Source organism: Polypterus senegalus, chromosome 7, assembly GCF_016835505.1.
Source record: "Polypterus senegalus isolate Bchr_013 chromosome 7, ASM1683550v1, whole genome shotgun sequence".
In the NCBI taxonomy this organism is placed as follows: Eukaryota; Metazoa; Chordata; class Cladistia; order Polypteriformes; family Polypteridae; genus Polypterus; species Polypterus senegalus.
This window is the reverse complement of record NC_053160.1, coordinates 155,035,661-155,179,839: the sequence shown is the minus strand read 5'-3', so window position 1 is coordinate 155,179,839 and position 144,179 is coordinate 155,035,661. Positions and strand designations below refer to the sequence as shown.

The following is a 144,179-nucleotide window of genomic DNA, read 5'->3' as shown; positions in this document are numbered from 1 at the left end:
ATCCATTGAAAGCACAATAGTAAACAATGTAATACATAAAATACATTTTAAATAATAAATATTTAGTAATAAATAGAATGGGAAATTAGTTTTTGTGATATTTAGAGTCGATTACCACTAAATTTACGCCAATAATTATAAAGTAAACAATTTATTTCTGCACCAGACGTCTTGTTGTTCTTTGTCACTTTTTTGCAATTCGCCTAAAGAAAAAAAATCAGAGAAATATGATCAATTGTATTTTTTTCAAACGTATTCACTGTAAGCAATCATAAGTTACAAAGTGGTTCACTCTCAAAAATAAACGTGCCAAAGTGGTTCTTCAGGACAATGTTATGGCGAAACCATGTTTGGTTCCCAAAAGAAACTTCCACATGAAGGTTTCACAAAGAAACATTTATTTTGATCTGTAACTGTAAGAGCCATTTTCCTAGTTCTATAAAATGTATGAATATTTACTAGATGATAATGCATAAAATATGGGAGGTTCCTAAAACCCCCGTGAATAGAATTGAGTTGGTATTTTCCTGTCATTTCTTAACGGTTTTTGAGTAAACAATGTTCTTTAGTAAGTGTTTAGCCTTGCCTTGTGTAAGGTACAGAGGCATACTGTTTTTTAACCGTGTCCTTGAAAGAATTCTTTTTTGTGCTCGCGTTAGCGCTTATGCACGTCACTGAGCCTGGCGCATATCTAAGTGCCAACGGCCGAAGGGTCTTTTGAGTGTGAAGTAACTCGTAAATTAAAAGATCTAAGTTTTCAACCGTATGTTTAAAGCATACAGAAGAAGAAATAAATAACCTTTAAGTACAGAAGTAACCAAAGCTTCATAAGAAAAACTAAGTTTATAGAAGATACATTTTTCCCTTTTTTTGCCTTTATTCTTTGTGTGTAACTATTTTTCTTTTTATTCTTGTATGGATTATTTGCCTTTAACTTTCACTGAATATTTTTAAAACGAACTTTTGGACTGAGAGATTTCTTTGATACGCGTCTAACCCGTGCCTGACTTCACCTTACGCAAAAGGCGGCTACACTAAAATTAAAAAACCGTATGCCTCTGTACCTTACACAAGGCAAGGCTAAACACTAACTGAAGAACATTGTTTACTCAAAACTGTTAAGAAATGACAGGAAAATACCAACTCAATTCTATTCACGGGGGTTTTAGGAACCTCCCATGTTTTATGCATTATCATCTAGTAAATATTAGGAAAATGGCTCTTACACATCCGGCCCCTAATTGTTTATGCTAGGGCAGAAATCAATTACTTAACTTTACTTAATAAGAGCCTTCATTACTTTACCAAACGTAAAACAAACCTTAAGAAGCTTAACTTAGTTTCTACTATAAAAACACGAATACTAAACTTAAGAAACTTTATAGCTTAAACTCTAATGTATAAACACAAGCACTAAATTTAAAAGGCTTTAAAATTAGGCATGTAAAAAGAAAATGAGTCATTTTAATCATTGTTGCTTCCTGGAGCAGGTACAGTTTGTTCACAAGTCTGTCCAGCGTGCTGGTCTGGATCTGCACACAAACTCTTCTGACTGCTCCTTTTGCAATTGGCATTATCCTTACCCAGGAGTTTCAGGCTGTAGCATCTTGTAATTACACCCACAATGTCCAATTTCTTTATGAACTTGTTGCATGAGAGTGGCAATATGTGAATTCTACTGAATGGTTGCAGGGTGGTTTGCCTCTTCTGGCATTGCTGATGTGCTGAGCCTCAATACACTTTTGATTTCCGGATCGTCGCTAGTAGACAAGTCCACCTCATCTGGTCTCTTAGGCCATTCTCTGAATGTTTTCACAGCATAAAGTCTTTCATCTTCATTATGTGTGATTTGCCATGGTTTCATGACTTTGCAGGCATTTGTACTTAACAACATCAATATTAATAACAGGATCGTAATTCCTATATTATTGCTTTGGTCAGCATTTATCTGGGGTTGATACACGTCTTTTTGATTAGACAATTTCTTGACATCTTTTTCTTTAGGGATGTCCTCCCTTTTCACTGGTACAGAGTTCAGTGTGTACACTTCTGGTGTATCAAAAAATGTATTTTCTTCTATCCCACAGACTTGTAACTCCGTTAAGACTGTACACTTTACTAATTTCGGACTATTTACTGAGTCTCTTTCTACAGCGCTGATGTAGATGTTAGACTTTCCTCCAGAAAGATTTAACTGCTTTTGCAGACTTTCAGTGCAAAATGTAGCTGAACTGTCAGAGTCTTTTAGAGCAGATGTTTCTACACATTTTTCACTCGTTTCGGACTTAACTTGAACTGGAGTCACAGCTAAGACACCCTCTTTACCGGCCCCGGTATCAGAACAAGTCTCTATTGGTTCAACAGAAATATGGGCAAAAGAAATGTTTTTCTCTTCCGACATAACGTTTCTTTTGCCCATATTTTTATAGTAGAAACTATAGAAACTTTTTATTTTCCAAAAATAAAAATGAATAATTAATAGCTACTTACTGAAAACGAATTTGCGGTCAGAACACAGATACGTTTTTCGTTTTTGTCACAGATACGTTTTTCTTTTTTGTCGATACATGTTTCGTTTTTGTCATGAACACTATACGGTGTCAATTTCCAAATTTCTTCGAGACATTTACTTCCATCACACTATAAAACAGAATGGGTGATAGGTAAATTTATCACTCTTGAGACAAAAGATAAATTCTGGAATAATGGGCTTTAAAGACGATTATATTTACATTTAAAATACTGCTGTTGTCTGCGCATCTTGTAAAATTTAGTCTTTCCTAAAAAAAAAAAAAAAAGTGTTATTATAAAGGAATGCTTCCGCTAACGTCGCGATTAGAAGAGATTTGCTTTGACATCTTGGATTTAAATACTAAGCGGACAGCAAGACCGTGTAAAAGCGGATACTTACAAAGTAAGGCTTGATCGTGTTCAGGTAATTCATCTGGATAACTTTCAGGTTGCAGCTGTTAGCGCCGCGTAAAAGTAAAGACACGGCGACTGCGAAGCCGACAGCAAGAGCAGTGCCGTTGTTAACTGTGAAGACAAAATAAAATAAAGAAAGAAAATCAAGTTTCTTCAAATGATACAACGAACAACTTACTTATTTAATGTAATGTTACAGTCGTCTTACCCATCTTTCCAGCGACTTCTGTTTCAGCTAACTTGTCATCCTAATATATATCAAAACTGCCGCCCACCTAAACCCAAAGCACAGGCCAGTGTTTTTATTCATCAGAAAATTACAATATTTTAGCTCTCACCTAAGGGCACTTTTATTACAAGTGTCATACAATTTCACAAATGAAATATTATGAGAGAATACAATTCTTGACATTTTTATGTCATTTAAAACAGCAAAACGTTATAATTACTTATGTATATGTGCGTGTGTGCATATAACGAGTACTGTTATGTTATTGTAATGCTATTCTGATATTTTACTTTGAAACCTTAGGTACAGAGTACTACTCCCAGATTCTTGACCTGGATAAGAAAGACACTGTGGTCACATTAACCCTTGTTTTGATCATATCAGATATCCAACATAGTTGGCTTTATACCTCATATTGAAGTGTCTTCAAAATGACATAAAAAGCTGTTTTATTCAGAATATTTGACTAAATAGACCTGCCACACAGAAATCTTTGGATGCCAGTGTTCTGGGGTTAAATTCCATTATGCACCACTTAGGAAATGTTCATTCAGCTTTATGGCTCTCACTCTCCGCTCCCTTCTTATGTCCTATTTGTGAAAACTCAACTGGTTTCACATTTAGACTGAAAAAACTCACCTCTTCTTTCTGTTGTTTTTTTTTTTTTTTTGTTAATTAATTTTATCTTCATTTACTAATATCTTAAAACACCAAACATTTGTTACCAATTCTTCACTCTATGCTATACTAACTTGGTCTGTTAGTTTTGACAGCCCAACCTGGGAATTACCAGGTAGTCCTGCGCTGTTTCTTTGTTAGCCACTTTTGTAATGAACCATTGTTTGTTGTTTTTTTCATTGTACTGAGTACTTTTGTATATTTAGTGGTGTATTGCAAATTCGTCCTATTTTGTTTAGGTGTGTTTTTTTGCTGCATACTATTAAAGATGCTATATAAAATACTAATTGACTGACTTTGCTCTATCACTCAACGTATCACTTTAGTTGAAAAGCATTTTCCTTTATTACACTTGGAATTTTAATTTGATGCTCCTTTAGGATTTGCAGCACAACATTTGCTCTTAATAAGTGGCTAGAAAGCACTGGCGCTCTTCACTCATCTGAAAACTTCCATATGTCCTGTCAATGAAAGATTAACAAATGACCAAGCACCTTTCATTGGCCATTTGTGACTTAGCTGACATTAAGATACATTTATTCCAGTGGACAATGTCACAGAAAAAAAAATAATTAGTTTATATTTATGTGCTCCACTGTCTTCCAGCTCTGCTGTGATACTCTGTTTAGCGTGGAGGCTTTGCTTAGAGATATGGGAAAAAATCGGGACACTCAGTAAATAAATAAAGGTGCCAAAGTGTTTATTATTGTGATGCCATAGGAGAACCATTTTTTGTACATAAAAGAGCCATCTAAATTATAGTCCAGGAAGAACCTTTAGATCCATAAATAACCATGAATAGAGGAGATTGTGCCAATGACTTCAGGATTTGTAAAGGATTTGCATACAACAACAGGTTTTCTTGATTTGTCAGTGTCCTGTAGCCTATACTGTACACTAAAGATTTCTGTTGTGCCTGTTTATTAGCAGCCTTTTCAAAGTCAAAAGAACCAATTTCATACACAACGAACTCTTCCAGAATCATATAGTTCTTTGAGAAGCAATGTTTCTGTGAGGAACCACACAATCCAACGAAGAACACATTTGGAATCACTGTTTTTAAGAGTGTTATCTCTCACTGAGATTAGTCCTTGCTAGTTGTTAAGCTGCATCTTTTCTGTTTAAATGTCTGATTCTTATATACTTATAAACAAATCCATCCATTTTCTAATCTGCTTTTCCAGATTAGGGATGCAATAAGCCAGTGTCTTTCTGTATTAAACAGGGGGCTGGAAAAGGGAGCAGTTTATCACAGGGCATTCTCGTACTGGGCCAATGTAGAATGAATGAATCTTTGGAACGCAGGAGGAAGACCTGAGAAAAATTAATGCTTACATGGGAATAATGTGCCAACTCCACATAGACTTGAGCTCAGGGGTCTGGAGGTGTGAGGCAGAAACACTTACCATGAAGCACACCATTAAACAAATCCTTCAGGAAAGTCCCATTCAGTGCTTGAAGTACCTTCTGCCTCCAAGTAATCCATACCTTTAATTAATCAGTGTGATTCTTTCCATGACAACCTGTGACTCTTTTTAAAAGAGTCAGACAATGGTGCCATGGGCTCTTTTCAGTTGTGGGAAGATTATCCTGATTGATTAAAATCAGTCTGCAAAACTCAGAGTCTAAGATTAGTTAGAGTAAAATCATGTTATTTCATGTGAATAGCCTTGCAAACCAGTTTAAATTTGATCAGTCGATGTGCTGTACTTGGAAATCATAATTAAAGAACAATTCCAAAATCTAAATTTCATTTTAGTGACCTGAAGGAAAAATGTTAAACAAGACCCCTCCAATTAAGATTGCTTAACCGAATATACAGTAAATTCAAAACGTTTATCTTTTTCAGAGAAACATATATATATATATATATATATATATATATATATATATATATATATATATATATATATATATATATATATATATATAAACAAATAAGCGTCCGAGTGTCTGTGTTTCCATTCAATTGCTATGTCTCTGTTATTCCAAAAGATGGCACATCACAAACACTAGCATATAAAGAAGTCCTTGTTTGGAAGTTTGACACAGTTATAACTTTTTAAATTCAGAACACAAAGAGACCATGGCTAACAACTTAGACCTTCAGCAATCTGAAGCACAGTGAGCCTAACTTCTAACTCTGCTGTTGGGTTTTGAATTTCCATAAAACCATGGAAGGTATCAGAGATTGATTAAAGCAGTGGTTCTGAACCTGTGGGGGCGTGAAGTAACAAAAAGAGGGGCGCAAAGATATGAAAAAAAGAAAACAAGAATCGAAAATATGAAAAATACATCTGTTGAAACCAAAACAAATTAACTTAAACTACATCCTGATACTAGAAAAATAAATACAGAGTTAGATAAATGTCGATAAAAGTTAAGTAGACATAATAAAATATGCATCTATGATATATCATTAATTAAAAAAGAACAAATTGGTATTAGTGGGCTCCTTTCAAAAAAGCCTTAGGGGGGGTGCGATTAAAACTGTTATGAAAACTCGGGTCGCAAATACTTAAATACTTACTGGATTAAACCTTACCAAGAGTGAGAGGCCATCCTGCACAAAGTCTCCCTGGTCTGCTCGGCTCTGTGTGCCCATCACCACTAAAGACAGTCGGCTACGCACAGATCTGCTGGTTTGACACTTCACTCATTCACACACTCACAACTGACATTACTATATTTAGTAATAAAAAAGATTTTATTTATAAATAAATTTCATTTTAAAAATAAAAATGATTATATAGTGCCTTTCACATCTATCCACCAAATATATTTGTAAATAAATGTCATTTAGAAATGAAATAATATTATGTAGTACCTTTAATATCTGTGTTAATTGTAAATAATAGTCTTTATAAAAATAAAATATATTTTGCCTTCTGTCTAGCTATTTATATATCTAATATAGTTTTAAATAAATTTCAATTTTAAAATGAAAAGGAAATTGTATAATAAATTTCACATCTATGTTTAAGTAAATAAAAGTCTTTTTAACTATAAAATATTATTATATTGTGCATTTCACATCTGTCTATCTATCTATTGACTGACCAATCAATGTAATATAATTAACATTCTTTGATAAAATCAGACAGCTGTCATATTCCTTACATTTTGTTGTCTTATGACATTTAAAAAAAATTACGTTTTTTTGAGTTAATTTAGAAATATAAGAAATAATTTGGTCTTAAAGTAGATTTTTTATTTTTTCATTTCTTGATATACTACTGTACATTCTCATGCCTTCTTAATTCAGTACAGAAGCCTGGGGGTCCCAGAGCCTAACTCTTCAACATCAGATGTCACCCCTGGCCAGGCTGCCAGGGCATCACTGTGCCCACTGGTAACTTACACTACTAGTACATTACATAATATTATCTTGTTCAACTGAAAAAGTTCTAACCCACCTTCCAAAACATAATGAGAAATGGCTGTTGTATTTGATTTAAAGCAAAAAAAAAAAAAAAAAGAAAGAAATGTACACGATGAGGAACCATTCAAAACTTAGATAAGTATCTCACATTGAATCTTCAGATTTCCTACTCTCTAGATGGGTAGGGGACTGGTTGTCACAGCTAATTTTTAGAAGGTGTAGCATTATATGATTACTTTGTTGTAATCCTTTCACTGTAGAGCAATTTATAAAATCAATAAAAAATGATTTATAAAATAAATGGTCTCCACCAATGTATTTTAAGAGAAAGTGAGCCATCTATTTAGATGTATCATCTCAACTCTAGTACTCAAATGTTAACCGAACATTTTTGAAGGGCCCTGTGTGGGTGTGTATGTGACTGGACCCTGTGATAGACGGGTCTCCTGTGCTGGGGTGGTCCTTGCCTTGCACTCAGTGCTGCCATTATAGGTTCCTGCCCCTAATGGGATCCTGAATTGATTAGTCGACTCTGAGAATAAATAGTTTTTTATCTTTAAAGGCTTGTAAATCTTTGTTTCTTATCATACTACATTTATTTCATTTTATTCTAGAAAAAAAAAATTCAAAGCTGAATATTTGATTAAACCTAATGCCAGTTTCAAAGGACATGTTGGTATGTTGCATAGGATTTTTAATATTTCTCATGGAAAAACAGGTGAGTGTGGAAACAATGATACTGTTTGTAGGTGAGTAACTTTTGTTGAGGACTTTCCAGACTACTGTGAAGAACATTATGTTCAAATTCCAATCAGAGAACGGCTCTGCTCTTGTCTGGCCCATGTCTGTCCATTAATCTATTTTCTAAACTGCTAGTCCAGTATAGGGTACTGGGGAGACTATTCTAGCAGCAATGCATGCAAAGGGTAAAGCAAACCTGAATAGGGAGATAGGAGCCACCAACTTCTGATGAATGATTTGTTTGCTGAATGTCCTTTCGGTGTTGGTTTGTCACAGAGAAGATGTGTAGCATTGTTCATAATGGCACTCGGTTTTGATTGAATTCGCTCCTTTGGCTATAACCTCGAGAGTGCATCCTATAAGTGACTCTGTTCTTTTAATTTGCCTTTTGATATGTTGGGCCACTCTTATGGTGTTACCAGCCCAGAACACCACAGTATAGGAAATCACACCAGCCATCACAGAGTTATAGAAGATGTGACAGATGTCACTACCCACATTAAAGGAACACAGTCTCCTAAGGAAAAAGAGCCTACTTTGTCCTTTCTAAAACAGTTCTTCTGTGTACCAAGACCAGTCCAAACTGTCATTAATGTGACAGTGGACCACCTGTACTTCCACTCCTTCAACAGTGACTTGACTTATGTGGTGAAAGTCAATAACCATGCAGTTCCTTGGTTTTGCAGATTTTAAGATGCAGACAATTCTCTTTGCACCAAGAAACAAACTTTTCCACCGACTCCTATACTCTGTCTTATCCTCTTTATCAGTACACCCCTTAAGTCTTGCGGTACATAATAACTCAGGCTAAGTTTAGGTTTTCTTGACCTCTCAGTATCAAGCTCGGTAGCATACTATACATTAAACGGTTCTATTTTGTCCACATATCTGGAATATTTTCAAAGCCCAAAGAGCCAATTTCATATCCAAAGAACCCTTCTCAGAATGAAATGGTTGTTTGTCCTGCCTTGTTGCCCACTGTTTGCAAAGAAAGACTCCCAGAAAGCATTGGTTCTACACCAAACCATAACCCAACAAAGTACCATAACAAAACTATTTTTTTTAAGAGTGTGTGTAAGGGCTGGTTCCTGCTACTATAGGCTTCACCTTGCCAGACTCCTGTGTTAGCAGTAGCCATCTGACTTCAGTATCACCCTGAACAACCATTCTTTTTTTAATTTTACTCTGTTTTATTATTTTACTTTTTTGCTTTATTTCAAAAGTGGAGATGCTAAGGGATGGAGTTGAGTTAATTGGTAAAATTGCAATCTTTCACAGTATATTGCTAAAATTCATTTACTTTACTTTACTATGTTGTCTGGTCCAATTCCAATTTATGTGGCAAAATCTGACAAACCTGAATGGAAACTGATACTCTCATCAGCTGTTACCTGAATGGAAACTGATACTCTCATCGGCTCTTCAATTAGAAACTTGTATGTTGATTTCATTTAAGATATTAAGCTGTACGATGTGATTTTGATAATGCGATCTCTGTGATCTGATCAGATCGGATTTTGCATGTCGAAAATCCTTTTAAATGCACACAAGTTTGGTTCACGAAGTGCTTTTAATTATGTTGAGATGGAAGGGAATGGTAATATGTGAGGTCAAGATACAGTCGGCCGGATCTTCTTTACAACTACAACTTTAGTGGGGACTCTTAGTGAAGACAAATAGGTGTTACAAACGGCAGATAAATGTGTAGGCGTGGTCGATAGGGGCTATACGCGATGACTTATCCATCCATTTATTATATCCTAATTACAGGGTCATGGGGGTCTGCTGGAGCCAATCCCAGCCAACACAGAGCGCAAGGCAGGAAACAAACCCTGGACGCGCCCAAACACACACACACACAAACCAAGTACACACACTAGGGACAATTTAGAATTGCCAATGCACCTAACCTGTATGTCTTTGGACTGTGGGAGGAAACCCACGCAGACACGGGGAGAACATGCAAACTCCACGCAGGGAGGACCCAGGAGGGGAACCCGTGTCTCCTAACTGCGAGGCAGCAGCGCTATCCAATGCGCCACCGTGCCGCCCGCGATGACTTATGCGACGTTTAAACGAGAAAAATATTAAAAAGGCAAATAAATAAGTGAGTGGGCAGAAACAATCTTACAACTTGGTTTTATGTTATCATCTGTGTTTACACAGATGGTTGACTTTCACATTTAGAGTAAATGTCAGTAGTCTCGACTTGCTCGTTTGTCACTTTTCAGCGCTGCGTGCTAACATGCAGGACTCAGATGTAGACCAATATGCATAAACAGCAGGCAAAATATTGCATCCAAAAACTGTGTGCTTTATTTTTGCTTTTAAGGTTCATTTTAGCGCTTTAGCGGGTAGTTCATTTCACAGGCTAACGTCTTCACGTTTCATATCACGAAGATAACTATGCTGTCAAGAGCGGGGGCCGAAGAGTTTGAAGAAGGCAGACAACTTTTGGCTTTCGCAAAAGTGCTTGTTCTGAGAGTTTCTTCGATTAACAGTCTGCGGTAAAGCTAATGATCGATCCTAGGCGGTTTACATCTGCTACTGTTCATTTTAACTGAATAGTTATGGAAAAATAATGAGGCAATTCCCAGTGTTAAGTAGAAGCTGCAGCCGCCAGGGATTCAGGTTTTTAAAGCACCTTATTGCTATTTTCTTGTACTGTAGATGCTAAATATTTCTGAATCCTTTGAAAAGCGGTTGGTTGAAGAAGGTTTTAAAAGTAAATCGGTTCATTAAATAAATAAAGAATGCATTAAGAGAAAAGAAATATATGTTACAAACGACACAGAAATGCGTTGGCATGGTATAGGGACTATACGCGATGACTTAAGCGATGTTTAATCGAGCAAAGATATTAATCTTACTACTTGCTTTTATGTTATCACCTGTGTTTTAAACAGATCATTTGGCTATCCTTTGAAAAGCGGTTGGTTAAAGAAGGTTTTATAAGTAAACCGGACCATTAAATAAATAAAGCATGAATCATTTGGTTACTAGTAGGCTAGTAACATTTAAGAAGGCAACAGAAGTGAGCGCTGTGTGCATATTTAAAAATTACTAACCGCATGCAGATGATGTTATTACTCGATGAGTTTTCGTTTTCAAAGCATTACGTTTAATATTTCGTAGAGTACACAATGATGATACAACAGTTTATAAATAGGGCATCTTAGTTATTATGTAATCTTTAAAATGACTTCGCTAAAGGAGATTACTCAAGATTTCACTTTGCCTCCTACAAATTCGCTGAAGAGCACATGAATCAGACAACAGTCCCCTCCAGCTATCCATTTTACACTCCTCACATCTTTTATGCAATTTAAACGACAGGCTCGTTTGCATAAAGCCGAAATATAATCAGAGAAGCAGTCAGTAACTGTATTAATGACTTGTCAGGGCTCGCACAATGTCGCCAGACAAGACTGTCACCAAGACAATTATTGTAAATAACCTTTGCACTATTTTCGAACTAAAATGACTTTAGAGTGGTCGAGAATGAGAAACAGCATGCTTATCTATGTTTTTTACAGGTGCACCACTCCAGAAAAAATGTAGAGGTTAGTTTGTGGAAGCAAATCCAGTTGGAGAAGAGACAATAGGAAAACTGCAGAGTTGGCAGCCAGATATCAGACTCGGGTGCTAAAGCTGTACACATTACCCTTAATTATTTAGTAGATCAAACTCCACAGTGAATGTAATGTGTGACTCTGACTGAGCCACGTAACCTCTCCAGTCTTTCAGTTAAAAGCATACTGAGGCAGCCTGCATTCTTCAAAATAATGGTTCTTTAATGGCACTTTACTGGGTTGTGTGGTTCTTCATAACACAGTTACCACAAAGAACACTTTAATTCTAGGAAGGATTCTTTGCATATGGAAATGGCTCTTTGGGATTTTGTAAAGTTTCCAAATAAGTGGACAAAACAAAAATCACTAATGTCTAGTAGGCTACCAGGCAGGATACTAACAGATCAAGAAAAACTGAACTCAGCCATGTGTTATTGTACTGTATGTAGCAAGTGTCCTTTTAAAGTCAGGAACACATTGGAATAGCACAAATCTGTTATCGACTGTTAATGGGTATTCATGGAACATGGTTCTTGCTGGAAGTTGTATGTGGATGGTCCTTTTGTGAACCAAAAATGACTTCCCTGTGGCATCCATGTATTCCTAGATCTCATGGTTTTGGCCTTAGCTGATTTCTGGTTTTTGATTTCCTCTCCTGATCCTTTTATTATGACTGTTTTTAGTCAGGCATAAAATGTGTAAGTAATTCTTCCATTAATTGTCAGAACAGCTACTGTAGGAGCAGTATAAGGCAAATGACTGTGAACTTGACAGCCAGTGTTGGCGCACTTCATCAGTCGATAGTACCCTGCAGTAAGAGCCTAAAGAATGTGTTTAATTTGCCATCTAGGTGCTCATACCTGTAGAAGCATGGAGGTGTTTAGGAGAGCTGGCAGTGGAGTTTTTAACCAGATTGTTTAATGTAATCTTGGAAAGTGAGAGGATGCCTGAGGAGTGGAGAAGAAGTGTACTGGTGCCAATATTTAAGAATAAGAGGGATGTGCAGGACTGCAGTAACTACAGGGGAATAAAATTGATGAGCCACAGCATGAAGTTATAGGAAAGAGTAGTGGAAGCTAGGTTAAGAAGTGAGGTGATGATTAGTGAGCAGCAGTATGGTTTCATGCCAAGAAAGAGCACCATAAATGTGATGTTTGTTCTGAGGATGTTGATAGAGAAGTACAGAGAAGGCCAGAAGGAGTTGCATTGTGTCTTTGTGGACCTGGAGAAAGCATATGACAGGGTGCCTCGAGAGGAGATGTGGCATTGTATGAGGAAGTCAGGAGTGGCAGAGAAGTATGTAAGAGTTGTACAGGATATGTACGAGGGAAGTGTGACCGTGGTGAGGTCTGCGGTAGGAGTGATGGATGGATTCAAAGTGGAGGTGGGATTACATCAGGGGTCGACTCTGAGCCCTTTCTTATTTGCAATGGTGATGGACAGGTTGACAGACGCTTTAGACAGGAGTCCCCATGGACTATGATGTTTGCTGATGATATTGTGATCTGTAGCGATAGTAGGGAGTAGGTTGAGGAGACTCTGGAGAGGTGGAGATATGCTCTAGAGAGGAGATGAATGAAGGTCAGTAGGAACAAGACAGAATTCATGTGTGAATACGAAGGAGGTCAGAGGAATGGTGAGACTGCAGGGAGTAGAGTTGGCGAAGGTGGAAGAGTTTAAATGTTTGGGATCAACAGTACAGGGTAATGGGGATTGTGGAAGAGAGGAGAAAAATAGAGTGCAGGCAAGGTAGAATGGGTGGAGAAGAGTCTCAGGAGTGATTTGTGACAGACGGGTCTCAGCAAGAGTCAAAGGGAAGGTCTACAGGACGGTAGTGAGACCAGCTATCTTATATGGGTTGGAGATGGTGGCACTGACCAGAAACCAGGAGACAGAGCTGGAGGTGGCAGAGTTAAAGATGCTAAGATTTGCATTGGGTGTGACAAGGATGGTTAGGATTAGAAATGAGGACATCTGAGGGTCAGCTCAAGTTGGATGGTTGGGAGACAAAGTCAGAGAGGCGAGATTGCGTTGGTTTGGACATGTGCAGAGGAGAAATGGTGGGTGTATTTGGAGAAGGATGCTAAGGATAGAGCTGTCAGGGAAGAGGAAAAGAGGAAGGCCTAAGAGAAGGTTTATGGATGTGGTGAGAGAGGACATGCAGGTGATGGGTGTGACAGAACAAGATGGAGATGACAGGAAGATATGGAAGAAGATGATCCGCTGTTTTAACCCCTAATGGGAGCAGCTGAAAGAAGAAGAACAAGAAGGTTCTCAAAGCAGGCACCACTAAATTTAAGGTACATATGTTTGGGATGTTGAGGGCAACTGAAGAATCTAAAGAAAAGGCCACATGGACCTAAAGAGAATATCCAGACTCCACACAGAAAGTAATGAGGCTGTACCATATACACAGTATGCTGCATCAGCAGAACAACAGTGCTAACTAATCTTAGATAGGTGGAACTTTATTAGTCTCCAGAGGGAATTTTATCTTTTTATAGAAGCTCTTTAAATAAGTAAATACATAAATAATTAACTAAATATATACACATACTATGCTCTGAACACACACACACTAGATTGGCTAAAAGGGAAGAAAATAAAAAAAGCAAAAACTTCCACCTTGAGTAGACACAGTCAAAGTGAGCTAATATTACTGTTGGTGTAAAGGAGCCCCAGTAGTGTTTCTTGGCACACTGAGTGATTCATTGGCTGAAAGTTCTCAGTGTTGGTGTGTCACTGAGACGATGTGCAGCATTGTTTATAATGGCACTCAGTTTTGCTCTAATTGTAGCCTTTGTTGCAACCTCCAGGGGGTCCAGAGTACATCCCAAAACTAAGCCTGTCCTTTTAATTAGTTTGTTAACTTGGTGAGCATCTTTTGTAATTATGTCACCGGCCCATTACACCACAGTGTAGAAAATTGCACTGGTCATCACAGAGTTGTAGATGTGAAGGATGTTACTTCCCACATTACAACTCGATATTCCATTGAATAAATGTAACTGCATTACACGGAGGCCCAAATCTATTTGATTTAATTTAAATTTATTGTGGTTATTCAAATTTCATTTTATGCATTATGAAAATTAACATATGTTAACAGTACTGTATTTTGTTAACGTTATGGATTTCTAGCAGAATCTCAATTAACATTTTAATCCATAAATAGCTGTGTTTTGTGAAATTATTTGAAAATATTGTTATGAGATAAAAATACATGTATACGCATATGTATACAACATAAACATGCAGCCAGTCACTTTCTCAGCGTGACTCAAACAATATGGTAAGTGTTAGGAATAGACATGAACACTAAACTAAGATTACAATTACACAGAAGTGTAAGAGGAGTTCTCATAAACTTCATCCACACATTTGAATAAGTGTAGTCACCTGGCTTAATGAACCAAACCCCGGACAAGTATAGGAATCATTACAGTGCTGAAAGTAATGAACCTTAAAACAAAAAGCTGTTTACATCCTGTCGATAATATAAATGTACTCTAGTTCCAATAAAGCAAAAGGACACTAGTATAAATTAGTAGGGGAAAAATGTCAAAATGACAAAATCTGACATTCTAAAAATAATCAGAAGAACTGATGACCTTAACGTGGAAAAAAAATGATGAAAAGCACAAACCTGTCATGATACACTCAACTGTGTCTGTGACCTGACAATGTGTTTTATTGTTCCCTACTGGACTTATTGGTTAGTAAAGCAGGTGCGCTGTTACCTCAGGAGGCTGCCAGCTCGGCATCACTGGGCTTGAAAATTTGTGAGCAGCTCTACTCATCTGTTCAGCTTTATAAGGTTTGTAAATGTGATCCTTTAGCTGATAGTTATGAATTTATTTTGTAGGGTTTAAAAGAGAAGTGCACATACTAAGTAATTATGTGAAGTTATATAATCAATATGCTGTATATTACTTACATTGGTCACATTCAAGTCCCATTTCCTCTTTAAATCAAAGAAAGGTAAGGAAAGGGAAATCAGATAGTAGCAGGTGTTATTTCACAGCCCTGAAGAATTTATTTCAAGTCTGTGGCCTCTCTGTGTTTCAAATGAACACATGTACAGAATGTGCAGTTTTTTAAAAAAGCATTAATTTGTTTGACTGCTTGAAAAATGATGTAGTAATTTTTGAAGGCTGACATTTTTAGCAATATTAATTTCCCCGGGCAAATAAAATTGAAAACATGACCACTTTATAGCATCTCGTCAGTCAGTCAGTCGGTGTCCAATCCCAGACAGCACAGGACACAAGGCAAGGTACATGGCAGAGTGTCAGCCCACTGCAGGGCACACACACGGGACAATTTAGGATCGCCAATGCAACTAACCTGCATGTCTTTGGCCTGTGGGAGGAAACCCACGCATACATGGGGAGAACATGCAAACTCCACGCAGGGTGCGAACTCGGGTCTCCTAAATGCGAGGCAGCAGTGCCACCGTGCCGCCCTGTTATTATCTATTATAAAAAAAATCTTGGAAGGCTTGGAAGGAGATGATACATGATTTTCTCTGAGACATTTAAACGACCTGAAAGAGACAATTTAGCGTCCTGCATGACAAGGCAGTGAGGCAAAAGGACAGCTGCTGTAATATTTTTTAATGATTGACGCTCAGCACAACTAGCTGAACATGCAGCTCGGCAGCTCCATCAGCAAGCCAGCAGCTGATCCGACTGCATCTCCTTAGTGTGTGTTCATCCGATTTTTTTTTCTCATTACTTTTTGCTTTGGAGTCACTGTAATTATTGTATAACAAATTATCGGGTGCAATATAGCGCCTTTCTTACAAAATAAATATATATATATATATATATCTCAGTAACGTGCAGTGAATACACTTGACTTGAACATTTATAGTCTTCATACTCTTTCCCTGTACGTTTATCATTCATTTGTTCAGAGGTTGATGCGCTTGCTGCTTCCTGAGCAGCTCTTCTTTTCTCCACCCTAGCGGCCCGCTTCTTCTCTTCTTTCGTCGTCATCTTTTCGCATTAAAACTGATTAAGTTAGTTTTTGTGTTGCAATTACTTAGTACGTTTTCTTTAATTTTTCACTTATGCTGGCACATAAGTCTTCAATCTGCCTCAAGAATGATTAAAGATATGATGAGATAGGGGAAGTGATTTCGAAGGTGGTAGGGAATGAGAACGGCGCCCGTATGCATGCGCCGCATGTCTGCCCTGCTGTGCACTGCTGGAAGTTAATTCTACAATAAAATAAAATAAAAATAAAAAGACTAATAAAAATCATCACCCCAAAAGCGGATAGTAAACGTCACACAGTATATGTGTACCAAATTTCAAGTCAATAGGTGAAACGGTTTGCAAGCTACAGGTGAATTAAAATCCTGGACAGACAAACGAACAGCCACGGTAGTGTATTATATAAGAAGATAGCAGCTGCACTTATTTTTCTTGTTTTTGTTAAAGTTCTTGCATTGAACTGTGTATATATTTGCAAGATATTACTTTAAATAATTATTGGCACTTTCCTCTGAAATAAACCAGAATTCTGTTTTAATGAACAGTCATCATTGTGTGTCTCAGTTCTCCCATCCCCTAGTCATTTGTTTATGGCTCCAGGTGCCCAGTGTCTAAAAATGTGCAATGGTGCCATTACACTGGGCACCACAATGAGTTTCCTTGTAAATAGCTTCTTTCTTCTTTTTTGATTTACATGGCTTTTATACAAACAGTTATTTCCAATCAGCCAGCTTATGAGGACAATATCCAGTCGGGGCCTTCTTTTAGCTTGTACTCTCTTAGAAAAAATCTACATCAAAGTGGCAAACCTGGAGGTGATTTATTTTCTTTAGATAAAATAAAGTGTAATTGCACAAGTGCATTTAAAATCATTTCAGTGATTCTCCTCTACTTGGGAATTCAATCAGTCTACTATCAAAGGAGAATTCCCATAGGAAAAAAATAAGTTGTCATATCAAAGCAGTGTGCATGTCAATACCTGCCTGAGGAATATCCCCACAGCTCCAACACTGTAGTGAACTTGGCCAGGTGCAAAAAAAAAGTTACTATGCAAGAGTGTTTCATGTCAGCCTCCGCAATTCCAGAAGCAGCCGACAGAATGACAAATTTTTACCTCCCTCACGAAAGCAAACAATAGAGATTTCCCTAGACTTCTAAAATGAAATTTTCCAGATACTGTATGTAACGTCATCATTGCACAATCAGATATTTGAAATTCCAGTTCAGAGTTAAAGCAAAACTATGAAATTTTTAGGCATGCCTTTTTGGCCCAGGGTGATTGAAAGGTAACTAACTAAAACCAGATTGTAAGAATGGCAAAAAGAGAAAGCAAATATACTGAAAATGAAAGGCAACATGACAAGGAAACCATTAGAAATACAAGCTTTGCTGTGGAGGCTCTCTACAACTGAAATGTAACTTTACCATTCTTTTATTTTTTTTTTTACCTTAGAATTATTTTTCTCCATCTACCTTTCCCAACTCCCTGTATTAGAAACAGGATTATGGAATAAAAAAGTACAGTATATCAAAAATAACTTAAAGAAAATAATGCTTTTCTTTCTTTCAAGAATATGATTTTAGGGAAAAAATGACACAGCCTTGTCAGCACCCGTGTGGAATTTGCACATGCTCCCTGTGTCTGTGTGGAAGTTTCACCAACATTCCAAAGAGTTGGAGGTTAGACTTTGAAAGACTGGCTCATGTTGAGTGATTATTGATATGCTCTACCCATCCAGGATTGGGTATTGTCTTGTACCCTGTGCTGTGCCAGGACGGACTCTGACTCCCTCCAACTTTTAAACAGACAAAGCACTTTCATTGAGTGAATAGACGGGTAGAGAATTCGCTTTAAGATGAGTTAATGTAGCAACTGATCATCAGAAAACTGACATTTTGAAGATCTTTGGACAAAAATAAATCTGTCACCATCAAAACTAATATGCAGTGGATTCTGAAAGTATTCAAGCCCCTTTGTTATTTGCACATTTTTTTGCATTGTAGATTTAAATATTTTAAATAGTTATATTAGCCATTTTTGCCCATCAATTTACACTCAATAACTCATAGCCCAAAGTGAAATTTATTTTCAGTAAATGTAATAATATCATACTGCGCCCCCGATTTTTTGCTGGTACTGCAACTCACGCATGTGTAATGTGTAATTTCTGAGGACCTGCTCAGAGGACGTGTCAAGTGAATGCTGGGAACATGTGGCAGCCATGCTACATGTGTGTACGTGTTCTGAGTGTGAAGTATAAATGAGCCCTAAGGTGCACACTTCTAGACTACTGAAAAGCTTCTACTCCAGTGCTATTACAGAACTACATTTTTTTTAAAAATAATTGCTTACAGCAGCTAAGTGCTCTTAATCTGTCTTTCACTGTCATCCTTGGCAACAATGGGACAAAAGTGCAATATTCCTGAGACTCATTGCAATCACTATAAAGTGGAACTACAATATTTACTCTTTATATGTTTCCACCATTAATGTTTTGTTGGTTTTATTGTGTTATATTAATGTATGTGTGTAGATTAAAATGCAGAGCATAGGTTAAATCTGTTAAAGATTTTGTTTTTATTATATTGTATGAAGTATTCATGGGACACACCAGAATTTCATTGTACATCTGTGAAACGACAATAAAAGGCATTCTGTTTTACTACAAGCTTTGCACAGCTGGGTTTGGGCAGTTTGTCCCATTCTTCCTGGCAGATCTTCTCAATCTCTGTTAGAGTGCATGGGAAGTGTCGGGAAACTGTCATCTTGAGGTCTCTTCACAGATGTTCTATGATGTTTAAGTCTGGGCTTTGGCTGGTCCACTCAAAGGCAGTCTGAGGTCATGTGCATTCTGGAAAGGTTTTGTTTTCCAAGTCCCTCTCTGTATTTGACTACAATTATCCTTCCCTCAAATAAAATCCTATCAGTTTCCGTGTCCCTACTGTTTAGGAGGACCCCCATAGCATGATGCTGCTACCACCTTGCTTCATGGTAGGGATAGTATTAGGCAGGTGGTGAGCAGTACCCGGTCTTTTCCAGACATAGCCAGACATAGCCTTTGAAGATCTGACCAAACAGTTCAGTTTCTGTCTCATCAGACCACAGAATCTTTTTCCTGATGCTGTCAGATTCCTTTAAATCTGGGTGCCTTTTACTCAATAGTGGCATCTGTCTCAGCCACTCTACTGTAAATTCCTGACCTGAAGGAGTGCCACTGGAATAGCCATTCTTCTGACAGTTTCTCCCATGTCAGCAGTGGACCTCTGAAGCTCTGTTAGAATGGACATTGGGTTCTTGGTCACCTCCCTCGCCAAGGCCCTTCTTGCCTAGATACTCAGTCTGGTATGATGGCCAAGTCTAGGAAGGTCCTGGTGGTTCCAAACGTCTTTCATTTTACAATTATTATTGCTTCTGGGAACATTAGAAGGTTTTATACCCTTAACCGGATCTGTGCTTCACTGCAATTTTGTCTTGGAAGCATACAGAGAGTTCCTAGGACTTCATGGCTTGGTTTCTGTCCTGACATGAAGCTTTTATACAGGTGAGACCTTATATACACAGGTGTGTGCCTTTCTAAAAAATTCCTAAATAAGTCAGTTAAATTAAAGTAAATGGGACACATTTGATCACAATTTGGAATGCCACAGTAAAGGGTCTGAATACTTACATAAATGAAAGATTTCAGTTCATTTTTACTAAATGTGCCAACTGTTCTGAAAATATGTGTTCACTTTGTTATTTTAGTTTTATAGGTCATTACACATGGACTTGGCCCTGTTTAAAGTATCTGCCACCTGTGGCCATCAGAACATATTAGAGGAATATGCATTATCATTCACTGGCTACATTAACAAGTGCATTGTTGATGTGACTGTTTTGAAGACCATCAAAGCATGTACAAATCAGAAAACATGGGTGGCATTGGAGCTACGTACACTGTTAATACTGCCTTTAGATCAGGCGAAAAGGTAGCCCACAGGACAGTGTGAGAAGAGAAGAGACGTGAGAAGAGTTTTGTTGAATGCACACTAAATCAACAGAAAGCTGCTGGACCAGACCACATACCTGGCAGAGTGATGCGAAGTGCCCAAAGAATGCGCAAAAAAGTCGATGGATATCTTCACAGACATGTTCTTAATTTCCCACATGCAGAAAGTCTTTCCCAAATGTTTCAAAACTGCCACCATCATTCTCATGCTGAAGAAGTCCTCTGTCTCCTGCCTAAATGACTATTGCACTATAACACTCACACCTATCATCATGAAGGGCTTTGAGAGACTAATCTTGGGCAACTTGAAAACCGGACCTTCTTATAAAGCTTTAAGTAATCTTGTTCCATCCTATATTTTGGAATGAATGTCCCACTACACTCCAAGTCATAACCCTAGATCTTCTAATGGTGGTTTGCTTATAATTCAAACTGCAAAGTTTAAAAGATGTAGTAATGCGGTCTTTTGCTGTTACACGCCTAAAATCTGAAATTCCTTACCTATAGTAATTTGGCTATTACTGTGGAACTCCTTACTTTAATTTGGCTTTATCGTAGCTAATTTTTGGTTGCATTCTTAACAGACTATATTGGTATATAATTATCATATTCTTATGGGATCTGCTATTTGTACTAATGTCTACTGTTCTCTGCTGTTTCTTTCTGGTTCATCTGTGGTGGTGATCTGCACCACCTCCACCTGATCAAGGCACCATTCAGCCTCCTGAGATGCTGGAATGAAGGCAAGTGTTTCAGCTGTCCGCAAGACCAAGTTTATCAAATCCTGTCATGTGAAGCATGAAAACTAAGTCGTTTGATTTACGAACATTTTATGTTAGGCAGAATGCCTAGATAGGCTGGACAGACATTTTGGCCTTGGAACCCCTGCAGATTTTTTTTTTTTTTTTCTACAGCGTAACTGGATTTTTTTTTGTGTACTCCCAGCCATCTAACCTTACCTTGTCTTGTTTTTATTTATTCTACAATTTACATTACCTAATCTTAATTTTTTTCTCTTCTTGTAACTTTCTTTTCTCATCTTGTATGGCAGTTTGGCTACATTGTTGTATGAAGCTGTGCTACAGAAATAAATGTTGTTATTGTATTAATATCTATTCACTTATTTATTATTTATTTAGAGTACAGTAATCCCTCCTCGATCGCGGGGGTTGCGTTCCAGAATGTGATAGGTGAAAATCCGCGAAGTAGAAACCATATGTTTGTATGGTTATTTTTATATATTTTAAGCCCTTATAAGCTCTCCAACCCTGTTAACATTATTAGAGCCCTCTAGACATGAAATAACACCCTTTAGTCAAACGTTTAAACTGTGCTCCATGACAAGACAGAGATGGCAGTTCTTTCTCACAATTAAAAGAATGCAAACATATCTTATCTTCAAAGGAGCGCCGTCAGGTGCAGAGAATGTCAGAGAGAGCGCTCGCTAAGAAAAGCAAACAATCAAAAAATCAATACGTGCTTTTAAGTATACAGAAGCACCGCGATAAAGCGGCACTTTGTAGAGGAGCGTCCGTGTCCTCTGTGCAAACAGCCCCTCTGCTCACACCCCCTCCGTCAATCAGAGAGAGTGAGAAAGATAGAGAGAAGCAAACAAGCACCATGCGGGAAGCATATCTCATATCATTGAGGAGTTTCAGTTAATATGTAATACAAGCTCTGATTGAGTAGCTTCTAAGCCATCCGCCAATAGCGTCCCTTGTATGAAATCAACTGGGCAATCAAACTGAGGAAGCAAGTAACCTAAATTAAAAGACCCATTGTCCGCATAAAGTGGCGAACCAGCGAAAAATCCGGGATATATATTTAGATGTGCTTACATTTAAAATCCGCGATAGAGTGAAGCCGTGAAAGTCGAAGCGCGATATAGCGATGGATTACTGTATAGTATAATTCTTTTTCTGTCTTGCGGTTGTCCTGTGTCTATGTAAATCTTACACCACAGTCCTATGAAACATTATTTCATGCCACTGTATGCTGCAATACTGTGCATGTATGGTATGACAATAAGACCACTTGACTTATTGAGTGTTGACTAATGGGTAAAATTAGCAAATGTATCTAAATTTATGGACCAATTTATAATCACCAGTTAATCCAATACATGTCTTTGAGTTGGGGGAGATCAATCCTGAATGCCCAGAGGAAAACCCAGGTAGAAATAAGCAGAATGTGCAGTTTTGCACAGAAAGCAATCAGGGATTGAGTTTGAACTCAGGATGCTAGATTTTAGAGACAGCTGTGCTAACCGTACTAACAGTAATGTGTCATCCCAGTTCAACTCTGCTTAATCGGTATCACTTTAGATTAGGTGCCCCTAATTATACTGTACTTACCATGTAATTACCTACACAATTACAGAGTAACTACTGTATATACTCACGTATAAGTCGGGTTTTGAAACCTGAAAAATATACGCCCGTTCAAAAATACAACACTTAATTTTTTTTTTTTACATCTTCTTGCTTCTTCCAATCTCATACCAGTTTCTCAGACACATCGAATTTTGTTGCAGCAGCACAGTTACCAATTTCTTTCACCACGTCAACGACTTTTCATTTAAAACCAGCTTCATATTTTCTTCTGATCGAACAATGCACCTTAGATACGGGATGCTATTACGATAAAAGTGTATGAGGGTGTGAGATACAAAAAACACAAATCAGTGCAAATGTCGCTTTGGAATAGTTCGTGTATTACTGTGTGGTCACGTAGGCACAATACATAGAAAAAGAAAGGCAGTGTGCTTCATAGTTACTTTCTCAAGTGGGCGTTAGCATATTGTAATCTCTTGGAGCAATAGTGTGAGTTTTCCGCATTTGACTTATATGGTTATAAAATACAGGAAATTATATGGTAAAATCAAGCCCCAACTTTTCCATGAGAGAACTTAAACGATAGTATATACTGTAAGTGTTATTACTGTGTACTTACTATGTAATACAGTGTAATGTTATAAATAAGTACTCAATTGTAATTGTCCTTCCCCAATTTTTTTTAAGTACATATGTGTATAAATTGTGGAATAATTTCATTTGAGTGCTTAACCACTGCATTACATTGTATAACACAATAAATACAAGGTAATAACACCTAGTTACTCTGCAATTATACATGTAACTGCATTTACCCCCCTCTAGACGTTTTTACATTTGATTTTTATATTAAATTGCATCACAGTGGATTTCATATATTTTTTTTTAAACACGAATCAGTAGAAAAGGCTCTTGAATGTCAAAGTGAAAACAGGTCTCTACAAAATTGTCTAAATTAATTACAAATATAAAACACAAAATAACTGACTGCATAAGTATTTACCTCCATCAAGTTACTATTTAGTAGATACATCTAAATCACCACTGGTACTACCAATTGGTTTTGAAAGTCACACAGTTAGTTCAGTGCAGATGAGCTATCTGTAGTTAAGGGGTTTCCATTGACTTTAGTATAACTGCGTCTATCCTGGAAATTTCAGCTTGTGGAGTGTTGGTATGTTGGTCTAACCTACAAAATGAATACAAAAGAAAACTCAAGGCAACACAATGTAAAGTAGATTGCAAAGCACAAGTCAGGAGATGGACATGCTAATATATCAATGTCACTGAACAGTAGATTAGATTAGATTACATAAAATAAACTTTATTAATCCCAAGAGGAAATTTAGATACGCACAGTAGCAGAAACATAAAAACAAAGATACAGACTCACAGGACAAATAATACAATCAATCAATAAACAATAAGTGTATATTGTTCTAAAATATCAAAATGAAGTTAGAGCATCAGCATTCGATTTGGGAAGTTGGGTAGAATTTCCTGATAGCAGCAGAGAGAAAAGACCACCAGGGCACTTCTTAGTGCATCATGGTTGAATGAGCCTTTGACTAAAAGTGCTCCAACAGAGGAGATGGGAGGGATATTTCATTATGGCATCCTCTTTCCACAACAGCTTCTAGCATGTCCAGGATTAGCCCTGTGATGGTGCAGGCTTTCCTGATAAGTCTTTTCAGGTATTGTACATCTTTTGAGCTCAAGTTGCTTCTCCACGAGACTGCAGAACAATTCAGTGGTTGCTGTGGACTGGTAGAACATTTCCAACAGCTTGCTGCACACATCAGCAGACCTGAGTCTCCTAAGCAGGTGCAGTCTGCTCTCACCCTTCTTGTACAAAATTGTGTTGTCAGATCAGTCCATTGTGCTGTTTATGTGAACCCCCAGGTATTTGGGAATATACACAAATTCTCTATCTTCCTCCTGAAACAATTGGGAGACTTAAAAATGAACAATTACCATTGCAACACCACACTGTCATTTTATTGTAAATTTCCCCTTGGAATTAATAAAGTATCTATCTATCTATCTATCTATCTATCTATCTATCTATCTATCTATCTATCTATCTATCTATCTATCTATCTATCATATAGTGCCTATCTATCTATCTATCTATCTATCTATCTATCTATCTATCTATCTATCTATCTATCTATCTATCTATCTATCTATCTATCTATCTATCTATTACAGTTATACATTTCATACAGTTGTGGACTTCAGTGTGTGCTCTGTGATGTCTTGGTATGTTTAAAATGGGAGAGTAGCCATTTGGTCTCAGTCAAGCGATTCTCTTTTTTCCAAGAATGCTGTTTACTGGAGTTTGTACTTCTGAATTCCTCTCCTACCTTGTCAACTGGCTGTATCTGTCTTTAGACAAGATTTCAATTGGTTTAAATATAAGTAAAGTCATGCTAATACAGTATAACTGTTTATTTACTTTGGTATATAAGATTACTTTTGAAGACATTGTATGGTTATGAACCTTGTTGTTACAGTGTAATATATTCATAGTCTTTGTAAGTTTTTATGAAGTGATCAACTCTCTATAACAGTAACTCTATAACAGTATATACAGTAGAACTGAATTGAAGATAATCCTGTAAACTACCTGCTTTTTCATGCACAGCATTGTGGGGAGCTGTGTCTATGCTAGTAACATTGGGTGCCAGATGGGAGCCTATATTGGATGAAATAACAGTCCTTTGAAGTGTTCTTTAAGAGGGCCCTGATGCTAAATCTATAGGGAAGCAGGGTATTCCATTCAATAATCAAGATCTTTCTCAAAGGAACCCCCAGTTGACCATAGGAGTTAGCTGAAGGCATCTCTTGATGTTCTCAACATAGGCAGCTGTCCCTGGTAGTAGCTGGGGTTCTCACCTTGAACAGGTGATGATAAGTCTTAATAACTCCAATGGATAACAATGAATGTCATTCACCCCAGTTTCCAGCAATGTTGTCCCAACAGTCCTGTTCTTGTGCTTATCAAAGGCCAATGGGAATCTTTGTATAATTTCATGACCCTGAAACAGAAAACAATGATTTTGTTTTCTGTTTAGGTTTAGGTTTGCACAACTGAGTCTTTGATAATGAGGATGTAACCACAATTTACTGGCAAGCTGGGTGAGTGGAAAAGGTCAAAGCACTTAGTGGTAGGGAGTTTCGCCCAGCAACTTCATTGGATGCCCACATTGATGGGTTAACATCCTAATATTATTGCATGCCCTTCTCAGGACCACAAAGCACCATAAAGAATGTTGAATTTATCTGAGAATGTTACTGGCACAGAATGCATTGTACTCTGGTCAGGTATAACACATGACTCATTAAAAGGAAAATATTGTTAGTAAAAACCTCAGTCATCCTGCGCAGTTGCTTTTCTTCCTAGAAATTGTTTTCATTCTAGAAATTGTTTATGACCATCATCCTTTGTGCGATGGAATTTAAGGAGTATTTTTTCCACTTCATGCCTAAGGATGGTCATTAAGATGTGCTCAGGAAACTTGAACTGCCTGCTTCCCTTGGTCAGGTGTTAATTTCCAGCGGTCCTTTGCTTTCCCAGGAGGCCAGCTAGAGCTTTCTCAAATATGATTGACAAATGCCTCTGATTTTAGGTGCCCAGCCTCTCTCTGGCAATTCTGCAATGTGCTGTGGTGTAGACTGTTGTCAATGACTATAATATAGTTATATGAAAGTCTAACTTTTTTCCTTTAATGGATGGGACATTCTGTAGTTAGGAGATATAATTTGTTCTACATAACAGTGATGCCAACTGTTACCCCCAAACACCAAGTGGTGAACAGGAATGATGAAGACATAGTAACAATCAATTCCAATCATTGTTACAGTTATTAAAAACAGCATCAGCATCTACATGCCATGTTAAAATATTGAGTCTTGAGCCATTACTTAAAAAAGGGTACCAAAGGGGCTTCTTTAGGTAGCACCTTAGCGGTGGTGAAGTCTGCCCAGCAAAGTCTATGGGTGCAGAGTGGAGCTCACGTGCAGTATATTTCAAATATTGTGTGCTTCATATTGATCTAATACTCTCATTTTCTTCATGTGATTACATTTCACACTTCAGTAAATAGGTATGAGTAAAACTGTGTATAAGGGAGCTAAGACATTTACAATAATTTTAAAACCAAGTCTTAGTTTAACTGAAGTGTAGTGATTTTAGAACTGGCATTGTGTCTTTGGACTTCTTCCTAGTTCTAGTTTTAATTCTTGCTGCGGTATTTTGAATCACAATAACTATCTGTTTTGGCCACTAGGCAGCGTTGCATCACCCCAAACCCAATACACAACTGCACAGATACAAGTCCTGGATGCAAACACACTACAAAATACCTTACAAAAAGGCTTTAACATTGGCACAGCACAATTCCTTCTCTCTCCCTCTTTCTTCTCCTCAACACCTCCCAGGAGGGCTTTGTTCATCCTTCACATTCAACTCCATCTTAGTTGGATGAGGTTGAGAGGCTTCTTTTATCTTGAGTACTTCAGTTGCTAGCATCAAACGGATGCCCCACAGAGTAGGGAGCAGGCAAGGGTGGCAGGCAGGGGTGGCCTTAGGCATGTGCAAACTGTGCACCTGCACAGGGCCGCCAAATCCCAGGGGCTGCCACGCCAATATATATTGAATATAAAACAGAAAGAGAAAATAACGATACAGCTGACAGCTGAAGCAAAGCTAATGCAAGTGGACGAGTCGTCTTACTAGTTAATGTTTCACCTAGTTTTAATAAAGTATTAGTGCTAGCACAATAGTCATAGTGAATTTAGGGGACACAAGACATTCCCATACCCATTCTAAGCAAAATGAAGAGATTTCGAGTACACGAATCTGGTTATTCGAAACGAAAGACAAAAGAGGCTCAGGAGGCTTTCATTGCGTCACAGGATGGAGCAATTCTGAACTTTATCATAAGTTAAACGCTTGTGTCATGAGCACGAGGCGGCTATGCAGTGTCCGCAACGGACGTGGCAATCCGCCGTACATAAGATACCATATAGACATTGGCAGGCGAAGCGGCCACCGATTCTTCCTCTGCCCAGGGCCGCCACGAGCCTAGAGCTGCCCCTTGATCAGGGATACTTTCAGCACTTCCTGGTGGCCCCCACAGAACCTGACAAGACTGCCTCATGGGACTACAGTTCCCAGCATGCCTTGTGGGTATCCATACAGTCTGTGTTGCCCAGGGATTCTGCCACTCAGCAAATTGAGGGAGCATGTAATCCTAATAGGTTGTGTCCCGCTGTTCTTGCATCATAATGGCCTCCAGGTCAGGTATTGCCCCTTTCCCTATCCTGGCTGGGACACCCGTCCATCACAATAGCCTGAAACGAAGCATCACAATAGTCAATGCGGCTTAGATGAAGGACCCTTTCAAGGTTTTAAAAATGAAGAATACATGTTAACTTTGCAATACTTCTAAGCTTTAGGAGGCAAGTCATAGACATTGTGAAAATGTAACAACTCAAAACTGGCCTGGTGTGTGTCTTTACTCTCACTTTAGTGTTCTTTATAAAAGCAGCACTGAGTATTGAGAGGCAGCTGGTACTTGAGGCCATGTTAAAGATAACACATACATGTATATTGGTAGTTATAGGGGAGGCCATCTTGCCAGATGTATTTGGAGCTGACATTGGAGCTGCTTTGCTGTGTTCTTTTTGAGAAGTACTGTATAAGGGAACATTGGAGCAGAGCAGAGTGGATAGTTGTTAGCTGCTGTTTCAAAGGGGTTTTTATATTATTGCAAAATTTAGAAATGAAGCTGATATCTTTCTGCAGGTCAGTTTGGAGCCAGCATCAGGGGTTTTATTGAATTTTGAATCCCTTTTTAATTGTTGTGAATGGGATTATTGGCCTGGGTTGGCTTGCAAGGGGATGTAATGTACAGTAGAAACTTGGATTTTATTAGTCACAGTATGGAAACAAGTTAGAAAATGTGTGCAGAGCCTAATATTTAGTTATGTTCATAGATTTAAAAAAAAAATTGGAGTAGTTTTCATTTTTGTTTATTTATATTCTAATAGGTAGAGATGTAGTTTTTGTTTATTAAATATTTTCTTTATATTAAAAACAACTAATAATAAAATGTAATTACATGTATGAGTAGAGTGTGTAAAATACACATTTTTAATAGAATTTTACAATATAATGTAGACTCCAATATGCTTACAGTACGTGAATCAGCTTTTATAGACAGTAGATTCAAACTGAGGTGATGCAAAAATTGTATCGATTGCTAGCTGGTTGGTTCTGGAGTGTACTGTAAATGGCTACTTGTAGTTCATATTTCTTGAATTTTCAAAAGAAGTGCCTGACTATGAGTTAAAATATATGGTGATAGACCTTGACCACACGTGCAACTCTTCTTCCACTTCAGTAACTGTTTTTTAGGATTTGTTTTGCTGTCAGGAGTTGCTATCCAATGTGTAAAAAATGAGAAATAACCTCTTTTATGTAAAGAAGAACTTTGCTGTTTAACTTTATCATTTACAAAGGGCAAAATCAAACACCAAACAGCTGTGTCTGACATACTCCGAGATGGGTTTAAAGTGAAGAAGGAGAAACGAATCGTAATTGCCTTTACCTCACTACTAGCATGCAGACTTATCTTGATCAACTGGAAGAATCCCACCCCACCACTTTTAAGTCATTGGGTAACTGATGCGCTATACTATCTGAAATTGAAAAAAATCTAATCTGTTAAAAACTTTTTTTAAATATGGCAGGATCTAATTAGTAATATTTTAGAATAAGCTCACGCTTATGGGAAAAGGATACTCTACCTTCCTTGCTGCTTTTAAAGATTTGCTTTGCTGGTTGGCTCTCCTCTCTTTCTTTTGTGTGGGGATTGAATTTTTGGTTTTGTTGAGTTTGATTTGATTGTATGGATTGTTATTTGCTTCTAATTAAAATTAAAAAAAGAAAAAAATCAAACACTCGCTTCACTCAGTAAACAGCCTGAGTCCATGTTCTGCCTCAACTCCCACATTGCACTTCAGCTTTTCCTTTTTGACAATGAATCCAATCATTGTATGAGCAAAATTATAGCATTTACTCCTTTCACGAACAGCCAGGCTGTTCATCTACAGTACACCAATGTTGTTGTTGGCATCATTAGCCGCTTCATTGGCACTGCTAAACATGACTGCGACCTGCTAATCTACACACTATCAATATGTGTTTCAGTGTGTATTGATGTTGAGGTTGTGTTGTTATTCTCTTGATGTCCATTTTCAGCCAGGCTAAAATTATTAAAGACATAAAAAGTTTATAACATCAAGCTGTCTTGCCACCAACAGAAATATCAGGACAGGAGGGTGGAGGTGAAAACGAACATGAGAAACACTAGCTGACTTACAGTATATCTATACTAATAAAAGGCAAAGCCCTCACTCACTCACTCACTCACTCACTCATCACTAATTCTCCAACTTCCGTGTAGGTAGAAGGCTGAAATTTGGCAGGCTCATTCCTTACAGCTTACTTACAAAAGTTGGGCAGGTTTCATTTCGAAATTCTACGCCTAATGGTCATAACTGGAAGGTATTTTTCTCCATTAACTGTAATGGAGTTGAGCTGGAATGACGTGGGGGGGCGGAGTTTCGTGTGACATCATCACGCCTCTCACGTAATCACGTGAACTGACTGTCAACGCAGTGCGTAGAAAACCAGGAAGACCTCCAAAAAGCGCTTAAGAAAACATGCATTATATAATTGAGAAGGCAGCGAAACAATAAGAAGCGAGCGAGTGACATATACTACCATATTCATGAGTGCTGCTACCTCGGAAAGAAAGCAAGGTGTAAACCTAAACTTTAAATTAAGTTCATAGACAGGCTACGCTGGCGTTTCACATGCCCACAGGTAATGCGGGATACAAGTTTAATGAGAGGGCGCAGGATATAAGCGAGTTTTGATCACTTTATAACTAAGTTAAAATTGTAGGTGAAGGGGTGTGCTTATGCAAATTCCGAGAGACTGTGTTTGTGGGGGATTGACAGTTAAGGCGGGTGGGAGAGTCACGTCATCATCTCCCCTCCCATTCATCTAATTTGGCTCTGAGCTGAGCTCTGCAGCTAACGCCGTCTTCCGAAGCAACTTCGTCAGACTGCCACCAAATACTCACAGAAAAATCCACAAGTTAATACACACGCTGTCTCTATAGAGTTTCTCCACACTGAATCCTCCAGGCACTACTTACAAAAGGTTACATTGACAATCGTGTTACGTTATTTTTAAAATCTTTCCTTTTCTTAGCACAAGCACAGCTGAGAAGCTTGATGCATGTGCTCCATAGCGCGTAAAAATAATGCATTTAATCACACTTTGCATTACAAGCAAAGGGAGCTTTTATCAATGCATGATTTCCTGGTACACGATTACTTTGATCAGCGCATCCCGATTCATTTTACCCTCGCACCACCTTAGTTTGAGAAGAAGTATGAAAAATATGAGGTTAACACAGAAAAACAGATCACCAATTCAAGCTTTATGAATAATCGATTAAGCCATCAATAATTGTTTTGGTAAAGCCATCCTCCTTCCATTTTATAATTTTTCCGCCACTAGCCGTGATTAAATGAGCGGTAAATAAAGTAAGAGCAAAGCGAGGGTGACTTATTTAGGCAGGCATATATATGACAGCAACACTCATGACAATGTCAATCATGTTACGTTATTATTAAAATGTTTCCTTTTCTTTTCATTACTTCTTTAACACACTACTTCTCCGCTGCGGGCGGGTATTTTGATATATATATAATATATGAATGACCTCCAAAGGCGGAGACTTTTGATATCATGAACATGTCTGCAAAACTGTGGTCTCCTGCCCTGCAAAAGTCGAGCAGCCAGCGCGTGCATAGCTGTGCCGGCCTTTGAGGCGCTGACTGCGCTTCTGCCTTAAGTCAAAGTGAGCACTTTTAATTTTTTCATCCTCCCCTGCGCTATAGCCCAGACAAGTGCAAACACGGGACCCCTTTTCTACACCACGGCAAAATAATATTAAGGCGATTCACACTTTCTTTTGCACGTATCGATTATGAGGTTCTCACCCGGATTATGAAGACACGCACGAGTAGAGGACTGACAGTGCCATCACAGCCGATTAATGGCGAGGGCGTCTCACCAGTCTACACAAGACCCACGCGACTGTCCCCAAAAGGCGATCATAATGTCAGCGAACACATCTCTCTATACTATATAAAAGAAAAAGGCAACTTTCCTTTCTTTACACCTTTTTTCCTTTTATCCCAAACCAAAGCCTTTCTCTCTTAACACTGCAGAGGACACAAAACTAATTTTCTTTAAATGCGGTAAGGCACATTACCAGAGGCACAAATTTGAGCGTTCACATAGAAAATGTAATTTCTATACCACAGCCGTCGTGTAGCGCCTTTCAAAAGGGATCTACTACCGAGAGATGATCCATATACATTTTAGCTGCTGTTAGTTACTTACCTGTTGTGTTACACAGTCTTTAAAATGTAGTTTACCATAACCACTCCAGTAGTGCTCAATGTACCTGTACTTCTTAAAGCGTTAATGTTTTACTGTTTAATAACTTATAGACTATATTTTATTATTTCTCCCTTGCACTCAGTGACCAAAGCTATACACACACATATATAAAAGCTATACACACAAGTATATGTATGTGTATATATATGTATGTATGTGTATATATATATATATATATATATATATATATATATATATATATATATATACACACACACACACACATACATACATACATACGTGCGTGCGTACATACATACATATATATATACACATACATATCTTCATATCTACATATCTATATACATATCTACATATACACATATATATATATATATACATACCTATCTACATCATATATACACACACATACATACATACACACACACAAATTATATATATGTGTGTATGTATGTATGTATATATGTATGTATGTGTGTGTGTGTGTGTGTATATATATGTATATATATATATATATATATATAGATAGGGATAGTGTGTGTGTGTGTATATATATATATATATATATATATATATATATATATATATATATATATATACACATACATACATATATATATGTATATATGTACTGTATGTATGTATGTATGTATGTGTGTGTGTGTGTGTGTGTGTGTGTGTGTGTGTGTGTATATATGACAGCAGCAATCCAAGCTGTGAGAAAACAGTAAAAAGGAGGCGTGTCAGACGTTGTGGTACATTTTCTGATGCAGCTAGACGAAAACAACTTTGTGACGCTGCCGTCAAATACACAAAACAATTACTTTGACAATCATGTTATATTATTTTTAAAATGTTTCCTTTTCTTTTTCGTACCTTCTTTAACACACTACTTCTCCGCTGCGAAGTGCGGGTATTCTGCTAGTATACAATAACTTAGTGCTCCCTGATAATAAAGTTTATCAAGGAGTACTATAAGGCGCACTTCAACCCTTCTATTTTGCCTGTCTTGTTGAGCTCCAGTGTGATAGTACCAGGTGGAGATGAGAAGTGCAAAAGTCACAGTGCTCAGAAGAGAAAAACACAGAAATGCCAGTGCCGCACCATACCAGCTCACTGCAAGGACTGGGGATCATTTGCTTTTATTAATTAATGTATCTGATAAGAATCACCACAAAAATAAAAACTGTTATATTTCCAAGCAAACTTTCCCAAAGACAAAATTGAAAGAAAGAAAGAAAGAAAGAAAGAAAGAAAGAAAGAAAGAAAGAAATGGGGCCCAGTGCCAAACCCTGCTCAGGGTGACACTTTATCTAACTCATACAGGAAAGTGTATTACCGCTTTCAAACCTCTGTATATTTTGAAAATTATTTGATAAGTATGAAATAAACCAATTATGAAATGTGCAGCAGAATGTACTGTACTCAAAAGAATGAAAAGCTGCAGTTAAATCTAAAAGTATCAGAGAATGTTGAACAGTTGCAACCCAAGATAAGGCAGTTTAGGTGTTGTGACTAAGATGAAAGCCAGATGGACATTAGATGACAATCAGACGGTTGCCGGTTTGAACCCCATAAACACCAGAAGTGATTCCTGTCTGTTGGGCCCTTGAGCAAGGCCCTTAAAGTGCAATTGATCCATCCTGGGTATGACATTAACCTGCATCCAGTCCTGCAAACAGGAAAACTTGGGAGTTGGTGGCAGGATTGGTACTTCAGCTACTGTAAAAAAACCTCACACACTGCTCTGTTCCATTTGAACTAGTGTGGTGCACTCGGGTCCTAAGTTGGGATCCTGTGGTGGTTTGTCGTGTGGTGGGTGTGGCAATGTGCTGTATCAGTGCCTGCTCCCAACTTTTGCATGACATTCTCAAACATCCATCCATCCATTATCCAACCCGCTATATACTAATTACAGGGTCACGGGAGTCTGCTGGAGCCAATCCCAGCCAACACAGGGCGCAAGGCAGGAAACAAACCCCAGGCAGGGCACCAGCCCACCGCAGCATTCTCAAACACGCTTATGCAATTTAGGGTCATAGATGGGCCAAAACGTATTCTGGCAGAACTGGCTATGAAGCAGGAACCAGCCCTAAATGGGGGTCAGTCCATCTCTCATGTACATAGAACCAATTTGCAACTGCAACCTAACCTAACCAGCATGTTTTTAGGGATGTAACAGTAAAAGTATAGCAGGTGAAAGAAAATCCATACAAGCCAAAGGAGAACATGTAAACTCCACATGGATAATAACCTGGTTCAAGATTTTGAACTCTGGAAGTTGGATCTGTGAAGCAACAGCAGGATTACAGTTTTATGTAAAATTTTGGCAAAAGAAATTAAATTTGAAATCAACCTGCAGTTGTTATGATTATGTTTATACAAACAGAGCACAATCTCTGCTTGGTGGTTTTGTGTCATGTTGTTTTTCAGTACACAGACTTTAAAACTGGTACACGGGTACTTTTCACTATACAGTGAGTCAAGTTTTTGACATACAACTTTTGTACTCACCCCTCTGGGGGAAGCTTATTGAACAAAATGACTACAGTGTGAGCTATCAACAGATAAACAGCAACACACTGCAAAAAGGATAGCTAAAATATAAGACATAAACACTGAATCTGAGGAGAAAAATGACTTAATACTGGTGAAATTATCTGTCCATGCAGAAAGAAACGTTTACTTGACAAGAAATATTCAAATCAGCTGGTTCAGTCTAGAAATAAGAAAGCTCCAATACACTGAAAGTTGTGTTTGCTAAGATTTAAAATTCGAGATTTTGAAATATAAGATAATTATCTTGTTTTAAAAGTTCTTTACTGGTTTCTGTTTTTGAATTCATAGTATGTTCTTAAAATGATCAAAATTACCGTATATACTCGCGTTTAAGTTCTCCCGCGGATAAGTCGGGGCTTGAGTTTACCGTATAATTTCTGGCATTTAATAATGTCGGTCGTATAAGTCAAATGCGGAAAACTCACACTATTGCTCCAAGAGATTATGATATGCTAATGCCCACCTGACAGAGTAACCACGGAGCATACGGCCTTTCTTTTCTATGCATTGTATCTACGTGACCACACAGTAATACCCAAATGAGGCGACGTTTGCGTTGTTTTGTATTTTTGTATCTCACACCCACATACACCTTTGTCGTAAGAGAATCCCTTATCTATGATGGAGCGTTCGATTAGAAGAAAATATGAAGCTAGTTTTAAATTAAAAGCCTTTGAAGTGGCAAAAGAAATTGGTAACTGCGCTGCTGCAACAAAATTCAATGTGTCTGAGAAACTGGTGCGAGATTGGAGGAGTCAAGAAGATGTAAAAAAAAAATTAAGTGTCGTATTTTTGAACGGGCGTATAAGTCGAGGTCTGATTTTTTGATCGATTTTTCATGTTTCAAGACCCGACTTATATGGATGTATACAGCATATCTTATTTTAAATGTTATTTAATAGTTTCTAGCTTTGAATTGTGTTCTTAATTTGATCATGAGTATATGCTGAATCCGAATACAGGGTCACGGGGGTCTGCTGGAGCCAATCCCAGCCAACACAGGGCAGGAACCAATCCTGGGCAGGGTGCCAACCCACCGCAGGACACACACAAACACACCAGGGCCAATTTAGAATCACCAATCCACCTAACCTGCAGGTCTTTGGAAGGAAACCCACGCAGACACGGGGAGAACATGCAAGCTCCACGCAGGGAGGACCCGGGAAGCGAACCCGGGTCTCCTAACTGCGAGGCAGCAGCGCTACCACTGCACCACCGTGCCACCCCAGTTTGATAATATATAATTTGTAAATTTCACCTTTCCACTTTTTCACCAAGGGAGCACAAGTTAACTCTGATTGTCTACAGTAAATGTAACCTTTCTCTGCTAATATTTACCAATGCCACTTTGATAAAGATGTGTTCAACATAAATAGGATTCCCATGAGGTTAACAAATAACCTGAAATTTGGTCTGTGGTGCTTTCAAATGATGTGGTGTTAGAGATCAAATGTAAAATTCCATTTTTTGTTGATATATTCAATTCACTAAAGCGGCGTTGCTGACTGGTCAATTTAGAGTTTTATATTATCCTGTTAAGTTTCTTTCATAAATTCACTGTAACTCACATTAAGTGGCACTGAGACACTTTTCACTTCGTATTTACCAAAGTGGGTGTAATTTTACATCAGATCTAAGAGATAGAGTATGTAGGATGCCTTAATTATTGGCAGTACTGTATTCCCTGAGGGTTCACTTTAATGTATTAGCTAACATTTTCAGTCTAACATGATAAAAGTTTTGAAAAGTCTAAATGCTGGTTTTGTAGGAGTTATTCATTTCTAGACGGTGCTTAACTTCACTAACTTAGGCTGCTATTGAAGATAAGCAAAGTTAAGTAATTATCAAGCAAATGTAATTCCCTGCTTCGGGCTGTGTGAGGTTATTAGTGTGCACCTCTCACATTTTATGAAAGGTCAAACAAGCTCAAACTCACCTTGCTATGATATCAGAGATAATTATTCACAAGTCGGTGCACTTAAGGTTCAGAATTTGTAAAGTATTAATTGTGTGCTCAGTTTGCCAAAAATATTCTGTTCAACTGATCCATTATCCACACGGTGTCTAGTTTTCGTTTAGCAGTTAAGACACTGGAGAAGAAAAGTTTGCTGCATGTGCTGCAGTCATTAAAACATACTGTAAATGTATACGGTATATCTATGTACAGCTCACAGGTGATACTTCAAGTTTTACAACTTTGAATGTGGTGCAAATACTCCTAAATAGGGTATCGCATAAAGCAAAGCGTGAATACAGTGAATATGCAGGGAGTAATAAACACACATCAGAAAGTCCCGTTTGGACAGATTTTAACGCTGGTGCAGATGTGTGTGTTTATAACCGGACTACTGCGTACAATTTTGTATTACATTTCAGCATGCAGGCATGTGTGCCATTTCCTCCATCTCCATCAGCTGAAAAAATTATCATTATTTACCCAGTTTTTACATTTTGCTAAGCGTATATTTCTTGGTCTAGAGCAGTGTTTCTCAAATAGTGGGGAGCGCCCCCCTGTGGCTCCGTCAAGGGGGGCGCGTTTGACCTCGGGGAACATGCTTTTTTATTTTTCTTTTAAATTTTTTTTGAATTTAGAATGCACTTTAAATCTTTTCTGTTACATTTAATAAAGCTATTCTTTGTTGTAAATTGGTCCATATTTCTTTCTTTTTTTATTCTCTTATACGTTAATAAGGATACAGTGTTATGCAGAGGTGTACTTATAACAATTTTATAGACCAATGATACTATTTATAGTCGCGCGGGGGGCGCGAGATGTTTTCTTCTTCCTAGGGGGGGGCATGACAGAAAATAATTGAGAAGCACTGGTCTAGAGCAACCTCAAGATCAAAAGTTAAAGTTCTTGATGTCAGAAAGGCAAGGAAAACTAATTCCAGTGAAGACAGAAATAATTGTGTATAAGGAAGTATTTTCTGTTAAAATGTTATGGAATTCAATAAGGAGTGATGTAACAGTTAAACATACAAGTTACATGTGCTATGATTTGACTTTTTGTTGTTTATACATTTTCCTTAACCTCAAAAAATTGGCCTTTTTTTCTGGATAATTTGGAGGTCGAGGATTCCTGCGGTCATATTCGTTTCTCGCTTTGTTGTATGTTTAATATCGTTATATTTAAATGACTTTTTTTAGAAATACCATTTTGAAACCAGTTGTCGCGACGGTTGCTTGCCATTGTTAGCCAGGGTGGCCAAAAGTGTGTGATGCAAGCCGATATAAAAGTTCAGCGTTGTGCACATTTATTCAGATTCAGCTTAAAAAGATACGTGTATTGTTTTTCATGCATCATTTTGATTCCTTATCTTTTAAATCTTTTCACCTCATTTTTCATCTTATGTTTTGGCTGAGTTTACTTGCATATCCCGTTTTTCAACTTTCTTGTTACAACTTACTTGTTCCTTGACTGCAATTTTGGTTTTGTGTACTGAGCGTTTTTAATCTAAATTCTCCATCTCCTGGCTAGTTGATACTTTTCGTTTTTTAGTGATTTTTTCCACAGCTGCTTTCTATGTATGTGTACAGAGAAGTATGTAAGCTTACAAGCTTCTTTTTCTTCTTCTTCTTCCTCTTCATCTGTTCCCATGTCTGTGTAAGGTCGATATGCTTGATTCGTTTTTTCCATACAGCTCAGTCCTGCACCTCCTCGCCAGTCAGGCCCCTTTTCTTCAGATATTCTTTTATTTTATCCATCCACCTCCACTTTGGCCTCCCTCACTTTCTCTTCCCCTGTACTTCCAATCCCATCACTCCTCTTTTTGTCCCTGTATTCATTGACTCTCCTTATCACATGTCCATATCACCTCAAACTAAGTGTACAGACCACGTATCGATATTCTCAACCTTCTTTTGCCCTTACAGCTGTAAGCTCTGTGCAGCCATCCAATTTTACTGCCATCTTTTCACAGATGTTCTGTTTTATACACATATAAAAATATATCAAGGGTGGCCAACTCTGACCCTGGAGAGTCACAGTGGCTGCAGGTTTTTGTTCCAACCGAGTTGTTTAATTAGAAGCAAATCCTCACCAATAACAGATCTTATTTAATTTCATGGCTTGTTAGTGTTTTAACTCAACAATGTCAGTTCCTTCTTAAATAATTGTTTTTCCTTTCTAATGATACATGTACCATCCAAGTGATTTGAATCCTAAAACAATTTTCAGTTCTTCACTTTCTCTTCAGTTTCCTTTTGAGTACTTATGGAAATCAAATAGTGAATGATTAATAAATACGGATGGAAATGAGACAGGCTAGATGTGGAACTGCTGATTCCTTTATTATTTGCAAGATAAGAAATAGTCATGTGAAGTAAAGGACCAATATATGAAATATATTATGAGATGCCTTTTACATTTTGGGGTAATAAGTTGCTCAGTGGGCAGCACGGTGGCGCAGTGGGTAGCGCTGCTGCCTTGCAGTAAGGAGAGCCGGGTTCACTTCCCAGGTCTTCCCTGTGTGGAGTTTGCATGTTCTTCCCGTGTCTGCGTGGGTTTCCTCCGGGTGCTCCGGTTTCTTCCCACAGTCCAAAGACAACCAGGTTTGGTGGATTGGCAATTTTAAATTGTCCCTAGTGTGTGCTTGGTTTGTGTGCACCCTGCGGTGGGCTGGCACCCTGCCCGGGGTTTGTTTCCTCCCTTGTGCCCTGTGTTGGCCGGGGTTGGCTCCAGCAGACCCCCATGACCCTGTAGTTAGGATATAGCGGGTTAGACAATGGATGGATGGAAGTTGCTCAGTGTGAAAATATTAATAATAACTAATAAATCTGAATAGTACATCTAGTTTGAATTAATTTCTTTTATACCTTTTGGGGTCAATTTGGCAATTAAGGAATGAAGGAAAAATAGGTGGGAATATGGCTGGTAGGTGGAGGTGTTTCGGGCTGCCTTGTGGAAGCCTCTAATTTGAATAAAAGCTTGATTATTTATGCTTGGCTGTTCAACTGCACCTTTTGTCTTGGCAGGTGAAAGCTGCCTACGTTGCATCATTCACTTTTCAAAAAGGGAACTCCAATGGTGAATCAGCCAAAACTTTCAGTTCAGCCCACACAAGTGTGAAACTCTACGCCAGTGGAGTAGTTTTAAGGCAGGTCTGGAAAATTCCATGCATACATTCAGTTTCCTAATCTTGATTGACGCTTACGACACAAGGAGTTTGAATATTGTAACTGCAGAGTTATGGTGAGGATTATCTCAGAACATGGCAGGGCATGTTGTTTCTTATCTGACATGCTGTCATCTTAGAAAAAGGAAGCACTTTCTAAGGTCTCTTTCACGCTTGTGTCAGTCAGCTCTGACAGTTTATCTAAAGCTACTATTAACCGCAAACATAACCATATCTTACACTAAGCTGTTTTCCTGACATAACCTCCAGCTTGTCTTTATTACTATAATATACCTGAGACTGTGTACATGAAAACGATTACTGTTGTAGGTAATTACAGCTTATGTTTGGATACTGTTTCTTTTCTTCAACCACCACCAAAAATAACCTACTGGGCAACTTCACTAGCTGTTCCCTGCACTCTCCTAACTTGTCTTCTTTCCTCTGAGGGTCTGTTGTACTCCTTTCAAACCTCATTTATTCACTCAGTGATTCCCACTGGGCAGCATGGTGTGTTCTAGTGCAGCCTTCCTGGCTGAAAACTCCACTTTATGTAAGTATATTGTATACAGTATATATACACTCACCGGCCACTTTATTAGGTATACCTGTTTGACTTTTTGTTAACACAAGTATCTAGTCAGTCAATCACATGGCAGCAACTCAATCCATTTTGGCATGGAGACATTGTCATGATGACCTGCTGAAGGTCAAACCAAGCACCAGAATAGGGAAGAAAGATGATTGAAGTGACTTTGAACGTGGAATGGTTGTTAATGCCTGAGGTCAGAGGAGAATGGCAAGCTGATAGAGAGGCAACAGAAACTCAAATAGCCACCCGTTACAACTGAGGTATGCAAAAGAGCATCTTGGAACTCACAACACGTCGAACCTTAAAGCAGATGGGTGACACCGCAGCAGCAGAAGACACCGGCTGCCACTCCTGTCAGCTAAAAACACATAACTGAAGCTACAGTTCGCATGGGCTCACCAAAATTGCACAATAGAACATTGGAAAAATATTGTCTGCTCTGGTGAGTCTTGATTTCTGCTGAGACATTCGGATGGTAGGGTCAGAATTTGCTGTCATCTTCATGAAAGCTTGGAACTATCCTGCTTTGTACTAATGGCTCAGGCTGGTGCTACTGGTGTAATGGTGTGGGGAATATTTTCTTGGCACACTTTGGGCCCTTTAGCATCAACTGAGCATCGTTTAAATGCCACAGCCTACCTGAGTATTGTTGCTGACCATGTCCATCCCATTATGACCAGAGAGTCTTCTGATAGCTACTTTCATCAGGATAATGCACCATTTCACAAATCATCTCAAACCGATTTCTTGAACATGACAATGAGTTCACTGTGCTCAAATGGCATCCTCAGTCACCAGATCTCAATCCAACAGAGCACCTTTGGGAGGTGGTGGAACGGGAAATTTGCATCTTGGATGTGCAGCCGACAAATCTGTAGTAACTGCGTTATGCTATTATATCAATAAGGATCAAAATCCCTGAGGTTGTTTTCAGCACATTGTTGAATCTATGCTATGAAGAATTAAAACAGTTTTGAAGACACCAGGTGGTCCGACCTGGTACTAGCAGGGTGTACCTAATAATGTGGTTGGTGTGTGTATGTGTATATATATATATATATATCTTCTTATATAATACGCTACCGTGGCTGTTTGTTTGTCTGTCTAGGATTTTAAATCACCTGGAGCTCACAAACCGTTTGACCGATTTACCTGTAATTTGGTACATATATACTACGTGACATCTACTATCTGCTTTTGGGGTGATGATTGACCTCTAAGGTTATTCCTCTTTTTATTTTTATTTTATTTTATTGTAGAATTAACCCCCGGCAGCGATCAGCAGGGCGGCCTTGCGGCGCATGCGTCCAGGCCCTGTTCTCATTCCCTCCCACCTTTGCCGTCACTTTCCCTAACTCTTCCTATTTTATATCATTCTTGAGACAGATTGAACACTTAAGTGCCAGCTTAAGTGAAAACTTAAGGAAATTGTACTAAATTATTCCAACATAAACACTGACTTAATCAGTTTTAATGCGAAAAGAACAGAAGAAGCGGGGCCGTTAGGGTAGAAAAAAGAAGAGTTTTTCAGGTAGCAGCAAGCACATCAACCTCTGAGCAAATGAATGCTAAACATACGGAGGAAGAGGATGAAAACTAGAAATGCTCAAGTCATGTGTATTCACTGCACGTTATTGTGCAGTGCGCCACTACTGGTATATACAGTATATATATATATATATATATATATATATATATATATATATATATATATAGATATAGATATATACAGTATATATATATAGATATATATATATATAGATATATATTGTAAGAAAGGCGCTATATTGCGCCCGACCCGACACAGATTCACACTGGAGGCATGTATAAAATAAAAAGAGTTTTATTTTTCTTCAGATGGATGGCACATCTTCCCCATAATCCCTCCAGCCACAACACAGTCCCAAGCACTCAACACTTAAGTCAAAAACACTCCTTTCTCTTTCACCACCACTTGTCCCGTCAAGCTTTGTCCTCTCCTCCTGACTCTGGTCGTTGAGTGGTGGTTGCTGGCTTCTTTTATGGCCCACCTGGAAGTGCTCCAGGTTCTTGATCACATGTTTCCGGTCGCACTCCCAGGTGGGGCTGAAGATAAGTCCAGCTGGGCTCAGGGACCCATGCCGCACCCCCTGGTGACTACCCCAGACCCCAACAGGGCTCTGGAGAACTCCATCTCCTATGAAGCCCTACGAGAGACTGAAGCAGTGCTCCAACCCAGGGGGCAGCCATCCAGGGTGCAGGGAGCGGTACTGCACCGTCCAGGGCTGCTCCCCCTGAATACACATCGAAGGGGCATCCTGGCCGGGCATGGGACCCGGTCGTCCGCCACTATATATATATACGGGCCCAGGATTGGTTCCTGCCTTGTGCCCTGTGTTAGCTGGGATTGGCTCCAGCAGACCCACCCGTGACCCTGTGTTCGGATTCAGCGGGTTGGAAAATGGATGAATGGATGGGTGCATCCGGAAAGTATTCACAGCGTTACAACCTTATTCCAAAATGGATTAAATTCATTTTTTTCCTCAGAATTCTACACACAACACCCCATAATGACAACGTGAAAAACGTGTACTTGAGGTTTTTGCAAATTTATTAAAAACTAGCAAAATACCAGCTTAGCATGGCAAGTACTGCCTTAAAATTTTTATTAAGAAGAAAATTAAACCTTTTTAAATTGAGGGAAAATATACCAATAATTATTTGTTAAGGATCTCTTTGTAAGCCACATTTTGAGTTCGGCCCTCCAGTTGTAATATGACCAAGTTGTGCACTGAGCTTACTCTTGAGCATGCAACGTACAGTTGGCCATGTGAACAGTAATCTTATTTCAAATCTCACAGCTTGGATTGCTGCTGTCATAATCGGTTTGAGTTTCATGGTTTGTTTCGATTACGACAGTATTTGCAGGACTTGTGTTGAAGTGACATTCGCTATCTGTCAAGCGTTGTAAGCATGCAACCGGTTTCATCGATAACTTCACATCCAGCTTTTGAGAGTTTAAACATCCATAAACATCAAAGTGTCCATTACTCAAATTGTCACCTGTGAACCTAAGATGTTTAAGAGGCATTGGCGGTTGTCGAAAGGTGTAAAATATTTGGCCATTTCGGTACACTTGAAAGCGACAACCGAACAATTCAACGGAAGCCATCAACTCACATGCAGAACCATAGGTGAAGGGCATAAACATTTTACTCTTATAGTGCTCCTGTGTAGTATAATTATCTTCTGTACCGTCATCAGTCCACACCTTGAACCTGTCCCAGTCATTCAATACATAAGACACAATGTTCCTCCGGATATCAAGAGTGAGCCTGATATGGCCGTGCAATATGTAGCACAGAGAATGGAAAAGGTAGGTGCCACCTCTGGGCATGGAAACCACTCGGTAAGTGACAGTTCTTTGATCGATGGTGATCACCTCGATAGACATGTTAATGGGGGTACGGTTGGAATGATAAAGGAAATGGGTACCTGAACAATGTAAAGTAAGTCTAAAATACCTACACAATAACTATAATCGTAATAAACGAACAATAAAACAGCGGAGAAGCCGTGGATTAAATAAAAAGGCTGTAGTTATCAGCAGGGAGACGTGAATCCCTTGGCGAAGCAATGAAGGAAATATAGGGACCAGCTCGACAGACGGCCTTATATAGGCAGACAGCCAACAACGTGGGAGGCGTTGGTATGGGGGACCCAACGGCGCCTCACACGGTGACCGAGCTGCAGGCTATGGACGTATATATGTACGTAAGTAGGATTCAGTTAGCGTTGGTAACCCGCGTACCAAATTTCTTGAAGATGGGCCCATAAGTAACAAAGACCATTGAAAAGTTCAATATGGCGGCCGAAAGTGGCATCATACCACTGAAATAAGTACGTGCATCGGTTTTGGTTAGCACAGGGAAGCCACCTACCAAATTCGTGAAGATGGGGCCTTAAATAAGAAAGTTCAACATGGCGAATGTTGTCAACCGTTATGCGTAGAATTTCAAAATGAAACCTGCTTAACTTTTGTAAGTAAGCTGTAAGGAATGAGCCTGCCAAATTTCAGCCTACTACTTACACGGGAAGTTGGAGAATTAGCCATGTTGGAAAGTTCAATATGGCGGCTGACAGTGGCGTCATACCACTGAAATAAGTACGTACATTGGTTTCGGTTAGCACAGGGAAGCCGCCTAGCAAATTTCGTGAAGATGGGGCCATAAATAAGAAAGTTCAACATGGCGGACGTTGTTGACCGTTATGAAAGTTACACGTAGACTTTCGAAATGAAACTTGCTTAACTTTTGTAAGTTAGCAGTAAGGAATGAGCCTGCCAAATTTCAGCCTTCTACCTACACGGGAAGTTGGAGAATTCGTGACGTTGGAAAGTTCAATATGGCGGCCGACAGTGGCGTCATACCATTGAAATAAGTATGTACATCGGTTTCGGATAGCGCAGGGAAGCTGCCTACCAAATTTTGTGAAGATGGGGCCATAAATAAGAAAGTTCAATATGGCGGATGTTGTCGACCGTTATCGACCGTTATGACCGTTGCGTGTATCTGGGGAAGGTTACAGAAAAATTTCTGCTACTTTGAAGGTCCCAGTGAGCACAGTGGCCTCCATCACCCGTAAGTGGAAGAAGTTCAAAACCACCAGGACTCTTCCTAGAGCTGGCTGGCCATCTAAACTGAGCGATCGGGGGAGAAGGGCCTTAGTCAGGGAGGTGACAAAGAACCCGATGGTCACTCTGTCAGAGCTCCAGAGGTCCTCTGTGGAGAGAGGAGAACCTTCCAGAAGGACAACCATCTCTACAGCAATCCACCAATCAGGCCTGTATGGTAGAGTGGCCAGACAGAAGCCACTTCTTAGTAAAAGGCACATGGCAGCCCGCCTGGAGTTTGCCAAAAGGCACCTGAAGAACTCTCAAGACCGTGAGAAACAAAATTCTCTGGTTTGATGAGACAAAGATTGAACTCTTTGGTGTGAATGCCAGGCGTCACGTTTGGGGGAAACCAGGCACCGCTCATCACCAGGCCAATACCATCCCTACAGTGAAGCATGGTGGTGGCAGCATCATGCTGTGGGGATGTTTTTCAGCGGCAGGAACTGGGAGACTAGTCAGGATAAAGGGAAAGATGACTGCAGCAATGTACAGAGACATCCTGGATGAAAACCTGCTCCAGAGCGCTCTTGACCTCAGACTGGGGCGACGGTTCATTTTTCAACAGGACAACGACCCTAAGCACACAGCCAAGATATCAAAGGTGTGGCTTTAGGACAACTCTGTGAATATCCTTGAGTGGCCCAGCCAGAGCCCAGATTGAACATCTCTGGAGAGATCTTAAAATGGCTGTGCACCGACGCTTCCCATCCAACCTGATGGAGCTTGAGAGGTACTGCAAAGAGGAATGGGCGAAACTGGCCAAGGATAGGTGTGCCAAGCTTGTGGCATCATATTCAAAAGACTTGAGGCTGTAATTGCTGCCAAAGGTGCATCAACAAAGTATTGAGCAAAGGCTGTGAATACTTATGTACATGTGATTTCTCATTTTTTTTATTTTTAATAAATTTGCAAAAACCTCAAGTAAACTTTTTTCACGTTGTCATTATGGGGTGTTCTGAAGAAAAAAATGAATTTAATCCTTTTTGAAGTAAGGCTGTAACATAACAAAATGTGGAAAAAGTGATGCGCTGTGAATACTTTCCGGATGCACTGTATATATATATATATATATATATATATATATATATATATATATATATATATATATAGTCACAAAAACATAGACAGATAAAGGTTTGGGAAGCCACCCGTGTAATCTGGTTTCCTGGCTGCAAAAGTCGTTTTGTCAAAATAACCAGCACTGAAGTGCATACAGCGGAGTCCAAAACAAGACTGAGGAAAAAGGGAAAAGGGGCAGGTTTTTAAAGGGGAAGACAGGAAGTGAGGTCATAAGGATCGAGCACGTGGTCTTCAACCATTGGATCACAGCCGGACGTGACATCAGAGGGGCCGGAGCTGGTGTGGTCGACTTCCATTGGCTCGGTCCCGGAAGTGATGTCAGGAGAGCCAGGTGGAATCCCCCGGGAATGGTCTACAGGCAAAGGAGAAAAAGAGTCAGTGTACTCTGCCACATCCCGGCATGCCTCCGAACTGCCTACACTCAAGCCCTTTAGCTGCCTCCCATGCGCACATGTGTGACAATATATATATATATATATATATATATATATATATATATATATATATATATATATATATATATATATATATATATATATAGTGACAAAAGAAGTGACAAAGGAAACTTCAGAAGAGTTGGGGAATGAAGTGAAACTACAAAAAAAATAGTTGATGCAATGGGTCAAAAAACACAAACATTTTTACAACAAACAGGGTGGTTGTGGCGCTTTATACAAAATAGCAACCGGAAGGAAGTATAATTGGAGGTGACATCATAACAGAAAGACGTAAGTGACGTCATCAGGATAGGACCAGAAGTGACATCATAACAGAAAGACGTAAGTGACGTCATCAGGATGGGACCAGAAGTGACATCATCTTTGGGAGTCGGAAGCGGAAGTGATGTCCTGTTTCAAATGCCATTTTGGGAAGCTGGAAATAATATACTTGAGTGAGTTAATACATTTTTTCTCTTCTGTGATTCTGGTGAAAGAAGGATGGAGGTATTAATGCTTGATATCATCCCTTCATCTCGCGAGATTTCACTCACCTCAGGTCTTGTTGGCTGCCTGCTAAGCCCTCATGTGTGACATGACCAGAGAGAACAGAGAGGTCGTAGATACAGGAGAGAACATCAACATTGGCAGAACCTAGATAGAGAACCTTTATGATAAACTACTTTGAATCTATAAGGTTGAAGGTCTAAAAAACACCTGGTGACTTAAGGATTAGGCTCTCAATGAACAGCCATCCACTGTATGGCTGCATGATCCATAACCAAGATAAATTCCCGTCCCAGCAAGGAGTACCTCAACTGTGTCACAGTCCACTTTATCGCCAAAGCCTATTGTTCCACAGCTGCATACCTGGTCTCCCGATCTAGCAGTTTCCGGCTCAGATACAATATGGAGTGTTCAGTACCGTTGATGCATTGGCTCAACACGGCTCTGAGTCCTGTGTCCGATGCATCGGTCTGGAGAATTAAAGGAAATGAAAAGTTAGGAGTCTTTAGTAGAAGGGCTGATGTCAGGGCCATTTTCAAGTCACAGAATGCAGTTTCAGTTTTGTCAACCCAAACCACCTTCAAGGGTACTCTTTTCTTTGTTAGGTAATTCAAGGGCGAAGCTATTTCTGAAAAACAAGGTACAAATTGGCAGTAGTAGCACAGAAAAGCTTGTACCTGCGTTTTGGTAATCGGACAGGGACAATTTAGAATGGCTGCAACTTTGGAACACTATGGCTTAACTGTTCCACCACCCACCCGTTAGCTTAAATATTGAGCTTCCTTTAAACCAAAAAAGCATTTCTTTGGGTTAATTCGAAGACTGGCTTGTGCTAGCGTAAAAAGAACTGTTGTAACATGTAGTACAGGATCTTTCCATGTGCCAGAATCATTGACCACGTCATCCAGGCAGGCGGAACTGTAGGGCCTTAACAGTCTATCTAACAGATGTTGGAAGGTTGCTGGTGCCCCACGCAAACCAAATGGAAGGACCTTATACTGCCAGTGTCCACTTGGAGTGCTAAATGTGTTTTTTTCTTTAGCAGAGCCCGTTAAAAGAATTTGCCAGTACCCCCTTTGTCATGTCAAGTGTAGTTAGATGTTGAGCATTACCTAGCCTCTTGAGAAACTTGGCCACTCGAGGTATTGGATAAGTGTTAAACTTGAAGACCTGGTTAAGACATTGGAAATCATTATAGAACCTCCACATCCTATCAGCTTTTGGTACAAGGACAACAGGGCTGGACCAGGGACTGTGATTTTCCTCAATCACACCCAGTTCCAGCATATGCCTGATTTCCAACTCTACCTCCATTTACTTTGCCTCTGGAAGTCAATACGGGTGTTCTCTGACGATTACCCCGGGTCAGTAACTATGTCATGTTCAATCAGGGCAGCTCGAATGGGTTGCTCACTAACTACTTCTGGTATGGACAGGGTGGCTGATTCTAGCTCCTGTCATTGTTTCCAGGTCAGATCGGGACCGAAATTAAGGTTGTGACATTCTACGAAAAGGGAATGAGGCTGTCCAGAGGAGGGATCAACATCCCAATCCTTCCATGGCTCCAGCAAGTTTACATGATAAACTCACTCACTTGGTCAACGATTTGGTTGTTTCACCAAATAATCGATGAGTGATTTTCGTTCCTTAATTTCGTAAGGGCCTTGCCAATGTGCTAGTAATTTAGAATAGGAAGTAGATATGAGCACCATAACAAGATCTCCCGGAAGAAATTCCCAGAGCGTGGTGTTTCAGTTGTAATTTCGCTCCTGCTCTGTTTGAGCCTTTTCCATATATTCTTTTAATATGAGTCAAATTTTGGCCAATCTTTCGCATAATTGTGCAATATATTCTAAAAAATTAGAGGAGGGCAGGACCTCTTCTTCCCACCCTTCTTTTAACATATCCAATACACCTCAGGGTTGTCGTCGATACAATAATTCAAACAGAAAAAAATCTGTTGAGGCAACTGATCCCAGTTTATTCCATCCTTGCTAACTACCTTGCATAACATCTGTTTAAGTGTCTGGTTAAATGGTTCTACCAACCCATCAGTTTAAGGATGACAGGCTGAAGTTTTAAGATCTTTAATTTGTAGTAAGTTGGCTGCTTCCCTGAATGTCTCAGAAGAAAAGGGAGTTCCCTAGTCTGTTAATACCTCTTTTGGTATCCCTACACTAGTTTCTGTGAGATAATTTTTGAAGTAGCCAAGCACAAAGGAACGGCCTCTGGAAACCAAGTGGCATAATCTACAATGACCAAAATATATTTATGGCAGCATAATGAGGGTTCTAATGGTCCTATGAGGTCAATTCTGACTCGCTCAAAAGGAATATCAATTAGGGGTAAAAGAATAAGAGAAGCTTTGTCCCTCCGAGGAATTGGGTGAAGCTGACATTCAGGACATGAAGTACAGAATCGTCAGACCTCCTAGTTTTATTCCAAACCAATAAAATCGAAGCTTAATTCGCTCTAAAGTTTTTTCGGTACCCAAATGGGCACCTAGGAGGTGGGCTTGTTCTAGCTCACATACATGCCACTGATATGTACGTGGCACCAACAACAGAGACCTCACCTCCCCCTCATGGTCTGCCATATGATACAAGAGATCATTTTCAATAACAAAGTAAGGCCCTTGTGGAATAGGATTTTGGGACATCTGTCCATTAACTTGCTTTCCTAGAAAATTTTAAAGAATCATCGATGCTTTTTAAAGTAGGACGGCGTTAGCCTAAATTATGCACTTAATTCTTGAATAGGATCTCTTCCGACCTCAAGGGGCGGAGTTTGAGACCGCTTGGATATTCCGGTCATCATGACGACTTCCGATTACCAGAAGTCTTCCACTTCATCACACTGAGTTGACAAATGGGTCCTAGTGGCCCCTGTACATGGCGTGGAGGCAGTCGGACTAGCATTATCCCCATCCATTAGCAAGCCCATCTTCTTAACAGGAGTAGTTATGTTAATACCGCTTTTACTATCAGACCAGTCCCACCCCAGTATTACTGGATATGGTGGATTGGGTAAAACTGCCACCACTAAACTTTTCATAGAATGATCCACCTAAATAATACAGGAGACGGACTTGTAATAGCAAGTTTCTCCATGTATACATGTGAGACTGGTCTTAGTTTTAAGCCATTGTTGCGGTAACACATAATGTTGAGCAACAACAGAAATGTTATTCCCCAAATCGAACATTGCAAGTACTATATAAGCATTGATTATCACAACCCCTGTATACGGTAGAGACAAAAGTTTAATCAAAGCACAGTACCTCTCTCCCTTGACGGGAGAGCAATCTATCGGCTCACTCATACTTGGGCATATAGGATAAATATGTCCAACCTCCCCAACCTTGAAACAGCTGGGAAGGCTGAACTGTTTTTCTTTTTGTCGGATCGGAGGTTCGGTGATGTGTTGGGAGGGCTTAGGAACAGCGACACAAGCCTGCCTGCATTGGCGAGCAAACCGTTCCGACTTTTACAATTTACAGACTGCCCAGTGATGCTTGACAACCTCTATTAAGGCTTCCATATTTTTATAATTTTGTTTGCAGTCTTGCTGTGCGAGATATTCTGGAAGAGCCCCCAATAATGATTCACAGGCCAACTGTTCGACCACTTGCTGGGCATTATTAACATCTGGCCTTAGCCAGTGTCCTAATTTGCCCCAAATTCCAAAGGCTTGGGTTCTCAAAATATTATTCTACATCCTCCCCTTCTGTTAAAGGTACTAATTGAGGAGGGGGAGGCCAAACAGCCTCTAATCTTACCGCTGCTGTAGCCCTAGCTTCCAACTCCATCATTTGGGTCTGGGTTTTGCCGAGCTGAATTTTGAACGTTTGAAATTTGGTCATAATTGTGGCCAGAACAGTGTTTAGGTCTTGTTCTTCAGACATCTTTGAACAAAAGATCCTGCCGACTGCGCCAATGTGACAAAAGAAGCTACAAAAGAAACTCCAGAAGAATTGGGGAATTGTCCCCTTATAATGTCCAGAGAATTTGCCAAAAAATAGTTGATGCAATGGGTCAAAAAACACAAATATTTGACAACATACAGAGGATGGTTATGGCGTTTTATACAAAATGGCAACCAGAAGGAAGTATAACTGGAAGTGACATCATAGCAGAAAGACGGAAGAGATGTAATTCGGATGAGACTGGAAGTGATGTCATCAGCATGGGACCAGAAGTGACATCATCCAAATGTGATCAGAAGTGACATCATCAGAAAGATCCGGAAGTGGTGTCACTAGGATGGGACCGGAAGTGACATCATCAAGTAGCTAAAGTTAAAAAATGGGATTTATTAGTATATGGAATGAACCTTAAGAAAACACGAGTGGTTAAAAAGAGAAGACAAAACCTTGTTTGTCTAAGGATTTAACCCCTACAAGTCAGTATTTAGCAGATGCACCTTTGGAAGCCTTGCGTCTGTGTCCTCAGGCCTCTATCAGCATTGCACATCTGAACACTGATATTTTTCCTCATTCTTATTTGTAAAACTTCTCGAAGTCTGTCATGGTGCATGGTGATTGCAATTGAACAGCCTTTTTCAAGTCCAGCCACAAATTCTCAATTAGATTGACTATGACTCAGCCACTCTGGGGCAATAACAATGCTTTTTATAAGTCTTTCCTGTGTAGTTTTGGCTTTGTGCTTGGGGTTGTTGTCTTGCTGGAATAGAAATGTTCCTTCAAGGTACAGATTTCTTTTCTACAGTATCAGGTTTTCCTCCAGGATTTCCATGTATTTCTCTGCATTCATTTTCCCCTCTACCCTCACATACCTGTACTTCTCAGGGCCTGCTGCATCCCACACTGTGATGCTGACACCACTCTGACTGACAGTAGAAATGGTGTGTTTTGATAATGTGCAGCGTTTAGTCTAAAGTCCAAAAAAGCTATATCTTGGTCTCTTTAGACCACAGAACCTTCTTTCAGCTGATGTCTGGAGTCTCCCATGTACCTTCTCACAAACTCAAACTAGCCAAGGTATCACGTGCCTTCTCTTTGCCACTCTCCAATAAAGCTGCAACTGATGAAGCACTTGGGCATAGTTGTTATCTGCACAGTCTTTCCAATCTCAGCTGATGTAGCTTGTAACTCTTCAAGAGTTCTCCTCTTGGTTGGCTCTCTCAACAGTCTTCTTCTTGTATCATCACTCAATTTCTTTTGGATGGCTTGCTATTGGCAGACTTAAAGCTGTGCCTTATGCTTTCCCTCTCTTCATGAGTGAATTATTTGGTCTCCATGGATATTCAGTGTCTTGGATATTTTCCTCCCTACATCCCCTGACTTGTACTTTTCAATCACTCACCTTTTCACAGAGGTGCTTGGAGTGTTTGTTTTCTTTATTATGTAGGTTAGGCCATCATACTGACTTATCACAAGCTGGACCTTCCAGATTAGGTGCTTTTATACTGCAATCAACTGAAACCCCAGACAGATGGTCTCCATTGAACTAAATCTGTGACTTCTTAAATCAATTAGCTGCCCCAGTGAATAGTTAGGTGTGTTATACTAAAGGAGGTGAACACTTATGCAAAATATTTTATGTTTCATATTTGTACTTAATTTAGATCACTTTGTGAGATTTTTTTCACTTTGACATTAAAAAATCTTTTTCTGTTGATCAGTATCAAAAAAGCCAAATGAAATCTACAGTACTATGATTAAATGATGTATTACAATAAAAAGTAAAAATGTCCAAGAGGCTGAATCCTTTTTATAGGCACAGTTTATTAATATTATACAGTAATGACAGAAGACTGGGTTTGAATCCCTGTCTGATCCTTGTCTGTATATAGTGAACAATGGGAGCATAGTGAAAAGAGTAAGGAGTGCATCAGATAATCTGATCTGAATTTTCTATTAATTAAAAGGAAGTTAGGTATTTTGCTGTATCCTTGTTTACTGTGACACCGGGAAATGAGTACATGTTCTGTGTTGGTAGGACACACAATTCAAAATTTCCATGTCTTCCACGTATATGACAATATGCCTTCTACCTCTATGTATTTTTTTAATTTAGGTTATAACAATTTAAAATCTTTTTTTTATTATTTTTGTAGACAATGGGCTTCATTCACCAAATTCACATTAAGCCCATACTGTTAACAGCGAGACTTGGGAGTACCGGAAATGTGACAGGTATGTTAAAATGGCACATTAATGCTTCAGTAATGTCTAACTTATTAGGGTCAGTGCTGTACTTCAGAACACTCCTTGAAAGTTGAGATGGTTCATTGATAAAAACAACTTTGTACGGCTATGTCACTAGAACAGGGGTGGGCAAAGTTGTTCCTGGAGGGCCACAGTGGCTGCTGGTTTTTGTTCCAACCCAATTGCTTAATAAGAAGCACTTATTATTATTAAGATTTTGAACCCTCATTGCTTATTTTAATCTCAAACAGCTGTATTCTTTGTTTTAAATTGCTCCGTATTAGCAGTAAGATGCAAATGACAAAAGAAACCAGAATTTCTCCATTTAGCTGTTTTCTATTTACACCTGTGTGTATTTATTGTGCACTACTTGGTTTAATGAAATACTTGGAAGGAAAGTAAAGATAAAAAAGTAAAGGACTGATATCCTTATAAAGGAAAAAAAATCTGGGACATGAGAATGATCTGACATGGCATAGTTAAAGCACTAACAAGCCATGAAATTAAATTATTGGCAACAATTGTTTTCCAATTAAGCAATTGAGTTAGAACAAAAACCTGCAACCACTGCGGCCCCCCAGGACTGACTTTGCCCACCCTTGCACTATAAGCAGACAGTCTCAAAATGATATCCACACAGGCCTACTGATAAATTCCAAAACGTGGAGGTGAGTGCTCAAGCCAGTAATAAGTTTTTGACTTGCAAACAAATTCAAGCATATGGCAAATTCATTAATTTTCTATCCTGTGTCCAGTTATTCAACTTTGAGTCATGGCGTATGCATTTTGTTAATGAGGGTTGCAGGGTGTCCAGTTGACACGTAGTATATAAGTATCAAATTTCAGGTCAATAGTTCAAACGGTTTGCGAGCTACAGGTGATTTAAAATCCTGGAGAAACAAACGGACAGCCACTGTAGCGTATTATATAAGAAGATACTTTTTTCTTGATGGTTAGTTATTGTGTAAAATCTTGGTGTCAGTGTTTAAGAGAGAAATGGTTCTATAAAACAACAACAACATTTATTTATACAGCACATTTTCATACAAATGATGTAGTTCCTGCGGTGGGCTGGCGCCCTGCCCAGGGTTTGTTTCCTGCCTTGCGCCCGGTGTTGGCTGGGATTGGCTCCAGCAGACCCCCATGACCCTATACTTAGGATATAGCTGGTTGGCTAATGGATGGATGGATGATGTAGCTGAAAGTGATGAAGAAGATGAAGAAAGAAAAGTTTATAAAAAATAAAAATATAAAAATAAGATTAGGCGATACTAGTTAACAAAGAATAAAGTATGATCCGATGACCAGGAGGACAGAAAAAACAAAAACAAAACTCCAGAGGGCCAGAGAAAAAAAAACAAAATCAGCAGGGGTTCCTAGGCCATGAGACCACCCAGTCCTCACTGGGCATTCTACCTAACATAAATGGTTTTTAGGCTTCACATGGAAGAATTAGATGATGGTGGTCATGTGGACATGAGATTAGTACAGAGTGTGGAGCCATGATAAAAGCAATAATTAAATGAATATTAAAGAATATCAGGGTTACACTAAAATGAAGCTATAAGAAAGCCATGCTAAAATAATGGGTTTTTAGCAGTTTTTTAAACAATTGGCAGGCTATTCCAGATTTTAGGTGCATTACAGCAGAAGGCTGCCTCACCACTTCTTTTAAGTTTAGCTCTTGGAATTATAAGCAGACACTCATTTGAAAATCTAAGGTTATGATTTGGAGTGTAAGGTGAAAAGCATTCTGAAATATAAGATGGAGTTAGGTTATTTAAGGCTTTGTAAACCATAAGCAGCATTTTAAAGTCAATTCTAAATGGCACAGGTAACCAATGTAGTGACATGTAGTGTTTTTCCTAGTTAAGATTCTAGCAGATGCATTCTGCACTAGTTTCAACTGATTGATGTCTTTTTTGGGTAGTCCTGAGAGGAGTGCGTTACAGTAATCTAGTCGACTAAAAACAAAAGGGTGAACTAATTTTTCAGCATCTTGCAAAGTTATGAAGGATCTAACTTTTGCTATATTTCTTAAGTAAAAAAATACTGTCCTGGTAATCTGATTAATATGTGATTTAAAATTCAGGTCAGAGTCAATAATATTCATAAATAATAGCAATAAGCAAAATACATTTGAATATTGGCAACCATACAACCTAATAAATGCTAATGTGTAGTTTCAGGCGGCAGGCAGACTTGTTTGTTACTTAAAATGTCTCTAGTCAAGTCCTCATTTTTGGTCAGCTTTCTATAGAACAGGCTGCATGCCTGCCTCAACATGGCTGCTGACCTGTGCTCTTCATTGTGTTGTCCTTTTCAGTTCATGGTGCGACAGTGAGATGCTTCTTCATTTATGTTTGTAAAACAGAGAGAGAGGGGTAAAGCAAGCAAATTTGTAGATTTTCTGTCCAACTCCTACAGCCAATAGGGTGTCATGGTACTTAAAGGCTTCTGATACAAGCCAGTTCCAAACAGCCATACTTCAGACCAGTGGGACACAGAATACCTTCACACCTGCCCCCAAAGCCATGTGTTAAGGTGAAGCTTGCCTGCTAGGCAGTCTGGCTTTCCTGTGGGGGTTGACTGAGAGAATCCTGCAGAGAAACATTTGCAAAACTTTTTTGAGGCACTTCCCTCAACTCTGTCGTAAAATTCACTATCCTGACTTAGTCCTAGGGGGCTAACATGAATGCTTCTTACTAATGTAACAGTAATATTACATTGCTTTGCCTACGTTACAAATAAAACATACAAAATATTTATCAACTTGTATGCAAAATTTCACGCCATAACAATACATAGCTGGGATATATACAACATGTCTTATTTTGATTTCAGGTAGTGTTAGTGATTAATTGTCAGGATTGGGCTAAGGCCTTTGTTCCCAGTCCTTTCACTTGCCTGTCCCTGGACTGTGTATGTTGCAGTGCAGCTTTAATGACACAGCAATCACATGACGGGAGGAACATGTGGAAATAAAAACAAGGGGCTTGGAATATGGTTCACGCAAAAGTTATATTTGTATTTTTGTGACCGTCTTTGATTTGTGATCTATCCAGTGTGTTATTTTTTGGATTTGCTGCGCATAGCCTGGCCCTCTACTTGTTTCAACTTTCTGGGTTGTGAATCCAGGGAAAGTGCATTTAGGACTGAAGCCAGGAAGCACTTCTTGACACAAAGGAGCAAAAGAGTGTGGAACATACTACCAAGACATACAGTTGAAGTAGAAATCCTGACAACCTTTAACAAGTGTGTGAATGAGAAATCGAGACAGCTTAGTTTTTAATTAAACAAATGAGTCAGAATATGACACTGCAGTCTCCTGGCTTGGCTGTTCCACCTGAGAAGTAAACTTCAGAGGTTTGCCTTCGTGGGTGTGAAAGCTATAACATTTTTTACACTGATGCAATAGAAATAAGCCATAGAGTGGGGGAAAGTAAGAAACCGCTATAGGCTAAAAGATTAGTGAGATTAGTTTATATTCCAATTAATTTTACTCTATGATTCAGTCATTTTGACATTTCAGGTGAAAAGGTTCAGTGAATTCAAAACAAAGTGGATTCTATTGTTAAACGTGCGAGTGATTGTTCTATCTACTATAGGAGAATATATGTATATTATTGGGATTAATAAAGTATCTATCTATCTATTATTCTGTTTAAGAATACGTTAATACAGTGTGCCCCAGAACAGATAAATAGTTTGTGAAAAACAGTTCTTGGATGTTAGCAGAACTCCTATTGTGTCCAAATGTATGTTATCACAGGTGTTTCTGTCAAAGCAGCATAATCAACAAGGGATTAAATCTGAAATTTCTTTAATGCAGTCTTCATTCAGGACAGCCAGAAAAAAACACATTTTTAAATATATTCTGAGATGAAATAGGTAACTATAATGCTTCGTACCCCCATTTTTTCAGCAGTTTCCACCTGAGAGGGAGGTTACCCCAAAATAAAGCCTTATTATTCTTAAAATAAAGGCAGGAAAGTCCATTTTTCACTAAAACCTGACAGATAACTTCCCAAATGTGATAGAATCTTTGTTTGTATCAAATTTAAACATTCCTTTACTCTCTGCTAAACTAGAAAATAAAAATCAGCACCCAATTCTTTTCAAATGCTTGTTTTCTGATGCAGTGTATCTCTTGTGCTAGTATTGCCAGGGCAGTTTTTTCACCTCTGAGGTGTTCCCAGCCATGTCAACTGTACTTGCCTAACGTGCCATGTGGGCAACACAAAGAAATAAATAGTTACAACATTTGGCACCATGGGCACCCCTCCCCATCTAAAACCTCTCCAAACGGGGACCCTTGGAGCATTTTTCACCTAAGGAAGGAACGCACAAAATAAAGCTTTTATCATTCCAAAAATAAAGAAAGGACAGTCAATTTTTCACTAGAACCTGATGTAATTTTCCGAATGTGATTACGTTTGATACAAAACACAAATTCCAAAATTCATTTACTTAGAGACTGCTGCTAAACTAGAAAAAAAGTTAATTTCTTTCACATTTTTGCTTTGCGATACAGTGTACCAGTAATGACACTAAGACAGCACACTGACAACTACACACGCACACACATAAACATAAACAGATTTGCTTATACACATACACATGTATACGGACACGGGTCAGTCATCCTGGCCAATACCCCCAGGCCACCAGGTGGAGCCCTCCCTGCAGCATGGAGGTGCCCCGAATGCCAGCAGGGAATTATGGACAATGGAGTTTTCATTCACAGCCCTGCTAGATACTACAGGGGCCAACAGAGGACCCTGCAGGGAGGCCCAGAGACTCTTACGTGCCTTATAACCTGGAAGTATGTCTTAGTCACAGCGACAGGAGGAATGACGTACTTCCGGGATGAAAAGAAGAGTTTTCATCTGACTCAGAAGTGCTAGGAAGTCACATGGACTCAGGGTTCGGAAGCACTTCCGGGTCACGTAATATAAAAGGACTGTAGGAGATCCCAGTCATTGAGCTGAGTTAGGTGGAACGGTGGCAACGTGTCTGGGAGTAGGAGGATTATTGATTATTGTATTGTGGAGTATTATATGATAATTGTGGAGAGGAGGGTGCTTTGTGCACTGTATTTCTTTAATAAAGTCAAAATTTTGACTTTTATCTGGTGTCTGGCGTCTGGTCTGAGGGTTCATGGGAACGACAGCACCCTCTATCTGTCATAACATGTATATTAAAACAGTAATGCTCACATTTATACACACACATACATATTAACAGAAAACAGTTTTATGTAAAAATATAAATGCCTTTGTGTAGAAAATTTCATTCAACACTAATAAATGGAGGTAAAAAGATATACATTGTAATATACATACACATATACTGTAATATATACATACTATGCCTTATAAAATGTACATTATGGCTACTTGATGGTGCCATTGTCAATATAACATTACATATAATACTTTTGAGTAAAAATGATCTACAATAATCAAAACGAAACTAAATATGAATTACACAGAGTAATTGTTTATCAAGTTCACTTACTCAGGAAAGTCTTCTTCTGAACCGCTGTCTGTGTCAGACTCAAAATCAACCAGGACTTTATTACTGTCTTTGGACATAGCCTCCAAAATGACATTTGTTTCCAAAATAAATAAGTGAAAATGATGCTCAATGCTGCTCTTCGATGCTCTAATACTGCTTTCTATTGATGCGCCATGTGTCTTTATAGATGATTACACATAACTCTAGCTGTGTCTGATTATGTTCATATATTGACATTGACGTCACATTTGCTGCCATCCAATGGCATAAGGTTTGTGTCTGTGTGATCCATTGAGTCTGAGCTAATAACCCAGAAATGAGAGGTCGTATCAGTCAAAGTTGGCCTGTGCCTCCACTTATTTGGAGAATATCTCATGATTGATGCATTGTACAATTATGTACTTGGACTTGTTTTGATCAGAAGTACTCATGTGTCACTTGTAGATATTTGCTTTTGTTTTATGAAGTAATATGCAAGAGCACACGAAAAATCAGAAGAACAGTGTAATGCTGTTTACGGTTTTCAGTCTGTAGCTTATGTTTGCTCAGTCGGTGGGAGGGTTCATTGCATTGGTTGAAATCTACTTGTCAGGACCTTTTGATTGATACATAACACTTGGGTATTCCTAATCCAGAACTATTACTATGATTGTTTCAGATATTTTATATGACAATTTATGAAAGACCACATGTGATTTCATACCAAAATAAAAGTCAACCAACAACAACAACAACAGCATTTATTTCTATAGCACGTTTTCATACAAATTATGCAGCTCAAAGTGCTTTACATGATGAAGAGAAAAAAGACAAAATAAATAGACATTAGAATAAGGGAACACTAATTAACATAGAAAAAAAGTAAGGTCTAGAGAGGACAGAAAAAACAAACAAAAAAAAAATCTGCAGGGGTTCCTAGGCCACAAGACCACCCAGCCCCCTCTAGGCATTCTACCTAACATCAATGACCTCAATCAGTCCTCGTGGTATTCCGGGTTCTCATGGAAGAAATTGATGAACTTCTGGCCTTTAATCCATCATTGTAGGGACATCACGGTGCTTTGATTAGGTGGTGGTGATGCAGGTCGCCACCACAGAAAACCGGAAAAAGAACAGAAGAGAAAGTAGGGGTTAGTACGGATTGTGGAGCCACCATGAATAATAATGACAATTAATTGAATATACAGAGCATCAGGATTAGATTAAGATGAAGTTATGAGAAAGCCATGTTAAAGTAATGCAGTGCTTGTCAACCTGTGGGCGGGCCCCCCTAGGGGGGTCCGAAGTAACAAAAAGGGGGGCGCAAAGATGTGAAAAAAAGAAAACAAGAATCAAAAATATGAAAATAACATCTGTTGAAACCAAAACAAATTAACTTAAACTACATTCTGATACTAGAAATAATAAATATAGAGTTAGATAAATGTCAATAAAAGTTAAGTAGGCTAGGTATAATAAAATATGCATCTACATTTTAAAAAATGTTAGGGGGGTCGGGTCGCAAATACTTAAAGGTTGAGAAACGCTGAAGTAATGTGTTTTCAGCAGTGTTTTAAAGTGCTCCACCGTATCACCCTAGCGAATTCCTATTGGCAGGCTATTCCAGATTTTAGGTGCATGACAGCAGAAGGCCGCCTCACCACTTCTTTTAAGTTTAGCTCTTGGAATTCTAAGTAGACACTCATTTGAAGATCTAAGGTTACGATTTGGAGTGTAAGGTGTAAAACATTCTGAAATATAAGATGGAGTGAGATTATTTAAGGCTTTGTAAACTAGAAACCAGAAATAATGTTAACTATTCGATGACTAGGAGTGTGAAATTGACCCTGTCACTCGAAAAATGAGGTATTGTTTGTGTCGTTATGTGGCATAGTTCACATGTATGATATTGGGCTGCTCAGGGTGTGAGAGTTTTTTAAAGTAGCTAATGCAAAGGAAGGCTATATTGTAACTATATTTCTTCAGTGTTTCCAGACTCTTCAGGTGCCGAGATTGCAAATGCTCAAGCATTGAGTTGAAGAAATTTCAGGTAAGTCAAGGTAATTTGACTTTAAACTTTCTTAATATGATGCAAAGTAAAACTAAATGACACACACAATTCAGGCTTCTTTGTCTTTTATTATATTTCCACAGTTACTAAACTATAACATACTAAGTGTAGTTATAAAACTGTATGTCCCTGAAAGCTTATACTTCAATTTAGTAGTGGCAGCAAGATGGAAGCTAACAAGTTCCAGTTACAGAGCATTTGTAATTAACTATGTCCCTATGCATTGATCTGCTTTCACTTTAATATTAAAGAGTCTTGTTCTGTTGATTTGTGTCAAAAAATCCAAATGAAATTGAATGTTGTAGAACAATAAAATGTTAAAACTTCCAAGGGGCTGAATGGCATTGTGTGTTCTGATTGAAAGGACCTCTTATGTGGCTGGATTTGCATAATATAGATTGGTGGTCACTTGTATTAGTACTGTTACAGAATTGTGCATGTATTTTGATTTTAACAAAATGCACCTCATGTCCATTGCGAAAACCCAAGGGGGTGAATTCTTTTTATAGGCACCGTATCTATTAGCTTGCAAGGCATAACGCAAAACGCTATGTAGTTATGTGTCCCTGAAGAGGCAAACATTTTACTATATCATAACTAAGCAAATACTTTTAAAAATTTTACTTTACTAAGAATGGTTCTTCCATATATAAAATAAAGGGCATTGCTTTACGCAGGCTGTGTGGTGTACTGGCTAAGGTTTTGGAGTTTACACCACAAGGCTGCCGTTTCAGTCTCCACCACCAGCTCACTGTTTGCCATGTTACTTAATCTGCTTGTGCTCCATTATAAAAAATACACAGCTTGACAAAAATAAACTAACATACAGTATATGAGTGTTTATGCACAGATGCAGTAACTTAAATAATTAACGTCTTTCACACTGTATCATTTTGTTTGCCAAGACTCAAAGAGCAAAATCTAATGTCTTTGGCAGAAGGCCATTAGCCTGTATGCATTTGGCATCTTGGCGACAAAGGCAGCTAAACCTGTTGAGGTTTCATTACAAAGGGCAATTAAGGAGCCACCGGCATCGGAGCCAGAGAAAAGCATGTTATTAGATCAACTATAGGTAAAATGAGGATAAAATCACACATTTCTTGGCGCTGATGCTTGTACAATGATTTTTGGTTTATTTGACTGAAAAAGTCAGTTTAAGGAGGAAAATAACAGTAAGCAAGGGGACAACACCAAAAGGAAAAACAGACCCACAGATACAGAGGAAAGGATCTAAAGCAACCACCATGACATATTGAGTATTCAAGTACTATATAAGTAAAGCATAAAATGAAAGGGAGTAAACTGATAGTTTTGGCTAATGAAGCAAAATTTTAGTTCACTAAAATCAGTTTTGCAACATTTGACAGAAGTGGATAGGTAAGATCTCTAACCCAGATTTTGCACCTAGAAATAGGATGTTTGGAAAAAAATCTACAAAGGAGAGAATACAGTAAGTAGGTAATGGAGCTCTAAAGCAAAGGTGGGTAAACTTTAGCAAAGAATGATTGTAAGAGCATTTCGTTCAAGTTTAATGCCATGTATACACAGTAAAATGATATTCTAACTTGCCCTGAAGCTCTCAGATGATTCTGCACTAAAGGGGTGTAATGATGAAGTAGATGAGAATGAGGAGTCAGGGGGACATCGGTTACTGCTTTCTGCCCCACCACAAACACCTCCATACCAGTTCACTCTTCAGGGAGTTGGTGTGGAGGTGGTGCACTGCTACAGATATTTGAAGGTCCACATTGGTGACAAGCTGGACTGGTTTTGGAACACAGAGGAACTTTTTACTTAGGAGACTGTGCTCCTTTAATGAGGTAGTGACATCCTTCACATCTTCTATAACTCTGTGATGGCCCGTGCGATTTTCTGTGCTGTGTTCTGCTTGGCTGGTAACAGCACTTCAGGAGAAGACCACTGAATGAACAATTATGGGACACACTCTAGACCCCTGCAGGTAGTAGCAGAGGAAAGACTAAAGACCAAACTGATTGTCTATATATGGCTGACAGAGGACACTTTAGATTTCACAAATTTGAATCTCCTGCATATATTTTCAAGTAGAGTATAGGATAAAGCTAAAATTGAAATGCATTCTATTGTTACATGGATTCAATGTACTGTAATTGTCAATAAAAGCCTTTGAAACTTATGCTTGTAATGCTTGTAATTATACTTCAGTATACCAAAGAAACATCTGACAAAAAGATCTAAAAACACTGAAGCAGCAAACTTTGTGAAAACCAATACTTGTGCCATTCTCAAAACTTTTGGCCACAACGGTACCCAAAGATTCTCCGGAGAGACACAGTACCAAAGGAGTCCAGTCTTCGTCTCAGGTCACTGGATAGCGTCCATGTCTCGTAACCATATAGCAAGACAGGAAGCACCAGGACTCTAAAGACTTGGACCTTCGTCCTTTTGCATGGATATTGGGAGCGCCACACACTGCTTTCCAGCAACCTCATGTCCCCCCATGCTCTCCCAATCTGTCTACTGACTTCATAGGAAGTCACCAGAGACATGAATGTCACTGCCAAGGTAAGTAAACCTCTCGACAAGGTCAACACTAACTCTGCAAACAGACACACTGCTGATGGCTGTGCCCAAGAGGTCATTAAAGGCCTGGATCTTGGTTTTTATCCAGGACACTCTCAAGTCCAGACACTCAGACTCCTTGCTCAGTCTCTTGAGTGCCCCGATCAGAGCCTCCATTGACTCCGCAAAGATCATGGCATCGTCAGCAAAGTCAAGATCCGTGAATCTTTCTTCACCCACAGATGCCCCACAATGACTGGATCCCACAACCCTGCCCAACACCCAGTCTATACAAGCATTGAACAGAGTAGAAGCAAAAACCCACCTCTGACAAACCCCAGAATCAATTGGAAAAAATACAGAGGCTGTGCCTCCACTCGGCAAAGCAATCATAGTACCAGTGTACAGGCCGGCCATGATATCCAGCGACTTCCAGGGGATCCCGCAAAGTCTCAGGATGTCTGACAGGATAGCTCAATCAACTGAATCAAATACTTTATGAAAATCGACAGTGGCAGCAAAGAAACTCTGCCGATATTTGCGTTTGCACCCAATTCATGGCAGCACTTCAGTCATATATATTGTCAGTGCCACATGGGTTGGACGGGCATCCCAGACAGGGGAGAGAAAGGAACCAGACCCAAGAGAGATGGTCAGAAGGGATGGACGGACAGCCCATCAGTTGTGAAAGATGCTGCAGCATATGTGTAGGATGCTAGATGGCAGCAGCCCTCCGTATCAGTGCCCATTTGGGAATCAGCAGGGAATGCTGGGAGATGTAGTCCAATGAGCTGTAGATGATCTCCCTAATAAGTGGCCCTGGCACCGGAAGTACTCCAGGGTCCTTAATAAAAGGGGCTGTACTCCCTTATTTAGACGAGTTGGAGCTGGGAGGATGTAGAGCAACACTCAATTGGAGGAGGGCAGTGTGGCGGTGAGAAAAAGTGAGATATTGGGGGGAGAGAGAGAGAGAAAGGATATTTGTGCTTGTGTATTTGCAACTTTATGGAAGAGTGTTTAATAAACACTTCTTTATTTGAACCTGGGACTCTGTCTCATCATGTTTGGGGCTGTGATGGGCCTGGTTCCATCACAATATATATACACACACACATCTGTTTTTTAAGATGTGGCCCTCTGAATTGCTTTCATTTTTTCCCTTAAATCGCAGCCAAACAAAAATGAGATGGGAAGTGAGCCAAAAGATGACCAGCTAAGTTGGGCCTTCAAATTTCAAACAAGTTTCTTAATCAGAAGCTGACTCTTGTTGTTAATTTAACTTGTTATTTAATTCCGTGGCTTATCGCTGCTCACATTCTGTCGCTGCTGACATTTTCCAAACCGCTGATTTTCTTGTTTTTTCCCAAAACATTTTGTGTATCAGAGCAGACCAACATTATTGTGACTCTCACCTTTCTTCATTTTTCAAATATTGCATGATGGACAGAGGCCATGTGTTGACTCATTTTCTATCTCATTATTGTTCAGTTGCGAATAAAGCATAAAAGAAAAAATTGTGGGGACTCTGTCAATTAAAATTAAGACAAAAGAAGTTTAATTACAGCAAAAACTGGTCACTAATTAAGAAAATGATGAGAATCATATTCTGCAGTCCTCAAGGATCAGAGTTGGACACCCCTGCCATATACAGTTTTTCAGATTTGTTTCTGCATATTCTGAGGATATTTTTCTTGGCAGAGAATTCTGCATTAGAGCTCCACATTAAAGTTAGAAAATATGTGTAAAGGAATGCTGCTTGGGAGCAATGCCGTTAATTGTTTCTAGTGATCCCCATACCTTCTGTCAATGGGAAAGAAAGTTAAACATAGTTAGCAAACTTACCCTTGGAACAATTGTTGCAGGTTTTGGAAACTGATTGTGGTTTGTGTTCAATTAACTGGCAAAACTGTCACACACTGTAAATCATAAAAGCAAACTCTTACTTCTGCTTTGAGATAATGTGCCAGAAATATCTTAATTATTGGGTTTGTTTTATCATGTATATAACTCTGCCTGAAGAAAGACCATATGTCTTCACCTTGGCTGAACAACTTATAGTGGCGTACACTGGGGCCCATACTCACTGGCTCCGCTTCATCCTGGTGTGACACCTGATCAGCTCAGTACTGGAAAGCACAGCAGAGAATGGAGAGGTCAGCACAGAAATTAATATCAATGTCAAATTTATTTATATAGCACATTTAAAACAACATAGGAATGCTGTGACCAAAGTGCTTTACAATAATAGAATAAAAGAAAAACATTCAATTAACATGATGAACATAAATAGAAATAAAATAAATGAACATAAATAAGATAAATAATAAATAGCAGTAATGTAACATAATAACAATGAGGAAACCATCAGTATTACTGAAGGTCATGGAATGCAAGTGAATAGAAATGAGTATTTAATTTTGTTTTGAACAGTTCAATTGTAGACGACTCCTTTATGTAATGAGATAAAGAGTTCCACACGCGAGGAGCAGCAGCTGCAAAGGCCCTGTCCCCCTTAGTTTTACACTTGGTACGAGGGACAACAAGAGACAACTGACCAGAAGATCTAAGCACTCTAGACAACTGACCAGAAGATCTAAGCACTCTAGATGGCTGGTGTAAAACACACAATTCAGATAAATAGGCAGGAGCGAGCCCATGTAAAGATTTAAAAACTAGCAATAAGATTTTAAAATCAATTCGAAAACTGACGGGCAGCCAGGGTAAAGAAGCTAAAATAGGAGAAACGGAGTCATACTTTCTTGCCCCAACCAGAAAACGAGCAGCAGCATTCTGGACCAACTGTAACCTGTGTATCAGGGATTTACTAATCCCAGAATACAGCAAGTTGCAGTAATCAAGGCGAGAAAAGATGAAAGCATGAGTAGCTTTCTCAAGATCCCTAGAAGATAAAAAAAGGCTTGATCTTACTTAATAGACGAATCTGGAAAAATCAAATCCTGACTATAGAATTAACCTGTTTTTCAAAAGAGAGGTTACTGTCAAAGATGACACCAAGATTGTGGACTTGAGGTTTGCAAAAGACAGAGAAAGACAGAGAAAGAGATGAGATGTCCAAGACCAATTTGGGCTTTAGCTGATGGACCCACTATAAGCACCTCTGTTTTATTTTTATTCAGATCAAGAAAATGATTAGCCATCTAGGATCTTAGTTCAGAAAGACAGTTGTGCAGTTGATTTATTGCAGAGTTGCAGACGGGAATATAAACCTGAGTATCATCAGCATAGCAGTGAATAGAAATGTTAAATTTCCTAAATACTGTATAGCTCCAATAGGGTGAAGGCGTATAGAGAACAAAATAGGACCCAAAATGGATCCCTGAGGAACACCACATTTAATAGGAGCAGTAGATGAATAAGAGGAATTTAAAGTCACTGAGAAGTGTCTACCAGTCAGATATGACCTGAACCAGTTAAGAGCAGCCCCTTTAAGTCCAACAAGATGTTCAAGCTGCAACAGCAATATCTCATTGTCAATACTGTCAAAGGCAGCAGACATGTCAAGGAGGACAAGGACTGCAGCGCTAGTAATAGAGATGTCATTGAATACTTTAAGGAGCGCCGTCTGAACACCACGATAACGCCTTAAAGCCAGGAGGCATAAGGCATTAAGGCATAAAGGCTCAAAGGTTCAATATTGTGACATGTACAGAGGAGAGTGAAATTCTCACTTAAATGTGAAAATCAACATACAGCTCTCTGGGACCATGACTAATGAGTAGAACTATCGTATCTTGAAACTTCTGTGTTCCTTACATGAAATAATGTCTCGGCACAGTATAGAGTGTTACCATAAAACGCCGCCATCAGCAGAGTCACTTATCTCTGTCCCTGTCTTTCTAGCAAATGGCTAGGAGCTGACTTGGGTCAACAAGTGACATCTAAACATGACAAATAAAACTGAGGTTAGAAATATATTGGAGGGTAGCAGCTCTAAGAATGACTAACAACACAAATACTGCATTTATGCAATGAGTGACAGACAGAACAAAATGAAGACAAAATATTTTTCTGCTCCTACTGAAGATTGGAGTGTATGTTCCTAACCTGTAGAATTCACCAAATTTGAAGTCTTTTGGACATACTGAAATAGGTACTGGAAACTCAACAAAAAATCTTCCATGCTTTTTTTTTTTTTAAAGTATTCACTGTTGAATCATTTTTACAACACATTTGGACAATATATTAAACAAAGCAGGTCATATATTTGCTTCTTGAATTGAGGCTTAAATGGGGAGTTTGGTGTATTTCAACAGTGGGCTCATCATATGTCATATGTTTGACTTTCCAAGCCGTTTTCAAATCTTCTTCATACATGGTAGGTGTTTTTTCTTCAAAGTGAGTGTCTATGGCAGGTAGTGTGGTGTAGTGGTTAGGACTGAATTTTAAAGCATATTGCTGTTTCAGTTCCTGTGCTTGATGCATTCTGTGACCCTGGAGAAATTATTTAAAAAAAATTCTATGTATGACTATGGGGCTTCGCTCCCTGCTCGCATCGCTCGCCAACTCGCCGGCCTGCGGTACGTGCCAGCCACTTCATGTCTCTGCCGCTTGCGTATGTGGATTTCACTTTCGCGATCTTTACTATAATTTTTTTGCGACTTTTGATTTTTAGTACTTTCATAATCTTTAACCTGCTCTGCATGTGTATTGCGGCAACGTTTTTGAACCACTTTACGACGTTCTACTTTGTCTTCTACTCTTTGTCTTTTATTTATGACCCTGCTTGGAGCTGAGAGTGCAGGAACTGTGTCTGACAATAGCATTCACACAAATGAAAAGTGAGTGGTCCATGGGCACACCAGCCACTTTGTGTCTCTGCTGCTCGCGTATGTGGATTTCACTTTCATCAAACACCAAATCTTTTATTGTCGGAGATACGCCCCTTCATTGGGAAGAAACACTACTTTTCCCTGATGGCAACACAAATTAGATGATCTACAAGTCTCTGATGTAAAGTTTAAAGCCAAATAATATCTAAATACTTCTATCATATCACCTACGTCCATATATTTTATCTCTTTTCATTGTTCTGTTATTTCACAGAGTAAAAATTTCCATTTGATAGTGCTAATGTGATCTTTACTATCATTTTTTTGAGTCTTTTGAATTTTAGTACTTTCATTAACTACGTTCTACTTTGTCTTCTACTATTTGTCTTTTCTTCTTCTACTGTTTGTCTTTTATTTCCGCCCCCTGCTTGGACCTGTTAGGTTTTCACTTCATCTCTTGGCACAAAGTCTCGTCCCGCAGGACTTGAAATTGTCTCTCTGAAAATGTCTCGTCTTTTCTCTCTGAAAAAGTTCAAGATTTTCTTATATAATAGAGAGATATTAAAATGTCTGTTGCTGTGAATAGTTAAGTGAGCAGATGATGAACTGATCACCCAAAAGGCATAACGTTAACAGTGACATATTTCTTTAAAATTTTAAGCAAGATTACATTTTTATTTCCCTCAGTCACAGGTTCAAAATACCAAAAAATGAAAAGGGCCTGATGCCAAAGATTGGGCACACGACAGTAGTTAGTTAGACCCCACTGGTAAAGATCACAGCTTGTAACCGCTTTTTGCAGCCAGCTAAGAATCTTTCAGTTCTTACTTAGGGAATTTCACCCATTCATCTTTGCTAAAAGCTTCTAATTCCGCAAGATTCTTGGGCCATCTTGCATGCACTGCTCTTTTGAGATCTATCTACAGATTTTCAATGAGGTTTATGTCGGGGTGTTGGGTCTTGGCAAAACTGCCAGCTTGAGGTATTCCATTGTAGACTTTGAGGTGTGTTTTGAATCATTATTGTGTTGTTTGCTTCCAGAATTGGCTGTTATTTCTTTGAATCCATTCTTCCCTCTATCAATGACAAGTTCCCTGGGCCACTGGCTGCAACACAAGGCCAAAGCATGATTGATCCACCGCCATGATTAATAGTTGGAGAGGTGTTCTTTGTTTTGGAATTTTTCTTTGTTTTCCTCCAAACATACCTTTGTACAGTACACTCCCAAAATTCACAGGTGTTACGTTCCTAGAGCATCCGCAAATTGTGAAAAACCGCAAATCATGGATGTGGTTAAAAAAATGCCTATTTTTATAGTTTAAACACTAAATATGCCCCAAAAACACTTTAATTTTATTTTAACCTCAGCTTAATACATTACTTAAAAAAAGAATGTAAAGGTAACCCCGTATACTGTACAGTACAGTACTGATATGTCACCCGCAGTGCTAGAATGTAAAATACCGATGTTACCGCTATATGTACTGTAATTCATGCAAGTGCGTTTTCATTGCCCGGAGCCTTAAAAGGTGCAGGGTATTTCAGCGGCATCTTGGGGCTTTAACCCTTAAACTGCCACATACTTGGGGGTTAATGCATCCCTGGACGGAAAATACTTTTTAAGTAAACATCACAATTCACAAACAAAAAGTGAAATTTTAATAGAACACATTTTTTTTCATGCAAAGAGCATCACAATTACTGCAACACTAATCATTTTACATACTGCTAATGAACTGTAAAAACTATTTAAAAAAACTACTGGAACAATCAATTATTATATGTACAAGGTGCAAGTGACGCCATTGTTGACATTCAGTAAATTACTGAGCCAACCGCGCTTGAACTGGCTGCACGCAAACACACAGAGGTTAGCGCTGATGCTGGCAGGCTAGTCTAGTGCAGCGGCTCAATCCCAGGGACAGTGAGGCTGATTCGCTAGGGGGCAGCAGTGGTCATGAGCTGGCTGGTCAATGAATGTACGGCACTGACTGATCAGCTCCGGCGTGCTGGTAAATTGCACTGGGAACCAACAATAGCCAGTTGTGGCGTTCAATGAATGTACATTGCCAAATATGCTTGGCTCCTACATGGCAAATGGCACTGGGAAACGACTATAGCCGGTTGAGGCGGTTTAAGGATTAAGAAGAACAAAACGGAAAACACAAGAACACTCAGCTGGAGATGCGTCACAGGGCAGCAGTCAATCTGCAGCAGGAAGAAATGAATAATGCTGTAGTGGTCCGGTGCCGCTAAGATTCTGCTCTCAAGAAGACGGTGATTTATTTATTTTTATGGTGGAGATTCCAGGGACACACCCAGCCTTGACCCGACCAGCGTGCACTCATAAACAGAGACAAAAACAAAGCAAACCGGTAATCAAAGAGCAAATAAAGAATGTAATGAAAACAAATGAAATAAGAAAACAACGATACCACCCCTGCTCCCCTTACGACGATTACACATTAAATACAACAAAGCACAGACAAAACACACACAGTAAAGTCCATGAAAAACGTGAACGGACGAAATGTAATGATGAAAGTAGATAGTTCAGAGATCCGCACGTTGAATGGGAATGTAAAGATAGTCCTACCACTAGTTCCTGAAATGGTGAAGATGGGTGGACGGGTTCAGTAGCGCTCCTTTCTTTGCAGGATGGCAATGAATCCACTGGCAGTCCTCATGTACAGAGGCAGACGGCAGACAATCCAGACCCCAACCATGAAGCGATCCAGGACAAAATGAATAAGTACAGGTAACCCAACAGAAGGCAGGCAGAGAGACAGGAACTTGAAACACAAATTACAAAAACTTTTTTTTTCTTTTGGTCACCAGCTCCCTTTTTAAAAACCACAGTGACGTCCTTTGACCCAAGCAGCCCCTGCACCCTCAGCAGAAGACCAATCAGAGCCACCGCAGGGACTGCTGGGAGTTACAGTTTCAAATTCTAGTAGAGTACAATGTTCTTGTATTGGCTACTTTCACCATCCCAAGCTACGTTTTCCTCTACGGTTGCTTTGTGTTCTCACTACAGCGCAGTATTGCCACTAAAATAGGCCATAAAAAATTGCGGAGGATATTTGCGGTTTCCGTTAACAATTATTAGTTAGGTTCTAAGGAAAAATCCCCGAATGACTGAGACCGCGAACCCTGAACCGCGTCTTTACTCTACTGTATATTGTGGCCAAAAAGCTCTATTTTAACTTCATCAGTCTACAAGACAGGACAGAGGATGGGTACATGGTGGTCATGAAGGGATGGACATGGTCAGAAACAATGCTCAGGTAGCCCGTGGCATTTAAACGATGTCCAATTGGCACTAAGGGGCCTAAAGTGTGCCAAGAAAACATCCCCCACACCATTACACCACCACCACCAGCCTGCACAGTGGTAACAAGGCATGATGGATCCATGTTCTCATTCTGTTTACGCCAAATTCTGACTCTACCATTTGAATGTCTCAACAGAAATCGAGACTCATCAGACCAGGCAACGTTTTTCCAGTCTTCAACTGTCCAATTTTGGTGAGCTCGTGCAAATTGTAGCCTCTTTTTCCTATTTGTAATGGAGAAGACTGGTACCCGGTGGAGTCTTCTGCTGTTGTAGCCCATCCGCCTCAAGGTTGTGCGTATTGTGGCTTCACAACTGCTTTGCTGCATACCTCGGTTGTAACGAGTGGTTATTTCAGTCAAAGTTGCTCTTCTATCAGCTTGAATCAGTCGGCCCATTCTCCTCTGACCTCTAGCATCAACAAGGCATTTTCGCCCGCAGGACTGCTGCATACTGGATGTTTTTCCCTTTTCACACCATTCTTTGTAAACCCTAGAAATGGGTGTGCATGAAAATCCCAGTAACTGAGCAGATTGTGAAATACTCAGACCGGCCCGTCTGGCACCAACAACCATGCCACGCTCAAAATTGCTTAAATCACCTTTCTTTCCCATTCTGACATTCAGTTTGGAGTTCAGGAGATTGTCTTGACCAGGACCACACCCCTAAATGCACTGAAGCAACTGCCATGTGATTGGTTGATTAGATAATTGAATTAATGAGAAATTGAACAGGTGTTTCTAATAATCCTTTAGGTGAGTGTATATATATATATATATATATATATATATATATATATATATATATATATTTATACATACATGTGTACATATATATACACACACACATATACTATGGGGTGCCAAACAGGCAAATACATTGATTTTCTGAATATATAGAGTCGGCGTCAGAATATATAAAGTCAAAACCTGAATATATAAAGTCAGCGTCAGAATTTATAAAGTCATTCCTGATTATATAAAGTCAACATCGGAGTATATAAACTCACTCCTGAATATATAAAGTGAAAGTCAAAATCTATTGATTGAAACGACTCTGAACTCAACTAAGTTAACAAAAACGTATTCAGAAAAATAAATTAAAAAAACACTGTTCGGTTAATGTTTTGAAAATGATGCATGTGCCCTGCACAGGATTGGTTCCTGCAGACCCACGTGACCCTGTGGTCGGATTCAATGGGTTGGGAAATAGATGGATATTCCAGCGCTGACTTTGTATATTGAAGTTTTGACTTTATATATTCCAGTGCTGAGTTTATATAATCAAGTTTTGACTTTATATATTCGGGAATAACTTTATATATAAAAGTTTTGACTTTATATAGTTAAATTTAGTCATCATTGCATAACTTTTTCTTTACCATAGAAATTTAAAGACTCAATTCAACTTCCATTCCTACCAAAGATATTTCTGGGGACTAAATAGAACCTACTTATATCCAAATTCGAGCTATTGAGCTGTCGCCTGCCTGCCTGAATAAGTCACCCTCGCTTCGCTCTTACTTTTTTACCGTTCATTTAATCATGGCTAGTGGCAGAAAATTTATAAAATGGAAGGAGGATTACACCGAGTATGGCTTTACCAAAACAATTATTGATGGCGAATCGATTATTCATAAAGATTCAATTGGTGATCTGTTTTTCTGTGTTAACCTCATATTTTTTCATACTTCTTCTCAAACCAAGGTGCGAGGGTAAAATGAATCGGGAAGCGCTGATCAATGTAATCGGTGTACCAGGAAATCATGCATTGACAGAAGTTCCCCTTTGCTTGGAATTGAAAGTGTGTTTAAATGCATTATTTTTTTACGTGTTATGGAGCACATGCATCGAAGCTTCTCAGCTGTGCTTGTGCTAAGAAAAGGAAAGATTTTTAAAATAACATAACACGATTGTCAATGTAACCTTTTGTAAGTAGTGCCTGGAGGATTCAGTGTGGAGAAACTCTTTAGAGACAGCGCGTGTATTAACTTGTGGATTTTTCTGTGAGTATTTGGTGGCAGCGTCACAAAGTTGCTTCCGTAACACTGCGTTAGCTGCTGAGCTCAGCTCAGAGCGAAATGAGGTGAATGGGAGGGGAGATGATGACGTGACTCCCCCACCGCCTTAACTGTCAATCCCCACAAACACAGTCTCGGAATTTGCATAAGCACACCCCTTCACCTACAATTTTAACTTAGTTACAAAGTGATCAAAACTCGTTTATATCCTGCGTCCTCTCATTAAACTTGTATCCCGCATTACCCGTGGGCATGTGAAACGCCAGCGGCAGCCTGTCTATGAACTTAATTTAAAGTGTAGGTTTACATCGTGCTTTGTTTCCGAAGTAGCAGCACTCATGAATATGGTATTATATGTCACTCGCTCGCTTCTTTTGTTTCGCTGCCTTCTCAATTATATAATGCATGTTTTCTTCAGCGCTTTTTGGAGCTCTTCCTGGTTTTCTACGTATTGCGTGATTATGTGGGAGGCGTGATGATGTCACACGAAACTCCACCCCCACGGCTTTCGAGCTCAACTCCATTACAGTATATGGAGAAAAATAGCTTCCAGTTATGACCATTACGCATAGAATTTCGAAATGAAACCTGCTTAACTTTTGTAAGAAAGCTGTAAGGAATGAGCCTGCCAAATTTCAACCTTCTACCTACACGGGAACTTGGAGAATTAGTGATGAGTCAGTCAGTGAGGGCTTTGACTTTTATTAGTATATGTATATATATATATATATATAAACTCCTGGGTTGCTTTGGCTGTATGTGTTGGGTCATTGTCCATCTGTATCATGAAACGCCGCCCAATCAACTTGACTGCATTTAGCTGGATTTGAGCAGACAGTATGTCTCTGAACACCTCAGAATTCATTCGGCTGCTTCTGTCCTGTGTCACCTCATCAATAAACACAAGTGTCCTAGTGCCACTGGCAGCCATGCACGCCCAAGCCATCACACTGCCTCCACTGTGGTTTACAGATGATGTGGTATGCTTTGGATGATGAGCTGTTCCACGCCTTCTCCATATTTTTTTCTTGCCATCATTCTGGTAGAGGTTGATCTTGGTTTCATCTGTCCAAAGAATGTTTTTCCAGAACTGTGCTGGCTTTTTAGATGTTCTTTAGCAAAGTCCAATCTAGCCTTTCTATTCTTAAAGCTTATGAGTGGCTTGCTCCTTGCAGTGCACCCTCAGTATTTACTTGCATGCAGTCTTCTCTTTATGGTAGACTTGGATATCGATATGCCTACCCCCTGGAGAGTGTTGTTCACTTGGTTGGCTGTTGTGAAGGGGTTTCTCTTCAGCATGGAAATGATTCTGCAGTCATCCACCACTGTTGTCTTTCGTGGACGTCCAGGTCTTTTTGCGTTGCTGAGTTCACCAGTGCTTGTTTTCTTTCTCAGAATGTACCAAACTGTAGATTTTGCCACTCGTAATATTGTAGCAATTTCTCGGATGGGTTTTTTCTGTTTTCGCAGCTTAAGGATGGCTTCTTTCACCTGCATGGAGAGCTCCTTTGACCACATGTTGTCTGTTCACAGCAAAATCTTCCACATGCGTGCGCCACACCTCAAATCAACTGCAGGCCTTTTATCTGCTTAATTGATATGACATAACGACGAACTTGAACACACCTGCCCATGAAATAGCCTTTGAGTCAATTGTCCAATTACTTTTGAGCTCCTGAAATAAAGGGATTGTGTTAAAAAAATGCTTTAGTTGCCTCACATTTTTATGCAATCTCTTTGTTCACCCCACTGAATTAAAGCTTAAAGTCTGAACTTCAACTGCATCTGAGTTGTTTCATTTAAAATTCATTGTGGTAATGTATAGAACCAAAATTAGAAAAAAGTTGTCTCTGTCCAAATATTTATGGACCTCACTGTAGATAAATATGAAAGGCCCTATATAATTAATAGATAGATAGATAGATAGATAGATAGATAGATAGATAGATAGATAGATAGATATGAAAAGGCACTATATGATAGATAGATAGATAGATAGATAGATAGATAGATAGATAATAGATATATAGATAGATATAAAAGTCATGATAGATAGATAGATAGATATGAAAAGGCACTATATGATAGATAGATAGATAGATAGATAGATAGATAGATAGATATATAGATAGATATAAAAGTCATGATAGATAGATAGATAGATATGAAAAGGCACTATATGATAGATAGATAGATAGATAGATAGATATGAAAGTCATGATAGATACATAGATAGATAGATAGATATAAAAGTCTAGATAGATAGATAGATAGATATGAAAGGCACTATATAATAGATTGCTGGTCACAGCATTATATTCAAGATACACAGAAATGAAAGGAAGTTTATATTTGACAGGATGCTATATAATAAGGAGACAGGTTGACAGTAAGTCAACAGTACTTTATTGATCCTGTAAGGAAGTTCTCTTGCTGCAATGGCACCCCAGTACATAATTCATAGTGTAAAACAGAAAACACAAAATGAAAACCAAAACACCAGTGCTAGACCAGGCCTACACACACAACATGCTCATTTAACAGAAACCATCCCTGAAGAGAACACGTCCCTCTGCCAGTGTGTATGTTATGATGTGTTGAATGTTCACATTTCACTTTAAAAATCGTGTTGCAGCTGAAGAAAGGAGAAGGGTGTGTTTAAAGTTCCAGACTGGGTTGTGGATCAGCCATTTCCTTTAATCTAGTCCTCCATTTCTGTAGCAACCTTTTCCATTTCAGGTTCACAGGAATGAGAGCCTGACCTTATTACTTACAGTATTACTATTTTCTTTTATTAAGCAGATTCCATTGTTTGAACAAGACAAATTACTGTAACATTTTAGTGAGTAGAGTACACATCTCCTGGCTGGAGACTTGAGAGCTGAATATCCTGACCCTTTAAAGTTTGTCTAAACGGTCTGATTAAACAGAGAGCTTTGTGGGTTGTTGGTGACTGACGATTACTTCGTTCCCAACTTTGCACAGATGATTTCATGTTCAAGCTTCACCAAACCAATTTTCATACAAATACCATTGTTATGAGAATGAAGTAAAAAGTACTGAGCGGCAGTGTCAAGAAGCAGTGTGAATGGATATTTAAACCAACTCAGTAATTAATTCTCATCATCTTCCAGGTCTACCATTTAATCACACACAAATTGTGCAGAAGAATTTACAAGTATGTTACAAACAATAAAAAGCGACTTGATGGTTGGATCTCTCTAGAATTTTCACTTGCAAAAGAGTTCTGTTTGCAGAAACACACCTGGAGGTGACTCCTAACCTGTTGCTTCTTTGCCATGCAGTAGGAGTTCCTTTAAGTGAATCCATTTTTAACAATTCAAAACACAGCTGCAAGTGACTACTAAACTGTTACTCCATTACCATCGTTACACAAGCTCAAATCTTAGGGACTTTTCCAAAGGGAGAATTCACAGACAGTTGTCTGAAGTAATGTGGTTGCTAACAGCTTCTTCTCTTACACCCTCAATCCAAGAGGACAAAGCCCACTAACGTCAGTTCTAGCTTGGCCCCTGAGCTCCCACCTTTTCCACCCTGTGGGCTAATGAAATGACCGTGATGCCAGAGAATGGCGTTCACTTGTCAAGATGGCACCAGCGAGCAAGGAACTTCCTGAAAAGAGCCGAAGCCAAGGAGAGAGGCACGAGAAGACAAACGATGTCTGTAGTACTTTCCGTTGTAACTTTTTTGCTTACCTTTTCACAGTCAGACACATTATTTGAGGTACACACAGACCCCTGATGCACTGCTGTATGCCTCTTGTCTATTCTTTTGTTGCAGCATGCAGTCCAAATTTAGTTAAGTGAAGGTGAAAGTAATGCCTGCAAACAAACAGGTATGACTTGGGGACATGTATGTTGGGTACAATGCCCAGTCGGCGCTGGGTGGTCTTTTGGCCTTGGAACCCCTGCTGGTCAACTGGAGTTTTTTTTTTTTTTGGCCATTTAACCTTATCATCAGAATGTAGAGACTTGCGTCATGATGTTGTATACAAGGACGCTGCTCTTGTACTAGTTACATGTCTGTTTTAGAAGATTGTATGAATTAGATTTTTTTCTTTTTTAATTATTCTTTACTATTCTTGTCTAATTTGATTTTCTTTTCGTGTAACTTTCACCTTGATATCTTGTAAAGCACTTTTGAGCTACTCTGCCTTTATGAAAATGTGTAATATAAATATACCAGTACCCAGTGAATACAATTGACCTGAGCATTCCTAGTTTTCATTCTCTTTCTCTGTACGTTTAGCATTTGTTTGCTCAGAATTGATGTGCTTGCTGCTTCCTGAGCAGCTCTTCTTTTCTCCACCCTAGCGGTCCACTGCTTCTCTCCCTTCGTCAGCATTAAAACTGATTAAGTCAGTGTTTGTTTGGCAATTATTCATTCATTTTTCACTTAAGCTGGCATTTACGTCTTCAATCTGCCTCAAGAATGATTTAAGATATGAAGAGTTAGCGGAAGTGATGGCAAAGGTGCTAGGGAATGAGAATGGCGCCCGTACACATGTGCTGCATGGCCACCCTGCAGGCCGCTGCCGAGAGTTGATTCTACAATAAAATAAAAATAAAAAGAGGAATAACCTTGGAGGTTAATCATCACCCTGAAAGCGGATAGTAGACATTGTGTACTATATGTGTACAAACTTTCAGGTCAATAGTTCAAACAGTTTGCGAGTTACAGGCAATTTAAAATCCTGCACAGACAAACGGACAGCGACGGTAGCGCATTATATAAGAAAATGTTGTTGTTGTTGTTAGCCTTTCAATTGACTGTAGAAACAAAAGGATGCCCTCCTGCTCTCCAGTTGTATAATGAATTAGATAAAATCATATTAAAACTTCATTATTTCCATAATTAATAAACATATCAATCAATATAAAAAGGAACCTTCTCAAATCTTAATACATACTCCAAAATTAAATTGGATACCTGAAAATAGTTTGTAGTTTGATGAATAAAAATCCAAGATTTATTCTAACAAAAACAAAGGGAGATGAATTTATCTAAACTTGGCTCATCTTGCAGAAATAAGAACCACTAACTGAATGTATACGATTCATTCAGCTTTGTTACACTTATTTTGTATACTCACAAATAAAGTGGAAATTTACATAAGAATGAAAAACGTTGGGCACAACGATGATCCCTTTCCCCTTTTTTCTTCCAGGAGACGTTGTCGACGCGTAAACTCTTTTCCGATTACCTAAACAATGGCAGAATTATACAAAGTTATTGTCTGTTTTACCTGCATTTTTATCACTGTTTAATTTAATATTGTTTTTTATCAGTATTCTGCTGCTGGAGTATGTGAATTTCCCCTTTGGATTAATAAAGTATCTATCTATTTACAGTAACTTATCTATTATACAGTGCCTTTCATTTCTATCTATCTGTTATATAGTGCCTTTCATATCCATCTCCCTATCTCTCTATTATACAGTGCCTTTCATTTCTATCTCTGTTATATAGTGCCTTTCATATCCACCTCCCTATCTCTCTATTATACAGTGCCTTTCATTTCTATCTGTTATATAGTGCCTTTCATTTCTATCTATCTATCTATCTATCTATCTATCTATCTATCTAATTGCAAAATGAGAGTTCCCTGTAGCCTCCTTTCAAATTGTAAACACAAGTATCCTTGCCCGAGTTTAAACAGCTTACCCACTGGTGAAACACAGAGAAGAAAACTGATCCAAGCAATCGAAAGAGACACAAGGCCACGGTTTATATAAGTTAGCAGCCTGAACTTGAAATCTGAGGAGTAAATAAAGCCTATGCGCTGCTTTTAGATTGCCGCTGGGCCCTTTCATCTGGAACAACTTTAGTGTTGTACTGATACAGGAATCGGCATTTGAAAAAACAACTGCTCGTCTTGGAGTTAATGTGTGAGGGTCTGCACTGACTGAAACAGAACATGGCTATACATCAGCACCCGCTCCGGTAAGTATGTCAATGTGATTCATTTTTTTTTAGTACTAAGAATATAAATAATAATTGAAATGCTGTATGTCCTCTCATTTCATTGCAGGAACTTGTCTCTCTATTATAATGAAAAAAATCTTGCGACCAGATGAGGCTTTTTGGAAGATTTTTTCAAGTCCCGCAAGTTGAGACCTTGGACATGAGATTTTTTCAAGTCATGCTCACCTCTCAACCATTTTCAACCATGCACAACGGTACTCTCACCTGTCATTCGTGTGAATGCTTTTGACAGACACATTTTCTGCTCTCTCAGTTCTTCTAAATTTGAGCATTTTCCTCACTGTATGTTCCCAATTAAAGAAGACATATTATGTTCAAATCTTATTGAAGAATTTCATCGCAAAGGGTTATCAACAGAAAAAAATGAGTACACGGGCAATCCAAGCACCGAGAAACAATGAAGTCAAATGGATTAACGTTAAAAATGACGGTTGGTTACACAGCAAATTTGTTAAATGTGTATCAATAGACTATGCTGAAACAGTTGGTGGTGATCGTGTAGAAGATGAAAACATCAGCTAACAATATCCTGAAGAATATCTACAACCGTTACTTCCATCGCACAAATTACTGTAGAAAGAAGGATGTATCCAAGAAAGGTAATGTAGTACATCTTCAGGGGATAACATTAGACAACAAAGGAGATCTTGATATGCCATTCATATTAAAATGTTAACAGTTTCACGTTAGAATAGCTTTTGCAAAAACAGTTAACAAATCTCAGAGCCAAACATTTGAAAAAGTCGGTTTATTTATTAGGGAGAAAGAAATTAAATTCAATCACGGGCAGTTATACGTTGAGCTGTCAACTCCAAACACAGAATCAAAATTCAATGCAATAATGACAAAAAGTTTATTCAAAAAATAGTTTTTACTAAAGTTTTACAGTAAAGGTGTAAGTTTAAAAAGTATTTGTATGTTAATTTCAAAGCCAAACAGAACAAAATCATATTATCAACGAATAACTCTAACGCAATATGAAACATAATTTACTTTCAAAATTTTACGTTTTACCCTTTTTTAATATGGTTTATTACTTGCTGTAATGTAAAATAGTTCTATTATGCATATGTAACAATTCCCATGAAAATAAAAATCGGTTTAAATTGTACATCTGCATCCCCATACGCGAGCGACAGAACCACAAAGAGAGTAGTGCGTAGCGCTGGCACGTGGGTTGGCGAGTGAAGCGAGCAGGGGGCAAAGCCACCTAGTTAACTAATATAAAACAAACATATTAAAAAACTTTTGAAACAATACAAAGATAAAATGGTTGCTATGAAAACGTTTTCACTTGTAAGAATACAGTAAATTTACCTACATAATTGTCACAGTATACGGATATCTGTCAAAAAAGCTAGAATTAATGTTAAACAAAAAAACAGGTTAGCTGAAGATAAGAAAGTTAAACTTACGCTGGTAAATATAATGGAATTCCTCCACGAAAAAATGTACATCCTTTGTCTGGTTTTGATGCTTTCGTTGAGTAGTGCGTGTCAACAATCCTTTTTTTCTTTGCAAAGAAATGATTTTAGGAAGTCAAAGAAGAGAGGGGACAAATGCAACACATCGCTGGCTAACTAACAGGAAGTAGATTTACCCATAAGTGTGTCAATTCCCGATTTTGAGAGGAGGCCAATTATGCCGCCCATGCCATTGTATTGTAATGGTGACCAGTTGAACAGTAGGCTTTGCTTGCCGACTTTTCTGTCCATTCTGTCTGCTCATCCTGGAGAGGCAGACAATGTAAGGGTTCCTTTCATTCTTGTGAGGTAACTCGCAACACCTTTCAGCTTTGTAACCCTTCATCTGGTGGTGTGCACCTTGCTACCATTGACCTTGTTGGGAGTGTGCGAGCAGCTACCGCGTCATCGATGAGGATAAGCTTCTATCAATGGACAATCAAAGACCAACAGAGAGGTTTTGTGTAGTTTTTGTGGATGGAAGGTGTAAAAGGAGATCAAATGTTTATGTGCTCTTCATGAGGAAATTGCTTTAACTTGCTGACGTACATAAGAGTGGAGACAGCTCTTGAAAAATAGTCAAAAAAGTGTGAGTGCTGCAGAGTACTGGGGGTAGCCATCAAAATGAAGTACTGGTGAGGAATTGGGAGGAACAAGAGCAACAATACTCTCAGACAAAAACAATGAACGATAGACAGAATCCGAATTACAACTCGGGGGGTTACAGATTTGCCAACGATGACGAGGTGAAAGAAGCGGCGTGTATCTGGCTTTGCCAGAAAAACTCAAAACATTTTTGTAAAAGCGGGGCCGTAAATAATGGTTTATCTTGTAAGACTGTGTTAGCTGTAGAAAGGAAGAAATAAGCAATCTGTGCCAGCAAACATTGTTGAAAATGAATAGAGTCAAACTTGTAAATGGCTGCAGATAATAAAATGAAATAAAGTAGTTTGTGCTTAAATAAATCTCAAGCATTAAGACTTTTATTTAAATGGTATTAGTTATAAGTTTGGAAAACAGCAGCAGAAGGCTTTAAGCTGGATTGATCCCTAATGATCCACTACAGTGGACATTCATTTCAGGGCCAGGCTATGAACTCTAAAATTCAGTACATAGTTAAGTGGATAACCTAAATGGTGTACTTGAAAATAATAAAAAAGAAAAAAAAAAGATAACCAAGATTCAGTTTTTCTTTATTTCATCCGGCAGGTCAATGTAATGTATTTTGTTTTATCAAAGGATCACAGAAAGACAAAGAAACTGCTCTCACAACAACAGGGATGACCACAGGAACTTTATCCTAAAATCGAAAAAAAGTGCCGGCATTTTTGATTTCAGGCTGAATTTTGCAAAAGTACAGAATATATAATTTTGGTGATTTGTAGGACAGTTGCATGCAATGAATACTGGACAACGATGGCGCCAAAGCCTTTATAAAATCCCAACAATCCTTCCTCTCGGTTGATCACATTAATGCAGTCTCTCATTCCTTCAAACTGTGTGTTAATGGGAAGCACCTCAAAGCCCAGGTCTGTGTTGTCAATGATTGTGCGGGTTCCTTGGATATGAAGGCGATGCAGTACCGTCTCCATTGGGTACAACAAGACGTCGGCACACAGATTAGCTGCAAAACTTGCAATAAGTTCAGGAAAGTAGGAGTCGAGCATACTCTGTACCGAATCACTGCCCTCGGCATTAGGACGTGGCGGTGACTTCTTCTGCAACACAAGCAGCACCAGCTTCTGAACTGCAGAACTTATAATGTAGTGGAGCACTCCATGAGATATGGTGGGAAAGATCAGGCCCCAGAGGGGGAGCAGGCGTTTGCTGTGCGGGACACCCATTCCAACAACTCTTCCAAATCCTTCTCTGAGGCAATCCAATATTCCGGGATTATCACGAATGATCTCACTCTGTAAATAAATATTCAACAAAGAAACGTCTGTCAAAATACATATATAATACTTTTGGTAATGTTAAAAAAAACAAAACAAAACAAAACAAAGTACATCTGATTGAGAGGCCACAGTTTAAGACTCCTGCACCCGGTCATTCTCCTTGTGTCTACTCGAGTTGTGGTCTTAGTACTTTGGTTTGCAAAAGAAACACGGCTTCAGTTAACTGGAGGCTCCAAACTGGTCCCAGTTTTAGGTGTGTGTGCAGAGTGGTGCTATGTCCAGGGCTTTTATTAGGGCAAGCTCTGGTCCCCAGGACCCCCAACTAGATAAAGCAATTTACAGGCAATTGTATTATGTTAGGTCAGTTTAGTAGGGGTAGCAACACACACAATTAAATAAAGTGAAGACTGCTCGAGATGTCCTTTTCATGCCATTTTGTATATTTTTGTTACTCAAGAATTTCCTTCCTCTTTTAAAAGATGGATAATTTTTGTACTTTTCATTTTAAATTTGGGGTCATACTCAACAAAATATATAGGGTGAGTCAAATTATGTTAACACCAATGGATTTTTTTTATCTCAACCACACCTTTGCAGGTCAATGGATAGGTCATGGTGGACCCTGATTTGACACCCTGTGATTTCTTGTTATGGGGTACGGTGAAGGAGGACGTGTATAGCAGGAAAGTTCGTGATATCAATGACCTGAAGGACAGAATCCGAACTGTGGTATCATCTAGGTGGTGGTGATGGTACTGTTGCTCGTTGGATTTTGTGTGTTGAACATGATGGCGAAGAGGCTGAGACATTCCTGTAAATCATCTTGCACATATGAAGTATGTCTGGTGAATAAATTGTTTCCGCCATTCAAATTATACATACAGTATAATCAAGATTGTTCCTAAATTCTCAGTGATACGAAACAACCAAATCTCTGCTATAAAATATGCTTTACTGAATTGACACATCATGCACAAAATCAGGTACCACAGACTCAAAGATGTATCAATTTAACAACAACAACAACATATTTTATGACCAGGGATGTGAACCTAAACATAACAGCTATATTAAATAAAGGAATACTAATGCTGAATCTGCAAATCCTGATTTCTAGTTCTTTTCAACAATAAGTATTGCTTTAAATTTGAATGCAGGGCAAGAAAGGATATAGTTTTTCATGTTCTTCATAGTTCTAGCAGACTACAGTAGGTTAAATATTCACTTATACAGAGGCGGCCACGGTTTGCATTCCGGGTGTTCCCTGCCATGAGTCTGCATGTTCTCTGTGTGGCTTTCCTCCCACCGTCCAATGACATGCTGGTCAGGTGAACTGGCAACACTAAATTGGCCCACGTGTGTGTTTGTTCACCCTGCAAATGGACTGGCATTCTGGCCAGGGTTTGTTCCTAGCTTGCACCCTATGCTGTCTGGGATAAGCCAAAGCCCCCCAACTTTGACCCTGGTCTGGATTAAGCAGGTTAGAAAATGAAACGACTACCATTAAAGAATCTGTTAATTCAAAGAGTTCCAACTTGTGACATTTTATCTTCCCACTTCTTTCTAAATTTCAAGTTGGATTTTTGGGAGAACTGTGAGGATGCTATTAATTTGCTACTAACTACACACAAAAAAAGCAATTAAAGATGAGGTCTTATTTTTTTTGTGAAAAAGAGCTCAGTAAACGCATTAAAATGTACTGCATCACTCCAAACACAATATGATCACAACAATGTCATTTATTGTTACAGATTGCCAGATGCATTTTTTATATGTCTAACTGAGATGAAAGGTCAGCTTTACGTTACAACTCAGAATGTTATCTCCCACTAAAAAGAGAATTCTCATGAGATCTCTAATTGGCGAACTTGTACTTCTTGTCCATCGGAAAGCACATGAACACAGCACAAGAACTGAACACAAGGTGGGAGACAACACTGCACACAGACATTCACACACGCCCATGATGACACAGACATTTCAAAGATGTGCGCTTAGTTTGGACTTTTAAGTTATCTGAGGGGAAGTGCATTTGCCTTTGGGAAAATCAGAAAGACACATTCAGCATAGCAAAATTTTGAAAGTCTATAAAGAAAATGGCACAGCTGACTAGAACCAAAGATATCTTGTAGAGAGACATGTCTAGCAATTCAGAAGGCAATAATGACTAAGTGATGACGCAACTGAAGAAATCACATACTATGTGTGGTTGTAATTGCACAACTGAAATGTTTAATAGGGCAGCCTTCAACTCCAGCCTATTAAACTTCCTACGAATCTGAGCAGGTCTAACATTTGAGATTTTTCTGATGCTTATTTTCATGTGTCAGCAACGTGTGGTTGACTTCCTAGAAACTAACATCACCTCTTACTAAACAGAATTGGAAATATCAACCGAAAGTTTCACCCATCCATTACTTTAGTGAAGAGCATTACCCAGGCTTAGTAACCAAGTTGCAAAAATGGCAAAAAACCTGCTGCAACTTGCTTTAAAATGCCAAATAACTTTGCACCATACTCTAAAGCTATGTTTTGTAACAATACAGAACAACAGATTTTGAAAAGAACTGCTTTATTAGTATAGCTAGAGCTTAATTGTTGGTAATTTATATATTCATCATGTAAAGAAACAACACACCGAGTAAGGCAGTGAGGAGGCCTGCATGCATGTGAGCTAGCAGGGCCGAACCAATATGAACACTAGAAGAATTGGCTGTAAAAGAAAACAAAATAGTGAATCAGAAAAAATAAACACTGCAGAGAATCTTATTTAAAAAAAAAACAAAAAACACCACAGTACGCGTCACACTCATTTACACACATACACCATTCATTCATATTTGGCCAAATCAGAGACATGTATCGACCACAAGGCAGACTAAAGAAAGCACTTGTAGGTGAAAACAGATACACTGTAGAAGTTGTGAAGAAAACATGTACAATAACTCATGAATCCTCTGCGGTACAAGGGTGAAACTATCACAGTATCTGCTTCCTGAAGAGATAAAACAGAATTATGAAGACTACATTGTAAGATTGTCTTGTCTTGGTAGAGTTCTATATTCTTCTACTATCCCCTTTTGTATTATTAATACGTAGCCTTTGTCAGGATCCCTCAAATCTCACAGACTTACCACTGTTTATAAGGTATTGTACTATGCAGTATAACCTCTCCCCACCTTCCCTTCTACATTTATGACCTCAGGTAATTAAGTTACACTTTAAATAATGTATTAGCGACAATATTCATAAATAATAGCAATAAGCAAAATACCTTTGAATATTGGCAACCATACAATCTAATAAATGCTGATGTATAGTTTCAGGTGGCACACAGCCTTGTTTCATACTTAAAATGTCTCTAGTCAAGTCCTCATTTGCGGTCAGCTTTCTTCAGAACATGCCACATGCCTGTCTCAATATGGCTGCCAAGCTGTGCTCTTCGTTGTGTTGTCCTTTTCAGTTCATGGTGTGTGAGATGCTCCTTCATCAGTTGGTAAGTAAGAGAGGGAGGGGTAAAGCAAGCAAATTTATAGATTCTCTATCCAAATCCTACAGCCAATAGGGCATCATGGCATTTAAAGACTTCTAATACAAGCCAATTCCAAACAGCCATACTTCAAAACAATGGGACACAGAATACCTTCACACTTGCCCCCAAAACCATTTGTTAAGGCGAAGCTTGCCTGCTAGATAGATTGGCTTTCCTGTGGGGGTTGATTGTGAGAGTCCTGCAGAGAAACATTTGCCAAACTTGTTTTCGGCACTTCCCTCAACCCTGTCGTAAAATTACAAAGACTCATTCCTAAAAGGGGGGAAGGGGTTCTTAACCATCAAAACCATTACTGTTTTTATCAATAATGTAACGCTAATATTACATTGCTTTGACTAAGTTACAAATAAAGACATACAAAATATTTATCAACTTATATGCAAAATTTCACACCACAACAAAGAGGAAAACCTCTCCTCAGAATCTCACAGGGACTACCTTACAATTCACAATACATGGTGATCAGTAGAGTTCTGGAACAGTCTGGATTAGACAACATGAACCTATACTGAAGTGATGACTAGGGGAGTCTAAGATAACCCAAAGCACAGCACTTCAGCTGTGAAGCATCAAGGAGATAAACGTTAAGAGTCAGCCATGCACCTCCGCCACTGGCCCTCACTTCATCATTAATGATTTAACTAATAAACCAAAGCAGCAGGAGAACTTCAGAAGTGTATAGAAAAATGCTTCCTGATTATGAACCACGAACGTCTTGATTTTACGAGTCAGCAGTCCTTACTGCTGCACTACCAAAGTGGTTGTATTAAAGGCGTGTCAATGTTGCACCCTAACGCGAGTTCTTTTTCTGCAGTTATATTCTTGAATAAGAGTGTACTTGTTTGGTTATACTTGTACCTTTTGTGAAAGTGTTTATTTGGTATTTGGACTTCAGGCTTCACACATTATACACTTCATGTCTACATTTTGTCAATCATTACTAAAACATGAAAAACGTTTCTGTTTTAACGATGTGATGTACATAGATTGTTGTTGACACGGAACACACATGAAATGCATGTATTCCAAATAATGATATATTATTTACCCTCTACAACACCAGGCTACTCACACGCAGGTAAACAGACTTGAGCTGAGAGAACCTTCTGTCGTTTCTGTGTTGGTGGGGGGATGGATAGCAGGCTGCTTGCTGCTTGTGTTGATCGACACATTTACAACACAAAAGACGCTGACGGAGAGGTGCGAACGGATTTAAGATGGTCCAGGATTATGAGTTTTGTTTTGTAGGCTTTGGTAGTTCTAGTGTTAAACACAAATACTAAAATACACAAACAGCGACTGACCAAACCATCTCTGTATTGGCAATGCTGCTGTGTTGCATGAATAATGTAGTATTATAGTATAAATAAAAGGAACTGCAAATAAATAGTAAGCAGAATAAACCTGCCATGTGTTGATTTATCCATTTTACAGTTTACTTATTCCCATGCCAGAGCATAATCTGGTAAAATCAGGTACAAGAAAGAAAAACAAAACCCAGAAACCTGGACTTGGATCAAGGCCATCAAAAATCTTACTCATTCATAAACTCACACTTGTTGATGATGAGTTTATTTTGAGTCGCCTATCACTCTAATAACCACATTGAGAGGAAACCAAAGAAAACCCATACAGACAGGGTGGCAGAAGGTACAAACTCCTCACATACAATCTCCAAACTTCACACTGAACCCTGCTGATGTTATTTTTTTTTTTAAAAAGGATGGTAGTGTCCTGTCCTTAGCCCATTTCTAGACAGGGTATAAAAATAGAAGAATTGGTATTGTGCATAACGTGGGCTGTCTCTGTCTGACCGTTTACACTGCTGCATTTAATTTAATGACAGGATACTGAACATATTAGTAAAAATATTATGTTACATTGGTTTTCCTTTAGAACTGATTTTAAAATACTATTAATTGTATATAAAGGTTTCAATAATCTTTCTCCTCTGTAAATTTTGAAGCACCTTTCCCTCTAAATTACAAATTGTAACATTAGATCTTCGAATGGTGGTCTGCCTATTATTCCAAAAGCACAGCACAAAATAGAGGTGAAGCGGCTTTTTACTGTTATGTACCCAAAATCTGAACTGCTTTACTGACAGAGATAACACCAGGCTACCAATGTGGAACATTTAAAAAGCTCTTCAAAACCCACTTTTTTAGTTTGCTTTTCTTGTAACTATATTTTAGTTATACTTAATCTATTATCATATTCTTCATAATCACTAGTCTCTGCTTTCCTCAGCTTTCTTTCCTGTTGTGTTCCTGATAATGGATGGATGGATGGATAGCTTTCTCTTTGCCACTCTCCCATAAACGTAAGAGTGGAGAAGCACCCAGAAAACAGATGTTGTCTGCGCAGTCTCTGATCTCAGCCACTGCAACATTTTAGACCTCTTAGAAATTTACAAGACCTAGGAAGGACATCAATCGGCTGCAATTAGTTCAGAACGCAGCAGCCAGAATCCTAACTAGAAAAAGAAAAACTGAGCAAATTTCACCAGTTTTACTGTCATTACATTGGCTACCTGTGCCATTTAGAAATGACTTTAAAATACTGCTTATGGTTTACAAAGCCTTAAATAATCTCACTCCATCCTATATTTCAGAATGCCTTTCATCTTACACTCCAAATTGTAACCTTAGATCTTCAAATGAGTGTCTGCTTATAATTCCAAGAGTCAGGAATAAAAGAATTGGCGAGGCAGCCTTTTGCTGTTATGCGCCTAAAATCTGGAATACAGTACTTTACCAACAGAAATTAGCCTGGCTAATACTGTGGAACATTTTTTAAAACATTTCTAAAAACTCATTATTTGAATTTGGCTTTTTCGTAGCTACATTTTAGTTGTATTCCTTATAGACTATACGGGTATAGAGTTACCATATTTGTCAGGGCCCTGTAATCTTTACTAGTCCCCGCTAGTCTCTGCTGTCTTTTCTGTTTTTTCTGAGGTGGTGAGCTGCACCACCACCACCTGATCAAGATACCACACAGCCCCGTGTGGTACGGATTGACTGACAAAGAGGAATGACTTACGACCATTTATGTTAGGTAGAATGGCCAGTGTGGGCTGGGTGGTCTTGTGGCCTTGGAACCCCTGCAGATTTTGTTTTTTTCTCCAGCTTAAGTGGAGCTTTTTTTTTCTCCTGTCCTCTCACCCATCTGACCTTATCACCAGACTTGTCCTTAGAGACTTATCATACATCCTGACATTGTATATAAGGATGCAGCTTTTCTAGTTGATGTTTACCTGTTTTTAAGATCATTTAGATTTTTTTTTTGTTACTTAATCTTTAATCTTATTTGTTTTTCTTTTCTTGTAACTTTGTCTTCAGTCTCATGTAATGCTCTTTGATCTACATTGTTTGTAAGAAAATGTGCTATATAAATATAATTCCTTCATATCACAGTAACAATTTTAATCTTTATTTAGTCAGAGAAACAATTTTTTAAACTGAATGCTACTTTTTATATTGTCATTTATTATTTATCTATCCATTTTCTTAGATAAGATAGATAGATGGATAGATGGATAGATAGATAGAATTAACTTATTTAGGGTGCAAAGCTTTAACAATCTTTGGAGAGGGCACCACTTTTTTATTCATCACAGAGTGTTATTATGGTAACTTTTTATTTTATTTATATATCATAGGTCTGTTGGTGGCTTCCCTCAATAGACGTCTTCATGCAAGATCACTAGACAGATTTACCGCAGTCCAATACTCTTTGAATATAAATCAAGGGATATTATGCACAGACAATGTAACACACTAGTAAGACCACATCTAGGGTATTGTGTTCAATTATGGTCACCACATTGAAAGAAAAAGACATAGCAACACTTGAAGCTGTGCACAGGAAAGCAACCCAGTGCATCCCAGGACTTAAGGACATGCTGAACTCTGACAGACTCTGACAATTAAACCTGTTTAGTCTCGAGCAGAGGAAACCTGGGTGGGAACCTACATCCAGGTATTGAAGTCCTTAAAGACATTTATAAGGTAGATCCAGTAGAAGTCTTTCAACTTAATGGTGAATTATGCACTTGAGTACACCAGTGGAAATTATGGGGAAGTGCATTTAGGACTGAAGCCAGAATGTACTTCTTTACACTGTGATGGATGGTCAGGGATTGTGTCCTACTGAGAGGCCTGGAAGAGCAGAGGACCAGGAGAAGGGCGATTCATACACCGGGACATGAGATGGCAGCCCCTGCCCCAACCCCCCCCCACCCTGGTTGCATCGGGGTTTAGAAGCTCAAACCTATTGGGGTCCATGGCCACCGCTGGGGGCACCTGGACAGCACCAGAAACAAGATCTGCAGCACTTTCGCCACCCCAGGAAGTGCAGCCTGAAGAAGAGATAGATTCACAAGCACTGCTTCCGCCACACCCGGAAATGCTGCCGGAAGTTAACCTGGAGCACTTCCTGGTGCACTATAAAAGGGGCCGCCTCACTCCATTCAAGGAGCCGGAGTTGGGTGGAAGTGGACGGAGCTTGCGAGGAGACGAGTACAGTTGGCAGAAGACTCGAAAAAAAGGGACTGAGCCTTGTGGTTACTTTGTGCACTGTGTACTATGCAGAGAAGAAAATAAATGTGTGTTTCGACATCGTGTGTGTGTCTGTCTGTAGTCAGGCTGGTCTTCTACAACGCAAAGAGTTGTGTGAATCTGGAACAAACTACCAAGCTATGTAGCTAAAGCAGAAACCTTGCCAACCTTTAAGAAGTAGCTGGATGAGATATTGGGACAAGTTCGCTATTAACTATAACATGCAAGCTTGATGGACTGAATGGTCATCTCGTTTGTCAAAGGTTCACATGTTTAAATTTCTTAAGGACTAATTTAACTGGGCCCTAAGAGACACTCAGTGACTTCTAAAACCAACTGGCTGCACCAGTGATTAGTTAGGCGTGTCATTTTAAAGGGTATAAATATTTTTGCAATCACTTATTTTGTGTTTTATTTTTTAATTATTTAGACCACTTTGCAGAGATATGTTTTTACTTTGACATTAAACTGAATTTTTCTGTTGACCATTGTCAAAAAGTCCAATTAACTCCACTGTGATTCAATGCTGTATAACAATAAAGAGTGAAAACCTCCAAGGAGGTGAATAATTTTTAGGTACTGCATGCATGTGCCTGTCTAAGTATATTTGTGCTAAATTAATTGTTTGTAGGCTGCTGGGTTAAGATGATTGCTTTTGCTCTTAGGCTGTGTGTCTATTATAATCATTTATTTTTATGAGTGTCATCAACTTAAATTCAGTACAGTAAAGCACGATAATATAATTTAAGTTGTGTATTACATAAAAAAAATGAAACTTATATTTTTCATGATTTATATACAGTAGTTTAGCAATATTTAATACAGTGGTACCTTGGTAAACGTCCGCTTTGGAATAAGTCCAACTTAGTATACGTCCTGTATGGACGCGAAAAATTTTGCTTAATATACGACCTTTGTTTGGAATACGACTCGCGTGCTAGAACACCGCAAGCTATCGTTGTTTACCTCACTTGAGACAAAGCCATGACTGCCCACGAGTGTCAGTACGCCAGTTGCTAGCATTCCGTGAACAACCTGCGCTATAACTCTCTGTGAATTTTCACGTGATTTTGTGTTTTTTCACGTAAATTTTAACTGATTGTTGAAAAGTATGAAGGTGGCATGCGTATCTGGGACTTGGCTGCTGCATACCGTATGCCGAGAATGATGGCATCTACGATTGTGAAAAACAAAGACGTTATCAAAAAGTAAAGTGAGGTTAAATTTTCATTTATTTCATCTAATTGCTTTTGTATTTATGTATTTTAGTATTAAGCAGCGTTTAAATTATTTTATACAACCCCATCAATGTATAATATGCCATTAACATGATTTTTTTTCATTAATTAATGAAAATTAATCATTTTCCCTTTATTTCTTATGGGAAAAATTTGTTTGGTATACGTCCAAGGATCTGGAATAGATTAAGGACGTATACCGAGGTACCATTGTACCATTTTTGTAAAAATATGACCATAAATTGACATAATTCTTTCCTGACTGAATGCCATTTTCCATCTGTAATAATGGCATAATGTGTGCAAAAGTTTAAAGAGTGAAACTTTTTTATATGTTCTTCCACAGCAGTATCAAAAGCGAACATCTCTTTCACAAGATGTCTCTTCTCACCTCTTGGAGGGTGACGTGCTCATTAAAAGCATGATGCTAAAGCACCCTGAAACATTTATTTTAAAACTCAGTAAGTATAAAATAACATGACCATGTACACTTCAGATATTTTAAAATAGGAATTTTTGTTACCAGTTTCACTCCAATTTTTACAGACCTTCTTTTCTGAAAGGCTAACCATTTTGAACTGCTCATATTTGGAACACCTGAAACAACTATTCATGAATGTAGATATTACTTACTTGCACAGTCTCAACCAGGCTAGCAGAATAGAAGGGCATTGCGACCACAAATGTCAATCTGTAAAACAGAATGGGGGAAAAACAAATTATTGTGATGTAACTGATCACTACAGTTCCTTGAAACTCTCCTGCATTGATAAACTGGTCGAGCAGTTTATTAATTATTGTACACACCCTTAAATCAAGTGATTTGATCAACCAAGTATCATTTATGTCTTTTGGACAACTTCGGAATACTAAAGTGTCTAAACCATCACACCCAATGCATCTTGTTGTATTTTTCAAACCAGTCTTACCCATTATAGGACAGTAGCTGTGCAAGCAGTAATACAGCAGACCGACAATAACAATATGTTGTTTAAATACTTTCGGTATGGGCTCTCAACATTTCTTTTTTTTTTTTTTAACTTTATACTGACTTGTCGCAAGCAATTAAACAAAATTTAAACCACACCAGTAGCTTTGTGCTCTGAGAGTGACACAAATGAAACTTTGTCATGATGGGTTCACACAACACAAACTGTTTAGAAATGACTGTACAACATGTACATCTTTGAAACAGAATCCAAATGCAACTTGGTTTCGTTGATTCATCTTAACATTGCTCTCCTAACAACCATTAAAATGTTGGGGATGTAATTATTGTATGTGACGTGTGTCTGTAACAAGAAAGAGGGCCCTGCACATCAGCAAAGAATGAATGTCTGCTGAATATGAAGCTGCATTTAGCTTTGTGTCATTGAAGTAACAATTTTAATATTTATTTAGTCAGAGAAACAATTTTTTAAACTGAATGCTACTTTTTATATTGTCATTTATTATTCATCTATCCATTTTCTTAGATAGATAGATAGATAGATAGATAGATAGATAGATAGATAGATAGATAGATAGATAGATAGATAGATAGATAGATAGATAGATAGATAGAATTCACTTATCTAGGGTGCAAAGCTTTAACAATCTTTGGAGAGAGCACCACTTTTTTATTCATCACAGAGTGTTATTATGGTAACTTTTTATTTTATTTAATTATTCTTTGTTATTAATGTTATTAAATTAAATAATTGTTAAAGTTTTATGCTTTTTTTAAATTACCCAGATTATAGTCTCACAGGGCCAGTCATATTGGAGACAACCATGAGTGAACTTTGCTAAAAGGTGCATAGTAACAATAACACCTCACGCGAGCTACATTTCTTAACCAATCTAACAACTCATGAAGTAGCTGCAGTGATTTTAAACCGCAGTGGTGCTCTTGTTAACCTGGTGTGATGGGCAGCAAGCTTCTGATAACAATAAACAGTCTAAAACTAAAAAGACCCCTATTAAACATATAGATGTGTGTTATGTCTCCAGAGAGTACATGGCAAGTGTTAAAAATAAATATAACCTATTGCTCTCTAAAATTAGGAGAATACATTGACATTCAAAGATATCAATACACTAATAATAATAATAGCAAATCTTTACATTTATATAGCGCTTTTCTGACTGCTCAAAGCTCTTTCCACGCAGGGAGCAAACCCAGAATCTCCTTACTGCAAAGCAGCAGCACTACCACTGTGCCACGCATACGTTGTCATAGGAGCTGTGTGCGCTCTCTGTTGTTCACAATTACGGCCATGGCGTCGGAGTCAATGTGAGATTGAAAGACTTGGCATCTATATTCCTGAAAATATAAATTGCAAAATATGCACTGGAAGTCAGTGGTGTGTCACACCCTGTCAAAAGGAGGTGAAAAGGATTTCTGCTAAGAGAGTGGATAATGAAAAGTCAAAGGAAAATTCAGATTTCAGTACTCAGACCCCTGAATCAATACATTAGGCTACAGCACCCAACATCTTACTGCATGTCTAAATGAATAACTAAAGTATGCTAACATTACTGTCCAACTGGAAATGACAGAATATAGCTGTAGAGTTTTAATGTGCATCATGTCCATAGAAAGTAATGCTTATCTAATAATAAATGCTGTTGTTATGCTAAGTAATGATACAATAGTCAACATGACAGAAAGATGCCATGGCAGACAGAAGCCCTTCTCATAGGCATGGGGCCAAGTAGCAGCAGTGATCAATATAGGTGTGTGATTGCAAAGTACATATTTTTAATTAAGATTCTGTTGCTTTGAGCTACAAAGCTCTTGAATTAATAACAGTAATTTCACCTTCATATACAGTATTTTCTCAAGCGCAAGTCTTCTGCTTTGTCCCTACAACTCCAGGTGTTTAAAGTGTACGGATTGGAGGAAATTAGAATAAGCCCTGTGGTTGGAACCTTTTTGGTGGTGGATATCACTGCTATACGCTACAAATGTTTTTAATGAGTTGTCCGCAGACGTGTACTAACCATGTGATGACCCAGAGTAGTACAAAGCAAAATAACAACAATCATCATGACCATTAAGCAGCTGATTTAAAAACAAGTACAAATTACCACAAAAATCTACAATTGTAAACACAAAAATATGTAATGGAAATGGTACTGTGACCAAGACAGTGACATTTTCCAGGAGGGACCCAGCACCTAGTACCCCTGCCCCTTCTGCTATATCTGATTTATGTTGGAAACACTGAACAAATACAGTGGTACCTCGGTATACGTCTGCTTTGGAATAAGTCCCTTGGTATACGTCCTGTTTGGACACAAAAATTTTGCTTGGTATACGACTTGGAATATGAATCGCTGCTAACCTTGTTTACCTCTCTCGAGACAAAGCCACGACTGCCCACGGCGTTAGTGCCAGTTGCTAGCATTCAGAGAACAACCCGCGCTATAACTCTCTGTGAACTTTCACGTGTGTGATATAGCAGGTCCACAGCTATATAGCAGGTCCACAGCTACTGTCAAAGTCCAACTTTAGCAGCTTGGTGAGAGGGCATGGTGGTTATGTGGCTGAAGGTTGTCAGGGCAATTAGCGATGTGGACGTTTCTCACCAAAGTGCACATGTGAGGGACCGTCCACATTCATGATTGTTCCTGGGGCTGCTTATCTTGATAAACAAAAGCGCGAGTCAACTAGAAGGGGAGGAAAAAGAAACAACGGACGCGAGAGAGAGAGAGAGAGACCGAGCGAGAGCGCGCATGGATGGTGGCTGAAGCAGGAAGTGCGAAGGTCAGCTTCAAGTAGGGCGACTCCCCAGTTGGGAAGCAGGCACCGGGCTTCTTGTTTTTTTTTTTTAAAGAATGCTTCCTGCTTTTAACTTCGTTGTTTTTAAGAAGACTTTTTTCTATTGTTTTTAACCTCCACGTTTCACTTCTGATTTTATGGATTATTTATTGGAACTTTGGAGACTAAACTTTAATTTGAACACCTTGTTTTGTTAATTGTTTTTAATAAATGCACTTTGCACTTTTTCACCATCCCCTTGCTTTACCGATGAGATTAGCAGTGAGGCACATTACCGATGGTGTAGGATTCAAGAGCTCCCCGGCAGTAGATGGCAGCATACAGCAAACCTGCATCGTCAAAACGTGATTTTGTGTTTTTTTCATGTAAATTTGAATTGATTGTTGAAAAGTATGAAGGTGGCATGCGTATCCGGGACATGGCTGTTGCATACCGTTAGCTGAGAATGACGGTATCTAGGATTGTGAAAAACAAAGATGTTATTAAAAAGTAAAGTGAGGTAAAATTTTTATTTATTTCATCTAATTGCTTTTGTATTTATGTATTTTAGTATTAAGCAGTGTTTAAATTATTTTATACAACCCCATCAATGTATAATATGCCAATAGCAATAGGATTTTTTTTTTCATGGGAACGGATTCATCATTTTCCCATTATTTCTTATAGGAAAAATTTGTTTGGTATACGTCCTGTTTGGTATAAGTCAAAGGGTCTGGAACGGATTAAGGACGTATACCGATTAAAATCTTTATAAACGGCAGATTCTGCTTGAAAAGGAAGACCAAAAAAATCTAATACTGGGAAGCCAAATACCATCACAGTATAAGCAGAAGCCAGAAGATGGAATCTACTGTAAAATGCAACAGGTACAATTTACATTTAAGATATAATACAGTGAAGTGAAAAAGTGCTAAAACTGTTAGAAATTCTAACACCCCACAAGACCTCTATAAACCCGTTTAAAAGAATGAGAAGCCCTTTCATGGTCTCAGACTCCGTGAAACTTCAGTGAATGCTCATTTTTGCTGCAGTTTCCACTAATGTTTCTAATAGCATTCAGACAGAAGCCGTCTTGAGGGTCTTCTTTGTGGAGAGCTCTCCCCTTCATTTACACAGCTCTCCTCCAGCTATCCTGTGATGGCGGGGTACTCACAGCTTAACATATTCCAGTTTCTGGGACACGGATAGACTAGTGTGATAACAGTACATAATGTTGGTGCAAGTGTACTGTGCAGTTTATTACAACAAAGCAGGCAGTGTCCAAATAAACAGTGTGGTGCCGTTTCGCCAATAAGTAAATGATCCAGTAAAAATCAGTGCTTATCATGGGAGGTAAAAATCATTCAATAAATAGACAATCCACACAAGGCTTAAAATCAAGATTAAAATGCGGAGATTAAATCTGGATATTTTTCTTTCCTCCACCAGCGAACCTCAGAGCCTTTCTCTTGCCTCTTCCTGATCACCCAGAGGTTTCCACAGTGGGGTTGAGATGCCAGCAAGTGCAGTCATTCATTACACGGCCAACTAAGCCGTTCACCGCTGGGACTCCATCATCCCACCATCAACCTTCAGGCATCCATCCGTAGGATAGCCCTCAAAGCCCCTTCTTTCTACTCAGTTTCTTTTCAGTTCTTGTCAGTTCAAAACATGCATACATTTTATATTTTAGATTTAGTCCCTCAGTGTCACAGCAAAGGATGCTAAATTGGAATGCCTTTCTAATTACAAAGAAAAAAAAACAAGTATCAAGATCTTCAAAACGAAACTTACACTTTCTAACCCTAATATTTACAGTAACATTAACCAACCCAAACAGGATTTCTCTTTGTTGCTTGTTCAGGCATACTTTACTTAAACACACCCCACTCCTACAGATAACAACAATGTCTTGCCAGCACAAGTTTGACTGCTGACATTTAACAAAATGCATTTTGCAGGAAATTAAATGCCTACATTTGATGGAATGTTATTAGCAATGATAACCTTGCACAGATGTACTGCCAATTGACATTTTGAAGGAAACCATTCAAATCATTAAACATTCAGACTAGAGGTATGAAAATGGTTTGGGGTATTGATATACCAACTGACTTTATAATGAGCAAGTGTCCAACTCACATCTCAGTCACTGCTCTTGGCATTGGAACCTCTGCAGACATTTGTTTCCCCAACCTCTTGTGTCTGGGTGATTTTTTTCTGTCTTTCCCAGCTTTGACTAAGCATTAAAACCGACCAAGGAATAATGTTGCCTCTTGCATGTTTTGAAGCCAGGACTTGAAGTGAGCTAGCGTGCTGAACCAGCAGTTCTCGCTTACTATTTTATGAACTGAAAAATATAGTAGCATATAGGGGTCTGACCTCCAAGGGGGACACCCCAGTTCTGCGTGATACTGCTTGTGTGTTACCACCAAGCTGCCCCTTTAAGCCCCATTCTTTGTAGTTTATGTATCTAAGAGCGCTGGACAGCAGAATTTAAACTCATGTCTCGTTCCTTTGTATGATTACAGTCTCAACACTCAGCTGCAAAAAAAGGACGTGCTGCCTAAAAATTTCCCAATTAACTTAAAAAGCACACGTGTTGGCTACCTCATTAGAACATTAGAACACTCTAGACGAGAACAAGCCATTCAGCCCAACAAAGCTCACCAGTCCTATCCACTTATTTCTTCCAAGAAAATATCAAGTCGAGTTTTGAAAGTCCCTAACGTCTTACTGTCTACCACACTACTTGGTAGCTTATTCCAAGTGTCTATCGTTCTTTGTGTACAAAAAAACCTCCTAATGTTTGTGCGAAATTTACTCTTAAGTTTCCAAATGTGTCCCCGTGTTCTTGATGAATTCATTTTAAAATAACAGTCTCGATCCACTGTACTAATTCCCTTCATGATTTTAAACACTTCAATCAAGTCACCTCTTAATCTTCTTTTGCTTAAACTGTAAAGCTCAGCTCTTTTAATCTTTCCTCATAATTCAACCCCTGAAGCCCTGGAATCAGCCTAGTCGCTCTTCTCTGGACCTTTTCTAGTGCTGCTGTGTCCTTTTTGTAGCCTGGAGACCAAAACTGCACACAGTACTCAAGATGAGGCCTCACCAGTGCATTATAAATGTTGAGCATAACCTCCTTGGACTTGTACTCCACAGATCGTGCTATATAACTTAACATTCTGTTAGCCTTCTTAATGGCTTCTGAACACTGTTTGGAAGTTGATAGCTTGGAGTCCACTATGACTCCTAAATCCTTCTCATAAGGTGTACTCTCAATTTTCCGACCTCTCATTGTGTATTCAAACCTAATATTTTTACTTCCTATGTGTAATACTTTACATTTACTGACATTAAATTTCATCTGCCACAAATCTGCCCAATTCTGTATGCTATCCAAGTCCTTCTGTAATGATATAACGGATTCCAAATTATCTGCTAATCCACCTATCTTGGTATCATCTGCAAACTTAACCAGCTTGTTACTTATATTCCTATCCAAATCATTTATATATATTAAAAAAAGCAGCGGCCCCAGCACTGACCCCTGTGGAACACCACTCTTAACATCGGCCAGTTCTGATGAGGTTCCTCGCACCATCACCCTCTGCTTCCAGTGTTTGAGCCAATTCTGTACCCATCTAAAAACATCACCCTGAACTCCCACTTCTTTTAATTTGATGCCCAACCTCTCATGTGGCACCTTATCAAATGCTTTCTGAAAGTCCAGATAAATAATATCATAAGCTCCACTTTGATCGTATCCTTTTGTTGCCTCCTCATAGAATTCCAACATGTTAGTAAAACACGACCTCCCTCTTCTGAACCCATAATAACTCCTGTCCTTGCCATGTGTTGCTCAATCTTATCCTTAATAATTCCTTCCGTTAATTTTCCTGTGATGCATGTTAATCTTACTGGCCTATAGTTGCTTGGATCTGCCCTGTCACCCTTTTTATATAATGGCTTGGTACCTAACTCTTTAAAATGTCACCTAGCTGCAATCAAATCCATCAAGGTATTTTTGATATTTTTGGGATATTCAGTTTTTCTATCGGAGTTTCTCCTAGGTATTGATATATCAAAATGTCTTTTCTTAGCAGATACCTACTGACATTGATGTACCATCCTGCCAAATTTCAGCTTTTTAACTAAACAGTAAGATTTAATGAGTGAGTGGGTGAGTCATATATTTTATGCAAGTGCATATTGACTTTGTTTTGTATGTTACCAATTAATTTTCTTGTTCTTTTCTTGCAAATATTTCTTTGACAATTTCTAAAGCACTTTGCACTACATCCTGTGTATGAAAAGGAAAATAAATATTGCTGTTGTTGTATGCAGTGCACTCTAGCTGAGAAGGAGACGTAACAAAGGATGGAGCATGTCCCAGGACTCTTTCAGTTTTCATTTTCTGCCTGGACCAGACTCTTCATAACCCTAATCCTGAAAGAACAGCATGGTTTCAGTTAAATCAATTTTTTAATTAAAAGACTTTTCTCTGCTTTAGTAAAAAGTCTTTCGTTATGAATCCTTCTGTTATTGTCAAAATTTATTCTGCAAATTCCAGACTATGCAAACTTCTGCTTCACTTTTCTGAAGGCATTTTTTCCTCAGTGTCACAAGGAATGTTGCGGTGGCATGAATGGATGCGGTGCATGTCAGAGGATAAGGATGCACAAATGGTGTTCAGGAAACTAGATGGTGACCGCACCGCACATCCATTAGGGTCTACTGATTTTTACATTTGTGATGGAGGTAGTGAGCAGGAAAGTGTGTGAAAGATTGCCTTGGGAGCTCTTGCATGCCTATGATCTCATTTGATGGCAAACACTGAAATGGAATTGAAGGAGAAAACACTGAAATGGTAGGCTGGTTTGGAAGAAAAAGGCTTCAAGGAACAACCCAGGTTATGACTGAAGGTGATAGGAGGAGGAGCAGTGGAAGAGGTGGACATTGGGCAAAACTGAAACCAATGCACAGTCTTTAGGAAGTCGGTTAATAAAAGATGAAGAGGTTTGAAGGAGACACTCCAGGTGGCAAAATTCAACACGTACTAAAGAGAATGTGTGGCGGGGTGCAATATGCTGATGCACAAAATGTAAATTTAGATAGCTGCAATTCTGCGGTTTTATAGAAAGTACTGAACTTAAGTTTGTTAGATGGTGTGGAGCTTTATGCATGACAATACTGATGGGGCCATACCATAATATTCCTACATGTGTGCAGACACCTCCAATGTAAAAATTACCTTACCTAACTAATTATGTCTGTCCCTCTCTTCCTAATGGCGTACAAAACATGCAGGTTTATATACCTTTCACATTACAAAATGTCAAATCCAACAGTGGTAAACTGGTGCCAGCCCTGTCTTAACTGACATCTGATCATTGTAATAAAATCAGCAGACAAAATAGACTAATATAGTTTAAAATGTTACATCAGATCATTGTGATACCATCACCAGGTAAAATGCAGCAGTATACTTTTAAACATTACAAAAAGCGAACACATCGTAACCATCTGCTGCTCAGAAAAATCAATTGGTTATAAACTGCCTAATTTAAAACTGCAAAACTTCAAGCCTGAAATCGACCAGCCCTGAGGTGAAAAAGAACAAGCCAGAATAACGTGTACTACACAGAGTACACACACTACATAAGCTGAACTGCAAGCTGCATGCCTAAGAGCAGCACCACTGATTGTGGAAAGTTGTTTGCTGGTCAGTGTGAGGTGGACTATGAGGTTCTTTAAAACAGAGGAGTCATACTGCTGGCTTCGGTTCCATGAAGTGTGAGGAGCATATATGTTGTCTTCTTTGGTGGCTTTTTCAAATTTAGTACAGCCCTCATCAGCAGTGGGTGAAAAGTCTGACGCTGCATAATGTCTTGTGAACAATGTGCATTTTTTCAGATTGCTGTAGCTACCTTTAAGGGAGCAAATAGTAGTGGACGTGTCATACCTCTTAACTAGCATCTGCTGCCTAGCCTTGACTGTGAAAATCTCAAACCCGAAGAGCAAGTTAGAAGTTTATTTCTTACTTCGAGTGAAGAAATGCCACTGCTTAGGTAGTGAGTGCAAATGAAGGTGTGTGCACAGCAATGGTAACACAGGTGAGAGGTGCGGGGAAAAAGGTTTGGGAGCTGTTCCCCATTCTGACTTCTAAAGAAGTCTCTCCAGAATTAGGCCAAAGTTGATGAAAGCTTGCTCTGTGGGAGTAAGACATGGCCGATTAAGTAGAACATTTTCCAGGTCTGAAAGAATGGAGATGATAAGGATAAGATGGATATATAGAGTGTCACGGAGAAAATGTAATTGAAAGACTTGGTGTAGAGGCTTGGTAGGAGAAACAGAAGTTAAGATGAAAGTTGTGGGAATGAGGCTAAGAGGAATGTCATAGAAAATGTGGTTAGAGGCGTTGTCCTTTGAAAATAATCCAACGACAAATAATTATAGGGACCATAGAGAGTGGAGGAAAATAAATTTGTGGGCAAACGACTAACCTGTGTAAACCTGGAAAATGGCAGTATTGATACGAAGTATTAAAAATGGGGATAAACTGTCATATTTTCAATTGGTAAAAGTCTATGTATTATTTTACTTATCCACTTCATTTAATTCCTAAGTGTTTCAGCACAATGCAAAGATAGTAGACCAGTAATCTATTCACTTTTGATTACTGTCTAACCAGTGAATGGTTGGGTGGTCTGAAGCCAATCTTGGCATCATAAGACCCAAGAGAGGAAGCAATCCTGAATGGGGCATAAATCCACCACAAAGTAAACTCACTCACACTAGACAAATAGTCTAAGCTTCATGTCTCTGGATGTGGGACGAAAACCTGTATATTTACATAACCACTCATGAGGATGTCATGCAGGCAGTGCAGGTGTGAGGCAGTAGGTAGTGCTTGCCATGGCGCAACCGTGCCATTCACAGACAAGAAAATGATAATCCATTCTACTACAGAGGATCTAATTCACTGTTACTTGCATATCAACTAATTGTTTCAAAACACTTGCGTTAGAATAAGAGAGCATCATTTTCAATTTCATCTCTTTGAGTAAATTCACTGTTGGTTATAAAGCATACAGCTTTCTTAACTTTATTAAATAATGAAACACATTTTTGAGCAAATAATATTCTAAATTTTTACAATAAAAACACAATCAAATACGATAACTACTTAATGGACAATGTAATTAAAAGGTCACTAAAAGTCACTGATTAAGAATTTGGTAGTTTCCAAGATCAGAATTGGGCAAGAATGAAAACTTTCAGATTCATTTCTGTACAAAACCACTAGCAAGCACCTTTTTAGTTTTTCTTTTCGATTTTGTTTATAAATTCTTACCACTAACAGGACACAAAAAAGCCTGTCCACCCCCAAAAGAACTATTTCTTCTTATATTGTTTTTGTCTATATTGGCTAGTACTACCAAATAAAGGAGTGCCCGTAATGGATCATAACCTTTAAAAATGAACATATTCATCCAGTAAATGCTAGTCCGGTATGAAATGTTCACTAACATATGGGTTCCTCAAATTATATTTACCAGCTAAATACATTCACTGTTGTCAGAATCGTTTACATTTCTTATAAAAAATGAAATAATTTGTGAAGGCTTATATTTTCTGAAGCAATCAAAACTAAATTAAACAAACATCAATACATATTAGATGGTGATCACAAGTATAAAATCAATCAGTCTCAGCTAAATAGAGTTTAAAAGCTTACTCTGTTTACTCTAATTTGCATTTGCAAGATAAATTCCCATGTGTGCTCCGAGCACTAAATAAATTTCATCATAAATTCTGCCAACAACACTTTGGGGAAATAACCAAGCAGATGGTGAACTAATTTTCCTCATTACAATGTTAACAGAACATTATTTTATCGGACAGTATTTCAATATTACACATCAATATGCAATTTTGGTAATGCAAGTTTGATTACATCCTTTAAAATTACCTTAAAAATTGTATTTATTAGAGATATAAATTAAAGTTAAAGAATAAATTAGATGCATCATATAGTCACACACACAATGGCCGATATTGATTGCAAAAACCAAAATTGAACAAGGTGTCTGTCCATTTCTCTGTAGGGTTAGCTTGGTCTACCATAGAAAGAAATAAATAAGGGATGGCTTTCCTGAATGACTGAGGAGTACAAAACCGAGCATGAAATTAATGCTCTCCATATTAGCCGTAGGGCATTCATGTATAAAAGAGTATACAAAGGACTACCAAAATGTGGTCATAGAATATAACAGAGAATTGTCAAGATGTTTAAAAAAATGAAAATATGATGTAGCAAGTGTGTTTGTTTCAGTAGCAATTGTGGAAAGTGAATTTTGCCAGAATTTATTTATTTGTCATACTGTTTTATTTTGAGTGTATTCTGTATGCTTATTTTTTTTTAATAAATACACACTCACACACACACACACATATACTGTAAGGGCCAAATGGGATGGTTTTTTCCTCAGACGGGAGGCTCCAAGAGGACAGACAGGCATCCCGGCCAAGGGAGAGAAAAGTACCATACCCAAACAAGACTTCTTAGCTGGATGGACAGACACACCAACCAGGACAGAAGAAGATTCCTTACCTGGACAGAAAGCCCTAGGCAGATGGACAGGTGTCCGGACCAGTTATATTTTTGCACCTTTCATGATCAGGTTTAATGAAAAGACCAGGAAACCACTGTCTCTGGGGTATGTTTAATACCTCTGGACGCAAGATGGCAGCAGCTCTGGATAACAGGGCCTGACTGGAAACCAGCAGGGAATGGTGGGAATTGTAGTCTGGAAGCTCAGCCCTGCTGGGGTCCGTTGGTGCCACAAGAGGGCACTGCAGGGAAATACAGTGGTGTGAAAAACTATTTGCCCCCTTCCTGATTTCTTATTCTTTTGCATGTTTGTCACACAAAATGTTTCTGATCATCAAACACATTTAACCATTAGTCAAATATAACACAAGTAAACACAAAATGCAGTTTTTAAATTCACACAGGGCCATGTAGGTTTGGATTTTTTTTCTCCCTAAATAATAAAAACTGCATTTTGTGCTTACTTGTGTTATATTTGACTAATGGTTAAATGTGTTTGATGATCAGAAACATTTTGTGTGACAAACATGCAAAAGAATAAGAAATCAGGAAGGGGGCAAATAGTTTTTCACACCACTGTATATTCTCTATTATTCAGGACATCCTTGTGACCCAGAAGTACTTACAATGGACCAGAGCCCTAGCACCTGAAGTACTCCCAGGTCCTTAATAAAAGGGACTGCACTGCATGTCCAGGTGAGTCGGAGCTGAGAGGAAGGAAGGCAACACTTGATTGGGAGAGAGCAGTGCAGTGAAAAGAGGGAAAGTACGAGGAGAGACAACTTGCTTTTGTGCTTGTGTATATAAGGTATTTGTAATAAACGCTCCTTTGAGTTGAACCCTGGATTGTGCTTGTGTATTTGGGGCTCCCTGGTGCCCCCTAGCTTTCAAAATACAACACATTACTGTGTACAACTGCTGGTGCCAGACATGGTGGTTCAAGCTTCTCAGAAACAGCTGCCTAGCATTATTACACACTGTATTATTTCCAGAGTTTACAGAGGATAATACAACAAGCCAAAAAAAAAATTTAGTAAGAGGTCAGAGAAGAAAGTCAAAACATCACTGAAACAAATAGAAAGGATAGTAAATACTCCAATAACAGGGCTCTGCAACAGCTGCATGCAGAGAGACATCTCTGAATGCACATGGAGCTTGAAGGAGATATGCTACAACAGCAGAAGATCAAGTAGATCACTCCTATTATATAAAAAAGGGAAATGAGGCTATAATGGGTACAATATAACCAAAGCTGGATCCCAGAAGACTGGAAAATGTTACCTGATTTTTTATTTGTTATAAATGTGTATGTCCTTAGATGTTAACTCCTTACTTGTACCTGGGCTTTGGCTTCCCACAATCACATAGATATAACTTATAAGTACATATAAGTACTTAATTTGGGAAGTTAATGAACAAAACAAGTGGACAGACAGTATTACCACCATCAAAAGCATACAGTCTGTGCAAGACTATATAAAACATCACTAGTTAGCAGATTTTCTGTTTTAAAGATGACTGCATAGTTAAAATTGCTTTTCTGTTGCAGGTGCTCTGCATTTGGTAATGACATTTCAAGCCAACATACATGCAACAGCCTTAATTATGGCTCTTATGCAATTACACTGAAATGATGCACAAAATAATATTGCAAGTATTACTGTTTATTACTTTTTTTTTTTTTTTAAGAAGTTAGAAAGAGATCTGGTACTCCAATAGATCTTACCCTTTCAAAAGTAAATGTCCAGCAATTTGTTTGGGATTCCACTTCCGTGAGAGTTCTCTGGAATTAGAACATATCAAATATGTTACATTTTAATTATTAAAAAAATTATTTTCTATTAAAGTATATACAACAATTACTTTAAAATAGACATTGATTCTAAGGAATGTGGATTTAATTTGCAATGATTGAATATTTATTGTTAAAATGTAATGTACATTACAGGGTCACAAACCTTAATGCTAAATTGCAAAGAAGAGGTAGAAGAGGACATTTTCTAAATAAATATCAGAACTTATAACAAAAAAAAAAACCAAAAAAAAAAACACTGGAACACATTTGCAGTGCCTGACATGTTGGCTACCAGTACAGAAATGTAAATAGCTTTACCATTTTAGAAATGTTGCACGTGTCTAAGCAATTGGAGAATATAAAACTCGTATTACTTCTCTGTAATGAAGAGACAGCTGAGCCTACTACAGCTGGAGCAAATGAAGGAATACTCTGTGTTCTCCAAAGAAAATTACAGGTTCTATTAGTGGAATATCACATGTTAAGAAAAATGTAATAGACGATTATTTTAAGAACCTGAGACCTAGCTCCAAACTCCCATACCGAGCTAACATTTTAGAAAAGGTAGTTGAACAACAGCCAACTGTGTTGCTTAATAAATATCAAGTTTTAGATCCATTTCAGTCTGCCTTTAGGAAACAACATTCCACAGAAACAGCACTTCTTAAGGTGGCTAATGAACTTCTGATGGCTGCTAATGCAGAGGAGTGTTCCATCCTTGTACTTTTGGATCTTAGTGCAGCATTCGATACTGTAGACCATACACTCCTAATTAATAGGTTAAAGCGTTGTGCGGATATCACTGGAGCTGCCTTAGACCGGTTTACTTCTTATTTGGCAGAAATGAGTTTCTCAGCGTGAGCGAGTACCTGTCAGGCCCAGCATCCCTGTCGTGTGGAGTGCCGCACAGATCTGTTTTTGGGCCAGTGTTAATTTCTTTGTACATTCTTCCTTTAGTTTGAATTTTAAGTTCTTTTAAAGATATCTCATAACACATTTATACTGACGACATTCAACTTTCATGCTTTTTTAAACCACAACACCAAATTATCTGCCCTGGTCGAATGCCTGAATGAAATTAATAAATGGCTGTTAATTTTTTTACAACTCAATTCTAAAAAAAACTGAGGTTTAAATTATTGCCCCATTAAATCTGCATGCAGACATCAGTCTCAGGTTATCGGCTATTTCACCCAATTTTAAATCTTGTGTCCGGAACCTGGGTGTTATGTTTGACAAGTCTTAAAACCTTGATGCTCATGTTAGGTTCTTATCTCGCTCTCATTTTTACCATCTGAGAATTATATCAAAGCTAAGAACAATTGTATCTGAAATGGAGACATTACTGCAGGCTTTTATCTTTTCATGTCTTATTATTGTAATTCTTTATTTACAAGATTAAACAAGACATTGCTGCTGCATCTCCAGCCTATTCCGAATGCTGTTGATACATTGTTAAACAGCTCCAGTAAGTGTTCTCACGTTACTCCGATTTTATCTTTGTTTTATTGCTTTCTGGTGGAATTTAGAATTCATTTTAAAATTTTCAGAATCACCTATAGAGCTCTGCATGGTCAGACACCATAATATATTTCAAATTTTTTACACCATTATACTACCAGTTGCCCACTTAGGTCATCTAATCAGACTTGTGGGGATTGGGCTTTTCAGTCTGTTGCACCAAAATGGTGGAAGAGCCTTCCTTATGTTTTACAGGCTGCTGATACAACTGGTACATTTAAGAAACAGTTGAAGAGTCAATGCTTTAGGTTAGCATATGGGTAGCCTTTTTTTGGCTCTTCCATTTTATATTCATTTGTTGAAATGCTAGTTTAATTTTATTTTTTACTGTTTGAAACTGTGTGTTTTAATTGCTTTCTATTGTTAATTATTCACCTTACCAGAATGTAAATAAATCCAAAGAATTATATACTCAAGCTACCAATTTTTATTTTTATTTCTGTTATTAGATGGATAATAAGCCTGTTGTTATCAGCTGAAGCCCCAAGGTGGAGCTAATCAGATGTGATTTTATTTTCTGTTACTATTATAAGGTATAGCCTTTACTTTATATCTACTTTTGATAGAACTTATTTTAACTGTACTTACACAATTCACCATAATTACTTAGAAAAGCAATCCCTTGCTGAAGAATATCATATGGATTATAAACCAACATACTTAGAATTTATTTTTAAGATCTGGGCATCTTGCACAATATAAAAGTGAGAAAATAAACTGCTAGACATCTCTTCATAATTAAATTAAACATATTGGTAAATAAATATCAAATGTTTTCACACATTCTTTCATTTCACAGGGGGCCCAGCCTATCCCAAAGGCAATACACTACATTAATGCACACATCCTCAATAACTTATATTGGATCAATTTTCAGACTAATAAAAATTATGGTAAATAAAGTGTGTTAAATTTTCAGACAACTTAATTTGATTTTATTGTAATTTAATTTAGAATACTACAGGTACATGTGGTATCTGAGAAAAGAAAAATGTAATGTTTCTGAGAAATCTTTTTTCACCTAATTTATAGATAACATGCAGTATATAACTAAAGCAACAAACATATAGTGGCTGACAAAACCAACGGCCACGCCATTTCATTTAATGAAATATAAACGGTTTTGATACGAGTACAGCTGTTCAAGAACAGACACCTGGCAGCCAGCTGTCCACATGAATGAAAAGCCCTACCTTACCATTCTACTCAAGAACAATAAATGATTTCTGGCTGTAGTTACTACTGAGAACGCAACATGCTGATGAGCTGCTGTTCAAGTTTAGGATGATCACTCTAATTATGTTGTAAACTGCTCATCTCAGTAAACTTCATTTTCAAATGAAAACCATAGCAGAGAGAGTTACAGCCTCCAACAGAATTGCTCAGATCCAGTTAAGTCTTTTTTTACTTTTACTGCGGTATACTTGGCAGACACCTTTACCTGAGGCAACTGCAGAGATTAGGAAACATTTCAATTAATTATGTGTATTTCTCACATTCAAGGCACATACTCACACATTAAGTGATTGTCCTATGTGTGGTTTTAACCCTGCTGCAGCCTTCTGATTTAAAGTTTTAAGGGTTTAGCCACTACAACACACCAACTCACTCACAAATAGTGACAAAGCTTATCTATACAGAGGTTTAGAATTTAGAAAGTGTCTGTGTATGTCTCAGGTTAATTTGTAGGCAGACACCATTATTGTTGGATGACTCACACAGAGAAAAACTACTGTATGATCATTACTCATAATTAGTACTTGTTGAAAAATAGCATTCACTGAAAGACTATCATGATGACATCTGTAAAAACAAATGCTTTTAGCAATGGTGGCAATAAAACACTGACATCTTGTGGGGAGATAAAATAATAATAAATGTGCGAGTATAGTTCAACTACCATTGAAACTAATGTAATGTAATTCTAATGTAATTAGAACAGGAGAGTAATTTGACAAGACTTTACCTCTAACAGAGCTTACTAACACTAATTACTTAAAAATAACATCAAATTGAGTTATAAAGATCCTGAAAGTCTGCCACACTACTTGTTCATTTATTCCATGTGCCTAGAGTTCTATCTGTGTGGGGTAAAAGGTAAAAAAAAAAAAAAATGTTTGTATGAAATTCATTCTTGAGTATTTTCCAAATTAGGATCTACTATAACAATTTAATTAATAATTTCAAATAATTCAAAAATGTTACCTTATAGTTTCCATTTGCTGAAAACTCAAATATTTCCACTCTTTCCTCGTGGCTTAAACTTTGCATTCCCAGAATTAGCCTGGCTCCCCTTCTCCGGACCGTCTCTAGCACTGCTATGTATTTTTTTGTAACATGCAGACCAAAACTGTGCACACGACTCCAGGAGAGACCTCACAAGTATGCTGCAGAGCTTCTTAAATCCTAAGCGGCCCAGTACTGGGTTGACAAAGGTTCAAAAAATGCTTTAAAACACCTTTCACCATGTATCATACGGACAAACTACGCCAAACATGGACACAAACAATACCTCATTTGAAAGCCACAGGGGTCTACTACACACTGTTGCAGTATGTTCAGTTGACTTTCAGTCTGGCATGAAATCATAAGTGTGCTGCGTCATACAATGTCATCAAAAAAAAAAAACAGTCTAGTAATTTTTCTGTACAAGCAATACCCAAGTTTTATACCGTCGACCCCCGCAAAGTCGCGGTTCAGAGTTCGCGGCCTCAGTCGTTTGCAGACATTTCCTTAGAACCTAACTAATAATTGTTCTCGGAAACCGCAAATATCCTCCGTAATTTTTTTATGGCTTTTTAATGGCAATACTGTACTGTAGAAATAACACAAAGAAACCGTAGAGGAAAATGCGGCATAGGATGGTGAAATACCCCTGTACTCAGAGGCGGGAGGTTTAAAAGTAGCCAATCCGAGAGCGTTATTCATTTCTCCTTGCTGCTGATTGGCTGCTGCCCTGTGACATATCTCCCGCAGATGCAGCCCAGCATTCCCACATCATAACAGTTTACCACATGCTACAAACTCAAGTGTTTCGCTGAGTGTTCTTGTGTTTTTCATTTTGTCCTTCTTAAAGCCCTAAGATGCCGCTCAAGTGCCTGAAGAAGAGGTGCCATCTGAGGAGCTATAAATCCCCTGCTTTGCTGTGCATTCATTATCTTCATTACATACCTTCATCGTACTGCACAGCTAATTCATCATCACCTTCAATCAATATCATTCATTATTGGTGAGTACCTGTACATTTTACTGTATTTTTATTAAATTAAATTATTACTGTATTTACCCTACTTATACCAAAGAAAACGACAGCGCATACCAAAGAAAACACTCCTGCATGAATTACAGTATATATAGGGGTAACATCTGTATTTTACATTCTAGCACTGCGGGAGACATTGCAGTACAGGACTATACAATATATGGGTTTACCTTTACATTCTTTTTTTTTTTTAGGGTAATGTATTAAGAAATGAAATTAAAGGGTTTTGGGGGCATATTTAGGGTTTAAACTATAAAAATAGGCATTTGTTTGACCACATCCAAAATTTGCATTTTTTCACAATTCGCGCGTGCTCTAGGAACGTAATCGGGGCATCACTATACATCAAGGAAAAGGTCTCGAGCAAACTGCAAATGCGTGCCAAAAAACTGGAGAAAATGTAACAGGTCACGTGTGGATTGTTGCAAAAATATACAAGTAACATATCAACACTTACAGCAGGTTGTCCTGAGCAAAACGTGCCTATACACTTGCATGTCTGAAGAAGAAGTCTCGAGAAAGACGACATAATCCATAAACACAGCCACTGTTATGGGATTGAACCATCAGGTGATTCTGGGGGGGCTGCTCTTGCTGAGTGGGGTATACCACCTCAAAACTCATACCATTGGATAACTGAGACTATGACTTTTCTAACGACACCAAATATGGCCATGTTTGCCCTGTCTTTGCAGAATGTCTTGGTGAGCTGGAAAGTTCAAGTGCGACATTTGTGTGTTGTCAAATACAACTTCAAAAAGAAGCAGCGAATATAGATATATTATATATCAAAATTTACGGCCGTCCCTGCTGAATAAAACTAAACCAAGCTCATCACAATATGAGGAACCACTAATGAGAAATTGACCATTAAAGCGAAGGTGGGTATGACATGATGGCAATAATGATCTGGCGGTTCTGGTTGGATGGCTAGCTCAGTGGGTTGTGCCATCAAAAGCTTTATACCATTTCATAATTGAGAACGAGACGTATCCAACAATATATAACATGTTCACGTTTGAAACAAAGGATAGTGCCAAAGATAACAAAAATAAACACAAATAGTAGCTTTATTTTTTTTTTTTTGTTTAGGGGGTGTGTGTACGTGTGTGAATATGTGATAAATATGTGTGTGTGCGTGTGTATATATGAGAGAAATTATTTACATTTTATATAAATATTTTATACTATTTTGTATAAATGCTATATTTATTTTTTGGGCATACCTGCCTGGAAAGGATTTTGAGGTGGGAGGGGTGCCCATTGTGCCAAATGCTGTCACTATTTATTTCTTTGTGTTATCACAGGAACAGTTGACATGTCTGGGAACACCGCAGAGGTGAAAAAACTGACCTGGTTTTGCATGAACCTGAAATATACTGTATTTTATAACATAAATTTGAAAAAAGAAAAAAAAAAATCAGTGTCCGCCTATGTTATTTTTGCTATTTTGGCATATGTTTTTGAGTAAAGGAATGCTTAAATTCAACACAAAAACAATTTCTATCACATTTGCATAATAAGGCTTTATTATGGTGTTATTCCCTTAGGCAGAAAATAAAGAAAAATGCTCTCGGGTGGCATGGGGTTATAACCTTCCATGACTTGCACACCACACATTGTGATACAGAACTTAACATCCTATTAAATAGCCTTCTCGATCACCTTCTTCTGAACACTGCTTGAATGAAGATAATGATGATTCCAAGGCTATCCTCATAGAGATGTACTTTAACATTTTTAAATAGTCCCATTCACATCAACATCAACTAATTCAGAAGAAAGGTCCTTGTGACATAACCCTTTGCTTCTGGTGCTTTAGCCAATTCTGCAACCATCCACACATTGCCACCTGAATTCCATGTTCTCTTACTTTAAATCAGTAGCCTCTTATGTAGGAACTTATCAAAAGTCAAGATAACTAATAATATATACACCTCTTCGATTGTATGGTTTTGTTGCTTCTTCATAGAACTTGAGAATATTATTGAAACATAATCTCCCAGGTCTAAACTCATGCCAAGTATTCACTAATACCACCAGTGCTTGACATGTTGTGCTTGCTTCCTTAATACTTGCTTCCATTAATGAGCTCATTATGCATATTAAGCTTACTGGTATGCAGTTATGTGGATTATTAGCCCAATCACCTTTTTCTGTAATGAGATAACATTTGAGAACTTCCAGTTCTTTGGGATTTCCCAAATGTCAAGGGTTTATAAACATACTTATTAAACTCTTTATGTGCTCTAGAATAAATGCTATCTAGTCCTGATGAATTGTTTGATTTTAACCGTTTTAATCAATGCAGCACTTTTTCCAACTATAATTTCCACATCACTAAGTAAGTAGCTTCTGGGAGATTATCATTTTTTTATATATATATATGATCAATTCAGAAAAATGTGAATTTAGGGCTTTCACTATTTTAGTTTGTCCTTTTTATGACAAGCAGTAATCAGCATTAATATATTTTAAAATTTACAAAAGAATATCTTATAAAATAAACCCTGCAGTTTTCCCTGTTTTCTAACCTCCATTCCAAAGATGTGAGTGCCAGGTTAACTGCCATGTAAGACTGCGCCCTCATGAGTAAGAGTGTGTGGTTATATTTATCTATAAGCTCTGTGAATGACTAGCACCACGTTCAGTGTGGGTTCTTTTAAGAGGCACTTGCGCTGATCCGATTGATACTAAAATTGGAATTAAAGTGGGCTTGGTAAGCAACTATACAAATGCACTTCTTTATCTGAATGATGAATAGTAATTTTCTCAAACTAAATAAAGAGAAAACTGAAATTTTAGTAATTGGCAATAATGGATTCAATGAGGTTATCAGAAATAAACTTGATGCATTAGGATTAAAAGTTAAGACAGAAGTAAAAAATTTAGGGGTAACTGTTGACTGTAATCTGAATTTTAAATCGCATATTCATCAGACCACTAGGACAGCATTTTTTCACTTAAGAAACATAGCTAAAGTTAGACCTCTTATATCATTGAAAGATGCTGAGAAATTAATTCACGCTTTTGTTTTCAGTCGACTAATTACTGTAACGCACTCCTCTCAGGACTACCCAAAAAAGACATAAATCGATTGCAACAAGTGCAGAATGCAGCTGCTAGAATCCTAACTGGGAAAAGAAAATAAGAACACATTTCTCCAGTTTTGATGTCACTACACTGGTTACCTGTGTCATTCAGGATTGACTTTAAAATACTGCTTATGGTTTATAAAGCCTTAAATAATATCACTCCATCTTATATATCGGAATGCCTGACACGTTATATTCCAAATCTTAACCTTAGATCGTGAAATGAGTGTCTTCTTATAATTCCAAAAGCTAAACTTAAAAGAAGTGGTGAGGCGACCTTCTGCTGCTATGCACCTAAAATCTGGAATAGCCTGCCAATAGGAATTCGCCAGGCTGATACAGTAGAGCACTTTAAAACACTGCTGAAAACACATTACTTTAACATGGCCTTCTCATTACTTCACTTTAACTTAATACTGATACTCTGTATGTTCATTTCATCATAATAACTATTCATGGTGGCTCTAAAATCCATACTGACCCCAACTCTCTCTTCTGTTTCTTTTTCCGGTTTCTTTGTGGTGGCGGCCTGCGCCACCACCACCTACTCAAAGCATCATGATGCACCAACATTGATGGACTGAAAGCCAGAAGTCTACGTGACCATCATCATCAGGGGCCTCATGTATAAACGGTGCGTACGCACAGAAATGTTACGTAAGAACTATTCCACGTTCAAATCGCGATGTATAAAACCTACACTTGGCGTAAAGCCATGCACTTTTCCACGGTACCTCATGCCTTGTCGTATGCAAGTTCTCCGCTCGGTTTTGCAGACTGGCGGCATCCAGCGTCAAAGCAGTGCTACTGTTCCTGTGTGGTTACTCATTATTTTCCTGACGCGGCTTTATAAATACACCGAAACTAACCGCATATTGTTTATTAGTGTAATGCATCCGATTGTAATTAACTTGTAACAATATAATGGTCCAGGGAATAGCCATAGTATTCCAAATACCATAACTGCTTTAGCGTTGTTACTCTCACTTCTCCTTCTTCTTCTTCTTTCAGCTCCTCCCGTTAGGAATTGCCACAGCGGATCATCTTTTTCCATATTTCTCTCACTGCACCACTCGGAGTATTTATATCACTGTATCTGAGTGTGAATCACAGCAGCAGCTGATCGGAAAGAGAATTATCGGTATACGGCATTAAGCACACGCTGTCTCTGCCAAGGCAAAACGTTTCAAAGCCTTTCCTGTACGGACCTCGGTTCAAAACAGTTTAATCCCAAGAACTTTAAATGCAGCCAATCAAGTGCTCCTTGTAGAACTGTTTGTACTTAGAAGTACAATCACCCCACTGTAAACTTGCACTATAGTTATAATATCGCACAACCTGAACCACTTTATAAAGCGCGTATTTACATATGATGATGATATCATTTTTAAGGTGAAATGCAGCAAAATATGTTTGTTAAATTAAACAGATAAAACTTTAACTTCATTTAAATAATCTATATTCTTCACTGGGAGTGTCGTTAAGGATAGAATAATGTACTACGAAGATATTTCAATGTTCTTTAAACGCTTTGAAGAATCGGCGCTAAGCTTACAGATGGCTTAACGTCTATTACAGAGCTGATTGTATGGCGATCGGTTACTTGGGGAAAGAAAAGCACTAACTGCAGTGACGGCTACGCCAATATATATTGAATATAAAACAAAGATAAAATAACAACACAGCTAAAAACGCAGCGACAAATTTCGGCAAAAGTTAAATGCTTGTGTCATGAGCACGAGGCGGCTAGTGTCTGCAACATACGTGGCCATCCACCGTGCATGACATTGGCGGCTAAGGAGCCACCGATTCTTTCTCTGCCTAGTGCCACCACAAGCTTAGAGCCGCCCCTGAGTACTGCTGCAATAAATTATTTCATCGAAGTGAAACATGTTTAATAACGTGCTTTAACTCCTATCATCATGAAAATGACATCACCTATACATCTCAGTATTTTAATATTCAGAGAGCTGTAATATCACAAATGTAATGGACTCTGTGTCCAGTTGGAGGAAGAGAGCCGGTTTAAGAAGCAAGTAGTGATTCACACACATAGATCACATACGAGTAGAAAATCAAATACAAAACAAAGCATTTAACGTGCTACTTTAATTACGATGTGATTTTAGAAACTGGTTAATTAAACGATTTTAGGATGAATTGTATGATGTTCTACTTTAATGACAAAATAAATACGTGATTAAAGTGGAGATGTCGAGATTGAAGTGGACATTTCGTGCTTCTTCCCCACCGTGTGCCTTTTTTCTCTGTATCCTAATAAGCTTTCATATGACACTCAGACAGTGGGCTTACAACTCGGCTTTCCACGGCGACTTTGATATGTGACTTCTTTTTTATTTCCGGCACTGTGCGATTTTGTGGATGTGAGCTTTCATGTTTCTCCAACACGCTATGCCACTCGATCAACTTCCTTTTGTTGATTATACCACGGCTTATTTGAACAAATAGTATGTTTTTCCTTTGCCTCCACTTGGTATTCGCTGAAATTCTTATGTTCCCCCCGTGCTTTTCCCATTGTTTTTTCACAGAAGGCTGCGCTTAAGGGCGATTTATATTGATTTGCATATTCAAATAGGCGTAATTCTGGGAGGATTTGGGGCGTTACATAATGCGCGTGCACGAGCGTTAGTTTTCACGCTGACCAGGATTTATGTAGCAGAAGAACGTGGAAGTTGGAGTACGCACAGATTCCTGCATCTGGATTTTTCTGTGCGTAAGCATATTTCGGCTTTTGTGCTTATGCCATATTATAGTGCGAGTTCTACGCACGGCGTTATACATGAGGCCCCAGGTCCTTCCATGAAAACCCTAAATACAAAGAGGACTGTTTGACTTATGTTAGGTAGATTGCCCAGAGGGGACTAGGCGGTCTCGTGGTCTGGAACCCCTACAGATTTTATTTTTTTTCTCCAGCATTTGGAGGGTTTTTTTTTGTTTTTTCTGTCCACCCTGGCCATAGGACCTTACTTATTCTATGTTAATTTAATTTAATTTGACTTATGTTTATTTTTTATTGTGTCTTCTATTTTTCTATTCTTCATTTTGTAAAGCACTTTGAGCTACATTTTGTTTGTATGAAAATGTGCTATATAAATAAATGTTGATTGATTGATTGATTGATCTAAAAATTAAGATTTCGTAATACTTAGAATGATTCTGTTATACAGTTATGCAATATTGAGAATGATTTTGTATTACAGTGTATAAACGATGTACGTCACATTCATACAACATAACAGAATTATAGAAATTTAGCCAGTAAAGACAGACAAATAGGCTCAAGTTCCAAGTCCAGATGTATTGTCACGTGTAGGATGTACAGTGAAATTCTTACTTGCTTATCTGACCACCTTGTAACACTTCACAAACTCTCCCGTACAATGCTCAGCAAATATCACTAATCATTATCTACAATGACATTTTAATGGCACAGCTTAACTGAAAGATATTGTAAAGTAGCATTATAAGTAAAAGCAGAACTTTCTCACACTGTCTATGATGTTTTACTGCGTATGATCTTTTCTATCTGAATAACACAGTATAATACACAGACATGACTTACATGAAGTAATTCTATTGGTATAAAATCTGAATCTGTGCCTCAACTACGCTTGAGGAAATTAAACTTTAAAAACTTTATTTTATGATGACAACTCACAAAGCACAGTGGTTTCAATAGTTTTGAAATCAATAAATAGCTCACAATAGTCAAATAACTAAACATTTTGTACAGTAATCTCTGATCTACTGTTTCTTGTATATAGACAGGCTACTAAGATTAATCTACTTTGTTAATAATTAGTCATAATTCTAAACATACAGAAAACTTCAAGTACCATATGCTATTCCATACTCAACATTTCCATTGTTAAAATGGATAATATACAAGCAGTTTGTCAGAGATGTGTCACCTTTAAGGCTGGTGCTTAGTCCCATGTCTCCATCTCCTTCCAAGTTTTACAACTCATACCTTTGTCTAACTAAACTCATTTCGCATTGCAGCAGGTCACCAAGTGTGATCTGAAGACATATCATAATTTGTATTCCACATAAGGTTGCCACTTGTGCAGTTTTCACTGTACGGAACTCAACATAATGTGCTGTCGATGTTGAAAGTGTGTATTGTATGTTTGTCATGTTTCCTTGAAATAAAAAAATCAATTACTTCCTATCTTGTCACACAGACAAATGCGCTGGAATCAAAGATGTCACACTACTGTATTTAAAGATAAACATTCAACAGAAATGCAGCAGCTTTTCATTCCCGATTTGAAAAAAGAAAAATGAAGGGACAGGAATCAAAAGACTCTGGAAAATTATTTTTAATGTTTTAATATCTTACCACAGGGAACGTGATAGATCACTACAACTTCACTTAAACAGGGAAACCCATGAAGCCTTCAAAGTTAGCATATCAATACCTAACAAACATATTTTCTGTATAATTCTTACTGCCTGCTTTTCTTCTCCTTTAAATTACACAATATAATTTTGCTCAGCTTCAGCTTCACTCTTGAATCCGAGATTCCTGATTTGCTGTTGCCAAGACTAACAAACTCATGTCTATCAATTAGATAATAATAACAAAAACAAGTAATAGTAATAACTAATTAAATTTATATAGTGCTTTTCTGACTACTCATATTGCTTTGACAGACTGGAACCACTTCAACAACCACCAATGTGTAGCATCCAACTTTAATGATGGCGACAGCAACAACAGTCATTATTGTGTTGGAATGCACACCTCACATTAGCTATTAGGTGGTGATGGGTGAGAGACTTAGTCAATCTCAGACAGGTGATGATTAGGGGGCGAGAATGACAAGGCCATGATGGGCAATTTAGCCAGTACATCAGGATAATCCCTACTCTTTTCAAAAGATGCCCGGAGATCTTTAATGACCACACAGAGGCAGGACATCAGTTTTATGTCTTATTTGATGGATGGCGCCATATTTATAGTCTAGTGTCCCTGTAACTGCACTGGGGCATTGGGATCCACGCAGACCACAGGGTAAGCACCCCCTGCCGCTCTCACCCTTTAAGTACTGGCTGGGCCCAAACAAGCTTAGCTTCAGGTGGATGACCAGTTCTGAATTATAGGTGGTATGGCTGAGACATAATCCACCAGATCATAGTGCCAAAGATACTCAGGATGTTCTCCATTCAAGATAATACAATATTATGATTGACAATATCAAATGCTCCCCTCTGATCTAACACAATTAGTGTATAAGGAGTCTGCTGCCACAAGCAAATCATTTGTACTCGACCCAGAGCAGTTTCACAGTGGTACTGTGCTCTGAAACCAGACCGAAAGGGTACCATCAGCTTATTACAATTTAACACTAGAATCCCCGAAGCCTACAAAAAAACTCGTAATGCCGGGCCACCTTAAATTCTACACATTTTTTTTAAATTTATTAACACTGAGGTTATAAAAGCAGTCTTTTAAGTAACTGTAACAGAGCCAGTGTCGAGGGATGCACTTATTATTGTTTTAACAGCAGGGATCATGACATGAAGGCAGGATTTGATTAGTGTAATGGTAGGCAAAAATGTTGACAAAACTGGTTTCTGTGACAATTTTTTTTCAAGACTTTTTGACTTTTGGTTTTCCTCCTCAAATTCAAGCTTGTTGAGTTTATTTCAATGGATTATTACTTCCCGTATGTTAGTGAATTGACCACTGCCTGTTTGATGACTCTTTATAGACCCAAAAGTAAGAACTCTTGTTCATTTGTGCAACTATTCGGATTAATTTGGTCCTCATTATAAACAGATTGCATTGATAAGTGAAGCTGTATAAAATGTACCTACTATAGCAGTTTAGAAATGCAGCCAATTTTCACTTAATTCTCACAAAAGTTGAATTTTTAACAATTATACTATCCAATGGTCTAATCACAGTTCCAACAAAACACTGCATGTGATATTTAAATAAGTAAGCAAATGTATGCATCGAGTAACGTTCAGGTGCATTCAGAAACTTGCTTAGCTTTTTTGAATGTTGAAACATTTTTTAAGTTTATAGTTACTTCAAAAAATTTGTTAACACAGTTGTGTTTATTAAATATTTTTCTAACAGTGTGTCATGTTAAAAAAAATCAGTGATAATAGAATTAAACTAATCTACAGTGTTAGTTGTGTACAGAAATTATGTTTTAATGCCATACTATAATACCATGTGGCTGAAATGTATAGACAGCAGATTCCAACACAAGTGATGAAAAGATAAATGTGTTTTTGTTAGTTGTTGGATGTATAGGGTCTATTGCTAACTGGAGCTCAAATTCAATAAACGTAAAATTAAACAAAAAACAATACCCAATGGAGATTTAAAATCTGTGCTGCAGTTTCAAAGATGAAAATGATGATTGACTCTGAACATGATAGATAGCTGATTGTTGTGGTGCTTTGCCGATAAATTACAGTATCAGAGAAATACATTATAGTGTCACAGAGCCATCTTTCATGCATTTCTACATAAGTTAAGCTACTTTGTTGTTTTACTTTTACTTATGTCGCTTACCTGCTTTGATTTCATGAAGCAGGAGTGATGAGCTGCTTGTGACTGAGGTTCACGTTAAGATGCCGCACAGCCACAAAGACAACGCGAGTTGGAGCAGAGGCAGACTTTTACCACATAACAAAAACCTACCGCTGCATTCATATTATAAGGGATAGAACTTACATTGTATGGTGATGAATGAAAAAATACACAATAAATACACATTACTACTTAACTAAATAAATAAAGAATATGATTATTAGCAAATTAAATAAACACACGGCTAACGTTATGTGGAAGAATTTGTGATCAAGGTGTACGTGTCCCTTGAGGTTTTGTATTCTGCTTTTACTAGGAAAATATATGCAGCTGTTTAACAATAAGTACTGAACTGGGTTTCATATCTATTAAATAGTTTCATGCTATTTATTTTCTTGAAGAGTTAGCAAAATTCGTAACTTTACAGGTACCTATTAAGTACAGTATATCATACTTATAAAATATTTCAACAGGCGATTGTTAAAGAGTTATGTGAATACAATGTTTTGTTTCTGTAACTTCAAGGAGAGGCAGTTACCGATAAGACAATTAATGATCTCCGAAAGCAATAAAACTGATAAATGTTTGCTAACTAAGGGTCATCAGACATGCCTTAACTCTTGTTGGTATGAAGTATGCAGGTTGACATTGATTGATGGAATGGCAAGAGTTGGGGGAAGATTTTTAAGCAATAAAAGCGTAGACTGCTTTAACAATATTAATCAGAACTTTAATGTAAAGTTCTGGATCAGCATCAATGTTATTAAAAGACGTCCTTTTGTTAAATTAAATATTGTGGCTTATTTTCCTCTACAGTTAAACCATTCTTATATGGTAATGCTTGATCACCCGACCTGCCTAAAATCTGACCCTGCTCTATCGCATGTCTTGCAGCTAGGTGTACTTGCTTCAGTGTGGACAACTGAAAGTGTTTCACTGTTTTCTGTCATAAGCATCTGTTGAACAAGAAAAAACTCTAAACAGCATACAAGCTGAAGTACCCATTCTCAAGGCAAAGTTGGAACCGTACACTAATTCACAGTTGAAGTAACACAGAATGTTTCTTTGTTTTCGCCAGTGCTTTTCAAAATTTCAAAAATGTGTACAGCATGCTGTATGAGGGATATTTTAATGAAAATGAAACTTTTGCTGCAAATTCCCTTAAAGAAGAGATGTGCCAAACTGCAATAAAATCAATCCACTGGGAACTGAGTTGTTGTATTACATATGAATGCCCCTAAAAATGAGGCAGTTGTCTGAGCTACGTTCAGCTAAACAAAATTAATTTTAAGTAGTCAACGTGCTAAATTAGAAAATGTTAATTCATAGCTAATAAATACAATTGTAAGCTGTGTTAATTCATAGCTAATAAATACAATTGTAAGCCGATTTAATTTGAATATCTGTTTGTTTGTTAACTAAACTTGCAAGAACAGCTGAACTGATTTTTACAAAATGCCTGCACATGCTTTGCTGTTGGTCCAACTCACAAACAGCACCAACACAGGGACTGAAATTGCCATCAGGCAGCAGGAGTGCGCGGGATGAGGATATCATCATCAGAATGCTCAAAGTTTTGTAGCGGCCAAAGCAGAAGGTACACAAAGCGTTTTCTTCTCAGTTAATTAGACACTGTCTTGCAGGACTACAGCTGTTGTCTAAGAGTACATCTTTTTGGCTCATTGTGGGTTGTGTCTAGCTATGTTGAATATCCTAAAGATATTTATGTTCCTCGTATATTTATACCCAGGCAATACTGGATACATTGGCTGGTCAATAATAAACCTATTATTATGCAGTACAGTATTGTCAATAACCTGGATGGACAGCTTAGATGGTCTGTTATCAAATGGACAGAAAGCACATACCAATCAAAAATACGGAGTCAAGCTTTTTTCCTATTGCAATGATATTGGAGTGTTTTAAAATAATACTATTTGCACAAAAATGTACAATGCTACACCGAAACAGTATAATACTCCATGTTAATCATTTTATGAGCATTGTAACTTCCTCATCATGCATAAATGGCTTGAAAATCATGCAGCACAGCCAGTTCTTGAAAATTAAAATTCCCATAGTCTCAGAAATTAGTAATCAGTTTGGTTTATACCTTTACCTAGGCAATGGAGAGCATTCGCTGATGATTCCTTCAGCTCCCAAAGTGATACCCTGGACAATGAATGTACTTCCCATGCCTTTCCAGAGGGCTCTTGGTCCCTAAGAAGTATCAGCAACATAAGACATTTATTAACACAGATATTAGGCATAAACTATTAAACACATAACTTCTATATATCTACACACCTGCTCGCCAAATTCCCAAAACTTAAAAACAATTGATTACAATCCCATACTAAATTCACAATATTAAAGAAATCTTTTAATTGTCTTAAAGAGAAAATAAACTGCATGGTTAGGAGATTTAATTTTAATTTCCGGCTTCTTATCTGATTGCATTATCAACTACCACAAGAAAAGTGTGTGCAAACAGAGATAAGAAAAAGACTGACGTCTTATTGTGTTTTTCATGTGTTTGTTACTCACTTAATCCATGTAATCACAGGTCTGTTTTTTTAATAATAAACTTTATGCTTTTCTCAAAAAAAAAAAAAAATACCGTGCTTTACCTGTGTTTTGGTCACATTGTACATAACAACGATGACAGAGAAAGGAGATAGATGGTAATTCTTTGCATGGTAATTAACCTGTGGTCAAAGAAAATGTTACAATAAACAAAAGGAAAATACATTTTATTACTTGTAAAATTACAGGTAACAGATTTCTAAACTGATATAATTGCAGAAAAGTATGTGAACCCCTTGGAATTACCTTGATTTCTACACGGATTACTCATAAGAATGTGGTCTGATCTTCAATTAAGTCACAATAATACAAAAATAAATAAAAAATGGCTTTAATGTCAAAATTATCTACTTTCCCAGGCAAAGACAATTTAGTCATAAATTAACAGGAAGAAACCACAATAGCTAAAGACAAGGAAACAATATGCAATCTCCACACCAATAGTGAACAGGACGGGGAAAACAATCTGTGTGTATAAAGCTTTAGGGCACTAAGTCACCATGCTACCTGCAAACAGCAAGACTAGAAAATGGCAACTGAAAACTGTAAATCAGTGGGGCTTGAGGGTGCTCTACGATGAACTGGGTTGGTTCCAAATTGGACTGCAGTCGTCAGTCCTTTCATAAAGGCAAAATGGAACAAACAGTTTTGTGGTTCATTTTTTATTATACTTTATTAGTATCCGTCCTGGGTATGACGTTAATCTGCATCCAGCCATGCATGAAGGCCCTCCAACCTGCAGGGAAAAACCTGGGGGTTGGTAGCAGAAATGGCACTCCAGCCACCATAGAAAACCTCCCACTGTTCTATTCCATTTGAACTAGTGTGGTGCTGAGGTGTCACCCGTTGCATGGCTGCACTCGGGTCCTAATCTGGGATCCTGAGAATATTTGTCATTTGGTGGGTGCGTCAATGTGCTGTATCAGTGCCTGCTCCTAACCTTTCTCTTTCTTATTAGTATATACTGTTGTGTAAAATGTAGTCAGATATACAGTCTAGAAATGTTAACACCATTGCATTTTAAATGAAGTATTTTGGGTGAGGGCGGCACGGTGGCGCAGTGGTAGCGCTGCTGCCTCGCAGTTAGGAGACCTGGGTTCGCTTCCCGGGTCCTCCCTGCGTGGAGTTTGCATGTTCTCCCCGTGTCTGCATGGGTTTCCTCCGGGCGCTCTGGTTTCCTCCCACAATCCAAAGACATGCAGGTTAGGTGGATTGGCGATTCTAAATTGGCCCTAGTGTGTGCTTGGTGTGTTTGTGTGTGTCCTGCAGTGGGTTGGCACCCTGCTCAGGATTGGTTCCTGCCTTGTGCCCGGTGTTGGCTGGGATTGGCTCCAGCAGACCCCCGTGACCCTGTATTCGGATTCAGCGGGTTGGAAAATGGATGGATGGATGGATTTTGGGTGAAGAACAGAGTTTTTTTTATAAGGTTCTCAAGCTGGGTATTTTAATTCCAACATTAGTACTGCACGAACTATACACAAAGAGACTGGTTTATATTGTGTAGATAACAACCAGTACCCCACATGCTCAGAATCCAATAAAGGCCAAATTAGTGGTGGTAGGGACTCTTTGAGAAAATCCCAAAAATGAGACAGCAATACTGAGACATTCTGTTACAATTACATTTCACCATAGTTCCCTCTTGTAAATATCTTATTCTTACTCATCCCATAGCTACTCAAGTGAATTGAGATCAAGTGAATGAACACGCCACTTTAAGGAAGTCTTCATCACACTCCTTAATCCATTCTCATGAAACATTACCTTAATGACACATTGCTGATGCTAACAGATGGTTAAATGAGGTTTATGAACTGAAGAGCCTCTTTTGAAGAATATTATAGAAGCCAATGGCTCGGATACAATACACCACATGTGAAAAGGTACACTCCGATTTTTTATTTTAAATCGTATGCAGACAAAGATTTGATCTATACTTAAACAGTGTCTTTAGATAAAAGGTAATACACCGGTAATTGGAGACAAAAATTAAACTTTTACTTTACAATAATTTACTCAACAAATAATAAACAGATACACTTTTTCTGTCAGTGGAAATACTTAAGTACGCCTTGCTTCTAAAAGCAAGTACGTGTTTCCTATGCTCTCTGACATGGACTGACAGAATGTTCTTTCCACTCCTCCATGCAGAATTCTTTTAGCTGTGCAATGTTTAAGAGATGTCTTACATGAACATCCGGTCTCCAATCCCCCACAATATTGTGATGAAATTGGATCAAGGTTTTGGCTTGGCCATTCTAGAACCCTCCATTTCTTTCTTTTCAACCAACCCTTGGTGATTTTACTGGTATTTTTAGGGTCATTGTCATTCTCCAAGGTCCACTTTCAGTTGAGCTCCAATCTTCTGACAGATGGTCTCAGATTATCCTCAAGCATTCCCTGGTACAATGAAAAATGCACAGTGGACTCTGATGGAGAGCTGCCGAAGTTCTGAAACAGCGTAGCAGTCCCAAACCACAACATTTCCACCAATATACTTTATAGTTAGTATCTTGCTGTTCAGGTCAAATGCTGTCTTTGATTTTCTCCTAACATTCCTGCAGGTACTGTCTATCTTTGCCTCATTTGTTCAGGGTACATTGTTCCAGAAGTCCTGGTGTTTGTAAGGTGTTCATTAGTAAACCTTAGTCTTGCCCTGATGTTCTTTCTGGACAGCAAAGATTTTCTCCTCACAAACTGCCCAACAGCCTCATTCTAACGGTAGATTCATGCACTTTGACATCATAAAGGGCAAGAGCTACCTGTAGGTATCATGATGAAATTCTGGAGTACTTAGAAACTTTTTTGAACATCTTGCATTCTGTTCTCGGGCTTAACTGGCTGGGGCAACCTGGCCTGGACACTATGGCAATTGTTTGAAATCTTCACTTGTAAATGATCTTCTGAAAGGTTTAATGGTTGATTTCTAATTGTTTGGAGATCTTGTTAAACCCCTTCCCAGACTCTTGTGTATCTTTAACCTTCTTTCTGAAAGCCTTAGAAAGCTCTATTGATCTATGCATGGTGATAACACACGCTTCAACAAAGCACAAACCAAACCTAATATCTAAGGTTCAACTAAAACAGGTTCCCCCAAAACCCTCCTAATGATGGTTAAGTCATTTGCACCTGATCTGGGGCACCAGATTCTAATTCTAGTTATTTGAGATAGAGATAAAGGTAGGACAGTACTTACTTTTTCCACATGCACATTTTGCATTTATGTTTATTTAAAATATAAAGTGAAGTATAAAATGTACAAATGACGTGATGTTTGTTATCTTATATCACCTTTATCGATTGATACTGTTCAAATGAAGATCACATCTTCATATATTCACACATGTTAAAAAAGAACAAATATTTCATCGGGTGTATTTATTTTTTCACATGACTGTATACAAGAGAACTAAGTGTGTGCCAGTCCACCAACTACAAGAAGAACATCTCTTGGCTGCTTTGACGTCCAGCACAGCAGATAAACTACTTACATGTAGGACAAAAAACTGCAGCGACCGCTGTCCCCTTAGCTGAACTTGAGTGCTACTGGCATGAATTGAAGGCTTTATAAATTAATAATACATCTTGCCTGAAGATTGGGCCTGAGTTTCATCAAAAGCTTGCATATAGTAATCTTTTTAGTTAGCCAATAAAAGGTGTCATTTTGCTTAACTTCTCACTAAGTTAATAAACAAACACTAAGCTTACTAGATATAATTCAAAGAACACCTACAAATAAATTCTCTGAACAATATTTATTAAAGGCAGTTTGAAGTCAATTACAACTGTTGTATGATAAAACCATAACTTTAACTTATGACACCCTGTAATAGACAATGGACTTGCCACCCCTTGTCCAAAGTGTGTCACAGACTGGAGTTAACAATTGTCTGTAACAAGGTTCTCTCTGCTTGGATGGCATTAATTTTACAAGCCATCCCCACTGGGCACTCAGAAGGTGAACGCAGGTCATTGCTCCTCATGGAAGCACCATCTTACACAGCTGAGCTACAGGAGGACTCTCTCGACTCAAGCGAGTAACTGGACTTCTAACTGTGAAGTTGTCTTTTCTTATGAGCGAGTTCATTCTAATGGATCTCTAGTTCGTGTCAAACGCAGAGAAACTAAATATATTTATAATGTTTCATTTTGGACATGCTCCATGTGTGGAGCTTGTCAGTAAGGTTACTTTAGAGGGTTAGGAGTCAATTTACAGGAATTTCCAGACAACAGGTTTCAAATATCAACAAAAGAGTGCCAATCCGTTGGTGGAGAGGATGTCTTTGGTTAACTTCATTGCAAATAAACGTGTGTTAATGAAAAATAAAATTACAGTATTGTTTTATATTTTATTAGAACAGCTGTATTGAAATGATGACATGCTGGTTGGGATAAACTAATTGCCATTATAACTTTAAAAAAGCAATTCTTTAGATAAAAAGCTTTACATAAACTGGTCAGTGGTTTCTTTATTCTGTGTCCCTGAAATTGTATTACCTAGTGAATTAAAGACAAAGCAAAATGTGTAGTTTCCTAATGTTTCCTATGTGCTATGTGCTGAACAAGGAAAGGAAACTGAGTATAATACTGTAGAATGCAAATTCAGTTTGTTTATGGAGTAGGGTTTTAAAAAGAAATTGTAAAATAAAATTCTCACTCAAGACAGGGTTGTGTGTGGCCAGAAACAGGACACAGCTCTGGAAATAGCACTGGTTCATGACAGGGCCCACTTACACCCTCAAACAGAAGGGCAGTTTGAATTACCTACTAAACTAACTTAATCATCTTTAGCAAAAAGACTGGAGTACCCAGAGGATAAAAACACACAAAGATACAGGGAGAATGTGCAAACTAGACACAGACAACACCCAGATGTGGGATTTGAGCCCACTATACTGGATCTACTAGGCCATAGATCTAAACATTGCACCACAATGTTGTCTAATAAGAACTTGCATGCATATTCATTGATTCCACATGTGAAAGGCCACAAACCATTTCATAAAGTGCAATGAAAAAAAGTACTGTAGTGTGTTTATTTTTGGTTAGGTAAATGCGGCTCTTAGGAGAATGTTAGCAAAATGACATTAATCTGCCAAACTAAAGAAAAAGAAGTAAAGGGTTTCTAAGGGTGAGGGCCAAACCAAGACTATGGACTTTTGTATGTCACTGGGTAATTAGTGTCAGTGAAACTCTTATCTGCATGTGCTAATTACCATTAGCAGTACATCTCTGGCATCATGATTACAGAGTAGAAATACCAGGCCTCAAAATTTTCCCCAGACATATTTGTATACTGGCAAATATGGGTAGCTCATTCAATGTGACGATGTATTTCCTTTTTTCTACCTATATTGTCTCTTTGCACACTATTTCTCTATTATATTTTTAGTAATGCCAAAACAGTCTAAAGTTATTTTGAAAAGTCCATGATATGAATAGAAGATGTAACATTTACTAAATCCAGGGTAGCTATCTCTCCCAAAATCAATGAAATGAGCTCACTGAATGAGAGGAAATGCAAGCGTGGAGCCTCTAGGACACCCATTACCCCACTGTGTAGATCGGTAGCTTAGACTGGACACATACTGGATTCTGGCAGTTTAAATGGTAAATTAGGGCTTAAGGCTATAATGTAATCGGATATGGAGGAATATTTTGGGACAAAAAAAATGCATTGAGAAATGTGATAATAAATAAAAAAATGATAAATGAGCATAAGGAAATTAAACGTCTCACGAGATAAGCTTTTTCATGAAATTACTTCTTTATTTTGCCTGAAATATCCCTCCACATCCAGGAACCATCAGGAGAGTATACCATCTTGTGGCCACAGTTGTATAAATGATCCTTAGATAGATAGATACAAATAATGTAAAGAACATAAACATTTTGAGAAAGTAGGAGTAAGAGAAATGCAGTGGGAGAAAGGTATCCTAGAAAGATACTGAAGGACACAAGAAAAGATTGAGTGTGCTTGGGGAGCTGTTGTAACTTTTAGTTTTTTCTTTCTGCATTTAACTTGCTTATGTAATGATGCTTAAAGTCCATAAATTAGGTAATATATTTACATGTACAATTGCCACACAGTTCTCTCATCTCCACTCTAGATTTCTTTCTTTCTTTATCTCTCCCTTTTCAGTCACCGAAGTAGCTTTCATCCATTCTTTCCATCTTTATTTTATCTACTGCTAGAAGAAGGAAACCATTTGCACCTCTCATCTATTATTATTTTCTGGGATCTCCTCAAACATCTGGCGATCTTCTACAACTACCGTCTTCTTCCAACTTCTCATTTAAATTTTTATTTTAAAATCAAGTATGGGAAAACTAACAAAATCTGGGATGACCTGCATGTGAACACATGTTATGCATTTCGTTATGTCAGCACAATGACTTTCATAAATTTAGAAAACAGAAAATATTTGGGAAAAGCGTTCATACCTGGCACTGACGGCGAAATACGATACATGGATGAGCAAGTACATTTTCTGTAAAAAGACTGTAAAAAGAAAAAATGGTCCTCTTAGAATATGAATCAATAAAAATCTCACACATACAAAAACAAATATCTGTAATCCTTTACTATGATGACTTTGACCTAATGGAAACATTTTGATTTACAATGAGCAACCAAAAATAATGTAAATATTTAAAACAATAATTAGAAATGGATTACATGTAATAAAAATACATACAATACAGTTTTTCTATGCCACCTTTACATGAGAAATGTCAATTTGGTTTATATTCTGCTTGTCTAGTACTGCATTAGATTACAATGAGCCATTAGACACAAGACAGCAGCGAGCTCTAGCAGGGGTGCTGGTCCATCACATCTCACATACAGTATGCACAGAATACCCACACACACCTATATGAGGCTAATTAAGCTAACAAGCCAGTGTTTAGGATGTGGGCTGCCAACGCCACACCAACATGGGGAGAACACACTAATTCCATGCAGCCAGTGACTGAGATGGGATTTGAAGTTGAACCCAGGACTTTAACCGTATGGTAGCCACACTAACTGCAAATGTACTACAAATGTAAAAAATGACCTCTGCCTAAAGATGTTTACAGAAAAGAATCAAAAGAATGTGACAAACTGCAAAAAACATAACTTGTAAGTTCCATTATTGATTTTTCTATATAGTGAGCAACTCCCTGCACTGCACCCCTTGCTATTGGCCTCTTATTTTCACTGTTTTTTCTAAGAAAAGTGACTAATAATTGACTTGACTGAAAAAAAGCTTAGAAAACATCTTTAATTGAATACTATACAGAGCCAACACCAGAGCCTAATGCTGACCACAGAACACAAAGCACCAAACTCTTCCTTTTTTTGACAAACAACTGAATACCTATGGGCAGGACAAACAATATTAAAGCAAGGGGGTAAAACAACAAGAGCCTACATCTTCTGGGCATAACTCAAAAAGGAGACCCCTCAGTGCTCCATAAGGTAGCTGGTCAAATTAACCATCTCTGGGTTTCCTTCCTTCTTGCTGAGCAAATGTGGGCCCATAGAGGAGCTCCGCCTAGCAGCCCCATATATTCCTGAATACACTTCATGCCACCAAGGTATAATGAGGAGTACCAGATCATTTGATCTCCCCAGTAGTCTTGTAGGTGATGCAAATACAGCCCTCCACTGGTCAATGGAATGCTAATGTTAATAATATTTGGTTCTTTATTGATCCAAGTCTATACTAATAGCACCCTCTGCTGAACATAAATAATGTTGCAACCTCAAATTCATTTAGATAGATAGATAGATAGATAGATAGATAGATAGATAGATAGATAGATAGATAGATAGATAGATAGATAGATACTTTATGAATCCCAAGGGGAAATTTACAACACAGGTGTCGAACTCCAGGCCTGGAGGGCCACCGTGGCTGCAGGTTTTCATTCTAACGATCTTTTTAATTAGTGACCAGTTTTTTCTGCTAATTAACTTCCTTTGCCCTTAATTTTATTTCACTTGACTCAGGTCCATTAATTGTTCCTTTTTTTCCTTAATTAGCAGCCAAACAATAATAATTAGCCGCCACATGACCAGCTCATCTGTGCCCATCACACAATATCTGAAAATTAAGAAAGTTGAAGGCCCATATGCACAAAGCATACAATTATTCAACTCAAAATTATATATCGAGCACATCTGTCTCGCTTAAAACTGTCCAAAATGTTCACAGGTCAAGATCCAACCTGCGAACGCTGCAATCAATTTCCAGCTTCACTGGGTCACATGTTTTGGGCCTGCACCAAATTAACATCATTTTGGACCAAAATTTGTAAGTGCCTTTCAGACAGCCTTGATCTCACAATCCCACCTAACCCATTAACAGCGGTGTTTGGTGTTCTTCTGGATAGGCTTAAAGTGGAGAAGGACAAACAAACTGTGATTGCATTCACTACACTATTGGCACGCAGGCTTATTTTGCTAAACTGGAAGAATCCTAACTCTCTGCTTTTAAGTCAGTGGGTAACTGATGTTTTATACTATTTGAAATTGGAAAAAATCAAATTCTCAGTTACAGTAGAGGATTGGTACAGAATTTTTTCAAAACCTGGCAGGATCTGATCTATACTAATAAAAGGCAAAGCCCTCACTCACTCACTCACTCACTGACTCACTGACTCATCACTAATTCTCCAACTTCCCGTGTGGGTGGAAGGCTGAAATTTGGCAGGTTGATTCCTTACAGCTTCCTTACAAAAGTTGGACAGGTTTTATATCGAAATTCTACGCGTAATGGTCATAACTGGAAGCAGTTTTTGTCCATTTACTTTAATGGAGATGAGCTTCAACGCCGTGGGGGGAGTTTCGTGTGACATCATCACGCCTCCCGTAATCACGCAGTACATAGAAAACCAGGAAGACCTCAAAAAAGCGCTCAAGAAAACATGCATTATATAATTGAGAAGGCAGCGAAACAATAAGAAGCGAGTTCTGCTACTTCGGAAACAAAGCACGATGTAAACCTACACTTTAAATTAAGTTCATAGACAGGCTGCCGCTGGCGTTTGTAATTTAGTGCCTGCCCATATAAGGCCATCCGTCAGCGGCAATCCAATAGCAAACTGCCACGGGTAAATATTCACGGGTGAAGGACTGTGCTTATGGAGAGGAAGATGAGATGGTCAGGGTGGTGTTTGACACAAACTCAGCGAAACTGCCAGAGAAAGTTTTAAGTGCCAGGACTAAGGTAACATTAAATAAAGCTATGGACATAGCACGAGATGGCACCAGCACAGCTGGGAACCTTCGATGCAAGTACACCGAGTGGCTCCGTGAACTGATGCAGTGCACAGATAAAAGGCAACAGTTCCAAAGAGCGCTGAACAAAAACCGAATTACACAATTGAAAAGGCAGCAAAAATATGAAGGGACGTCTGATAAGCATATTCATAAATGCAGCTACTGTGGAAACAAAGCACACGGTGGAAAAAGTCAATGTCCGCTAAAGGAAGACAGCGTAAAAAAAAACCTGTGCATGCAGTTTGTCACATCACAGATAAAAAGGAAGGCGAGCTGTTTATTGATGCAGTAAGGAACTAATCGATGAATGAAACCTCTTATCTTTACAGCGATTGACAAACACGGAATGTAACTTGAACACATCGTACAAATACGAGCCTGATTGAAAGAAATAATGATAATCAAATCCTTGATGACAGCAACATTCAATAACACTCACAAAACAATTACTGTATATTGACAATCATGTTACGTTATTTTTAAAATGTTCCCTTTTCTTTTTATAACTTCTACTTCTCCACTGCGATACGGGTATATATATAAATGTATATCTATAGCCAGATCTACAATACATACTTTAGCATAGACAAGCGGTGGCGCAATTGTAGAGTCTTAAGCCTCTAACGCCGACATTGAGGTTCGATTCGAGAGGGATGTACTGACTATGTGCAGCTACCTGATTCATTTTACCTTCCCATCTCCTTGGTTTGGGGCGTATGAAAAATATTAGGTTAACGCAGAATCATGTTACGTTATTTTTAAAATTTTCCCTTTCTTAGCACAAGCACAGTTGAGAAGCTTGATGCATGTACTCCATAGCGCGTTAAAAATAGCGCATTTAATCACACTTTCAATTCCAAGCAAGCGGGAACTTTTGTCAATGCATGATTTCCTGGTACATCCATTACACTGATGCACACATCACAGCTACAAAAATGTTAGAGTCGGAATAAAGCGCGTTCCTACGACTGATCATTTCGACTACCCGAGAAGCCTTGATAAAAGCATGGTTTTGTGCACACTGAAAAGCAAGCAAAATTAGATGCATTACAGAAAGCGGACTTTGTGGCTCTTACTGGGGATCATTGGACTTCCGTGACCGTTAGTAATTCTAAATACATCTAATTACAAAATGTTCAATGATCACACTGTTTTAGCCTAATGTACAAAATAATTTTGGCTAATGTTACTCAGAGTTTAAAGAGTAAGCTGGTCAAATTACCTTTTATGTTTCTGACTTATTTTTTAAGAAGAAAAACTGCACTTTATGGTGAAATTTTGGTTATTATTATTTAAAGACAATACTATTCTGAAAATGTACTTAAAGTACTTAAACTACCACTTTATTTTTAAGTCTGCCCAATTTTAACCAGGGATGATATTTTTGTTTCTGTTTTGAATTCAAATGCAGTTTAAAAGCTTTTTTCAGAAATTAAAACAGCTTCAGTTTACAATATTCATGTCCATGTCTATTATTTGATTCTGTAAGCCCACTAAAACCGTTTTAAATAAAAAAAAAAAAAAAAACATTTGCGATTTGGGGCAAATTTACGTGTGCGATTACATACGATTAATCAAGATTAATTCTTACACAGCCTCTAATTAATTGGATTAATTTTTTTAATCGAGTCCCACCCCTAATATATATATATATGTAGATTTGTATATATATGTGTATATACAGTATATATGTAGATATGTATATGCGTATATACAGTATGTATATATATGTCTGTGTGTGTGTGTGTGTGTATATATATATATATATATATATATATATATATATATATATATACCAGCAACACTCATGACAATTACAAAACAATTACATTGTCAATCATGTTACGTTATTATTAAAATGTTTCCTTTTCTTTTTACTTCTCCGCTGCCAATGCAGCTATTTTGCTATATATATATATATATATATATATATATATATATATATATATATATATATATATATATATAAATAGATAGATATGACAACAACACTCATATCAATGACAAAACAATTACATTAAGAATCATCTTACGTTATTTTTAAAATGTTTGCTTTTCTTTTTACTTCTCGCCAATGCAGCTATTTTGCTATATATATATATATATATATATATATATATATATATATATATATATATATATATATATATAAATAGATAGATATGACAACAACACTCATATCAATGACAAAACAATTACATTAAGAATCATCTTACGTTATTTTTAAAATGTTTGCTTTTCTTTTTCATAACTTCTTTAACACACTACTTCTCCTGCTTGGTATTCTGCTAGTCAATAATATTTTAGAATAAGCTCTTAAAGCACAGAGAAAGCAATTCTTTCCTCATTTCTTTTTCTTCTCCATCCATCTCTATTTCCCTTTTAAACTAATCAATTTAGGTATGTTTACAAGCTTTAAGTTTTACTCCGTTCGCCATGCTCTCTGTCTTAGGGGTAAGGGTTAATTTGTTTTCATCCTATTTTTTTTTTTGTAAAAATGGATCTATTTGTATGGAATTATTACAATAAAATTAATTAAATTAAAAAAAAAAAGAAAGTTGAAGGTCTCAGTAAGGATAATCTCTTAGGTCACTAAAACATTTTGATGGTGTTCTAAGAAAAAACTGAAAATCAATAGTTTTAGAAGTGTCTGCTCTGACAGAATGAGAGCAGCAACAAGTCATGGAATTAAATAATGAGTTTAATTAACTGCAAGAATCAGCTTCTCATTAAGAAACTGGTTGGAGTTTGAAGCCCCCATTTAGCTGGTAATCTGTTGGCTCGTTTCACGTTTCACTTCTGTTTGGCTGTCATTTAATGAAGATAGGAATCAATTCAGAGGACTGAATCCTTAAAAACAGGGCCATTAAAATGAAGGAAAAGAACAAGTAAATTAGCAGTGAAAACTGGTCACTTGTTAGGAAAAGGGTTAGAATGAAAACCTGTAGCCACTGCGGCCCTCCAGGCCTGGAGTGCGACACTCCTGATTTACAAAGCTGTGAAATTAAAAGGAATATTCCACCTCATGTAGTTTGAAGTGATTACTAAGAAAAACTTTAATCTCATCCTTTCATGCACAACTGAGATAAAAAAGGTTATGATATAATAAAAGACAATGGTGACCAATGCTGTTCATTGGTAAATGATGGTGAAAAAGTCCCATGTTACTCCTGTTGCATAATCCACATGCCAGTTATCCAGTTGTATGCTCACAGTGTGCAAAACACATACATTTTTGATAAAACATTGTTAAACAGATATTTCCAGAAAAATCAACGCACATCATAAACAGGAACTGCAAGACACATGAGATTGTCTTTCTGAATTGAATGTAGGACTCTGGACCAATTAATAAGCGAGAGAGGCAGGTTTTCAATTCAAAAAGTCAATCCCATGTGACATGAATTTCCTGTTTAAGATAGGCACTGATTTTTCCCGAGATTGTCTATCTATTTAAAAAATATCTTCACAAAAAAATGCATCTGTTTTGCACATTTTAACCTATGCAGAACTGTATACCTTGACATGCAGATTAAGTGACACAAGCAGGATTTTGTTTTCTTTTATCTATGGACGTTTTTCACCTTGTTCGCCATTGTACAGCATTGAACACCATTGGTTTGTATTATATCATAACCTTTATTTTTCTCTATCCTGTATAAACAAATGAGATTATTTTTTTTTCTTGGCCATCACTCCAAATTACATGGGGATAGTAACTTATAAAAAAAATTTTTTTGCGAGGAGTATTCCTTTAAGCAAAACAATCTATAATATTAGGAAATTTTAAAGGTAGATTTTTAAATAGGCATGTCATTGTTTATAATATAGCAATTGATGAGGATTCATATTGGTTAAGAAGCTAGGCTGAAAACTATTAAGCGCAGGTTCAAATCCCATTGCAATCTCACTTCTAAAAGTCATGTACAGTATCCTGGTTACACTCACACTTTATGAATATGGTTGTTTATCTACATGTTGTACCCCAAGGAGCACTTTAAATGTTCTAGAAAAAAAAAAAAAATTAATTACTAACCTAATTATGTAATACAACTATAACCCAAAATTGTGTGAGACAAACAAAATGCATAGGACACCATTTGTTACAAACTGCAAGTTAATAAATAAATTTTGATTTATAAAATATGAACATGGGAAACATGAACATTGTACACAGTGACAATTAAACATTAGACACACTTGGCAGAAACAAAACAATTTCATTTAAAAAAAAATGTATGCAGAGTAAAAGGGAAATACATTACCTTGCTAAGCCGATGCCGAATCCAGCAAATCTGTTTAACTGATCTGAAATAAAGAGCAAAGTAATTCTTTAATTATTTCAACAAACCCTGTTAAAACCCTTTATTGCTATTCAGGGCCAGGACAAGCCAAAACCTATTCAGGCAGAACTACATAAAAGTCAGTAATCCAGCTGGGCACACATGCACATTCACTCATGCTGGGCACAAGAAAGAAAGAAAGACAGAAGCTGGACGGACATTTTTCCAATATATCAATCTAATATCAAACTCATTTAATGCACTTCAGGATCACAGCACTAACTCCAGGGAAACCACCACAATTGTTGATAGGGTTAATTTCTGCACCCTTAGTTTACATCAACGGACAAAATTGTAGATGTAAGAATGTTACATTAAATGTTCATATTTAGAGAAAACGTGTTTGGCAGGGGCTAAACTCGTGAAAGAAAGGAAGGTATGGAAGGACATGCTTAGTCTTGCCTTGGAAAGTGTTTGTGAAAAAGTGGACCAGCCACCCATGTGACAGACTGCGACCATTAGGTCTTTCACTGATTCCTTTTGTTATACTTTGTATTTTCCCTGTTCTGTTATTAGGGAGTCTAATTTTTACACTTTGAAGTTCCTTGGGTCTTCTTTGGGCTTACGGAGACGGCTCAAGAGAACCCAAAATGGGTTCATGGGGTTAATTTCACCTTTCTAATTAACCTAACAGACATGTACTAGCAGTACTGTCACATGTACAGTCCAACCAACATGCAACATGTCACAAATCTCTAGTGCCATGATAAACAAGAATGTATTAAAATACCTTTCTTTGGAATATGTGTAGAAAACCTGGAGAAAAACCAACACAGACATATGGAGAACATACAAACTACCTACAGGCAGTGGCCCAGCCTGGATTTGAACCCAAAACTCTAGTGCTATAATGCCAGAGAATGTCAGCAGGAAGATGGTGTAGTTGTTCTCTTCGCCAGTTTGCCTGATGACTTAAAGACATCGCTGAACGCAGATATTAAGAATTGCAAGATTCAACTTCAACTGTGCTACTTGGAATTTGCTATATGCAAGTAAAGAAACACTTTTTCACATTTGTGCATAATTTACCCATAACCAATTCCCCCCTATACCCAGTGTTTCAATTTATGGAACCTATTTAATGAACACCTACTATGCACAATGCTTCCTGGCTTTATAACTTAAATTCTTGTCAATGCTTCATTTTTATGCCTTACAACGAAAAGATTCATCATCTGCAATTTCTGCTCAAAGTTCAAGCCATACAGATCTGATGTCAGCCTGACAGATGTTCCCTGGGGTTTCTAACAGGCAGTTATTATACTGAGACCAAAACTACACACATAGATGCTGATGTCACCCAAGAAAAGCATAATCTCTCTTGATTTTTAGCCAACACAGTGGGCTCAGAACATAATATTCTCAAACTTGCTTCATCCAATTCAGTGTCAAGGGGTCCCAAGTGAACCAACATACAGCCAAATGGCCGGTGTCAAATGGAGCTGTAAGCCTCCTCATGACTGGATTGATGCAGTAAATTGAAATGTCCTTTCTTTGTGGATACCTACTGACTTAGATGTACCATCCTGCCAAGTTTCCAATTTTTTACAGTAACTAAACAGGAACAGTGTTTGTTGGTGAGTGAGCGAATGAGTTAGTTAACTTTGTATTATATATTTTCTAAATTAAATGTGTAGAACTGAACAACTTGTCTGCTACAGACATCAGACAACAAACTAATTTATATGTTGCATTCTACGTATAGTTTTGTGTTTGTTCCTATTATATTGCTGTCGCAGATCTGAGAAGACATGCAATTAAGAACTTCATTGCACTATGTACACTGTGTATTATGTATACACAAGAATAAACTTGAACTTCTATATAATTTCTAAAAACAGGTCTATTCTCAAAGCTTATGGTGAAACTGCTATATTTATCCTTACTACTGACTAAATCAGATCATGTAATTCAAAATAAATATATTGTGGTCCATGATGTACCTGTTGAAAGAATAAATATAACTTTTTTTAGTATACCTGCTGATGCAATCACAGAACCGCAAAATAATACAGTACCAGTCATAAAAGTCTGGACAAACCCAGAAATTTTCATGTTTTTGATAGATATTGATACTTTTTTTTTAACCGAGATACCATTAGTTTTGTTTAAAAATACAGCCAAGGCATTAAAAATGACTTGATTTTGAATTTATTATTTACATATACCTGCAATTATATAAGTACAGGAGACTGTACTTTCTCCAGTCCTGTTCAGCCTATATACATCAGACTTCCAATATGACTCTGAGTCCTGCCACGTGCAAAAGTTCGCTGATGACACTGCTATTGTGGGCTGCATCAGGAGTGGGCAGGAGGAGGAAAATAGGAAGCTAATCAAAGACTTTGTTAAATGGTGCAACTCAAACTACTTACACCTGAACACCACCAAGACCAAGGAGCTGGTGGTGGATTTTAGGAGGCCCAGGCCCCTCATGGACCCTGTGATCATCAGAGGAGACTGTGTGCAGAGGGTGCAGACCTTTAAATATCTGGGAGTGCAGCTGGATGACAAATTGGACTGGACTGCCAATACTGATGCTCTGTGTAAGAAAGGTCAGAGCCGACTATACTTTCTTAGAAGGTTGGCGTCCTTCAACATCTGCAGTAAGATGCTGCAGATGTTCTACCAGATGGTTGTTGCAAGTGCCCTCTTCTACGCGGTGGTGTGCTGGGGAGGCAGCATAAACATGAAAGACGCCTCACGCCTGGACAAACTTGTTAAGAAGGCAGGCTCTATTGTAGGAGTAAAGTTGGACAGTTTAACATCTGTGGCAGAGCGACGGGCATTAAGCAAACTCCTGTCAATCATGAATAATCCACTGCATCCACTGAACAGTGTCATCTCCGGACAGAGGAGTAGCTTCAGTGACAGACTGAGGAGATCATCCCCCCCACTATGCAACTATTCAATTCCACCTGGGGGAGTAAATGCCAACATTATAATTAACACAATTATAAGTTATTGTCTGCTTTTACATGCATTTTTTTACTCTTTAATTTAATATATATATATATATATATATATATATTTTATATCAGTATACTGCAGCTGGATTATGTGAATTTCCCCTTGGGATTAATAAAGTATCTATCTATCTATCTAATTCAGCAGCAATTTCTTCTGTGTCCTAATGGTAAACTCCCTTAGCTTATCCTTAAATTGTCATATTTACATGCTAATTGATTATTAGAGAAACCTTTGTAATCACATTAGCACCACTGAAATTTTTTATTCTGTTCGCTTTGGTTGCAAGGTACATTACTACAATTCAACCCTGGGTTTAAAAATTGCAAAAATGAAACAAGTATCTCAAGGAACATGTTAGTTTGTTATTTTTTGCAGAATGAAGGTTATTTCTTGTGACAGATTGCCAAGTAACTTAAGGTTGCATACAAAGGTGTAGGTTACTGTTTTGAGAGAAGACGACAAATTGGATCAAACAAGGATAGAAAAAAGAAGAGGAAGACCCAGATGCTCAACTGCATAAGTGGATAAGTAAAGCAGAGTGTGTAGCGTGAGAAACACATGCCTTACAGGTACTCAGTTGGATTCTGCCTTAAAAAAAATACCAGTGTCATCTGTAACAGTGAAAAGATGATTCCAGGATGCTGGCCATAGAGGCAGTGTTTCAGGGAAAAGTCGTATCTGAAACTGTCAAAAAAAAAAAGTTAAGATTAAAATGGGAAAAAGAACAGAGACATTGGACACAGAATGACTGAAATAAGCACATTATGGTCGACGTCTTGCAATCGTCTTTTCTTTGTTGCAGATGGCATTGGTATTTGGGGTGTTTACAAGGAAGAAGCCAATTGAGGCCCTTTAAGGAGTTTGCTTCTCAAACTACAGACTCGGATGCACTTAACCTCTTATGCAGTTGCCCATCTGGGTCTTCCCTTTCTTTTTCTATCCTTGTTAGCTCCAGTTTGCCTTCATCTCTCAAGGGAATAACGGACACCTTTGTATGAAATCTTCACTTTCTTGGTAGTCTGGCACATGGAATATGCTTCATTTTACAAAAAACAGACTGGCATGTTTCTTGAGTTAGTGGTTTCATTTTGGCCGTTTTTGAGCCCAGATCTGAACTGTAGGAATGGCAGTTACCATATAACCCAAGTGAAAAACACATCTCAGTGGTGCTAATGCAATTACAAAAATTTCTCTCATTACCAAGTAGCATTTAAAATGACCAATTAAAGATACGCTAAGGGAGTTTACCATTAGGACAATAAAGGAACGGCTGTGGATAATTGGGCTTTGCAGTCATATGTGAATAATAAATTAAAAATTGGTCATTTCAAGCAGTAAAAGCCATTAAAAACACTAGTAATGCCTAGGCTTTATTTCACATCAATTCAATGTTATCTTGATAAGAAATTTCTACCAAAGTAATGAAAATTTCTGGTACTGCATATATAATTTTGCAGTTTCTAAATTGGAACCCTGTCCACAGTTGTCTTCTGCCTTGCACCAGTGCCCCTCAGATAAATATGAACCTCCAACAACTCAAGAAAACCTTTGGTGGAAACAATATTATTACTTGCAAACTATGCCCTACACCAAAATTCTTCATTATATTAATTGCAAGTAGTCCTATTAGCAGTATTTAATGACTCAAAAACTATTTAAGAAAAATATATTTCCTCAGCACTTTGTAAATTTTATGATCTTAATTTCTTTAGTAATAAATATGTTACTGTCTATTATGATGATTCAATGCTGTTATAAGATTGTTGGCAAACACCATCAGGTCACTGAAGAGTTAAAAGCAATTGGTGGCACAATTCTTGACCAATCCCATGCACATCACTGCATTAGCAGATCTCCATTCTGATTTTGTGCCTTTGGGAGTACCTTGAAATTGACTGATATTCTTTCCAGGGGGGGTTCAGTCCAGGACTGATTCTAGCTACATGTTACACTGAATAAGATAAAAAAGACTGGAAATGGAAGACCAAAGCATTGCATCCCTCAAGAATTGCACTCTAATGGTACTGCATTGCCTCTTGCCAGGCTATAGCACCTAATCCATACTTTAGTATACTGGGGTGCCTATACAGTCTAAGGCAGCCTTTCCGTCGTTATGGACTTGACTGTACCTAATGTTTTTAAACATTAATTCGTAGAATGCACTACATTTGTCGCCTTATGTGTTGATCAGTGCCTCAAAAACATCATGAACACTGTACCTGCATGTCAATGCCATTGGTAAGCGCTGGCTGGGAGTGGAGGTCATGAGTTTCGATTTGGGTGCGTGTTGGTATCAGTCTATGCAAAAAATATTCACTGCCGTATTAAAGAATCAGCCATTCCAGCCTATACAGGTGCAGGTGGATTGTGTTTTAGGAATTGGGGTGTTCAAGATCGACAAGGCGTGCAGAGGTTTCAAAAAGACTCCAGGGCGCGTATATGATGCACAAGAAGTCAGCGCGCCGCACGCACATTACAGCGCCAGTTAGGCCGTGGATCCACAATACCCGACACTGTACCTAATCCCAGTAACCCGCCCTCGCAGGTCGGTGCAGGGCATGACTTACCTCCAGCTGAAGCGGTGCCAAGCGGCGCTTCCTCGTTGTTAGCCCCTGGAGCAGGGGGCGTCACCGCGCCATACTGTGGAGTTCGCTCCCCCCAGTGTAGATTCCTGCTCCCCGGGATATCAAGAGGAGTCGTCACCCACTGGGGGTGTTCTGCACCCCCCGAAGTGTTAAATGACCTTGGAGGGAAGCCCGATCCATAGCCAGCATCCTCCCTACCTCTATAACTTAAACCATCAAAGCTCTCGGGTCGCCGAGAATTCATGGATGGAGGGTAATAATCGCGAAGGAGAGTAGCGACAGCAAAGGCAACAATGACTGTCGCAGATAACTGTGTATTCTGCTCAGCCCGCTTTAAACGCCACACACACTAATACAAGCAAAACAACATTCGGTCTTCCTGCAAAAAGAAGGAAGAGAACTGTCAACCCTGCGCTCCCGGAAATTACGCCACCCATGTGACGCTGAGGCTTTCGGGATTTGTAGTTTTCATACTTCGAGTTCGACTATCAAGTATTGCTGAGTCGTTATTCTATTCCTGCTTTGTTATCCGATGTCAGAAGCGTTGGCCCTGAGCCACTGGGCAAAGGGGCAGAGTATTTAAAAAGTAAATAGAAGGCAGCAGACAGAATAGAAGTGCCAAACTGATATTTGGAGTTATCTGAAACTGCATTTTAAGCTATCTGGAAATGCCTTTAAAATTTGTTCAAAAGAATTACAGATATCAGAAATTATGTCAAATGATACACTGTTGGTTTTGAGATATATGTTACTGTTTATTTTGAGATCTCTCCAATACATTTCTTATTTAATGCATGTAGTCATTTTAAGATATCTAAAATGCATTTGAAGAAGTTAATTACAAAAATCGCCTATGTATTCAATGGGGTTTACTGTCTATTTTAACATGTCTTGAAATGCATTGTAGATATCTGAAAATGGACACAAACACATTCTACAATATCTAAAAATGTAAAATGTATTTCACATATTTTCATGTTCACTGATATTTCATATATCTAGAACACATTTTAAAATACTGTATCTCATGTTAATTTCATTATATATCTTAAAACAGGTCTCTGTTCAGTGTCACGATATCTCAAATATGTTTCCAGATATCTCAAAATATCTTCCTGTTCCTTTTAACATATCTCATATGCATTTTAAAGCAGACTGGAAATCCCATTTAAAGAAAAGAAAATTCTACTCGAAGTTGATTTTGAGATATCTCAAAATTAATTTCAAATATCTTAAACTACACATCAAGTGTTTTGTTGTAGAAATGTACCTGTACTTTAATATAGCTGCTTTACAGCACCCCACATGTACAGTTTACCTTCACTTGGATGGCTGCTTCAAGCAAAAAGACTTACAATAC

At 38.2% G+C, this 144,179-nt stretch overlaps 1 protein-coding gene across 1 annotated transcript; it reads right to left on the bottom strand.

Annotated features, from left to right (window-relative positions):
- Positions 1-82,377: 82,377 nt before the first annotated feature.
- On the bottom strand, positions 82,378-143,226 carry slc25a46 (solute carrier family 25 member 46). Its single transcript, XM_039759418.1, has 8 exons — positions 142,802-143,226; positions 137,187-137,229; positions 130,095-130,152; positions 123,695-123,772; positions 123,184-123,284; positions 106,544-106,600; positions 93,086-93,143; positions 82,378-83,114 (listed from the first exon to the last, which is right to left on the bottom strand). Exons 1-8 carry the CDS (start codon positions 143,061-143,063, stop codon positions 82,536-82,538), a joined length of 1,236 nt encoding a protein of 411 aa, XP_039615352.1. The 5' UTR covers positions 143,064-143,226; the 3' UTR covers positions 82,378-82,535.
- Positions 143,227-144,179: the final 953 nt, after the last annotated feature.

Bases quoted from the DNA above. Each gene is read 5' to 3' on its own strand.
- slc25a46 (XM_039759418.1), bottom strand. From the start codon at position 143,063: ATGAATTCTCGGCGACCCGAGAGCTTTGATGGTTTAAGTTATAGAGGT. The intron at 123,285-123,694 runs GTAAAGCACGGT...GATACTTCTTAG, and splicing joins ACAATGTGACCAAAACACAG to GGACCAAGAGCCCTCTGGAA. The intron at 106,601-123,183 runs GTAAAGGTATAA...TTCTAATTCCAG, and splicing joins GAATGCTCTCCATTGCCTAG to AGAACTCTCACGGAAGTGGA.